The sequence below is a fragment of the Sebastes fasciatus genome, chromosome 1 (genome assembly GCF_043250625.1).
Source record: "Sebastes fasciatus isolate fSebFas1 chromosome 1, fSebFas1.pri, whole genome shotgun sequence".
Classification (NCBI taxonomy): domain Eukaryota; kingdom Metazoa; phylum Chordata; class Actinopteri; order Perciformes; family Sebastidae; genus Sebastes; species Sebastes fasciatus.
In genome coordinates, this window is record NC_133795.1 from 27,989,542 (window position 1) to 28,133,720 (window position 144,179).

A 144,179-nucleotide genomic window follows, 5' to 3' on the forward strand; every position below is an offset into this window, starting at 1 on the left:
TTATGGTCTCAATCTCTAGTTTCAAGTCTTCTTCAATACAGCATGATGTTCATTTAGTAAATTATGGTCCCATTTAGAGTCAAATAGACCATAAAGCAGGGGATGCTTTAGGGCGTGGCTACCTTGTGATTGACAGGTTGCTACCACAGCGTTGTCCGTGTTATCACATACAATACAATACAATAACTTTATTGTCCACTAGGGTGGAAATTTGTCTTCAGTTCACCAAACACAGAAAACAACAGACATCAAAAACCAGACAGCAATTAGTAAAAAACAGATACATTCGTCTTACAACTTTAATCCTTTCACAGTGTGTTTTCAGTTCATTTAAGTTAATTACAACCTTTTTGGTTTATGACTAAATACCTGCATAACACATTTGGACAAATTTTTACCTGATGATGGTGCTTGATGAAAAGTTAAAGGAGGATCAAAGTTATTACAATATATTCTTAGAGGGACGTGAAAGTCTGAACCAAGTCAGCCAAAACCACAAAGGTCAACCTCATGGTGGTGCTAATGAAAAAGTCGGAATCATCAAAGTCCGTAGGATTCATCCTCTGGGGACCATGAATGTCTGCACAAAATGTCATGGCAATCCGCCTAATAGTTGTTGAGATATATTAGTCTCGACAAAAGTGGTGGGCCGACCGACCTGCACATGTAAAAATTAAAGTTTCATGTGTCCCAAAGCTGCTGTTTTATTTCAATAACCAAACAGAACATTTGGACTGTAGCATCAGCTGGATGTTGTCCTCTCTCTGGTGTTCTGTGGTCTGATTCAAAGCCCAGATAGTGGGTGTGGGTGAGCGTACTGCCGTTTGATAAATAACTGTCATATGGCTCACACATTACACGAAGCATTCCAGCGCAGGCCCAACCGATGGAAACACACAGACGGATATCAGATTGGATGCACAGTGTATCATGAGAATGAACAGCCGTCCGCCAACAAAATAGATTTCGCAGTCGCTCTGACAATAAATGAGGCGAGAGGAGCAGCAGTTAGGAGACAACAGAGGAATATATATAGCTCCAGATTTCCAGTGTTATGACTGAAGCAAGTCAAGTGCTCCACGGAGGAAAAGATCCTCCATTTGTTAAATCATGACACCTGCTTTTTCAAAATGACATGCAGGCAGTTCAACTCAACTTAGATCACCACCCAAAATCAGCTGTGTATATAGGCTACAACATGTTTTGAATTTACATGCAAATAATCTGCAGTTTTGAACCCGTGAGGAATGAAAAACAAAATCCTCAATGTGTTTCTTCTTTTCATAAAACGACATTGGAACAAAAATCTTTTTCTTACAGATCAATGGGATCCTACATGAACACAGAATTATCTGTCGAACAGTTTCTGTTATTTCAGAGATTTCTGTATTTCTTTGTTTTTCCTCTCTCTGACTTAAAGTCGGCATTGAGACAGATCAAATTCTGATGACAGTTGGTGGGTTGTTTGGTAAATGTCAATCAAATCTTATCCAACCGTGATGAAAGCAGATTACTTATGATTGTTTATGAATCTACAGTGTTATATATTATTAGCAAACAGTTGCTTATTAACACATCCAGCAGACACAGAGAAACATCATTTATTTGGAGTCATATTTCTAGTTAAGTCCAATATTCACTCAACTTTTAGCTCTATTTTTGGTCTCCACCGACTCCTGAGGGGAATATTTGGCTCTTTAGCTGCTAAATGCTCCAATATTTTCACAAGCTAGTCGCTAAGTTTGTCTAAATGCCATTGGTACTAGGCAGGTAGCGTACAGTCATTTATTTTTATAGCTTTTGTGCTAAAACAAACTGCGCTATGAGACTGAAACAAAAGCTGGAAAAACAAAACAATGAGATGAAAGATGCCATTAAGCTCCGAAGAGCTGAGAACTGCAGACTCAAGTAATAGTTCTCTGTGTGTTAATATACAAAATATTGATTATAGTTGCTTAAAGATTATAAACCAACTTTCCAGGGGCTGTAACATTAGGCTACACAATTCTGCAGGTTATCGTTGTTAAAATTAGTAAATAAATGAAATAAGGCAAAATGATGTTAGTTGACTCTAACATTGAAATAGTGGGGACAGAAAGAGAAAGAAAGAGGGAGAAAGAGAGAGAGGTAGTCCTTTCCAGAGGCTACATACTGTTCCTATTAACTCCTGCGAGAATGGTGATGGCAGCTGTTAGCCCCATGAGGTCATCCTTCAGGCTTGGATGGAGAATCTAGATCTGTAACCTCCTGAAGCCAACACAAAGAGAGCACAGGCTGAGACAAAGAAGAGCTGAGAGTGGACGAGTGGCATTTATCTGCACAATGGTGTGCACAATATGTCATTAAATGGAGACCCAGTGAATCCAGCAGCAACCACATGGATCCACCCAGGTTATTGTGTGCTGGAGATGGCCGGGTGGTGATGATGATGACTGGAGAGGATGGCTCCAGGCGGTGCAGTTTTTCATAGTCTGTTTGCGGTTTCTGAAGCGCGCCATAAAGTATAGAGACTGTCAAGGCAGGGAGGAGCGCAGGGCCAACCTGTTAGCAATCAGGCTATTGGTGGCTTATTGAATATATCCATTGAACAACAGAGAAAAAAAAAAACGTTAGGAACTAGATTTAAGTAAAAATCGAGAATGATTGTATTCTGGATGAGTTTATGAGGATATGATGATGAGGATAACAGCCTAAAATATGGATCTCTGAGTATTTCATTGTAACTTCAAACCAAGATGATATTTTATTTTTTGTGATCATCAATTTACAAAGATACATTTATAGATTTTGCTCTTTTAAACATTGCTGGCACTGCTGCAACCGTGGCTATAGACTTCCCTGCAGATTTTCAAATAACTTTTACCTGACTGCTGATACATTCTCAAATTGACTATCACACTGTAATGTTTTAACATAACTTAATATAATTTAACGTTAGGGTTAACTAATTTAATGTTAACAATACAGGCCTACTAGAGTGACTTCATTCCTCCATGGGGCAAATGTTAACATTACCAAGCGCTACGCATGTGAGGCTTATTTACAAAGGAAACCTGTTAATGTGAGCTTGTTAAGAGTTAGCTAACTAGCCAGCACATTTCATCCAATATCTTCATGACACGTGATATGGGGCACATGTTATGACATCAATGTTAGCGTGAGTGGATATTGCAAATTAGAAGTAGTAATCTACTTTATTTATATAAAACTAACTAACTCATGGACGTGCACTCGGAGCACGGGCTGAAGGCCGAGGCTCACCGAAGCATGCCCTGCTACGTGCTGCAAAACCATGCCCGTCCGGGTGAAACACCAAGTTTTTAGGGAGTTCCTACAAAGGCAAAGCAAAAATAGGAGAAGCTGTCCACATGATCCACTGTATCACGTGTAACGTTTTAGCTGTTGTTTGACTTTCTGTAGCCTTCTCTGAACTAGGACCATAAAATACACAACCTCTTCATATGACTTTAGGAAGAATGTTCCTATAGACTGTAAAAAAAAGAAAAACAAAACAAGCCCTAAGGAGTTTCCTTTCAGCCAAACCAAGTTTCCAAACCACAAACAGTTTGGTGGTTTAGTCTGACAAATGTTCTGGTAGAAGAAAGATACAGTGCTGCCTTTGGATTGAAAATACAGCAGAGGTCCCATCTCCTGCCTTCCCATAAAAATCTTGCATATGCATACACACACACACACACACACACACACACACACACACACACACACATCATTGAGATGACATCACTGCAGTAGTACGGGGTAACTTCCAGCCTCCCTCGCTCATTCAAATTTCAGGCTCTGTTAAGAAAATCCCATTATTTCTATAAGAATATGAGTTGCAGCTGCCCCATAAAAGATAACATCAGACTTAAGTTGGCGGGCTCAGTTGAAACAAATGAGTTTCTATTGAAAACTGTGTCCTCTTGGCTCCGAGACAACTGAACAAAGCACTGTGTTTTGCCCACAGAGCTGCAGCGCGGAGCAGCGACTGCACTTTCCTGCTTGATCTCACGCCAAACAAAAAAACGGGCTCCTTTCTGTCATGACCTCATGCTCATATACTTCACCAACTACTGAACAGATCCCGCCTGTCTAACGGCCCGCAATTCTCTTTTCCTTAATATGAACTCCTCATCCATGATGACACCAGTGATGGAAGAGGTGTTCACCTATTTTACTTACTTATGTAAACATACCAATTCAACAATGAACAAAAACTCCATTACAAGTACTGCATTTAAAATCCTACTGAAAGTACAGAAGTATAAACAGAAAAAAATACTTTAAAGTGGTAATCTCGAAGATTTTTATTTAAATAAATGTTTAAGTCATTACCGCTGAAGAAGGTTCCATATTTTGTGTGTATACAACGGAGAAAAACTGTAATACGAAATTCTTTTTCCGGGAATGTCACCACAGACGCCCAGTTTGTAATACTGCAAATATATAAATATTGCAATACTTTCATCAGTGGGCCATAGACTCAATCACCACTGTGTTACCTTCAGCAATAGATAGTGACTCAACAGACATTTATTTAAATGAAAATCTTCAAGATTGCCACTTTAAGTACTTGTTTGGCAGAAATATGACTCCTGTGAGCGTATTTTATCATTTATTAAGTATGGAGATACTAAATAGGTACAAGTACGTCAAATTTGTTTTATTCATTTACTGTTATTTACAGTTCGATAGTTTAGTCCAAGATAAATCTGAGTGCTCATGAGATGATTAATGAGAGAGGAAAAAGAAACACAATTTGTATTCATTATTTTGACTTTTCTAATCTTTGCTTTTCTTTGTGAAATATTGGATAATTTTACTTTACTTTGGGCTTCAAACTGTTATTTAAATGAAACCGTCTGAGAAGTTTGGAGTTTAAAGTTTGATCGCTAACTTCGTGGAACTGCTAATAAATTAAGTCAAAGACATCTGCCCCAAATAGACACTGCTTCTTTGTAATGCGTCACCATTGGAAACCACTGGTTTAATCTTTAACAGTGTACATGCATCTTGTACACAAATGCATTTGTTTTTTATGTAAACTTTTATTCTGAAAAGTATCTAGTAATTATAGCTGTCAAATAAATGTACTGGAGTAAAAAGTACAACATTTCGCTGAAGAAGTATGACATTACATAAAACGGAAACACACAAGTAAAGTACTTGTATAGTAATTGAGTAAATGTACTTAGTTACTATTGCAGGACACAACATATCCCAGAACAAATCTCTTTTGCCACACATAAAAACATAACAGATGAACAGTAACTTCCATCATCCAGTATGAGACAACCTCTTTAACATATTTGTTGCCTTTGGGACTCGTTTTGACAGAAGTGTTCCCCTAAGAGCTATCTGTCAGATCTGGTGGCTTGTTAAACCAGGCCATGTTTCTGCTCTAAGGTTAAGATTACACAAATGATTGAAAAGGTTTCTGCTGGAGAGATCTGCCACAGGGCCGATTCTTCCAGACTGCACCCCTCGGCTGCCAGTTGTCCCGCCTCCAACCTTTCTGGCAAGCTGCGAGTCCTTTTCAAACAGTTGTGGCCCCAAAACCCTTACAGGGACCTCTTGTAAGTAGAAAATTTGCATGGAATTTGGCTTATTGGTGTGCCAAACAACTATGCCAGAGTGCAGAGTATTTTGTTTCACTTGGAAAATAAATTAAGGGTATATAAATATATATAAACCTGCCAAATATGTAAAACCTGTTGATGAGGCGGGAGATGGATTCTTTTCTCGGTGTATTTTAACACCGGTGTAAAACAATACTCATCACGTTGCCAAAAGTAATTATTGCCCACAGTTAACACCAGGAATAGGAGAGTGTCAGGCTGATGCATAATTAAATCTTTTATATGTTTTCCAACGTTGAAGCACAGCCAGACATTAAGTTTATTGTAGAGACCTCAATGAAGACCAGATTCACTGAAACAGGCCGAGTGGTTAAAGATCAGTCAAAGTATCTGGACTGAGGATAAAAACAATCTGTGGCCTATAAAAGACATCCAGTACACGGGTCAGAGATCAGTGACTGATGTGGTTTCCTTGTGGTCTATGTGAATAATAAGAACCACCTGTTCAGTATAAAGTCAAGGAAAGGTCAATTAGGACATCAATCATTTGTATTGTGAGATTATTAACTTTTGTAATGTCTCTTCTAAGCAGTTTTCTAGTGCATATTTGAGCTTTGATCACTGTATTGTCCTTGTTTGGAAGATGTAAAATGTGTGCGTTTTGATCAGTTTGAGAATTTTCTTGGAAAAAACTTCATTTTGAACTGATAAAAGTTTCTGAAGTGTGCTACAAAGAATGACATGAAATTTCAGGTTGCAGTCTCAGACTACAGCTGTAAAATATGGTTAAAAATGAAAGATTTGGATTTCTGTTATTAGACTTTTGTATTAATGTACTTTGTTCATAAGAGATCTAAAAGCGAGTTAGACACATTTTGACGTCTAAATGAGCTCAAATGTTTCTTGTCTGTGAATTCCTTTTTGGCAAACAAACAGAATATATATTTGCTCATGCATATTTGAAATATGAAATGCATCCTTATTTTATGTAACAATAATGCTTTATTGTCATTTCCGTGTCATGTCATCTGTGAAAAAAGGGGAGGTTATCACTTCATTACTTTACTACAAAGTGGGTTTTAATCAGTGGACAACCTCCGCGTCTGAGAAGTGAAGCCAATGAGGAAGTGCCTTAAACTTGCATTCTTTCTAATAGCCAGCAGGGGGCGACTCCTCTGGTTGCAAAAAGAAGTCTGATTGTATAGAAGTCTATGAGAAAATGAGCCTACTTCTCACTTGATTTATTACCTCAGTAAACATTGTAAACATGAGTTTATGGTCTCATTTGCTAGTTTCAAGTCTTCTTCAATACAGCATGATGTTCATTTAGTAAATTATGGTCCCATTTAGAGTGAAATAGACCATAAAGCAGGGTATGCTTTAGGGCGTGGCTACCTTGTTAATGACAGGTTGCTACTACAGCGTTGTCCGGTCTAGGTGTAGTACATGTTTTCGTCGAAGAACTTTAACCCTTTCACAGTGTGTTGTCAGTTCATGAAAGTTAATTATAACCCTTTGGTTGCCTAAAAAATGTCTTATTAAACATTCAGTTGTACTGTACTTAGTGACTTCCTTCAGGTTGCCTTTGCAAATACGGTCCGGACAAAAACCTCAGTCGCTGCCTCGTTGACCTCTTCTTCAGGTCAGCAGCAAACCTCAGGACTTCTTGTAATTTCCAGTGTTTTGAAACATTCCTCTGTGATTTTTTTCTTGGAAATGGATTATTTCCCAACAGATAGAATGTAGTAAATTAATATTGGTTAGTTTCCACCATTGAGTTCGCAGCTGTGTCTCGCTGCGGCCAAGCCAAACAGCTGAGGAGCTACCGGGCCCAGGTGCACACCGGGGGGTTTCCTGACACAATCTCTGCTCTGCTGCCGCCAGCCACGAGGTGCAGACAGAAACACTGTCTGGTTGTTACTGATACAATAACACCCGATGAATCACCAGGATTTTATTCTACTCGTCGACACAACGACTGCAGAAGTAGAAATCCAAGGGGTAATTAATTTCCTTGCAGCTATATATTTTAACACACTTATCCCACTGCGAATAGTGGCACTGCCAAATCAAGCAAAGTGGTAACAACTAACAGGTCAGACGGTTGGAAGAGTCTGATGGTTCTGGAAATACCTTCAGAACAGTGTTAAGTGTTGTTAGAAGATCTTATTGCTTTTTCAGAGACGTATTTTATCTGTTGGAAGCTTACCGCTGTGACTCCAATGTAACGTTAATACATGGAAGGCCCAACTGTGGCTTTGCTGGATAGGGCTTTAACAGGTCGTTTAACACGCGTTTGTACGCTTGGGTGGCTCAGATGTCCTCAGATCACGCACACTGCCAAGATCTGATCCAGCCTTTATCCGCACGCACCAAAACCCCTCGCAATAAATCACTTTTTCATCTCGCTGACGAGTGATGAAGTGTCAGCGAAGTTTATATAACTTTTCTATCCTTAGTAATCAATGCAGCTCAAGATATGATGATGAATATTACATCTTTTAAGACGACTCAGTTACACTATTACTAAAAACAAAACAAAAAGCCGTTGTAGCCTTTTTATTAAAGGGGAACTTAAAGTACTACTGCATATGTGAGGAAGCCTTTTGGGGCTCCAGAGGGAGGCGTGTGACATCTGATAAATTGGCTCAAGTGATGTCACTTGAGGCAGCGTCGGTTGGGGATGAAGATTGATTGTTGAAGTTTGAAATTATAGAAATTTTGGTGTGAGGTTAGCAGCTCGAGGCTACATTAGCCGCTATTGGCATAAGACATATCCAAATCAATCAAACTTTAAACGGTTGAGTTGCATTGTGGGTAAAGTAGACTCCAGGTAATGACAAGGAAGAAGAATGTGTGAAATAAAAAAGACATTGGGTCCTTTTCATTATGCAAAGTTATGCTTCCTCTCTCCTCCCGTGACCCAAAAATGGTTCCCACTCCGCCATCATAGAGGATCTTCCTCAAGGAGATGAGGAGCGAGGAGAAAGGAGACTTCTGGAAGAGCTGAGAGTTCTAACTGCATTCCTTAATGACATTTCACATTGATATGTATTTATCTTGAATGTAGGCTACACCCAATTCAACTGCTTCAATCGTGACGTGTTTACAAGTGCAAACAGCTGCTAACATCAAGTAATTATATCAATAAGATCATTCTCTTGCATTCAGCACTACTTTGCTGTTTTTCATGTTGTCATATAGATAGACAGAAGTACATTTGTGTGCATATAATATATTATATCACTCAATCAGATAGGTCACTCTCTCACTTGTATAGTTATTTTCATTTAATTTTCAAATATTTGAAAATTGAATTAATATTAAATATATAGGTTGTCATGAACACCGTTATAGTCATCTGACAGAGATCATAAAATGCAACGTATAACAAAACAATGGACAGCTGATGCAGCTGTGCCACACGTCATAGTTTTTTGACGTCGCCTTAAACTGACAGCTTCATGGAAAAGATGTCTCGTTTGTTAAATGCCTGTTGCCTCGACTCCTCTCTCCTCGCATCCTCCACTCGCATCTCTCGCGGGCAGGACTAAGATGCGATGAGAGGAGGTGAGGAAAGGAATCGAGGAAACCCGTTAGCATAAGGAAAAGGACCCAATATCTCTGGTTCTCCTCATCGATTTTGATACCTCTTTTTTTAACTGTCCATCCATGAGTCTGACAGTGTCATACTGTAGATGTGCATTGCTAAATCAGTGGCACACTCTTTAAAAATAAATCCTCTCATACTGTTGATTGACCCACAACAAGTTTTCATCTATTCTTCAAGCTGTTTTGCACACAATCAGACCGTCTTTAGTTTTTCTCTTTACTTCGGCAGCAGAATCAAAACAACCTTTCCTTTAAAGGAACAGTGTGTAACATTTCGGGGATCTATTAGCAGAAATAATATATAATAGACTATGTTTTCATTAGTGTTTAATCACCTGAAACTAAGAATCGTTTTGTTCTCATTAGCTTAGAATGAGTCCTTCATATCTACATAGGGAGCGGGTCCTCTTTTAAAGGGAGGCGTGAGCAGAGGGGATACTCAGTTGGTTGCAATCTGCAACCACACCACTAATGATGCAAATCCTACACACTATACCTTTAAATGTTGTGTGATTCTTATTCATAATAGTTTGTTCATCCTTGGACCAGATGAGCTAAACCTCTTTAGTAACACACCTCCAGATCACACAATAACAACCCTAACTACACATTCATCACACATTTCAGTGCATAAATCAACCTGAACTATAAGCAGGGCAGCACAATTCTGATCAACATGACATTTGTTAATGAAAATATGTTCAGTGATTTCATATACAGTATATATATATATATATAAAAATGTGTACCTTGTAGCCTGTGTGTATAACAGGAAATGACTTCACACGGTTAGGTAGGGGCTTTATTCATTTAATTTATTAAGATGCTACATAGTCCAACCAGGTTGGGTTGTTTTTATACACCAGAGAGACTACTTGAACTAGGAATATTAATCTTCTTCTCAGATAGACTTATTTATTTATTTATTTATATACATACAAAACAGTTTGCCGACTGCTTACATTGATCACGGTGATGGTCAGTGTAGTGTGTTTTACAACCGGGCCTGAATCAGTTAGTATTCACATGTAATTCTTATTGTTGGTTCAATCCTACTTGGAGTACCACATCGGGGGAGTTTACTGCCTCAGAGCACGACAGTGGTAAATTATTAATCACACAACAGTATATTCTGATACTTTTAAATATTTTTTTTTATGTAAAATGTTTTCTGATACTCCAACAAGGATTCATTGAACAAGAAGAATTTTCTGCAAGTACTATATGACCCAGGTCTGATAACCCAAGATGGGACTGTAGCTCAGGTCTGCTCTGCCCTCCCTCTAAGCAGCAAGTCATCCTCAACCCAACAACTTTACAGAGATACAGTAGAAACACAAGCTCATGTATATTTTAATCTCTTACCCGCCAGTCATATTCATCATCTTCCACTCCACTTAACATGAAAAGATGGTGGAATTGTCTCATTTTTCTTTCAGTTTAACAAAGGGTATTGCACTCCTGCATCTTTTGTGGATACAGTGGGATAAAAAAATTAACAACTGCTCTTTTTCCTTCAAATATTGCAAAGTAGATCGACACTCTCCACTGCGTTTTTTGCCCCTCATGCAAATTTGGAGATGAAACAATTTGAGAGTATGTTTTTGTTTATTTTGACCAAAAAAATAACCGTCGGCTCTGGAACAGTACAATGTCATCATGTGGTCCCCTCAAGGATATAAGATGTATGCTGCAGGAAGATCAAAGGAGAGACACGCTTAATCTTAGTGCATTAAAAATGAACACGACTTCAAATGCAGTGAGGATATAACATTAATAAGCAACGGATAAATGCTGAACAAACACCAAAAACTGAACACACGCCTGCAGTGGAGTGGAAAAATAAAACCCAGCAAAAAAATCCCCAGCAGCAGAGAGCTGGAGCAGGCAGCTTGAAACACTCAGTTGATCTCTGACATACATTTGCCCCAAACAAAACAGAAAAACAACAAATGTATGGCTCAGTAGGAAAATATGAGAAAACAAAAAAGAGCTGGAAAAGACCAAGGTCCAGGCTCTTTGTGTTGTTGATTTTGTAAGGGAAACACAACCAGTCGCCTCTACGTGCACCTCCCGCTCATTGTACTGTATATATACCTCCGTCTTGGACTGAGAATAACTTGCCCAAATAGGTCACAAGGCAAGCCTTTCATCTGGATAACATTTGCAGAAATGATCTAATCCTACAAATCTGGAGCTCATTTCTGGTAGCTGCAATATTCTTAAATGCTTCAACCCTAACAACAAGAAAAATTATTTAAATCATAAAAACGCAACAAAGCCAGAAGAGAGAAAGAAAATCTGAAAAATGTAGTTGTGCAAACCTACAGCCAAATTACATAATATTATCACCATTATAAAAGCAATTAAATTAGATTCAAAAGTCCAGATGCAACACTCTGTGTGTGAACGCATGCAATCAAACAGCCCCCTCTGACAACTGGGGGTGTGGTGAGCACTGAGTGACAGGTGAAGGGAGTAAGGTAGAGTGAAAATAAAAAAACGACACCAGGAAAGAAAATACCTATGGTATAGTGTTTCATACACTGATCAAGGTTGTTCTACAATCAAAGACGAGCCGATTTTACAAAGCCTCTGATTGCAGGAGTCAGTTTGATAGCCCTGTGTGTAACCCCGACTGTGTGGATCGTCTCTCTGGTGAATCCCTTCCTTAAAGGGGGTTTAGCTGGAAGGAACACCTGGATATACTGTACAGTGGGGGGGTTAGGGCGATTACGTTTACATTTACATTAGGCTCTGACCTCCGTCATTTAGAAAAAGAAACAACAATACACTAAAATGACATTCACACATTGCAAACTGACTCAGTCGCACCAACACTACCTCGCCGGTGTTAGAAAATTGGTCTGGATCACTAGCATTAAATCATGTTTCCATTACCTCCCCACGCCCACAGAACCAGTCATCTGTATACATGAAACTTTGGGAAAGAGGGCCAGAATGATTATGTGATGATTACGTAGAGGCAAGACCTGTAACAGTAGGTTTGTTCATAAGATGATGAATCGTTTTTTTCTTCTTTATTTTCTCATACATTACCTTTTGAAATTTTTTTACATAAATGAGACTGAATCAAAACTAGTACCACCCCCCACCCAGCGGATATGGCATTTCTGATCCAAAATCCCAGATCCCGTGTTTGTTTTCATCCCCCTGAAAGCATGCTGCGGCCCGACCCGAACTGCGCTGCCATCTACAAGACCAACTTGCCCACGATGACGCCCACAATGAAGAAGAGCACGATGAGGGCCATCGTGCGGGCGCTCAACCCCTCGTCTTTCTTCATGCCAATTGAGGAGTGCTGAGATGACATCACGTTACTCTTCCTCATCCGCAGACCGTCGTCCTCCTGAAACAGGGGAGGAAAAAAGAAAGAGGCGTAAGAAAAAAGCGGGGGTAACAGAAATAATTGAGAAATGATGAAAGAAAGGAAGCGTGTGGGAAGAGGAAGAAGGGTGGTGGCGTGGTGGTGGTGGGAGAGTGAAATTAAAAAAAAAGGGAATGAAGAAGAGAAAAAGTAAAAGATGATGGGGAAGAGACGGTCAGCTTGTCAATCAGTCAATAAGATAAGACAGTATTTTATTTACAAGCTCAAAGAAATCGGATCTGCTTAAATCTTCATCTGACCCAATCCCCAGAGGACTGCAGAAGGCGCCAAGCTTTTAACACACTTCATTTCCCAGCAGCGGGTGGGGGGGCTCTCTGTTAGTTTAATCTCAGCCGCAGGAGCAGCCAACAGTCGTTCTGCCTCTGGCAAGACCTTAAAAAGGAGGAGGAGGAGGTGGTGGTGGTGTTTGACTCTCTCTTAGCCGTCTGTGGCGTGTGTGCATGCAACTCATTTCCAACTGAACCTTAACAATACTCGAACCTTACTTCACTGATCGTCGTGATTGATGGCAAACTCATTGATTTGCAAAATTGCCTTACGAACTTCGAAACGCTGAGGTCTGCCACTGATTATGGATCTGAGTAGTTGCACTTAATGCAAACCTCAATCTTGAGTTACTGTCTCTATTCAAAGAAATACAGCAAAGGGTGGAGGGACACCGCAACGTCATCTGGAACCACCGCTCTGTGTGAATCAAATCTCCACTTAATTAGCTTATCTTGATTGTGAACATCAATCAGTACAGAAAAATAACCAAATGTGACTCTGGATGTTCAGTGATGTCATCTGCTAATTTTGGTGATTGAGATGAAAGAGGAGCTTTCTTTGCTCATTCAGTGGAGTAACGCTTTCTCTCTGAAGATAGATTGGTTGTCTGAACTACACCGTGTGTAACAGGATTCAACGTACAGAACGCATTAGAAGTGAATAGTCGATTAATCGATGAGTTGGTCGACAGGAAATAAATCAGCTACAATCTTGACAATCGAGTAATTGTCATTAATTCACTGCTTTTAACATCTAAAGTGTGAATATTTTTTAGTTTTCTTGGACTTAATATCTTTGGTTTTTGGACTGTTGGTCAAACAAAGCAACATATTTAAATATGTCAACTTCTCTGGGACATTACGATACGCATTTTTCACTTGTTCTCATATATTATAGACCAAACGATTGGTTGATTAATCAAGAAAATAATCAGCAGAGTGATTGATAATGAACATAATTGTTAGTTGCAGTTCTTGGACTTAGTGACTGACCGTTTGATGTGTTGATTCATACAGTAACTTACATCCAGTCTCTTCCACGGTTAAGAATATGCCCCAAGAAATATATTCAATGGTTGTTTTCAGTGTTTGCAAGGTTACCTGCTGCGTTAAAAAAAGACAGTGTCTCTGCTAACGTCAGAAGAAATGATTGTGTTTTTATGACATATTGTGCTTTAGGGAAAACAAGCAGTGTTGCTACATCACACAGAAAAGACCACGCATTTCCAATAAGTGAGGCGACTGTTTAAACCATCATCTAACACTGATGAGAACTTTAGGAAAGAAAGAAAAGTTTTGTTTGATAATCACCAGTTCACGTTTACCTGATAGAGTCTGCATCCATTTCAAGTTAAAGTTCGTATTGATCAGCTGGACTTGTATCATCAATAGTTTACCACCTCTACTAACCAATGTCCTTCACAAAAGGGGGTGCATCCGTGAGCCTGAGACTACAGTGATACTGTGTCTTTACCGTCTTGGAAAAATAAAAAAAAATAACTGACTGTGGTCTTCGAGTCATCTCACTCACCCTGATCTGTTTGTTTTCTTCCCGTAGCCTCTGAGCCTCCATCTGCAGCCTCTTACACTCCTCCATGATCTTCTTTACCTCCCCGTCATCAAGGGTGGAGCTCATTGACTTCGGAGGCAGCGTGGAGGAGTCTGACTTCAGCAAGCTGGACGACATCATCTTGTTGGACTCCATGTCATGCTGTAAGTGGGTCAACAGGGCGACAAGTTATAACGCAATACGTCGTCTGTTTTGCTGCTACAGTGTTTCCATGGCGATTCTGACCGATGACTTGGCTGGCACACGGGTGCAGTTTCATGTTTACATTTGGAGACTTTCAGACTTTTATATATATATATATATAGGAGCACAGAGGCTCCTCTCAAGCCGCCTATCTCTATGTTTGTGGGAGAGTTCACCCAGGGGTGCCTTTCATAAGTGGATCAAGCTGGTTTCTATCAGCATTATTTCCGTCTAACGGACTCTGTGGTGCACAGTGCTGACTGGGAGCCGTGTGTATCGCACAGCTCAAAAGGAATTGAAAACAACCACCACGGGTCCATTTCCCTCCTCGTGTTCATGAAACCAGTAGACCCGGCTCATATCATGATGAGATAATGTCTCTACAGGTGTGTGTGTGTGTGTGTGGGGTCTGAGAAGAATCACAACAATGACAAACTGCATGTGAGAAACAACAAAGTGGTGATGCCTGAGAGTGTGGGGAGACAGGGGTGGAGGTGGAGGTGGAGGAAAGTGGGACAATATGGAGAAAGGAATGAAGATTAATGCTTATAATGTTGATACAACAGAAACAAGATGGAAAAAAAGTGACAATGAGAAAGAGAGAAGGAAAGAGAAAGAAGATAGGATAGTGCAAAAAGAAGAGGAGCGATGAAGACTGAGATGGGACAGGACAGAGAAAGAGAAGGCAGACACAGCAGAGCAGTAAAGAGGTGGGGCCCCATAAATAATGCAGCCCCTCCTTGAGACAAATATTAACAAGTAAACAAATGTTGCACTGTACAGAAAGAAGCAATAAAAAGGCATCAATTTGTTGTGTTCGGTGAAAAACCAGCAGCATGACAGATAATGACCGACATACCAATAATTAAAAATACATTGTGGCGCTGCTGCTGAGGCCAATTAGTGTGCTTTATATAATAGCAGCAATGTGACACATCGTTCCCTGCGGTGTCTTTGATATCCGATCTACAGTGACAACAACAACTGACATGGTGAGGCGAGGAGAGAAGTGGAGTCACAGCGTGTGCTTACCGTTTTTTCATTCTCCGCTGGCATGTCAAAAACACACCTCAGCTTAGAGTCCATCAGCTCGTCTGGCTTAGCCTCCTTCCACTGGAGAGACAGGAGACCAAAAATAATGAAAAAGAGGATCAACACATTATTTCTTTAATATTTAATCAACAGGCTGCTGGTAATGAGTCCTCACAGTCGGACAGAAAGCTCAGATAACCCTCCTGCTGTCTCCTGATTTAGGAATTTAAGTAATAGGTTTCTGCACTGTCTGGCTTCAATAGATACAATGTGTTTTTCTCTCTAAGAGCACACAGATGAAGGCACTTCTAATTGAACTCCGCATTTTTATGTGTTGCCAGCGTTCACCAATTCTATTCATCATTTCAGAGAAAACATTCATTTAGATTCTGGACTCCAGAATATTTTTAAATTGATCTACAGACTGAACCAAAACCACCTACTTCATCTCTCCAACACTAAAGTGTGTAGGACTCTTTAACACAGTTTACATGTGTATGGTTTTATAATATGTGTTTTCGATATATCATCAAAAGTGGAAGCATTCACAGTACATAGTTTGAATCCTTCAGCATGTGTTAGTGGCTATGAGATAGGGGTAAAAGTTCAATTTGGAAAGTCTCTGGTGGTTCTATGGCAACCATGAAAATATAATATTTTGCAGCTGGTTGCAAAGTACTGCTGTCAGGTATGACAATGTCCATCTGAAGTACCTTACTCCCTTTGCAAATACTTATTCAGGCTGTGGCTGGTTAGTCAATCTGCATTTTTAACATTTTTATCAACAGCTGGACTGTTATCAGGGAGATCTGGACAGACATTTACCATCAGAACGGCTGCAGTTCATCTCTTTTGTGCTCTTCTTACAACTCCACCTCAAAAATCTGCTTTCAAGTCTAACCTCTGTTACAGCCACATGCTTGAACAATAATCCACCGGGGTCTTAACCGTTGCTCAAGTTGATTTAATGTGTGTATTTTATATGAGTGTGAGGCACATTATAGTACCAAAACACTTGTTGGCATGTTAATGATGATTTACTGTATGTATATTGGCCAGTGATCGCAAAGATGACCACACACACACACACAGTTACGACTAAACTGTGTTCATTGTGTTTTTATTGCTGTGTCAGCACTAGGCCTCTTATCCAGGCATTTGTGAACACTGGTGCAACTAAAAACATACTGATGGTGAAAATTGATTTTAGGAAGAAGATGCACTCACCACTCCCTCCATGTCGGTCATGTCAGGAGGTGCTAGCACGGACTGGACCATGAACTTGTGTTTGCTCTTCTCATTGGGGTCGTAGTCAAAAGGCTGCAGCATAACTGAAATACAGAATGACAGTCGAGGTCACGTATGATACTACTATTATAAAGTCAATACTGAAGATTATTTATTTCCCTTTAGTTAACAACTGAAAATTAGTATCAACAGGAAACATGGGGAGTGAGAAATGGGGCTGATAAGGGACAACGGTTGCACCCCAGTGCAGACAGTGTGAACGGGAAGTCCCCACATGATATTATAGTCTTTTTGTTTTGTTATGACTCCCTCAGTTTTATTTCCCTTTTTGTAAACCTCATCCTCATTTCACATCCTCAGGAGACCTAGGAAAACGTGTCAAACAAAGTGTGTTGTTAGTAGGGCTGTCCTCGACCAAAGAAATTCTTTGTCGACTAATCAACTAGTTGATTTAATCGACGGATCTGTAAAACTGAGTTTCTCCACAAAGAATCACACAAAAGCACCACTTTAAATCTTGTGTTTATCAGATGTACGCATAAGTTTCTTGGAAATACGCCATTCAGCATGAAAGAAACATAAAAAAACAGAATAATCGACTAAAGAAATCTTAGTCGACTAAGACCAAAACTACCGATTAGTCGACTAACCAACTAATAGGGAGCAGCCCTTCTTGTTAGTATCATTCAGACTGCGGCAGCAAGGCAGGAACATAATGTGATTTGTTGGTAAAAATCTGCAACCCCAAATACGAAACAAACTCCAGCAATTAAGCCAACACTTCTCTTTGTCAGCAACTTTCCATCTCTCTCCCTCGGATTAAAGGGGAATTAGCAGTGAGTATCAAATACCCATGTGTTTGTCAAACAGTAAACTAGGGCCTCCACGTCTTCAAGGCTCTGGGCTTGCCCATGCTGTTCGGAAAAAGTGGTGGAGATGATTTATTTCTAAGTTTATGTTACCATGACGGCGAAACACTGACGGATCTACAAATGCCCCAGGGGGTAATCTTTCTAACAGCTTCGCCCCCTGTCTTTTTCTTTCTTAACATTACATATCGCTCTAACAAAAAGCAGGTGTTGGGTTGGAATACGACTTTAACCCATCACCACATCAGTCCTCTCAGTCAGTGCTGTGTTATTTGATGTCATTCCAATGACTGAGGAGGTATTTTAAAGCTGCAACGATGATTTACAATGATCACTTTCTTATGTCCGTATTCAAGTTAAGGGTGGAAGTGCAGAGGGGATGGAAATGGCTATTGATGGTTGATCTTTTTCTCCTTTCACTTTTTAAATGAGGGTGCAATTGAAAGTCATATTTTGACACCAGCTATGCCTACAATGCCTGCATGATTCTTTGGCTTTCACTAGAAACAAATGACCTCCTAATTTCAAAGCCGGTGTAGCTATCAGGATAGTTTTCATATATGGCACATGCCAATTCTCCCTAGAGTAAAACCTCAGAGATGTAGTGCACCATTACAGCAATCACGGCAGTTCAATATCGCAAACTAGAAACAGATGGCATGAACAGATTGAGAACGTCCTGTTTCAGTCAGACCCAATTTGCACGGCCATCTACCTCAGGTCCGAGGGGACAACACTAGAGAATGGAGGCAGGAAGGCAAGTAAGTTCTTTGAGCAACAATGAATAACATGAAAAGGGTCCTGAGCCAAAGCCCGAGATGGAAAAAGCACAGCCACAGGAGGGGAAAACGTGATTTAAATCATCTTTGATCGACAGCCTTTGAACACCCCTTTACAAAAAAGCTACTCCTGCTAATGGCGTGATTTAGTATTCTTGTTTCACGCTGGGCAATCATTTATAAAACTTACAGAGGCTAATTGTGTTCAACACGGTCAAGCAGGATGGTAATCGCCTGCCTGCTTGGTGATGATGAATGGAACTATTAGAGGGGTGAGGGAGGGAGGCAAGAAAACTTTCCTTTCCTGTCACTAATTAATTGTGTCCCGTGAGAAAAGATGCTCATAACAGAATAACCACTAACTATTTCCCTTGAAGTGCTTACAGAGGTCTACCAATGTAATGTAATTATTACAGGGTCTGCACAAGATTTTGTGTCCTAGGGATGCAACTAATGATTATTTTCATTATCAATTAATTAAAAAAAGAAATCAGCTGTTTTCTCGATTAACTGTTGTTCCCGAACAACAGTAAAAAAAACAATGATATTCCAATTCCAATGACATGAAAGAGAGAAAAGCAGCAAAGCATCACATTTAAGAAGCTAGAACCACATATGTTGGCATTATTTTGTGAAGCGACCAACTGATAATTAGTTAATAAAGTAATTGTTTCAGCTCTTCTCCATAGCTTTGTGTGTGATAAAATGTGTGGCTCAATCCCATACAAAGCCATGGTGTCATGAGAATGTGCCTTACTTTTCCATTTTCAAAGTATTAAGTCACTCCATTTCAATAAAAGTATAAAACATGAGACTTCAATTCATTTCCCTGACCTATTTAATGTGAATTTTAAGCAGCGTAGCAGAAAACAAAAACAGTTTGATAATATAACAAAACAAAAGATGAATGTCTCAGTTTAATGAGCAAAACACTGCACTCATCAACACATTCAAAACTAGACATGAGGTGAGTTCACTTTGAACGTTACGACACAGTGTGACACGAAACGAGATATGCCACATGACACCATAGGGCTCATTGTTACACCCTGATTTATAACAGTAACCTTTCCACACCGATTCAGAGTAGCCTTACTTGTAAAACAGGGAGCTCCCCGTCTACTTCGTTCAATATTACTCAACATATAAAACCCGGTCAAAGATCAGCAAACCTACCGAGACAATATAGCGTGGGAATGAGGAAGAGAGTGAAGTCAACCAGCGTTGTTGTGATACAGGCCTGGAGGGAACACTCACCAGGATGTAAGAACTAACTCTCATAAAACATATTCATATTCAGGCTTCTCAGGGTGGCAGGATCTCACACTTCTGATTGTGCTCTCCTGGGTCCATCAAACTCAATATAATTCAAAGGGGGAAAAAATATAGACTATACACCAGCAAACCTATTTCAGGGTGGGACATAACTCAGGAGTCAACAGCATTTAATCCACCACTTTTGCAGGGATCAACTACCGCTTAGAGGTTAAATTATATGAATCAAGTTGGTGGGTAAAATAGCGAATGTGGCTTTAAATATTGGAAGAGACCTTGTATGTATGAGTATGTTGTTTTATGAATATAGGGAGACAAGAGGCAGAGATGTGCTGTCATAACAAAGAGAAATGAGTGTAAGGGCACAGTAATGAAGCTAATTTGGATAACTGCAACAAAATATTTTTTTTGTTTTTTATTGCGGCATGCTATTTTTCTTTCTGCCTCCCTTGAAATCATAACAAATCCCGGGCATGTCAGACAAACTTTTGACATATTCCCAGAAGAAGCTCAATATTTGTGGACACAAGGATTTTTGAGACATTCACGCCACATATTTTTCCACTGGATGCTGCTACATAACACCAATCAACCTCAGCAGCATTCCTGTGGTCATGGCTACGTTGAACATATACAGTTACAGCTGGGTTGAGCTTCAAAAGCACTGTGTGTGTATCCTCAGCTGAGCCAGCAAATGACACATCTTAGGATTTGTAGGTATCCTGTGGCAGACTATTCTCTTTCGCCCCCCATGCAAGTGGATGTCTGTGTAGATTTTGTTAAAAATTACAGGATAGAAATATGAGAAAAACTGGACTGCAACTAGTTACAGATCCTATGCAATCTTCTTAGATGGAGAACAAAAACTCAACAGAACAAAATGTGCCTGAATACTTCTATATGGATAGAGTGAAGCTATTTTGAGTATGACTATTTGTGTTTTCAGAATATCTCTACACAAGAACATTTTTTATTAGTAATGTTGGTATGACAACCAAGCAGTGTTTGTTTCACTCAACTAGAACAGTCGGGTGTGTTCAGAGATTTATCAATTAACTGTAATGAAGCTTTTAAGACCAGGAAGACAGAGCACTTAAAAGTTGCCCAGTGGAGTTTCCTTGTCAACAAACACAAGTTATGTGTTTACATTCGGTGTTACACGAAACACATTATATGAGGTCTAACAAATGAGTTGAACGCATTTCCTTCTGCCTAACACAGTTGTAAAGCCAAATATGAGGATATGAAACACGTGTTTAGTCTACATTGTTTACGATGATGTTGGTACAGCAGGGCTGTCCCGAATACCATTTGTTGGGCTTTGAAGCTTTGGTGAGAAATATTCAAAGGTTTTTTTTAAGCTTCGGGACAGCGCCGCTGCCGCACTACTGTTCACACACGCACCTCTACACATAACAAACCGCAGTATCCGTCTGAGAATAACTAATAATAATCAATGTTAATAATGACTAATGTCGTGGAATTAATACTTATTTTATGGGCTATTTTGGGATTTATATATTATTATTACAGCTGTGTTGAAAGCTCGATTCTGATTGGTCAATCACGGCGCTCTGCGGTCTGTAATTTCTTTATAACAGACTGTTGCAATGTATAACAGACCATTGCTATGTATAGCAGACCGTTGCTATGTATAGCAGACCGTTGCTATGTATAGCAGACCGTTGCTATGTATAGCAGACCGTTGCTATTTATAGCAGACCATTGCTATGTATAGCAGACCGTTGCTATTTATAGCAGACCGTTGCTATGTATAGCAGACCATTGCTATTGGCGCAGCTCTGATGTCGGACTCTGGCGGACCGTTTTTGTGTCAAATGTTTTATTTCTTAAGTAAGTAGCTGTGTAATAAGCGGGTTAATGTACAACTAGCGGGCCATTGTTGTGAGAGAATCCCCTTCAGGGCGATGAGAGACCCCTCCGCTTCGCGTCTGGGTGCGCTATTGCTCTGTCGGGGATTCTTTTACAACAATGAACGGCTCGCTGTACATTATCCCTTACTTATTACATTTGAAATGTAGTGGAAACCACGAGGCCCAACTGGGTCTCATGAAAATGTATTTTGTCCGGCCCTATTGAGTGCAACAAACCTAACAGCAGAGTCAGGGATCCAAAGCCTTTAATAAACCAGGGGTTTGTTATCAACATAACCTAATGTGTGTTCAATTTAAAAGCACACACACACACACACACACACACACAATGCCTGCAAGATAAGAGCCCACAACTGCTTGTTATCCTGTTAAGTACACCGCTTTCTGAGTTCTCCCTGAAGACAGACAGAAAGAGGTTACAGACCATGCCTATATGTTTGCCTACAGTATAGTGACTACATTCTCAGAAAAGCAATCTCCTTTTGGGACTCAAACCTGTGACCTTTCTCAGCCTAATAAGGGTGAAAAATGAAGGCGACTGACAGAGAGGACAGTGCTGATTTGTCGCCCGCTGCTGACTGCAGGCCCCGGTGACACAGTTTGCAGTTGTTGACACCAGATAGGGGAGTTTGTAAAATGAGTCTGTGGCTGTAAATGGCAGAGGTGGCACAGTGTGGAAACACTAGCCTGTACCTGTCTCCCTCAGAGTGCACCTGCCAGGTGGGACTGGGGCGAGGGGACGGGAGAATGCTGGTTAAAGGGAGAGGACTGGTGTGTGTTTAAGTAAAAAGAGCAAACCCATTCAGGATATGAGAGAGATAATAGTTTGCTTCTCACAGTTGCTTGGTTTTTAAATCAATATACAAATAAAAACAAAGTCAGCAATATTTAGATGGTCTCACAAGTCATGGCTGTAGCGACTAGGGCTACAAAAATTATAATTTTCAATATCAATCATGTAATCTATAAAACATACAACACATAGATATCACGCCTTACAAGAAATGCTACCTTCAAGATGCTTACTTTGTCTGACCAAGACTCAAAAAACAAAGGGGCATATAGAAGAAAAAAAACAGTCTTCATATTTGAGAAGCTGTAACCAGCAAATGTTCAGTATTTCACTTGATAAAAGACTTAAAGTATCAGAACTGTCAAATATTTTTTCTTGTGATCAACTAATCGTTTCAGCCACAGTAGCAGCTAAGCTGTTAGTTAAAGTAGCCTGTAAGTTAATGATAATAACTTTAATGGCCCCTGCGCGGTCCCACTTCCTCAATCATTACCTGAGACGTTGATTGAGGTTCCCGCATCGATGATTCCACTGTTTGGCCGCACACAGTACCGGCGCGGCGCTGTCGTCTTCACCTTGAAACACACATTCCTGTCTGTAGGGTTGGCGAGCTTGAGATTTGTGGTGACCACGTCTGAGAATGGACCTGTGAAGAGGGAAGATAGGGTAGACACTTAAAAACTCTGTTTTATTGAAAGTCCTGACGAAGACCTACAGTGGTTGAAACATGTTGGCTTTTTTAATGATTTAGCCACTATAATAAAGGCTTTTTAATATATTTTCTTCCTTGTTTGCCACTTATTTGAATATTTTGGAGTGCCTGGAATGCTTTCCTTTCTATCCTGATTTTTCCCCATTTTCAAAGAGCAACCAACACATTTTTTGCCTTATGGTTGAGTACACAGAGCAACCAGTTATCTCTCCTTCTTGGTTTTTGGATAGTTCAGGAAAACATCTTTAAATTTTCTTTACCAGAGAGTAAAAAAAGTAAAACTAATCATCAAAGGCTGTTGAAGCAATGACAAAACTACATAAGTCACATTAAATGGCAACAATTTTGATGTTGGCCAAAGGCTCTCTTAGAGTTATGATCTCACGCCACAGTATTTCAAAATACTAGTCATCACTTCAGTTGTTTGAATGCCAATTGGTTGGAGAAAATGACATGTACAGAATAAAACTGCCACTGGCATACAAACTCAAACAAGCTCGTAATGTGTGTAATCTGAGCAGTCAGAAAGTGACATAATCAAATCAAATGATTGTCTCTTAGTCAACTGATGCAAATCCATCATCCGCTGCTGCAGGAAAAGCAACGGTTTTAATAAAAAATGACAAAAAACTGACAAACCATCTTTATATAAAAAGAAGATGTTTTAAACATTATATCCTTATGCTCACATATCAAGAAAGAAAGTAGAGTGGGGGGTTAATTTGAATCAGTAAATGTGTGGAAATTCTAATTATGTTGTAATATATGGTATCATTAATATTGAAATAATTTGTCACAATAGGGAACCAAATTTCAGGGAAGTTTGCCAAATATTTAACACAGATTTGACTAAAAGCACACTGTTATACTGTATATACACAGCAGAAAAAGGCTAATCTAAGCTTTTTCAAAATAATTTAGATGACTAAAATACAAGTAGATAAATCAAATAAAAAATATGTGATATGTATGTTAACACATTTAAATGTGGCCTATCAAAGCCTAACTGGATGTGACTTTAATTATAACAAATTCAATTTGCGGCCCACAATTTGACCTTCTCCTGCACATTTTCTTTATTTGACTTGACATTTTAGATAAACAGGGTTTTACCGCCAATTCAACTAATGCAGGTTTTCGATATGTTTGACTTGAAGTTGTCCTCAAGATAAATACTTCCAGTCTGTTTCTCTCATTAAAACCCCAAATATAGCATCTCAGTAACACACCCTGGTGAGAACTGGATTATTGTAAATATGTCAAAGATGCAAACTAAGCCATCTGCTTTTTCCTTCTTCCATTTAACATTGCTCTCTAGATTGATGTTGACTACTGAGGTGTAGTCTGTTTTCTTGATTAACAAAAACAATTCTAGTATCAATTTACCAAAACCTTTAAAGAGTAAACTGTGTGTACAAATCTATAAATCACAGGCCTCTACAACTGCATAATCAGAATAGCTGATGCAGTTTGGCATCAAATAATTACAGCTATCATTGTTGATGTAGGCCACATATCTCTGAGGCTCTCACAAGGCCGGATGCATTAAGCCGCACAGATTTGTCAATAATGCAGAAAACCCTTACAACAAAAGCCACAGCAAAATATCACTGTGCCAAATCTAAAAGGTGAATGAAGGTTAAGTGAGTTTTGAGACTGCAGCACTAGATTGTCAGTGGCTTTTATGGGGCACTAACTTTTTTATATTAATTTTAAAAAGGTAATTACTGCACATTGTTTCAACCTTTGTTTCTTCCTTGCACATGTATTAATTACTAGTATTTTAACTGTCAAGTAAATTGGCTAATTAGATTTTCTTTAAGTCTTTCTCAAACGTGGGAGAGTCTATGTTTGACACATTTTCCTCTGGTCTTAACCTCTTTAAAACGCCTGAGTGAACAGCAGCTACATTCAATTAGCGTCTAATAATTGCTATTGGTTATGAAATTATATGGTGGTCAAGGCAATGCTCAACCTTGAGTAATGTCTGAGGTTGAAGGAATAAAGAGAAATGAGGACATAAAGAAGGGTAAAGGTAGAAGAGGCATGGGAATAACACACACATAACTGTGTGAAATCCCCATGTTTAGCCCTGCTGTTCATAAATACAATACGCTGCAGGAATTCTCAAACTAAGACAACGTTAGACAAATAGGAAACACATATGTTGATGATGTACTGTCTGGGGCCTACAATGTCAATAATTTGATATCTGTATCACTACCTGAACGAGGGGAGATATCAGCCAGGAGATTTATGCCTATGCTCAAACAGAAAACTGTACAGAAAAAGCAACCCTACATTATCATCACATGACAATAACAAATCATTTGTTAAATGTATATTCTACAATAATGATAAATTAACACTCAGGGTGGGAGCAGGACTAATGGTAGCTAATAAGTTAGCTAGCTAGCTTGCAAATATTATCCAAGCAGCCTAACCATCCTGTTACCATCAGCATTCATATGCAGAATCTGTCGGCAACGAGACAAGATTTTGTATCAGAAGCGTTCTGGTTTCCGTTTTGGAGTTCAAGTAGTATTGACCAATCATGTCCAAGCAGGCTTTGGTTGAATGCAGATAAACAGTCCGTGTGGAGAGCAAAAGAGGTGGAACGCATTGGCCGAAATGTAATCGTGGAACCCACCGGTTATCGCCCGACGATGATTTAGCTTTTTATTGGTTTGAAATAAGCTTGTTAACTGGCTACTTGTGAAACGATCTGGTGGCACATGTCATCTCTCAACTCCAGTCTTGCATCTCAAGTTGCTAATCAGACTGTAAACAATGAGGAGGACACGGAAAAAAAAGTCTTGGCCCTTATACCCCAGAAATATAGCACCTTGGACCCAGAGGCTTATCTATCCTCACACCGATAGCCGATAGGTTAGATTGCCATCTGCTAAATGGATAATCTCAATAATCACTAAATATTCTCGGTGGGCTAAATTATTTGTCCTGACTCATGTCCATATTGTTACAGTGATCATGTCGACTGAGGTGTCTTGATACAGGTAAAAAAAAGTACCCAGTGGAGGGAACTCTTATTTTTAGATTATATTTTTAGATAATACAACCCTATTATTTTTATATATCTTATTTCTTTGCAACAACATAGTCTTAATATCAACAGCAAACTTGCATTAACTTCTGTTAATTTATGATATCGCAGCATCGGTGACATCAGAGCAGATAAATGCATCATTGACTGGTAGGTGATAATCAAATCCTCCCCCATGAAAAAGATCTAATGAGAAGGTAATACAGGTTGGCCTTTCAGTCTAAACATCAGCCTGGCAGTCTCTGGATTGAATGAATCAATCTCGTAATGTTTATAATTGGTGCTAATGGATTCAGATTAGCCTAATAATCGGACTGAACTGCCATTTCTTTTCACTTCACTATTGAGTGAAGGCATTGGCATTGTGTTAATGTTAGCCATTTTCCTGCTTGGGAGGAAGAGTTATTTTGTTCTAGCTAATTCGCAGTAACTGTTGTCATTTTGTTTAATTTCTCCGTCGTTGCCTTTCTGGCTTTGGCACAGAAAGATGACGTCCCCATTTTTACATTCTTAATTAAAGATCTGATTGGCTCGGTTGTTTAAACAGTCATCAATGAGCACAACACCAGACCTATTTGAACAGCTGAAAAATATATATATAAGATGTGAGCAAGTAATACTTTCAGAGGTTCAGAGGCACCAGATAAATTCAGAGGTATAGTTATTGCACTCACAATAAATAACCACCACAAGGGCAAGCAATCCCCACTTTGGTGTAAGGTTTTCTTTTCACTTTAGTGGTAATGACATTAACAGAAAAGTCAAATCAGTTGGATATGAGAACTCTTGCATGAACACTGTAAAAGCACAAAACCTAATCTGGCTAATGCATTGACCCTGGAGAAGAAAGCCAAGAGTCTAATGAGTCTTCTTTGATATTATCAGCACATTACACATATTGGAGGGGGTGCAAATTCCAACAAATTTCATTCTATGTATTACCTAAGTGCTACCTCACAAAACCACAGTGTTACATGTCTTAAATTTATTCCTATTATTTCTGGCAAAAGTTTCTTTATTGACAGGACACTCCAGAAACTGCATAGCGAAATGTATCCAGATAGCTAACTGGCAGTCGTTAGTCACTCCTGTGTTTTTCCAGTACCTCTCGTGAGAGCAAAGCTAATTCATAGTCAAGTGAGGGTCCGTGACGAATTAATGTATGACTTCCCAAACTTTGGGGATACGGTGCCAATACCACACATTAACATCAGACAGACTTACGGTATATCATTCAAAAGCATATAAAACAAATATTCATAAATTATTCTATGTCTGTGAAAGAGGATTGCGGCCAATGTTTTATGTCACTTTGCTGCGGCATATTAAAATCTGTTCATCCATCATGCATGACAGTAAGTGACCCACCAGTAGCTATATCAGTAGACATCTACTTGGTTGATTTGTGTTTTGAGACATTGATGGTCTGATGATGTTTTTGTGTGTGAAAAGCACAACTCGTGACTTCGTAAGAGTGATGACAATGAATCCATTTGTTTACCAACTTCCAGTTGTCCAAATAACATTTTAACTTATGATTTTATGCTACTATTTCAAATCCAGAAACTCAGCCAGGCCAGGTTTTATAATCAAGTATAGTTTTCTTACAAAATAATAAATTAGGCCACTACAGTAGCTATTATAGTGAGCAAAACCTTTTGCGGTTGAGAGAGGCACACTAACTGTGCATGAAAACATGGAGCTATTTCAGAATTAGCACATACACCAGATTCAAGATAAAGTTTCAGCTCAGCAAACATCCAGAGCAACTGACACTTCCCTTCCCCTTTGAGCAAAAACAGAGAGGAAACTCAGACCCTCACAAGCTTGGCTTGACTTCTAAAGGCTTTTAATGAAAGGGACTCACGCCACCGACTACTGTACACCTGATCTACTACTTCCTGAAAGTTTCTCGGGATAGCATCCAACTCACAAAAACCACAAACGGCAGTTTAAAACTACTATGAAGAGCTAATGTTTGAAGCTGTCGACTTTCAAGGTTAGATTTAATAAATAGCAGATATAAAGTGAGGAGCAGGGAGTTTTTTTGTAAAGATTTGTTAATAATACCTCTGACAAAGATAAAAACTGTTAAAAAATGAAAAAGTCCAGTCCCCAACACTTAAGCAGTATTTGGCCCACCGATAGTCTGAGCCCAGGCCTATAACAAGCTGCTACTAACAGACCTCTCTATTTCCTTAAGCTTCACAATGCCTGCCTACATATAACTTGGGGCCTGAGTATTGGCATGTGATTTGTGGTATTGTCTGGTATACTGAGAGGGCACATAGTTCCTTCCGTCTGGTTAACACTCGTGCATCAACATCTGATTAGACACTTGGTTGAGAGGTGTAAAAAGATTCTCGGTTCATTATAAAACTGTGGCGGACCGCATTTGACCGCATTTGACAATGTTTATATGGTCGAAATCATCACTGAAAGTCATAACAATAGATTTTCTGATTGACAGACAATATAAAAAAAAAAATAGGAATGAATAGTCGAATTTTCAAATTGAACAGAAAAATCTAATTCAAATAAAACAACAACAAATTGATCCTATTAACAAGTATCGCCTGTGTAGCCAATATACCTTAATCCCCAAAACTATTTATAATATATGAATTAGCCTTACACTGTGTGGCATGTTCATTTATTACAATGAATTTAGCTTATTTTGAGTCAATCCCATATCATCCTGGCACTCTAAATCTCACAAGCACACCAAATGTGTATTAATCTGTGGATGAAAATACTCCCAAGATTCTCAGAGAGAATTCGCAGAGAGCCATAGACAGGGCAGGGAAGTTCAAAAACTATTGAGAGACAGACTAACACATTGTGCCTTTTGGGTCTGTTTATGGCATTTGTAGACAGTAAGAAAAATGTAGAAAAACACCAGTTTTATTCCTACACTCTCCCTGGTGAAACAAACCTGCCCACAGGTTACACTGACTACAAACAAACAGCTTCTCTTTTTGCTTGTGGTACATTAGTCTATAATACACTTCCAGGTGTCTTAATAACAGACATGGTGGAGGAAATAGTATTGTAGCATTATTTTACCTCTGTTTGGTTCAGTATTTCCATATATCAGGCCACCTCACTGTATATTATTGCTAATGCAATTTACAGGCTCACTGTGAGCCTGCAATTCAAAGTCAGACGCTTCATTACTGTACTATAAGGAGTTGAATATATGTATAATGAGCTGTTACACTGTAATCATAGTAAATAACACTCGCACATTTGAACATTAGCATTATGCTCCTTTAGACTGACACAAAACACAGTATCTTATCCATATGTGATCTAGGACTGCACAATTAATCAGACTTTGATTAAAATCGCAATAGGGCCTGTATACAGCATTTTTTAAATCACAGGAGATGCAATATTTGTTAAAGGCAAAATGTGTGTAAAAAATGCAATTAGATATCTAAAATGCAATTAGATATTTTATTATATTATATTAGACGTCACACTAAAATGAAACTCATAGCTTTTGGGGCAAAAAAGTAGTATATTTTTTTGGTATTGCTGATTCTTATAAATTTATTTTTTGGGGTGCTTGAACCAAACACCACTGGCCACATTTAAACACATCAAACAAACAGGGAGCCAATGTCAAGAGGCTAAAAACTGGTGTGATGTTTTGATTAAAACAAGACTACTGATAAAGTTTGACTGTGTTTTTAAGCTATAGCGGTCCTTTCAACAATTTAAAAAAATGTATGAAACTAAACAAACTTCTTACTCCAGAGTACAATGTGCAATATTTCAATTAAGCCCCACTTTTCTTTATAAAGCATGTTTGCTTGAAGCATGAAAAATATGACTGTTAACTATTAAACTTGTAACAATTAAGGGCTCATCAGGTGTAAATATTATAATCAATCATTATATGACAGTGTGAGAATAACATGGGAGCTTGTGTAAACGAAGAGAAAAGAATGAAAGTTAGCTTGACAGGTGAAAAATAAATTGATTTATGAAATTAATTAAAGGTGCACCTGGTGTAATATTTCAATACTTCAAACTGTGGCAGGATCTCTGTAATCTGTTGCTAAACGAATACAGTATACCATGAGTGTTTATGTAACATTATTTGGGCCTTAAAGCAACCTGACATATTGCAGCCAAAAGCTTCACTTAAGTGTCTATTAGCGATCGTAAAAGGATGGTGGGGCATGCTGATTGCCCCGTAGCTCACATATCAAGCAGCAAAGGTGAGCCCTGTTATGTCGTCCTGTGAGCTGTCAAGTTATTAAATGACAGCTGGCTGTGCCTACAGAGCAGAGACAGCCAATCAGAGAGCGAGTAGAGTGTCAGCTAGCTAGACCTGCTAAGGATGTTGTAGCGTATGTGCAATGAAAGGTGGTGAATTTAGGTTTGGTAAAAGATCCCCACCATCATCATTTAAGATGTTTTTCAATGAAAATGAGAATAATGGTGTAAAAATGATCATTCCCTCTAATATCGCAATTGCAATATCAGTCAAAATAATAGGAAATACAAATTTAATATACTATATTAGAAGTCACATTAAAATGAAACTCATAACTTTTGGGGCAAAAAGTAGTATATTTTTTGGTACTGCTGGTTCTTTTAAATGTATTTTTTGGGGTGCTTGAACCAAACACCACTGGAGCACATTAAACACATAAAACAAACAGGGAGCCAATGTCAAGAGGCTAAAAACTGGTGTGATGTTTTGATTAAGACAAGACTACTGATAAAGTTTGACTGTGTTTTCAACAATTTAAAAAATGTATGAAACTATCTAACTTCTTACTCCAGAGTACAATATGTCAACTTGTGGCAGGATCTCTGTAATCTGTTGCTAAACAAACACAGTATACCATGAGTGTTTATGTAACATTATCTGGGGCCTAAAGCAACCTGACATATTGCAGCCAAAAGCTTCACTGAAATGTCTATTAGGATGGTGTGCATGCTGATGACCTGTAGCTGACATATTAAGCAGCAACGGTAGCCCTGTTACTTCATCCTGTGTGAGCTGTCAAGTTATTAAATGACAGCTGGCTGTGCCAGCAGAGCAGAGACACACAGCCAATCAGAGAGCGAGGTGTCAGCTAGCCAGACCTGCTAGGGATGTTGTAGCTTATATGCAATGAAATGTAATGAATTTAAGAGGCATGTTATTACTGTAATACATGTATTATGATTGCTATTTCCCAGTGGACATGTGTTGCACTTGTAAACCTTTTTTAAATGCAGGTTTCTGCAGCAGGAGTGTGTGACAGTGACAGGGGCCTGGCTAGCCCTGTTAGCATTCTGGAGCTAACACAGCTAAGCTAACTCAGCTAGCTGTCAGTTGACCTGCCGTCCTTTCACTCTTATTCTCCTCATACCAGGGACATATCGTCTCCACGGGTTGTTTACCCCCTCCTCTCCTCTCCTACCCCCGCTGTTAGAGAGGCAGCAGCTCCTCCTCTCCTCCTCCTCCTCTCTTACCTCTGAATTTGAGTTCGTGTTGCGGCTCCAAGAGCAGGACCTGTTCCGGCCTGGCCATGTCCCAACAGCTGCAGCTGGACTAGTGATCGCTCTGCTGCTGACACCAGTTCCTCTCCTGTCCTGTTATTTAACCCACCGTGGTAGAGGCTGGTTGAGGTGCTGCAACGCGACAATAAACGAGTTGTTGTTTTATCAATGAATAGATATATATATATCCTGCCCCCCCGGTCACTACTAGTGTGCTAGTATACTCGAGCTACTGACGGCTGTTGTGATGCAGCAGGAAGGCAGCGAGAGACAGCCCGGTGACGTCACTGCCTCTGCATAGCAGCCACCCAGAGGAGGGGAGGGTGACAGGACAGGAGGGTGATGATGGGTGATGCCAGGGTGGGTGCACCCAGGGATGGTGGATGGTGGATGGTGGGGTACCACCATTACTTCAACCATGTGTGAAAGGACGTGGTTAAAGGTTTTTATTTCAGCCCACAAAGTCCAGCATTTTATTAAACCAGATAATGTTCTTATACTGCACTAGAGCTTTTACTTTTGTGTGTTATATTCTATTTTAGCTTCTATCCTAGCTTTTATTTTTAGCTTGTTTTTTTTCAAATTTTTAATGTTTTTATGTTTTTAGAACTGTTTTAATTATGTCTTAATGTTCTTTTGCACTTTGCCGCAATGTTCTTGAATGTTTATGTAAAGCACTTTGAATTGCCCTGTTGCTGAAATGTGCTATACAAATAAAGCTGCCTTGCCTTGCCTTGCCTAAACTTTACATGCTGGACTTTGTGGGCTGAAATTACCACGTCCTTTCACACTGGTTGAAGTGGTGGCCCCCACTTCACTTTAATAATTTATTAGTTGATTTATATTTTTAATTAATAATCTGAATCTGCAAAGTAACCAGTAACTAAAGCTTTAAAATAAATGTAGTGGAGTAAAAGTACGTTTTGGCTTCTAAAATGTAGTAGAAGTATAAAGTACCATGAAATGGAGATACTCAAGTAAAGTACAAGTACCTAAAAATTGTACTTAAGTACAGTACTTGAGTAAATGTACTTAGTTACATTCCATCACTGGCACTTTCTGTAGTTATTAGGAGTTTTTATTACAGTATAATACCCCGTAACACCATGGGGATTACGCAAAGGTTTTTGGTGCAATCCCTTATAGCATATGTAGGCTATTTAGGCAAAACATCTAAAGTTTATTTATCCAGTTGTTACCCTCTCTTACTCCAGTGCAGTTTATTTTTTCTTCACATCCTCATAAGAACTCTTTAAATACATGTTATGACAATATCGCATGTAATCTCATCATGGAATAGCTTTGGGGATAACTTGGCGTGGAGAAAGACTTGGCTCTTAGCTAATTTTTATCTGATGACTAACACAATTATGTTTCTTTCAAATTTATTCCTACATTTACCCATTTTGAAATATTAAAAAAGTAGATGCCATATCTAGTAAAAATGTATATTATTTTGGAGAAAAAAAATTATAGTAATAATAATAAAACATTTTGGCAGCCTGGAAGATAACATACATTTAAATGATAAACATATTCTAAATCCATTAATTATATTAAATTAAATTTCACATTCATAAATACAAATGTACAAGTACAAATCCTAGCTTCTTAGTTTTCACAAAGGAGTTAAAAAATACATTCACTTAGTTTGTTTTTCTATGAATCTAAAGGCCGCCATATGTACTGTATTTATGTTTATTGTATGGTACAAAGATATTGGATTTGTTTGTGTGTCTCAATAAAGGGGGGAAAGACTTTATGACATGGATATGGGTCATAAAGGTGCATTATAAATCCTCTCACCATTAACATTTTGAATTATTATAGCACAACAAACACAGGTGTAAGTAATAACATTAATAATGGCTCCATTCCAATTAAGTTGTTCAATGAACCAGTATGCGAGGCCCTGGCACACCTGAGCATGTGACTGCATATGCAGCCATTACTAATGTTATTATAGTTACACCTGTGTTTGACAGCAGCATAAAGTAAGACATTGTGAAATACTCCCATGTTTTTTTTTTGCCATTGGCAAAAACATGTAATTGGAACTACACCAATGTGCTGGTGTACCTTTAATTAATTTCATAAATCAATTTATTTTTCACCTGTCAAGCTAACTTTCATTCTTTTCTCTTCGTTTACACAAGCTCCCATGTTATTCTCACACTGTCATGTAATGATTGATTATAATATTTACACCTGATGAGCCCTTAATTGTTACAAGTGTAATAGTTTACAGTCATATTTTTCATGCCTCAAGCAAACATGCTTTATAAAGATAGTGGGGCTTAGTGGGGGATTGGGAGGTTGTCAAATTAAGAGGTCTGCGCTCTCAGCACTATTCAAAGTGCAGTGAAAAGCCCTCTGCCATTCAAACACGCATCTCAAGTGTCATTTTTATATATATAGCCAGGCGGCTGTCTGCCAACTGAACAACACAACCAATCACTAACAACATTGTCACTGTATCCCCAAGGAGCAACTTAATGCTGACATCTCTCTCGGGCTGAACAGAAGGAAGTGAGACACTTTTAGGACATATACACACTCACTCAAGATATTTTTGTCAATCTTTTATTAGTAAACAAATTGACAATTCCCTTTTTACACATTTGTAAATACACTGCAAACAAGTGTTTTCAGGCATTTTGTTACAATCGATATGAAACATAGTAAAAAGCTAAATATGGTAACTACAATGCTGATGGAATTACTGCAAACCGTGTACAAGTCTACTGTGATCACAACTGGCTTAAAATAGAATATTGATTTATGTGCAATTTGATGGTATATATTTACACTGAAAAATATACATAATATAGATTAATCACATTCCCAGGGCCAGCCCAAGACTATTTGTATTTTTCAATGCAAAACAGCACACACTTTCTGTCCATGCCTCCTGTTTCCAAATAAGGGGAAAACATGTCATGATCGAACATCAAATATTTTAAGCGTTTATGTGATTAGCACTTTACATCATTATATTACGCTGACAATAAAAAAAAGGTTAATTAATGCATGGTGTAGTAAAATGGCATTGACATTTGGCACCATGTTCTTCATAGCATTAAGAACTGAGCCAACAGTCAAACCTCAAAATAACATTGAGGGACCTTAAGAAGTCGGACACTGTTACAAGGTTTCATCAAGTGAGCGATAGTAATAATGGCCAATTAATGCAAACAGTTAGTCAAAGAGCAGCTTTCAAATACCAGAGTTATTCCCTTTAAGTTTAAGTTTTGACCTTGAATGCCACTCTGGGTTTTCAAGGGATTTGGTCGGCCCCATCACACTGCTCATTTGAAAAACTGTCATCAAATCAGCATAAAATGAGGTCAAATATCATCTGTTTGAGACTGGAATGAGATCACATTTTTGCACGAGTGTGTGCTCTGCTGTGTGAACATCATCACCATGTAACTGTTGTCTTGGATTAGGTCACATTTTTACCTTTGTCATAATAACAACTATTGCACTCCATAAAAATCCTGAAGAAATAGGCAGCACTGCCTCACACACAACTCATCAATAACAGCTCCATTTAAAATTCCTAAAGGCAAATAACGTGGCTTGCGCTGACAGAAGAGCACCAAAATCCCAATTTATAAATGTGGAATTGCAGTCTAATTAAGCCCACATTTGTATTTTTTGGCAACTGAAAAGAGGTTTTGGGGCTAAAAGGGCTCAAGAGATACAGACAAGCATGGAATTACACAGAATTAATAAGTCTGAAGGACTCAACTGAAGCTCAATTAGCCCAATAAGAGGAAAATGAAACTACTGTAGCACAGCATTAAGGACGACAGAGTAGTAATGAATGTAAGAGGGGATGATAAAGTTCTGTGAAAGCTGTTGTATAGTGTACCACATTTGTTTGAAACTAAATAAAAGCCGGACCTCCAATAAGTGCTTTGGAATTTAGAGGAATGAGGCAAAACAAGTTGGGAGAAAGGAAAATCAGAAGGCAGACCTTGGAACAAAGCGCATACAGTAATTCAGAGCAGAATGTAGACTAAGGTTCGTTAAGGGGTCAGCATGTCGGCACAGCGCCACGTCAGATTCTGCACCTATAACCTCCAAGTTTCCTCTGAACGAGGTCTTAGTTTCCAGATCTCCCTGTTTTCATCGCAGGCCAGGTAGTAAAACAACATTGCATGCGCGAGCCGCCGCTGATTATGTGCAAAAAAAAAGAAAGATGAAAAATGTTTATGGGACAATTACAGATTTGGCAAGACCTCACAAAAATCTGTACAACTGTTGTGAAGTAGCAGCAAAGGATTGAGAACAGGCAGGCTCGCCAGTTAAAATAAGATTAGAGAGAAATAGAGCTAAAGGAGTAGTGTGAAAGAACTATACTGTGTGCACTACAGAAAACGTCATACGCAGGATTCAGTTAATACCTTTTCAGTAATTACAAGTGGAAGTGTGTAGCACAGGTGAGCAGCTGAAACTGTTACGTAAGGGATAATGTACAGTGAGCCAGTCATTGTTGTGAAATAAACCCTGACCCTGAAGGGGTTTATTTCACAACAATGACCTGCTTGCTGTACATTATCCCGCTTATTACAGGGCTACTTACTTAAGAAATCAATAATTTGACACAAAAACGGTCCGCCAGAGTCCCAGTTCAGAACTGCGTCCATAGCAACGGTCTGTTATAAAGAAATAACAGATCGTAGAACGCCATGATTTACCAATCAGAATAGAGTATTCAACAAAGCCGTGTAATAACATATAATAATAAACTTGAAGAGAGTCAGCATATTCAGCCCTGATTAAAGCATCATTTTCATATGTGGACTGCGCAGTTGTGCTCATCACCTAGATGAGATTTTACAACATTTTTACAATTACAATCATTTTCAGGGGCGCAATTGACAATCAAAATATCCGTACAAGCCAAAGAGAGAAGAACAACAAAGTTCACAATTAAAGGAATAGTTTTTGGGGAATACGCCTATTAGCTTTCTGGCAGAGAGTTTGACGAGAATACCGATACCATTCTCATATCTGTCTATTAAATGGCAACAGTCAGCAGCTCATTAGCTTAGCTTAGCATAAAACCTGGAAACAGGAAATACCTGCCTCTGTCAGATATAATATGTTAATTAGTCAGTTTGAGGCAGATTTACCTTCGCCTGCATGAGCTTCGTATTTACCGTACAGATATTCAATATCGATTTATCGATCGATATTATCATCTTACCCCATGCAAGAACACAAAAAACTATTCAAACTATTCCTTTAATGTAAAGGAAGTAGACTCCTACACCTTTCATTTCTGCATTTTTTACCGTGTGATCGCAATTTACATCAAAACACCCACTTGGCATTTTGCCTTGAAAACATTTTGATGAAAGCATCAATCACACAATAAAATATGATATGTATAATATTATATATTATATAATACGCTAAATATATATGATATTTAGCGTGCACAATCCATCTTGCTTGACTATGAATCACCAACATTCCTCTAAATATCCCACGAAAAAGCCAAAATTGAGATTAAAGATTAGTACAAACCCCGATGACTACCATAACATCTTTCATCAAACTCTTATGATAAATTAAAGATTACGCATGTTAACTGTATAGATGGATCCTTCACAAAGTTGAGCGCGTTTGGGTCAGAGATCTCCCAAAAAACAAAAGGCAATAACTTCAGTGCTATTAAAATAATTTGGTGAAATTGAACCATTTTCAGTCCATGTTTTAGTTGAAAGATAGTCGATTTTTACAAATTTACAAGTACAAATGATTTCTGAATTCATGAATTTGTATCCGGGGCTATAATACACCTAACAGAGGTTGATGTCCATGTTGGAAGCCAGTAGAATTATATGTATGGGGGTCTTTCACTTACACATCAATGTTTTAATGCAGGCATTTTTATCAATGCTCAGTAAACTTGAAGTATTTCTCCTGCCGGCAATTTTCAGACGATATATGATGATATTTTTTTTGTTGTTCAGTGCCGCAAAATGGCATTTGCTATTGTCATCCGCGTGGCATTGCTGCGTCCCGGTATCAGTGACGGCTGGGTGGCTGATGGCGTGTGGTGGCTATAATCTGAAGCAGGCCGGGGACACAGAGGGTAAGCAAAGGTCAGGTCACCAGTCATGTGGGAATCACCGGCATCATCAGCAGCACATTCTGCGAGACTCTGTGGCCTGGCGTCCCAGTTTGAAAGCTTTTCCTGAAGTTCCTCCTGCTGCGTCGGCGACAGGGATGCGCTTACCTGTGATGAGACACACACACGTTTGTGTAAAACGTATCTATTTTTGCCATGATAACTCACACACAGACTCACAAGGTGAAAACAATACCAGCGTCGCTGTCGCAGCTGGGAATTATACTATACATGCAGCATTGGTCAATCAAGTTTTTAGTATGTAAAAAAGATGTATGCATGCTTAACCTCTCTACTTTTCCCGTATGAGCACACCACGTACTCAAAACCTGCTTAGAATTATTATGTAGTATGGAATTGGGCCATAGCTAGTGAGTAAGTCTCTTTTATGTTTATCAGCTGCCTCTCAGAACTGGATCAACCGCTCCCACAACCCTTCGTCTCTGCAAATGTGTGCTTCAAAGATCAAGATCTCGACATGATTAAACGGATTCTGCTTTGGCATTATCTCTAGCTTTTTCCAAACTAGCTCATCGCTGTCAGAAGTCTGATACAAACACAGAAAAGAATGATTAAACTCTTGAACTATTTAGAAACTATACCTCTAATAGGCAATACTGTTCAAAACACAGTCTACCTGCTTGAAACATAAAGGGCGACAAGATAATTATCTTAATGTTGTACAACGCTTAATTTGTCACAGCGCAACGAGAACCTGGGGATGTACAACGGCACCAAGTGCTCAGGAAACACACTCACTTATCTCTATAAACACCTCGTTGATGTTAATGGCATTCTTGGCACTGGTTTCTACAAAGATGGCATGGATGGAGTCCGCGTAGTCCTTGGCATCCTTCTCTGGCACCTCCCTGTAAATACAAGAGGTATTTCAAAATGATTATGTTGCAATATGCAAACGGATTCTCCAATTTCATGCATTCTTGATAACCATCAAGATGTAATTCCACAGCTATTATGTCAAAGATTTCCTAATTTCATGGATGATATTTCCAAAAGCATATGTGTATATGAGTCTGGGAGATTTTTCTATTTTAAATAATACCTTCAAATTACTCCTCAAAGATATAAATATGAAAGATTATTCAGTCCACAATACATAACAACAATTTTCCAACTAGAGTCTGATCACCTTATATTTCATCACAGACCACTTACACAGATTAACAAAGATTAACAATCAGTAGCAGAATCCACTACGGCTCCACACACAGTAAATTCCAATGGTTTTTCTAAGCCAAACATCAGATGTTAAAACAGGTCATAGTATTTCCTTACAAGATTGTTTCCATCTGAAATCCCATCATCACTCTCAAGCTGTAAATGAGAAGAAATCCTCATACTGCTCACCTGGAATCTGACAGGTCACATTTGTTGCCAGCGATGGCGACCACTATATTAGGAGGACCATGCTGGCGCAGCTCCTTCACCCAGTTCTTCAGTGTTTGGAAGGATTCCTGATGATAAACAACATGTTAAACTGAATGAACCAACACAAGCACATAGTATCTCCCAGGAAGGTTTAAAGGATTAGTATGACATTTTTGGAAATGTAATTATTTGGTTTCTTGCCGAGAGCTGGATCAGAAGATAGACACCACCCTTTCATGTCTTCATGGTAAGCTGGAGCCAGCAGACTAAAGGTAACAAAATCCTAAAGCTCATAAATGAACACATTATATCTTTTATGTTTAAAAACGTACATTTTCAGTTTCACAGGGGGTCAGTAACTTCCTGGAGTCTCCGCTGGTTGCATGCCAGTTGCTCCCAGCCAAGAAATAGTCCGGTGTGTAACCTCCTTAAAAGGGTCAACTATTGTTTTTACACGTCTTTTATACGGATTAAACAAACAAGATATAAAGTGTTAATTAGTACGCTTTAGAGCTACAGGAATGCAGATTTTATTAGTTTAAGACAGAGCCAGGTTAGCTCTTTCCCCCCCATTTCCAGTCTTTATGCTAAGCTAAGCTAACAGCTGCTGGCTGTAGCTTCGTATTCACTGTGCAGACATGAGAGTGGTATCGATCTTCTCATCTAACTCTCAGTGAGAACTCAAACACATTTCCCAAAATGTCAACCTTTAATACACATATTAATTACAAAATTAAGGAAAGACATGGAACAAAACAATGAAACTACACAGCAAGTACTTTGTGGATTAGTGGTTGAGGAGAAAACGTAAATAATACCTCTTTCGTGATGTCATAAACAATGATGGCCGCCGCTGACCCTCTGTAGTACATTGGTGCCAGAGCACGAAACTATGAGAAGACAGAAAAAGTAAGCAACGATGAGTAATGAACAGATGAGTTGAACAGGGAGGAGGCTGGCATGTCTAAAGCCTCTGAACGACCTCCATCTCCGCCTGAACTAGATTGTGTAATCTGCATATTGAAACCATGTGAAACTGAACATGATGATCGGTTCAGACAAAGAATTCAAATTCTTTAAATCTGAGACAAGACTCATCTTTGCAGACTGTTAAACTAGATTTCCTTCTAATTTTTCATTTATGGATATGAAAAGGGCACTCGAAATATCACTGCAGTACAATTGTACAATTTCCACACCACATAGGATCAAGAAACAGTGTCTTGGCTTTTCATAGACTATGGCTAATCCATTACATAGGCACTGGTGATTACATCACTGTGAGTTTCATTAGACTCAATAACACTGACTGTGACAAACTCAAAACAGAGTATACAAATGAGCAAAAAAGACACAAGTACCATTTTACTAAACCAGAGGCCAAGTGTTCTGTAAGCCAAGTGGCTTTACTTAAAATGGAAGTATGGCAAGTCTTTCCACCAAGACCTCACACATGTGGGAGCCATCAACAGAGAGATGGGCAGAATGTGTCAAACGCTGTTAGCCTTTTGATATTTATGGAAAACTATACATTTGATCTTAATACATCACAAAGCGCTGCATAACCAAAACAACATGTGCATTTCTGAATCCATAACTGCCTGAGAGGCTGGGGGTTCTTCTTTTTTGCCAAGTTTTGGTATTATTCTGGTAAAATACTTTCCAATGCTTATCAAAACCTGGCTTCAACAATTAGCCTGCTGTCATAATATCTGTCATAAAACCTTTTGTATCTACCCGTGCTAGGAGCATGTCTGTCGGTTGCTCCACCACTTTGGTCCAGACTGAAATATCTCAACAACTATTGGATAGATTGCCAAGAAATGTGGTAAATTCACTGTGCCCAGAGGATGATCCTCCGGCTTTCCCTCTAGCTCCACCACGAGTTCCACATTTATGCTTTTTAGTGAAATATCTCATTAACTATTGGATGGATTGACATGAAATTTGGTACAGACATTCATGTCCCCTTCAGGATGAATTATAACAACTTTGGTGATCCCCTGACTTTTCATCTAGTGCCACCATTGTTTTTTTTTGTTTCTCCAATACTTTGACTTATGACCAAATACCTGCAAAGCATTCCCATTAGTCTCAGCTGTACTTTCTGTTTAGTGCTAATTATCAAATGTTAACACTAACGTACAGTCTCACAAAGCCACTGGCATGGCAATCATTTTTGTCTGTTTTTTCGTCAGTCTTTCAGTTCAAGCAGTGGGCAACAGCAATCAACTGCGCCCACAAAGGTCAGCGCAGCTCCGACCCCAATCACTTTTGGGTTTTATCTGTTATATTATACCTCCTTCCAAAACACTGTGATAATCAGATAACCGTTGAATTTATAAAGAAAAAATAAGCTCTTGTCTGAGGGCACCATATCACAAAAGTGGAGTATAAATCCATTCACTTACTGTTTTAATGATGTAACAAATATGGACTATTAGCTCTTGATCTCAATTCTGTTAAAATATGCAATGCTAGCCATGGCCTCTACAGGATTTTGAAGTTGGAACTGTATCAAAATATTTGTTAGCAAAACAAACCTGCAGTATATTTCAAAATATGAACGTTTAAAAACGTTTCTAACCTCATTTCATGCCTTCTTGCAATATACTGTGTTGGACTGGGGCTTTTAACACACTAATAAAACCATGTGTCATGTATTAACTAATGATATTTATTTTAAAAGAAACAACCCTTGTCTGAAAAAGACCTTCACTTGGAATGACCCTGCCTTCCCGCCAATTTCATTTTCCTTTACAATGCGATGGAATAAACTATCCATCTTGGAGTGACACTGTTACCTCAGGAAAGCACACATTCCACATAATTATAGTTGTTACTGGCCCCAAGTCCACCAACGGGAATCCAACTTGGGATATTTGGCAGAGGCACTGAGGAGAGTGATGTCTGTTTCATTGGCTAGTTTCGGGCTGCACCACCACCAGTCCTGTGTGGTCTATCTCTGCCTTAACCCAAAGAGCAATCACAGCGAGGCCAGACGTCTGGCCACACAGCAGCCCAGTAAACAGCCCCAGTGATGCCTGGCGAGTGCTGATTAATTGCTGAAACCACGAGCTGGGTGCATAATGAAATAAACCCTCTTATTCCTGTTGAATGCTAGGTTCCCTTCGCTTGTTTCTGTTAGAGGGAGCAGTCAGAGGGGGGGGGACTCGACAGGCCGCTGACAGCTGGGCTCAGATGTACACGTGAGGCCTCATCTGGTCTCGAGATATGGATTGTGGAAATCATATAGCTTTGCCCCGGTCTTTCCTTCCATGTGCATTGGCTGGCTTTGTGTTCTCAACTCAACAGACGTTGATAGGCCAAAGCTCCACAGAAGTTACAAAACAAGCCACGAAAGGCTTCAAAATACCACAGCAGCTTTGTATGAAAACACACACACACACACATTCAAAACCTACAAAAGGAATGCTGCTACTTTTTCGCACACAGATGTGAACCCCTTGGGAAGCCTAGAGGCCACATGGGAGTGAAAAAGTGGAATTTGTGGGGATGAAAAAAGGTGGAGAAAACGGAAAAGAACACAAAAGGAATCACAGAAAAATAGATTGTTGCCAAGGAAAGAAATGAAAAAGAAAGATTCCACAGGAGAAAACAAAAAGGGGGGAAAAAAGGAGGACGCTCGGATGTGGAGTTGGAGCGACTCTCAGATAAGACACAGTGGCAGCACACGCCAGTGGGCTGAAAGCGTTTTGGGTTTCATCCACTTGTTTTATCTTAAACAAGGCTGCATTGATGTCCCCTCAAGGCCGTGAAGAAGCCGAGGCCCCGGGGGGAAAAAGGAGGATAAAAGCCAAACAGCATCTTATCTCACCTCTCTGGAGAGGGCAGCAGCGGGGACAAGACGCTACAACAGCAGGGGATTGTGCATGAGAAAAAGAGAAGGGCATGCACAGAAAAAGGGGGAAGTGATGTGGAGAGTTAATGCAGAGAATTGAGGGATGCAGCGTGTGAGTCAGAAGAGAAAGTAGTTCCTTACGCTATTACTGTCTGGGACGTTTGGACAGGCTTAAATGCTGAAATTGTACTCAAGCCTGTCCTGTTCCTTACATCACATATCATCAATAAGTGGTTTCAGTCTTAAACTTTGTGTGGGTGATGAGGCGTTTCAAATATTGCTGCTGTAGACACACACAGGAGGGCAGATCTAAAGTGCATCTGGACATGATAGTTGCTGACAAACAAGTTTCAGACATGTATGCAAGATAATAACAAAAACACAATAGAAGAGCAATGGCACTCCTTTCTTTGTGTCTCTAAATGTACGAATACAATGAGGAAGAAGGAGTGAGAGGGAAGGGAGAGGCAGGACAAAAATTAAAGGGGACAGCAGGGACAAATTATGACACGTGTGCTGATGTTTCTAATAAACCTAACAGACGCCACTCACTGATCTAAAGCATACAAATTCATTACACCACACGTGTCATTTTAAAAGGGGGCTCCTAAAGAAAGAAGTAGGTTATTGGTTAGCAGGCAGAACTCTACCTATAGGAAGGTAAATGTTGCCCCCTATCAGAAGAAATGAATAACTGCACTATTCACTAGTCCCAGGGAGTGATACGTTGCACACACGTAGGTAGCTTTCTCATTTCCTTTAAAACCCACATGGGAGGAATGAGTCGATTTTTGAATAAGCCAAGTCAAACTGATCGATTACAATAGCAAAACTGTGTGCTGCTGTGGTTTGGCTAGTGCTAATCTAAAACACATCCTGGGAATCTTGCTCAGGTTTACTTTATCCACCAATCCATTTTTAAAAAGAAAGCTGAGGCCAAAACCTCAGTGGATATTACTGACCCGCTCCTGTCCTGCCGTGTCCCAGATCAGAAACTTGTGCAGCTCGTTTTGGTATTGCACGGTCTTGGTCATGAAGGATGCCCTGGTGAAGAGAAATGGCTTCATGATTGATGCTATATGTCACATTACAAAAACATTAATTTGATTTAGCTGTTTTACAAATTATAGACAAATAATAGAACTGCAAATGAAGCTGACAGGTTTCATCCCAACTCCTTTTCAACAGTCTGAGACAACATGAAAAACACAAATCTTCATTTAGATCATCAGTTGGTTAACACATCTTAAATTATCTAACAGCTTCAGTAAACAATAACGTCCCAAATGTAAATCATTCAATAGGACTTACTTTACAGTTTGTATCAATTAGAGTCTGACCGATACTGTACTATTGAGGCTGAAAACAATATCCCCATCTAGTATCGAGTGTTTATACCTCAAACATATGTGGCATTTCTGTACTGCAATTTCTGGTTAATTATCGGCCAACATATGCTGACACAGGTATATCTGGGATTAGCAAAAATTGATCAGTAATATTGGCAATGACGATATAGATTGGTCAGTCTCTTGTACTGACTGATCATATTGTCTGAAAACTGTCAAAAATTATGACAAATGTCACAAGTTGACAAAGCAACGTCTTAAAATCGCTTACTTGAGTTGACCCACAGCCACAAAAACACAAAGTATTTTATTCATGATGTCATGAAACATTGTGAAGATGAAACCAGCAAATATTACGTTTTAATTGCTAAATAAATAAAATTAATTTTAATTGAATTGGAATTAGAGCGGCAACTAACAATTGTTTTCATTCTGAATAATCTGCCAATTATTTTTTTAATTAATCAATTCATTGTTTGGTTTAATGAATGTCAGAAAATAGTAAATAAATAAATAAATAAAGCAAATACCCATCACAGTTTCCCAAAGCCCAATATTGATTTAAGCACTGGTGATGTAAGATACATTATTATATCGCCCACGTAAAGTGCCAATTTATGTGTTTGTTTTCCTAACTGCATTCCTTTATTTCTTAGTTTTGTCTAAATAACATTTCAATACATATAGCAAATAAGAGGGGGAGAGAGGATCTCCCTGCCTGGTTCCTCTTTGTATTGTAAATCTTCTTGACAGTGTACCGTTTGTTTTTACACTGGACATTGGATTACTGTAAATAGCTTGTAACCATAAGCTAAATTTCTTGTCTAAGTCAAAACTATTAAAGATCTTAAACATAAAAGGCCAGCTCATTATATCAAAGGCCTGCTCTGCGTCTAATGTTATTAACAAAAGGTCTTCATTTTGCTTTTGGGCATAATCAGTTAAAATTATTATCTGCCAGAAGCCTTCCTGGATTAAAGCCACACGGATCTGTGTCGATTATATCTGTAATTATGACTTTTAATCTACTGGCTAATATTGCTGATATTATTTTATAGTCTGTGTTAAGCAGCGATATGGGCCTTTACAAGGTACACTTTGTGACATCCTTCCCTTCTTTATAGATAAGAGTTATTATAGAGGATTGTCTGAGCCCATTTTCCTCTATCTAATGCATAATGGTATGCTTTTAATAGTAAAAGGAGTTATTTCACTTCTATATTTTTTATAGAGTTTGTTTGTAAATCCGTCATCTCCAGGAAATGTCCTGCTTTCATTCCATGTATTTGTTGTTTGATTTCTTCTACAGTAATTGCTTTTGTCAATGTAACATGTTTTTTTTCCTGAAGAATTCTTGGCAGTTTCAGGTTACTTAATTCATTCACTTCATTTCTGTACAAAGTTTCATAATAATTTGCAAACTCTTCTGCAATCTGTTCTTTATCAGTTATTGTTTCTGACTGATCCAAACCCAACATGACGTATTCAAATTTCTTGTTTTGTCGGCCTAACAGTCCAAAACCTAAAACTCCCCATGTGTGAAAACTTTTGTCATTTTTGCTATTATTAAAATGATCGCTGATTAATGTTCAAATGCTTTCAGCTCTAACTGGAATTGATTAATCCATAAAGAGACAGAAATGAACTGATTATATAATGATGTCCTCCATGAACCCTAAACACAAACCAATGAAACACAGAATAAACATGACTTCTGGAGGGGGAGACAACAGGAACTCACCCAATTGTTGGGTTGATGTTTGGGTCAAAACTGTCCTCCACAAATCTCCAAACAATACTTGACTTTCCAACGCCGGTGTCCTGAAGAGACAAAACAAAGAAGATGCTTACTAAACATGGTCGGAAACAATTACTAGAAGTATAATCACAACTATAGAAAACACATTGTCTGGCAACATGCCTAAACATTATTGCTTTTTTTTTTCATGGCATCTTCTTCCTTCCTGCTCCCCTCATATAGGCCGGTAACTTTGTGACAGTTAAACAGGACAGACGTAGTTAAGCTTACATTGTTTTTTGAAACGTTATTAGTTGAGGAATAAGAGGATGTGTAATAATGTTACTTCAGGAATGTATTAATAAGATATTGGTAGAGACAATTATATGTTATGCTGTTGTTATATGGAGTAGACAAGGATGATGCTGTTCTAGTGACTGATTTGTAAATAGAGACTGCAGCAAAAAACAGTTATGTTATTTAGGAAAGTTATATAAGGATTAGAGGTTGCAACTCATGATTATTTTCATCTGTCATTTTTAAAAAATAATCAGGCCACTTTCAGCTCTATTTAGATCTTATAACCAGATGATGGAGAAGAACAGATGGGAAGTTACTTCAGGAATACATTAAAGGGATGTTGGTAAAGAAAATGATGCCTGCTGTTGTCTGTATCCATACATGTTGTCCCTGTGAATTATTTTTGAAATATTGAGGACAGCAAAGACCTGAAATGTTATTTAAGAAAGCTATATAAGGATTAGGTCTGCAACCAATGGTTATTTTCATTATCAGTCATTTTTTTAATTAATTATTTAGTCTCTAAAATGTCAATACTAGTGAAAAATACCCAGTTGTCCAAGGTGGCATCTTCAAATGCCTTGTTCTGTCTGACAAACAGCCCAAATTATATAAATCAGCAAGTCCTCACATTTGACAAGCTGGAACAGAAAATGTTTGGCAATAAGATTAATCGATATGGTTGCTGATTAATTTTCTATTGATCAGCTAAAATGACTGTTTCAGCTAGTAGATGATGGAGAGGAGGAGATGTGATGTTATTTCAGGAATGTATTAATGGGATGTTGGTATAGCAAAAATATGGGTGTATGTTGTTTTATACAGTTTAGACATGGATAGATAGATCATTTTAAACAGTAGCAGTAATATAATGTGTGCACTGTCATCACAGGTATCAACACATTTAACTAAACACACCTAGTGAATAGCCTGATGGATCAGTATGGATCATTTAATGCCACACAGGTACAGTCAGATGCACATAACTCATGTAAACACACCTGGTGTATAGCCTGATGGCTGAGCAGTATAATGCCACACAGGTACAGTCAGATGTACAGTTCATACGTGTTCAGATAAATAAAAATCAATACTGACTTACCCCCAGGAGACACACTTTTAATTAATTTTCTATTGATCAACTAAATGACTGTTTCAGCCAGTAGATGATGGAGAGGAGGAGATGTGATGTTATTTCAGGAATGTATTAATGGGATGCTGGTATAGCAAAAATATGGGTGTATATTGTTTTATACAGTTTAGACATGGATAGATAGATCATTTTAAACAGTAGCAGTAATATAATGTGTGCACTGTCACCCACTTGATCACAGGTATCAACACATTTAACTAAACACACCTGGTGAATAGCCTGATGGATCAGTATGGATCATTTAATGCCACACAGGTACAGTCAGATGCACAGTTCATACGTGTTCAGATAAATAAAAATCAATACTGACTTACCCCCAGGAGACACACTTTTAACTCTCTCAGCGCCATATCGATCCCCTCTCTCTCTAAGATGAGTTACTGATGATGACCATGGACAGCTTTATTATTAATCTTCAATATTCTCCAGGTGTTGTATTGTTCACAAACTACTCTATCTTCATCGTGATCGAAAGCTTGCCAAATGTGCATCTCATGTTAAGTGACACAACCCTCGCTGTTAGCGGTAAAGCGTCCAGTAGTCCGTGTTATTGTCCATGTTGTGATGATAGCTAACAGTGAAGCCTCCAGATCGGCTCAGTCGCCATCTTGAACTCCGGGCCGTGACATCACGTGACTGTTTGGGTCTGTTTTATTGTTTGTGGAGAGAAACACACACAAAGCAAAGCACAGCAAAGCACAGCACCACGGGCTGCTTATATTACACCTCCGTGATGTCCAGGCTGTGCCCGAGGGTTTGGGGTTTGTTCTAAAACAACATCATCTAACAGGAGGTGAATCCAGCATCAGGAAGTCCCTTCAGGAAGTAGTTTAAGTGAGGTTGTTTGAGTGACAGCTGAGCGGCGGTGACAGCCCACTAACGGGACGGCAGCCCGCACAGCACTCAACATGGCAGGTAATAACGACACTTTTTACTAAATACTCCAACACTTTGACGCTGTGTTGGAACTTATAAAGCTGCATTATGCTCTAAAGAGTGTGTGTATTAAAACATATCGGGTTTAATTTGAGTGTATTTGTGGTGTAAAGTGCAAAAGGCGAGCCAAGTCATGCGAGAAAGCAGCCTTGTTAGCAAACTTAGCACTAGCCAGCTAGCTTACGAGAAGCTACTCAAAGCTACTCGCTATGTGTGACTTTCTAGGTTACATTTAAACACATAACTACTCAGTACTGGTGCTATATTTACTAAAGCACACATCTCTTCTATAGTTAGACATCACTATGTGTGTTCAAGGGTATCTATTTATCGAGCTGTTGTCATAGCAAAGGCTCGCGAGTTGACCTAGCTAGCGAGCTAACGTTAGCCGAGGTGCTAAAGTCATTTTATAAGCTGAGCAAATCCTCCGTTATAGCATGCATAACAAAACGGGGAGATGTCGGTCTACGTGTTTCTATGTGAGGGTGTTTGTTAAACCAGTCGTGACTTTATTTACTCAAAACTCTTAAAACAACCACGTTTATAGTGTTTTTTTTCGAGATGGGGAGTTGTTTTTATATCTGGAGCACATTCCCCTGCATGCTAATGCCAGCTGTAAACACTGCTGCTGTTAGACGTCCCAGCACATGCTGCTCCTTCTGAGCTCTTCCTCTGACAACACTATTCTGAGTTTATTGTCCTTTATGTATGTATGTATGGCTGGGTGGTATTGAAAACAAAGCAGGAAAGAAAGTCTTCTTGTAGTGTTGTTGGCCTATATTATGTGATCACACAAAATATTGTTATGCATTGAAAATAAGCTCTTTAGCATGAACATAAACTAGTTGTGTTCATCACAGGCATCATTTTCAACCAACTAGATTAGAAATGATTCTATTATTTATTCTTTATTCCAGAAGAATTGCACCTGGTTTGTGTTTTTAATTTATGCAACAACACAGTTGTCTAAGTGATCCAACAAATGTTTATTTGATTTAAATGAATGTAGATAAGTCATGACACTCAAAACACCACGTTTAATGTTGTTTTTTTTGAGATGGGGAGTTTTGTTTTTATATTTGGAGCACATTCCCCTGCATGCTAATGCCAGCTGTAAACACTGCTGCTATTAGATGTCCCAGCAACATGCTGCTCCTTCTGGGACTTCTTCCTCTGACTACACTTACTCTGAGATATTGTCCTTTTATATATGTATGGCTGGGTGGTATTGAAAACAAATCAGGAAAGAAAGTCTTCTTGTAGTGTTGGCCTATATTATGTGATCACACAACATATTGTTATGCATTGAAAATAAGCTCTTTACATGAACACAAACTAGTTGCAACATAACAAATATGTCCTGAATTACTTAACGAGCTAGTTAGTGAAGAGGTTTGAAATTTGACCCAGCAGAACGTCAACTTATATATACAAATAACAACGACACACAATACATGTGTGTTGTTCCTAGTTTCTGAGTGAAAGTCCTGTATGTGATCCAGGAGAAACATCACATTGGACTGCATTATGATGGAATAACAAACTGGATATCTAATTTTCTGCCACATACTTTATTCCAGAAGAATTGCACCTGGTTTGTGTTTTTAATTTAGGCAACAACACAGTTGTCTAAGTGATCCAACAAATGTTTATTTGATTTAAATGAATGTAGATAAGTCAAGACACTCAAAGACCACGTTTAATGTGTCTTTTTTCGAGATGGGTAGTGTTTTTATATGTGGAGCACATTCCCCAGCACATCCTTCTCCTAATGGGACTTCTTCCTCTGACTACACTACTCTGAGTTATTGTCCTTTTATGTATGTATGTATGGCTGGGTGGTATTGAAAACAAATAAGGAAAGAAAGTATTTTTGTAGTGTTGGCCTATATTATGTGATCACACAAAAATATTTTATGCATTGAAAATAACATAAAAAAAGCATAGATGATCCATAGATATACAATAGAAAAGTACCCGCACACTGAAATCAGAGGTTCCTTAAGTTTTTATTAGCAGCGTTTTGACCCAAACCCGGGTCTTCCTCAGACGAATATCCGAAGAAGGAAATTAAAGATGTAAACACAGAAATGACCAGTGATATCATATCATTCAATCACAGTCATTTTGTGCACATGGCGCTTTTAGATAGGGCAGGGGGGCGGCTGTACCTGGGGAGGCAAGTTGCTCCACAGGCGCTTTACAGCAGCCCACTGCTCCTAAATGCTTAGGATGGGTCAAATGCAGAGGTCAAATTTCATGTATGCACCTGTATGTGTATGATGATTGTAGTAAAGTTTAAGTTTTATTTCAAATTCATTGAATTTATAGCGGGACCGCATGTATTAAAAAGAAAATCAACTAAGACAATAGTTTGGGATCCAGGAAAAACATCACACTTATATTTACGAACTTGTTTTGATTTCTTCATCTTGCACGTCACTACACCGGCGATGTCATAGTTTTGGTTTTGTAGAGTAACTAATCAGCGAGACCAAAGTGATTTATTGTCAATCTTACTGTAGGAGACTTTGTCCCGTCTTCGTAATTGTCAGCCTGTAAACCTGCCAACACAGTTTCATTTTGTAGGGGGAGTGTTGCATTGAGTGACGGTATGTTGATGACATGTTTGCCACCATGGATTCCCCCTCTAATTGCCTTGTCCTTGCAGGTCTATCTTTATACTTTGAAGATGGCCATGACGATCTGGATGATTGTGAGTACCTTGGTTATTTAATTTTTTTAACAAAACCACATTAAATAATTCCTGGATTTATGGATTCATTTCTTGTATATATGTGGAGCGTTGTTTTCTCCGCCTTCAGCTGAGAGATATATGGACGTCTCATCTTTCTGGACAACCCCATTCACCCATGTGAAATATAAATCTGTCAATAGTATTTCAGGGTTTTACGCCTTGCTATTATTAGCTGTAATACAGGCCGACAGTCCCTGTTGTCTGCATTAGCGAGGGTGATGAAACAGCGTTTGGATCCAACTGCAAAGCCAGTGTGTGTTATAGTTGGAACATAAAATGGAATAATTAGTTAAACCTGAGGCTTTCTGCTGTATTCGCACATTGGAGGTTCTTCATTCCTGACATTTATCCTGACTCAGTTTCTTCAACATGGCACTGTGACTACTGTGGTGCATCTGTCAGCCCTCATTCAAATGTTTTGCTTTTGTAGGCATCAGCTCTGTAGTTCAGAGATGGTTCCAGTTTGTGTGACTATAAAATGATCTGTTTTTCCATCCCACAGTTGGATTTGATGACTATGGTTCAGAGTGCGACGGCATCCGCATCACAGCTTTCCTCGATGCAGGACAAGACAACCTAACTCCTCTTGGGAGGCTAGAGAAGTATGCCTTCAGTGAGAATGTCTTCAACAGGTAAGTGGAGCCCTGTGGTCAGGCTGTAAACTCTACACAAAAAAAACAGACAAAATGCTAAATATCAGACAGACAATGGGATGTTCATACAGTGTTTGGCGGTTGTGAGGATGCATTGTCAAACTCGATAGTACGATGTAAACACATTGTATTATAGGGCAAAAAAACCTCTTGATTACTCTTCATTAGCATTCTTCACTGTTGGTAGCTTGATTTCAGAGATAAAATGATGCAAAACTTACAGTTGCGGCAACTGAGGTTGGAAGTAAAGGAATCTCAAATCACAAATGAACAGTAACACATCACAAAAAGATTAAAACAGTAAGCCAGGATCATGCTTTAATCCAGCCACTGTTTACTTTCTGACCGTGGCTGTGTCCACACTAATATCAATACATTTGAAATGCATCCTTTTTTCTCTCATCTACATTAAGCCCACTTTATTTTTCGTTGACAACTCATTTATATTTTTCTTTGAGCATAAAGCAGTGTTTTGTATATATATAATTTAATACATATAACTATGTTTTTTTGCTACCAGAAAGAGGATGAATAAATTTTTTTGGTTTGGTATTTCAATGTGGAAGCCAAGCTTCAGGAAAACTGTTTGACATATAAAACTGTGATTTCAAATTTGTCTGCAGTTGAGTAGACATGTCCTAAAGTTGACACGATTTGTGTTGAGAGCATTACCCCTAGTCGATCTTAGAAACAAGGAAACATCTGCAAGCTAGTGGGACTTGGTATCAAGGAAACATCTGGCCGATGTCACTTCTTGTAGAAAAAGTGATGTGAAGATGTATCCAGATATTCAAATGAACTTTTCCTTTTATAAACTCTACCAGGAAACTGTTCAGTGATAACTTCCCCTTTGCACCAAATTAAGTTAATTTCTCGGTCTTTTGTTGTATTTTATGCAGTGTATAACAGGAACAGGAAATTGTATTATTTGCACTGTTAAAAGAAAGTTTGATTGTTAGATCGCTCACTTAATGTTCAGGGATTGCAAGGAAATCATTGCTGAAATGTTTTATGGCTCAAATAAGTAATTGTAATTGTATAAATTGTATTGAATAGTGGCTAGATTATATCGTAAACCCCACATTGGAAAGTCATCTTCAGATGTGTTTTAAGTCATCTAGAAGACTGTATACATTCCTGTGTAATTACTCATCACATACCTGCTTTAACTCTGTAGTGCAGGAATGCAAAGACTTAAAGTTGAGCCGTGGGTGGCGTCTGACTGAATATGGAAATAGGTTGACAATAGTAGCCCAAATTTATTGTAGCTTTAAAGTCATTAATGATGACAAATTTTGATTTCTGTAATTTTAGTGAGATTTATAATGTGTATTTTGATGTGGTATTTTCTGCGTAGTAAACAGTAAAAGTCTGCCAGATGGCCTCAGTTTATTTAAAGTCCTCTGCAAACATTTAACACTGCTCTGTTGTCCCCACTCAGTCGTGTTTAGTTCCTGTCTTAATACTTTTCATGCTCGGCTTTGCAGGGTTCAAGCCCTCCTGTCATTTCCATGTACACGTGTGTGGGTGTGGGTGTGGGTGTGTGCGTGTTACGCACTTGACAGCTCTGTCTGTGTGGTGTGTCACGCTGTGTGCATTCAGCACTCGTAGGTATTGGCAGGCACTCTACTAAGTTGACGCTCCTGTTGCTTTCTAGGCAGATCGTGGCCCGCGGCCTGCTTGATGTGCTTCGAGAGTTCAGTGACAATGAAAATGACTTTATCAGTGTCATGGAGACAGTTGCCAGAATGTCAGAAGATGGAGGTAGATGAATTTTCCTTTTCATCAATTTAGTTGTCTCTAGATAAATCTACTTTTTGACTGTGGTTTCTTCCTCTTTTTTTTTCTATTTATTAAATGCAATAAAACTCTTCAATGATTTAGGCTTTACATGGTTGCAAGCACATAACACTTGTTTCACTGTAATGCACACATTTTCTGTTTGCACATTAAGCTTATACTTTAATGTGTGTACTCAGAGCCCACAGTGCGAGCCGAACTGATGGAGCAGGTCCCCAACATTGCCATGTTCTTGCACGAGAGTCGGCCCAACTTCCCAGCAGCTTTCTCAAGATACTTGGTACCCATTGTAGTCCGATATCTCACTGATCCAAATAACCAGGTAGGTTTCAAATGTACCACTTTAGTAGGTTATTTTGACAATGGAAATAGCATCACTTCTTGTCATTTTCTCCGAGCTCTTTTTCTTAGCTTTAAGGAAATATGAGACGTAGAAACAAATTAGTTCTTTGGTCAGATTCATTCACATAAAGAGTTTTTAACTTCCTGCCATGTTTTCCAGGTGCGGAAGACCAGCCAGGCAGCGCTGCTTGTTCTGTTGGAGCAGGGCCTTATCTCTAAAGCTGATATGGAGACCAAAGTTTGTCCAGTTCTGCTCGACCTCACAGAACCCAGCAGTGACGATGACTACAAAATCGAGGCAGTCGCTGTAAGAAACCCCTTTTATATTTTTTAAGCAAGAGATTTATAAAAAAAAAAAAAAAAAAAAGGTCTGATTTATTATCAGGGAAATGTGCTTGAATGAAATTTAGCTGAAAACCACATGGCACTAGACAAACCGCAGAGACACACAGTGGATTTCTTTTATTGCTTTACTGTGATCAGTCAATGCCTTAATCTGATACAGTCACCAGTCTAAAATACAAAAATAACGGCCTCTGTTTTGATGAAACATGATGGATGCAAGCAGAGATTGCTTTTGAGTTATATAAACTGTAATTCGTCATGCGTTATTGAACTGTCAAAGTTTTAAAAAAGTAATTTGTTGAACAAATTCATTGAAACATTGAATTTGCAATGCCTAATTGTAAATGTAATGCAAAGGCTCATAGTTGAATGTGATTATTATTTCTATTCAGTTGTATTTTGTTATAAAGTGTTACCCAATTCAAACAAAGTTTTCTCAAATCTGGTTCAGCCTCATTAAACACACATAACCTGCTTCTCAAACACACACACACACACACACACACACACACACACACACACACACACACACACACACACACACACAAGCTTCCTCTTTCCTTCTCTACTCTAAATATTGTTTCCTTCAGTGGAAAATATTTTGGCTTTCCGAAAAGCTTTCAGTTCAAGTCTTCAGCTAGTTTTCGTTCATCGGTGCAGAATAGCTGTGTAATTGATGCACAATCTGAGTTGTGATGGCACTAATTGCTCTCCATACGCCTCCTCTTGCAGATCATGTGTAAAGTTGTCACCATGCTGAGCAAAGACACTGTGGAGCATCTACTGCTGCCACGCTTCTGTGACCTGTGCAGTGATGCCAGACTCTTTCAAGTCCGCAAGGTAACGACCTCCAAATCATTTTCACCTCCTCCTCAAAGGTCAAGCTACTTTTAATAGTCTTAGATCACTAATGATTATAACCTACAAGACACAGCTGAGCAAACAGTTTTTTGAGCTTGAGTTTAATTGTGTCAGGATAAATTCAATAACACTGTGAGTCAGCCTTAATTCTGTGTTGCGCATCACCTTTGCCTACACTGCGCTGTTGTTTTTCTGTGAGGAATGTTAATTCTCTGGCATAACTCGTGGTAGTTGGGGAAGGATATTTAGCAGCTGCAAAGGTGGTCAAACATTGTGAATGTTGTATTTTTTTTTTCTGTCATAGTGTAATCCTCCTTTTCTCTGATGCTAAACTTTGAAGTTCATGACTTTTTTTTGCTGCTTTAGCTCAAAATATGCATGTGTTGCCCAGTGCTGCAGTCTCAATAAAACATACAACACCTTCTTTGATACAGTGAGCCATCAGAAATATAGTACATCTGAAAACCGACAATAGGAATTAGGGTTGGGCGATATGTTACAATTTTGACAGCTGTGAGTGGAACTTCTCTTTTTTTATCATGTCATGTAAATACTGCACAGGACGAAGATGCAAACCCCTCCCAAGACAATCACACAAAAACAAATGCACATGGCTCATGTTGCTAGGGGACCGTAACACACAGCAGTGACAATAATAGAAAAATCCCACAGAAAATACTTAGTGCGTTTACATGGACATAAGTTTCCCAGTTACGAGGTTGATCATATTCAGGATGTGATGTTTACATGAGCATAGAGAAATAAGATATTCCTTTATTAGTCCCACAGTGGGGAAATTTGCAAATTGGGTTATTAGTATCCCGGTATGCATGATAATAAATACTAGTAACGCTGCATTCACACCAAATCAGGTGTTGCGGCAAAATAACCAGTCCTCCCAGGACAAGTGAGTAGTGGATGAAGAGAAGCAGCCTCTTTCAATACTGAAAGACAAAACTCAGTTTCTTCTTTGCTCCAGACATGAGACGCTTTCGCTGCTGCCATTGTTTGTTTTACGTAACTTTGCCTCCCCGCCTGCGCAGATAGTCGGCGGCCCTCAATTACCGGGTTAAGATGTATATATATGCAACAGTAACCAGGTTTCTTTCAGAGTACTCCAGCTAGCATATTCAGGTTTCTCATAAACGGGATTAGGGCTTATCTGGGTTTCTGAAATCGTGATATGGTGTTTACATGCTCAAACACATAAACGGGATACTCATGTCCATGTAAACTCACCACAGTAGCTTGGGGAGATTTGTTAACAGTCTATGTAATGATAATGTTATTAGAATTATTAATATTCCTATTATTGTTATTGACCTCCTTTTGAGACTCAATGTAAATCTGTAACCTCTTGTCGAGTTTATTTGTTGTTGATGGTTTAAAATGAACATTATTTATTTTGCACTTAAACCCTGTTGTTCATTATTATGTTTGTATCGTGTCTTACAGGTCTGTGCAGCCAATTTCGGAGAGTTTTGTTCTATTGTGGGACAAGAGGCCACAGAAAAACTACTGGTGAGAAGCTCCAAGACTTCCCTTTTATTTGATTGAAAACTCCACAACTCCGTTTACATCTTTATTATGCAACACAAAAGTTTAACATTACTGTCCTTCAAGAATGTCAGTAGTTTCTTTGTACCCCTGCTGTTGATAAATCCCTTCACAGTTCAAACATTCACTGTTGGTTTCAGGTTTTACTGACTTGGTTTTGTTTTTAGATGCCCAAGTTCTTCGATCTGTGCTCAGACAGCCTGTGGGGCATCAGGAAAGCCTGTGCTGAGTGCTTCATGATGGTTTCCAATTCTACCTCTCCAGAGGTGCGACGTGCAAAATTGTCACCCCTGTTCATCAGCCTCATCAGTGACCAGTCTCGCTGGGTAAGACACACACACACACAAAAAAATTATATTACATAAAATTACAAGCACATTTATGTATACCTTCCTCTGTATGATGATGAAAATAGAGCAGTTGTCCTCACCACTATATGCATCTTCTAGTTCCTGATTTTGACCTACATGCTTTATCTTCATTTAGATTATAATTCTTTGTTTTCTTTTTCGGAATGTTCAGTAAAATGTTAAAATAAGAAAAATCTAAAGTCATAAAATTGGGAGCATAAATGATTATTACTGGGGGTTGAAGTTTGTCAGTGTTTTAGTCTCAAAGGGGTCGCAGACTGAAGCCCAATCTGTACTTTCCACATCCGTGTGGGTCCACATGACATGGAAAATGACACATGTAGATTTTAGCATCTACACGTGTCCTTGAGAGTCCTCGTGGAGCCCATTTATGACCACATAGACAGTTTGCACCGATCAACATGTGTAATCTTGTCTGTGTATGCAGACGGTCAGTGTACTATAAACAGAACTGCATGCTATTCCACTGTCCATGTATGTGAACTATTTTGGACCATATCCAACCCATAAAAATGGTGTCTCATGCAAATAATCCTTTTCATGAATGAGTTGAGATCATAAGCAAATGAAGACGATTGGATTTAGAGTTATGAAAAATCTCTGTTGTCATGATAAAACTGAGATTCCTCTCTGCTCCACTTTTAGGTGCGACAGGCTGCCTTTCAGTCTCTGGGGCGTTTCATCTCCACCTTTGCCAATCCCTGCAGCACAGGCCTTCACTTCAGAGAGGACGGCGCCCTACTAGAGTTCCCCAGGTGTACATTGGACAGGTAAGACCACCTGACCTTCATCACCACTGAATCTTCAATGAATGATGCATCTTAGTAGCTTAAACTTTGGCAGAAATTGTATTGTTATTTCATTAAATTATCAATTGTGAATCAGTTATAAATGCTCAGGCATTACTATAACAATATATGCTGTGGCACTACATGAATCTGAGTTTGTCTTGTGTACAGACACAGTTTAAAGGGTTGCATCATTGGTCCAATGACTCATACTTGTCTGGGTGTTAACATGTCAGACCAGTATTTATTTATTTTTGTTTAGAGGCTAATTTGCTGAAACGAAAATGAAAGGAATAGAAGTTGACATGGATGAATCCGTTCTTTACCTTTTTATACTTTATAGAAACAATTTTCTCTTAAATGCTTCAATTTACACTTTGAGTATGTTTGACCAACTTTGAACCAGGGTTTAAGGTTTGTTTCTGTTCAAAACTCAACAATGGTAAGCTCAGATGCAGGTGGAATAATGTAACTATTGGCTTTGGGTTGTGAAGCTAGTGCTTAACATTTACAAAGAGACTAATGACAAGATATAGTACAGTATATCCTCTCCTAGTATTTCTTTACATTTTGTTACTCTTATTTCAGCGACTGCTCCCTAAACTCTCTGAACTGCTCCGACATTAGCGGCTGCCACACAGGAAGAACCATCGCTCACACGCCTCCCAACCAGGATGGCCGCGCCACACCATCCCCAGAGCACCAGTCGACAGCTTACGGCGAGGAAATGCACAACTTTGATGACAACCACGCTTCTGTTCCCAGAGAGATGCGTGGCGGCTTCACCCGCATGGTCTCAAATAGCAACGCCAGCCCTACGACTACAAACAACGCTAAGAACACAAAAGACATGGAGCCGACAGACGAGAACTTTAATTCTTTCAACTATTGGAGATCTCCTTTACCAGACATCAGCGGGGAACTGGAGATGCTAAATAGTCCAAAATCAGAGGAAGTGACAGAACAGGAGGAAAATAAAGAGGATGTGGAGGAAGAGGAACCTGATTGTCCGGGTTCCAGGTCCAGCCCTGGCAAAGCTACCAGTGACCAGATCCAGAAGGTCTTGGACTGTTTGCAACCGCACATGGATGACCCTGATGTACAAGGTGGGTATACAGAGCCATAATACGTATGATTAGCTGTAAACGTTTGGCAATGTAATGGCATGTAGACTGAGTTGTGCATGTGTATTTACCTCCAGCTCAAGTCCAGGTGTTGTCCGCGGCTTTGAAGGCAGCCCAGCTCGACAGCCCGGAAGACGACTGCCCCACAGACGACGGCCTGACTGAACCCGAGCCAGAAGAGCAGCCTGAGGAGGACATCAGCAGCCCCTCTGTGGAGAGCAAATCTGTGGAGGTTCAGTCTGAGAGTGAAGAGAGTCCCGAAGAGGAGGAGCAAACAATGGAAATTCCTCCAGCCTCCGAGACGAGCCCTGTCCAGGAACAAGGGGACGAAGAGACGCAGACGGAGCCCCTGGAGGACCAGGAAGAGTCTCCTCCTGACTCACCAATTCTAGTATGAGGCTATTCAGCTCTTTGCAGCATGTTAAGTCAGCTGTTGTATGTTGTATAGCTGAACAGATATACTCAGTAACCACATATACTGGACTTAAGCTGGATTTATACTTGATGCAAGGGGTTAATGAGAGTTCTGCAAACCTGTGTAGGTTTTGATTTATACTGTAGCTCAGCATCAGATTTCTCCCATTAATGGCACAACCTAGACTGATGTATCGTATGTGATCAGGCCCTATTGTGCTTTAAAGACCCTGAAAACTTGGTTTCAAATCTCTTAAGTATTTCTATATATTCATGACAATGAGAGTTCAAGTTTGAAAAAGAAACATTGTCAGTAATTATTTAAGAGTTTAACAATAAAAACTCAGCTAATCTGTTTTATCAGGAATGTGCAGAAGAGTAATGAGAGATTTTAGCTTCTTGTGCTTGTTCCTTAATGTATGTGTGTGTGTGTGTGCGTGTGTGTGTATTTGTATTTTCCTCAGGAGTCTGAACTAATTGAGAGTGTGGAGGAGGAGGAGGAGGGAAAGGAAGACTCTGCTCACAGCCCAGTGTTTGATGATAAACCCAAGATCCAGGTCAGTCAGCACTTCTACCATACATCCCGTAAATAATAATCAGAACCTCACAGTTGATTGGCATAGACGTGGATTATTAAATACCTTCTCCCGGTGCATCTCGTTTGATCATCAAACTCTTTAATCTCTCGCCCCGTCTCCAGAATGTCATCCCCCAGCAGCTGTTGGATCAGTACCTCTCTATGACGGACCCAGCCCGGGCCCAGACGGTGGATACAGAGATAGCCAAACACTGTGCCTTCAGCCTGCCGGGGGTAGCACTTACTCTGGGACGTCAGAACTGGCACTGCCTCAAGGACACATATGAAACCCTTGCTACTGATGTGCAGGTAGGCAGAGAACTGGGGGAAATTATGAGTGTAATGTGGGCTTAGATTTGGTGTTTGATTCCAAAATGAGTGATTAACCACATAAGCATATATAAGCACTCTTAAAGGGACAGTTCAGATTTTTTGAAGTGGGGTTGTATGAGATACTTATCCATAGTCAGTGTATTACCTACAGTAGATGACGGTTGGTACACCCCTAGTTTGGAGAAGCGGGCAGGTGTACCAGCGCAGAAGCAAAGCAATGTACTGCTGTGGATGGGGCCGGCAGCAAAATGTATTTTATACACCGCTTTTACTATATTTACAATGATTGGATGTCCTCAGGAGACTTTTGTGTTTTCTTTTTGTTTGTGGCATTCGTACATGATTTTGCTCCCTATACGTTTACCCTGATTGGTGTGGTTGAGTGTTTCTGGACATATGATGCTGGTCTTGTGAAGAACTCAATCTCTTATTTGAGTATACTGGGTGCATTTAGTGAGGAAGTGAAGCTCTGTCTCAATGGCTTGTAGATCAAAGTGAGAACCGCAAAGTTTCTCTGCGTCTGGCTGTTTCGATGGCCGGTCTGTGGTCACTGAGTCATTGTTTCCTTTATTATATCAACTTTAGTGCTGACATACAGGATAGATAATTTTAGTTTTAGTTGTTGTCCTCGGGTAATATAGATCTTGTACAAATTCAATGCTTGAGGATGTGTGCAAGAAAGGGAACTGTACGAGGGGAAACATTACTTCACTTCACAGCAGCAGAGACGGCGTGACACCATTCAGTCACACTGTTGCTCATTACTTCATCACAGCACTGAATGCCACTGTTGGCATGACAACATTGCACTGAATAGTGGATTCAGACCAGTCACTGGAGGGGTTCAGACAGTTTCCCAGTAACATTATTTAGTTTAAAAATGTTCCTACATTATCAGTAAATATAGATAAACCAATAAGTGGTTGTTTTCCTTTTTAAAAAGCAACCCTAAAATGCTTTTTTACCAAGACACTTGCTTGTTCATTGCTGGTGCTATAATCCTTTTGTGTGTTTCTTTTCCCTCTACCTCCCCACCCCTCAGTGGAAGGTGCGGCGTACGCTGGCTTTCTCCATTCACGAGCTGGCAGTCATCCTGGGAGACCAGCTGACAGCAGCTGATCTGGTGCCCATCTTCAACGGTTTCCTCAAAGACCTGGACGAGGTCCGCATTGGCGTGCTCAAACACCTCTACGACTTCCTCAAGGTGAGATTATAGATTTATATGCTGCTGCAAGTAAGATGAGTAAGTTTGGTCTTGTTTCATACCGTTTGAGCATTACAGCACAGGAGGCTTGTAAGTTTTAGTTTGGACAACTACATTTCAGCAATAACGATTTATGTTAAAGATGACAAAAATGATTCAGTTGAATTCACAGCACTGCTAAGATTTGAGTGTTCTGTTTTGCAGCAGTTTTGGTTTCCAGTTAAAAAAAGAAAACCACAGTTGGACAGTTTTGCTTTACAGGTCGTACTAGATAACAAAATTGGTTCATGTGCTTCTTCTTGTTGCAGCTGCTGCACGCAGACAAGAGGAGAGAGTATCTGTACCAGCTGCAGGAGTTCATGGTGACGGACAACAGTCGCAACTGGAGATTCAGATATGAGCTGGCAGAGTGCGTCTTCTTTTCCTCTCCCAATTGGGAAATAATTAAATTAGATTTTTATTTCTCTAGGGAATTTACTGTCGGTCTCACGGTTCATTTCCTAATTTTGATCTGTAATGCAATATTCAAAATTGCAGTTCATATAATGTTGATTGTTTGTATTTACTATATTGCACTTCTATTAATAGGAAAGTGTGCATGTTTGCCTGACTGACGCGTTCTCTCCTTCTCTCTCTCGCTGTCCCCCTCCAGGCAATTGATCTTGATCATAGAGTTGTACAGCCACTACGACGTGTATGACTACCTCAGACAGATAGCACTTACACTCTGCTCTGACAAAGTCTCAGAGGTCAGGTGGATCTCGTACAAACTGGTAAGTGAACAATATTGAATTTGTTTTTTGTGACAGACTTTGTGACAACTTGTGACATAGTTGGGTCACAAAGGGGGAAGTCAGTCTCACTGATGGATGATGTTCAGTACTTGTTTAAGTATGTGATGAAGCAATGCCCTGACAGGTGGCTCTATCTGATCATCTTACGTTGGCTACAATGACACTGGAGAGTCTTTCACTTTCAATTTGTAGCGTCTATCATCCCACTATATATTGATAACACGGCGCTGATATGCGAAAATGAACTAAAGGTTGTTTTTTTCTATAAAAAAAAAATCAAAACAACGGTGGGGGTGGTGGGCAAGTAATGTAATCAGTGTATGCACAAACACCGCGTAACACCGACTACCGCTGCAAGCCTACTGCTAAGTTTTTATTTGTAAAGGAATAGTTTGTCATTTTGGGAAACCCTTCTCCTCTTTCTTTCCAAGAAAAACTCACTGATTATCACAAGACTCCAGGATTTTACTTCTCCTCTCAAAGTAACTTTAGAGGTGGATTTTGTTACCTTTGGACGGAGCCAGGCTAGCTGTTTCCCCGTTTCCAGTCTCAATGCTAAGCAAAGCTAACTGGCTGTTGGCTGTTGCTTCATATTGAACGGACAGATATGAGAGTAGTATTGGTCATATCATGTAACTCTCAGCAAGAAAGCAAATAAACATGTTTCCCAAAATGTTAACTATTCCATTTAACGCAAATGGCAGTTTGAGATTGTCAGGCTATGCAGCAGTCATTATAGCTACTGTAGACAGCATCTCATCTTTTCATCATATTTTTTTGCTCATATTCTGTTATTCTTTTATTGGTCCAATGTCTGCCTCTGAATTTAATTTGTAACTGCAGTTTTAAATCCTATTTTTTAAGTGTGTCATAATCTCTTGTGTTCTCAGGTTGTAGAGATCCTCCAGAAGCTGTATGCATGTGGGGCCGATGATCTGGGCCTGAACTTTATCAACGAGCTCACCGTCAGGTTCTGCCACTGTCCCAAATGGGTGGGGCGGCAGGCCTTTGCCTTCATCTGCCAGGTCTGTTACTCTCATCTCACATTACTTAGCTGAAATGGTGGAACAGCAGCTCCTGTGTTGTCTGTCTACCTGTTCTTCAACTCCATAAACAGCCGTGTACACTATTTGATTGCTTGTCTGATGTTTGTCCGCTACAAACATGAAGCTACAGTAATGAAATGGCAAATTTAAATGTTAATCCCATTTATTGTTCTTGGAACATTTTTAATGCCATTTCCTTTTGAATTTCTCAACAAAAACATACTCTTTATGGTTCTGGATCTAAAATTGTCACAAGTAAAGGAAAAATGTCGTTTTTTTTTTTTTAGAGTGATGCTTCGTAAAAAATGTTGCTAAGCAGACGAAGCATTGGCTGTATTTGTATGTTCATGTTAGTCACGTTCTTATCCATCATCAGGTTATCTAGCTCCAGCTATGTATTGTGTAATACTACAGTGGGAAACTATTGGTTCATGAGTCTGTTTGTCAGCGTCTCTTGTCTGATTATTTCTTTTGATCTATTGTATCTGTCGGTTCTCGTGACAGAGGTTCATCCTCACCGAATGCCTCTCGACTTCCTTCTTCCTGTGTGTGGCTACCTGCCTGTGCGACTTTGTGTTTTTAATGTTTCCTTGTATTGTCTGTAGGCCATAGTGGAGGAGGATTGCATGCCCATGGAGCAGTTTGGCCAGCACCTCTTGCCCAGCCTGCTCAGCCTCTCCTCAGACCCGGTGGCCAATGTCCGCGTACTGGTGGCCAAGGCTCTACGACAGAGTGTCATGGAGAAAGGTAAAGTGCAAATAGAGTTGTCTTTTAGGGATAAAGCTGACTAAATTCAAATAAGTTGAAAAGACCAAAAGTGACAAAGTGTTAGCAAGTGTCTACATTCCCAACTTCCCATCAATTGGTTCTTATCGAAGATGTACATTTTTAAAAACAGGTCACAAATTCATTGTTTTTTTTAAGTCTTAGGTCATTTCTTTTTTTAGCAAACGATAAGCCAGCACACTGACAGCTGTTGTTGCCTGTTGGGCTTTAATTGGTTTAGTTATGATTTGAGCATATTTCTATGCTAAATGCAGTAGCTGTGAGGGTATCTGGACAATATTTGTCATTGTTTTGTGTTGTTAATTAATTTCCCATATTTCCCTACTCCCATGTTGATAAGAGTATTTTAATACTTGACAAATTCCTATTTTGAACAGTTGAAAAAATGTGCGATTGATTTGCGATTAACTCTGGACAATCATGCAATTAATCGCAATTAAATATTTTAATCAATTGACAGCCCAAAAAAAATATAGAATATTGCCTCTAACACATGCTCTGCCTCTTCTCTCTAATACACACACCACATAGCATTTCGCTGGTAGGTATTTACTTGAACTAACAGAGTCTCGTGTTTTGTGTACAGCTTACTTCAAGGAGCCCGGCTGTGCCTACTCTGACGAGCTGGAAGAGACCGTGATGGCTCTGCAGTCCGACAAGGACCGGGACGTCCGCTTCTTTGCCAGCCTGGACCCCAACAAAGGCTTGATGGACACGGCTCCCTTGATTTAGCCTCAGCTCCTGTATCCCATTACAGCCCCACCTGCCTGTCTACCTACCTGTCTGTCTGACTGACGCACAGTCGGCGTAACCCGCAACACCAGCACCTGACCAGATCCCCAACCACTCGCCTGCTGGGCAGACCTGCACCAACGACCACTTGGGAATCATGTCAGATGATCAGATTACCATATAAAAGTATGAGCATGCTCAAACAACAACAATCCAGGTCTCTGGTTGGGCACTACATAGCGCACAATGCATTCACAACACAAAATGCATACTTCTCAGAGTTTTCAGAAAATGAGCAGGACTCAGAGGTCAGCTGCACCACTTTGTGGGAGCCGCCGTATAACTTTTCCCTCACCCCTCCTCCACACTAACATCGACTCAATCCTTCCCCGATCACAGACTTGTAAAACTACGACGGGCTCTTTCTCTCCAAAGCTAATTGTAAGCTTGATATAAAAATTGATGAATTGAATTTTTTTTTTTTTTTCTTAATGCTTCTTTTTGTGGATTTCTTAACGAACAAGCGGGCGAAGCCTGCCTGACTCTGACGTGTGCACTAACTCAGGGGGACTCATCTGAACCTAAACAGCATTATTAGCTTACATGTTAAGCAGCAGCTCCTGGATCCCTGGTGAAAAAAAAACAAACTCCAGCTGCCTGAGCAACAGACCAGCCAAACCAAGTAGCTCTGCTGGTGTCTCTCGCCTCATTTCCTCTTAAATGCCTCTGTTGTCTCAGACGTCCTTTGTCTTCTGAGATGTCCTCTGGGTTATCGTCTGTTTCCCTTCTTCCCTTCTCTTCTTCACTCTCTCTGCATTTCTCCACCTGGTCTTCACGGGCCACTGAAACCACTACTACTGCACAGAAGGAACAGTGATTCTGCCACTCAGCGTAACTCATGATTAAAATCATATCTTGACGTTTTCGAAAGAACTGCTTAATGAACTGTTGATTGCCCCCCCCCCCCCCCCCCCGCCCCCCCCCTCGTGTCTGTTTACCAAAAATGTGACACAACGCGTCTCCCGAACGACAGGAGACAAAATGAAATACCTCTGTTTGGACACGACTGGCCAGTGTGGCGTACATGTAGAGGGATCCGCGGTTCAGATAGGCTCTGAATGTCCTCAATGGGTGATTCTTTGGTGTTGACTAAAAAACATCTTAACAAGGGCTCATGACGAAGTGACACAGGGTGACGTAAATCTCAGAAAGAAGAGGAAGAAAGCAAGCACACTGTTGGATTATGCATGTTTCCCCCCTCATCCTCCCCCCCTCTTGTGTATAGTCTATTCCAATTCCTTAAGGTTGACCTCCTGATATTGAATTATGTGACCATGGTAGCTTTCAGTGGATCTGACTGACCAGTTGTACAGTAGGATATAGGAATGGCTGTGACGATACTGAAAGACAACTCATCATTATTTCCCAGTCTCGGTGGAATGATTTTAAGTATGAGGTCTCTCAAAACGTTTTGCAACTCTTTTGTACAGCTTAAACCTGTGGAAAACGGTTTGTGTTTATGGAACCAAGGCCAGTTTAGTCGGGTTTTTACCCATCGAGATGTGTGTGAATATTGGGAGCAGTCACCAAGTCACTTTTTGTAGTCTCTCGAGCTCGTTTGTTCTCTCCTGTTGTAAATGGTAACCCTTTTTTTTTTTTTTTTTTTTTTTTGAACATGGACATAACTTGAGAACCTGATTGTGGTGTGTGCTGTGCATCTCAAGTCTTTCTTCCTTCGAAAGGAGAGCTCACTGCGGTAATGGCGGTGTCTACTCATCTCGTCTGTCTGCGATTTGTGTCCATCTCATTTTTTATGTAGTAGAACAGTTAATATATACATTTTATGAAAATTATTTTTCTTTTCAATTATGCACCACTGTTCAAAGATTTTATATCCTAACTTTACAAAATTTACAACCTTTGTAATATTCAATGGTTTCTTTTAAAAAGACATTTTATGTAATGTTATTTTTAGTATTCTGTAATTAAAATGATGAAAATGAATGTGATGTGCTTTAGTTTTGCATTATTGACCACTGTGGTTGTCAGCTCTGACACAGAAGGAAGTAGCCGCTTGATAATGGAAAACTCTGTTTTATCATTTAATCTGCACGGTAACGATTGTATACATAAAGTAAACTGTTGTATAGATAGGTTATCTCTTTTTAAACAATACACTGTCATAATCATTGCAGATTAATGTTGATCAACTAAACAATTCAACTTTACTTTTCTCCCATTCCCCACATTGTTTTCTTCCTGATCATGTTCCTGCAGCTCCTTTGCATCAGCAAGATGAAAACTCTCCACATCGTCCCTCAGTCTCATCTCCTTTTGAAGAGCAGCAGCTTTCGGTCCCATGTAGTGCTGCCAAAGCTCTGGATGAGCTCCATGCCACAGTGTCTCTCCAGGTGCTCCCTGGCATGTTCTGCTACGTCCCCACGGATCTTCAGGGTCTTAAAGTGGTCAAAGTCTGAGCGGCCCAGCTTCCTCAGCCGCCGGGCCGCAGAGCGGTAGCATTTCCAGGGCTGTGCCTCCAGCAGGAGGTGCTGACTGAGGGAGGCCAGGCGAGAGAGCAGCTGCAGCAGACCGGCGTCTCCGTGGTTTAGGTGGACCCACATGGTGACAGCCAGGCACAGACAGAGGTGGAAGTGGGAGCAGCCGCGCTGGTTGAGGTAATCCTGTAGCTGGTGGGTGTCTTTAGTGATGTCCAGGGGGATGAAGGAGATGTTGCTGGGGAGAGGGTTGTTCTGCTGAGCCCTCTGAATGAGAATCTCGTCCAAGTCAAAACCCAGAAGATGAACTTTCCTCTTATCTGACTCCTCTTGGCGCAAAGGCTCCTGAACCAGATGCTTGTAAAAGGCTATACTCAGTTCCTGCCATTCACAAGGGGAGAGAACAAAGAGGACCGCTTTTACTATACAAAAAAATATGGTTATACAGACAGATATTATCTTCATTTAAAATTCTATAAATTCCAAGATGTGTCTCGAACATGCCATATATGTCATGCTGGATCACCATATGCATCACAGGCTAATGTGTGAAAAAGACAAAATGTGTACAGTGTTGGAAGAAGTACTCAAATCTTTTATCTTTTACTTTAAGTAGCAATACCACAGTGTAAAAATACTCCCTGCATTCAAAATCTTACATAAGTAAAAGTACATGAGTATTCGCTTCAAAATATACATAAAGTACCAAAAGTAAAATAAAGCAGAATGGCCTATTTCAAAATAATAATAATTATATCACTGGATTATAATTAGTGAAGTGTAAGCATCACATGTGTTGCAGCAGGTAAAGGTGAGGTTAATTTAAATTTATATACTATTTCAACTATAGTACAATTTATGTACTACCGGTCAGATAGTTTAATCCATAATAATACCTCATAATTTATCTGTTGATTATATTTGGTATTAATAATCCGAATTTCCAAAGTAACAAGTAATGTTAACTAAAGCTGTCAAACAAATGTAGTGGAGTAAAAAGGTCGTGTCTAGAAGGTAAAACTCTCGCGAGACTCACTGCCCATCGAGGTAAATGCCAACAATCTCGCGAGAGTTACGCAACTAGTGGGTTACCTTCTAGACACGACCGAGTAAAAAAGTAAATTTCCCTCTGAAATGTTAGTGGAGCAGAAATATAGATTAGCATCAAAAGGAAATAATTAAGTAAAGTATAAGTACCTCAAATAATAATAATAATAATAATAACCATATTATAGTATGTCAAAAAGAGTATTTATATTATATATATTATAGTATGTCAAAAAGAGTATTGTTCTAATAATAATAATAATAATAATAAGTACCTAAAAATTGTATTTAAGTACAATTGTATTGAAGTACAATGCTTGAGTAAATGCACTTAGTTATTCAACCACTTAATGTGTATGCAAAAGATTTGATTATGAAAGCTCTTTTGAAATATGTGAAAAAATTCCCCTCTGAGTGTGAGTTAAATATAGAGAATATACCATCTATAACATCTTTATATTGTGCTGGAGTCACATACCCCTGAGTTACAGCCCACGTCCAGGATGAGTGTGGTCTGCTGGTGGTCTCTGTGATCTAGATCCTGCAGTAATGAGGCAGGGATCAGGCTCAGACGGTTCTCCGGAGGGTTGAAGCTGTAATAGTTGATGAAGTTGCCATAAGGAGCCGCTCCTGGATCATTTAGTTCATCAGCAGCAACGCTGCTTATCGAGCATGTTGCCATTGTAATGTCTGTGTGCGCTTGCAAAATACGTCCGGGTGGAAAACAAGGGCTGCAGTCAAACAGGGACTACTGTATTAGTCTGTGGCTGTTACACCAAACCAACACCAAAGCCTCTTTCTAAGTAGATTTGACAGAAAATGATATTTTTATGACATACTATGAAATGTTTTTGTTTACATACTATAGGTTACTAATACTATTCTGTTTTTTTGACATACTATTTTATGACTTTTGTATTACATTTTTCGACATACTTTATTATGACTTTTTTGACATGACTTTTTTTCGACATAGTAAACTATGACGTTGTATTGACATACTATGCAATGACTTTTGTTGACATACTAAATTATGACCTTTTTTTGACTTCACTATTACTTTTTTAGACATAATATATTAGGATTTTTTATATGTGTGACATATTAAACTATGACTTTTTTTTCCACATGTATTCTATGACTTTAATTTTTCAACATATTTTACTATCATTTTTTTTTTTTGAGATACTATACTATGAGTTGTTTCCGACATACTATACTTTGACTTTTTTAATTTTTTCAACATGCTATAGTAAAAAACAAATTCATATAATAGTACATCGAAAAAAGTGCTAAAAAAGTAATAGTATAGTATGTCGAAAAATGTGATAAAAAAGTAATTGTATAATATGTCAAAAAAAGTGATAAAAAGTCATAGTATAGTATGTCGAAAAATGTCATGGTATAGTTTCGGAAAACATGATTAAAAAAAAGTCATAGTATAGTACGTTGAAAAAAGTGATTAAAAAGTCATAGTACATTATGTCCAAAAATTTGATGAATAAGTCATAATATAGTATGTAAAAAAAAAAGTGATAAGAAAGCCACAGTACAGTATGTCAAAAAAAGTCATGGTATAGTTTGTCGAAAAAAAGTGATAAAAAAGTCAGTTTTGTATGTCAAAAAAATAAAAAATAAATCACAGTATAGCATGTCAAAAAAAGTGATAAAAAAGTCATAGTATAGTGTGTTGGAAAAATTCACAGTATAGAATGCCAAAAAAATCATAAAATAATATGTTGAAAAAAGTGATAAAAAAAGTCATAGTATAGTATGTCGAAAAAATGATTAAAAAAAGTTATAGTACAGTGTGTCCAAAAAAATCATAGTTTAGTATGTCGAAAAAAAAAATCATTGCAGTTTTTCGAAAAAAAAAATCGTAGTGTAGTATGTTGAAAAAATATAAGTTATAGTATAGTATGTCATAAAAGAAGTCATAGTATAGTATGTCGAAAAAAGTGATAAAAAAGTCATAGTATAGTACGTCGAAAAATGTCATAGTACACTATGTCGAAAAAAGTCACAATATAGTGTGTCGAAAAAAAATTAACTTAAAAAAAGTAATGAAAAAGTCATAGAATGGTATGTCAAAATAAGTGATAAATAAGTCATATTATAGCATGTCGAAATAAGTGATAAATAAGTCAAAGTATAGTATGTAGCAAAAATAAAAATAAAAAGTTATAGTATAGTATGTTGAAAAAAAGTCATTGTTAAGTATGTCGCAAAAGTAATATATATATATGGACTATAATTTCGATTTACTAAACTAATACAAAAAAAACTTGTATTAGTATTATATATAGTATTTTATATATATATTAATCCAATATAGTAACTGTATGTTCTCCGGGTCAGTAGGAGGCGCTCCCAGTTTTGTCAGAAGAAGAGAAAAGTCCCCTCTGTGTTTCCGTACCTTACGACAGCGAAGGTTAGTTAATACATCCATGTTAGTTATCTTCCTGCTAACTCCTCCAGTCGACTGCTGACATTGGGGACATAATAGATAACCTGTTCGTGTTATCGCTTCTTAATATAAAAGGTAAGATCAGATTTAAGTTCTTGCTTTGAGAGGAGACGAGACAAAAACGTGAGGTTTGTATAGAAGTTGATACAACAGTGTGTTTACTAGTGTGATCACTAGTGTGATTACTAGTGTGATCACTAGTGTGATTACTAGTGTGTTTACTAGTGTGATCACTAGTGTGATCACTAGTGTGCACACACAGCTGACTGCTGGCTATCTTTGGTCCTCATCAGTGAGTCAATGTGCAAGGAAAATAACGTGTGCAGCTTTGATGCTCAAACATGTCAGTGTTAACATCTTAGAAACATGTTTCTTTATTTGCATGTATATGATGAGTACTGTGCTGCAGTGGTGGGACAAGTATTCAGGTTTTCTACCACGATGCATGAAAAGCACTCAGTTACAAGTTAAAGTACAACACTCACAATTCACCTGAATAAAAGTACATGATCAGTCATCAGCTAAATGTACTTTCAGAGCTGTTACACACATTACTGTAGATTAGATTACAGACCACTACTTTATACATTGTGAGTAAGCCATATTTATAATGATATATCATGATTTCTAAGCTTACTATGTGTTCTGTATGTGAAATATGAATCTGTGAATCTACTATATAAGACAATAATTTCTAATGTAGTGTAGTAGAAGTATCTTTTGAACATTACACAATAGGGGTGAGTGATGTGTATAAAATCTTCTACCATGATATACATGATGTTATTTTGTAATATTTATGTATTAAGATATAGTAAAATCTTCTGGAAAATCAAGTGAGAAACTTTTTTTTTTTTTTTCTTGTCTAATTCTGGAAATTAACCAAAATTAAACACCTTTGCACTCCAATCACATCAGGGTTCCTACGCAACATGGAAAAAAAGAACAGAGGGGATGGAAAACATTTCTGTTTCCAGACTACAGCCCCTATTCTGTTTTCTAAAATATACAATTCAGAATTTCTAAGAATAAATTGATCATACAAGCAGCAGATTGAATCATGGCGTTTGGAGCAGCCAGTGCAACCAAAATATGTATCATTGTTGTAGGTCTATGGTACGACGGAGTATTAGGGCCAAATTGAGGAAAAATAAATACATTTGAGATTTCGAGAATAAAGTCATAATATTACGAGAATAAATTCATAAGTTTATGCGATAAAATGTCTTATGATAATAAAGTCATAAGTTTAAGAGAAAAAAGTCGTAATATTATGAGAATAAAGTCAATATTATAAAGTAGTAATTTTACGTGTTATTTTCTTTTTTCTCGTAATATTATGACTTTATTCTGGAAATCTCAGATGTGTTTTCCCTCAATGTGGCCCTAATACTCCATAGTACATTTGCACTTTGGCCCTCACTGCATTACACTTATATACTTCGACTATAAACTGTGTTACCTTCATCACAATGCTCAAATGTTTGGGAACAGGGAAGACACCGGCACCCGGTCGGAGACGATAACGTTTCTCTCTGCAGAGCCCCGTCACTTCACAAGACACGGAGAACCTCTGTTAGTCTGGAGGAGCTGCAGCAGTTATTTCTGCACAAACGTCCGCTGTACATTCACTAGATATCCTCAGAGCTAAACTAACTCTTCTGCAGTGTGAAGTGTGCGCGCATGCACGTGAGGTGAAGCGAGCAGAGTACAGCAGAGACTCCAGCCCTGTAGACCAAAGCTACGGTCTCCCCGCGTCCTCCGACCGCGGTCAACACTGTTTTGCGAGACGGGCTTCACTAGATAGAACTTTGCGGTTTTGGTGCTTCCGTGTAGTTTGTGTTGGAGTCTGAGTCTGAACAGCGTAGCCACACGCGAGCGCGCATATGCGAGCGCACATGGGACACCGACCCGGATTGATTTATACGTGTAAGAAGTTACAAACCGTCCCTTTTTAAATATGGTCTGAAAAATCTATAGAAAACACTGGAAATTTGAGTCTGGAAAAGTATGGAAATTTTGAAATGGTAAATGTGTAGGAACCCCGATTGATGCAAACATAATATAAATATCTAATTTGGCCATAAAACAATCCTGCACAGTGATTTGCAGCATACCACAGTATAAATAGTGTGGCACAATCTAGTGGTAGTATCTCTACTATAATACTTGAGTAAACATAATTGGTGACTTTCCACCACTGCTGTAAACTATTTTGCTGATGAACATGCTCTTACTTTCTGTTCCCGATCCCTTTAGGATCCTCATCATGGTGTCTGGAAAGCGCCTGGCTGACTTCGGCTATCGGACCTTTACCACCTCGATGCTGCTGCTGACGGGTTACGGCGGCTACCTGTGTGTGATGCGAGGGTACCGCTACATGGAGAAGCAAAAACAGCTGAAACTGGCAGCAGAAAACCAGGACCCCGAAGTCATGAAAGACTGATGTGAGATGGACTGTTGTTGTTTTTGCACAGATGTGGACATTTCCCATTCCTCCTTTGTTTTTGGTCCGTCGCTAAAATCATGAAGAGGTTAATTCTTCTCAGGACATTTAAGTGATCTCCTTTGCGAGGGTGTTGTGCCCTCACTAGGAAAATGTTTATAAAAACTTCACCAAGCAAATTGAATAAGAGCATATTATTTGCATCAACGGCCTGTGTAAAATCCATGTTGTGAATGTTTCAGGAGTGAAGAAGGCTGTAAATGTTTGTGTTATCTTATATTAAATGCCTTTAACCACACAAAGCACTGTAGTTGTTTATAATCAAGACTGCAACAAGAAAGGCCTCTTTCAACCACAGAATATATTTTTGGAAATATATTTTTACAAGGCACTCAAGTGAGAACATGATACCAGACATTTAGTACAGTCCTCATACCTGGATTCCTCTGTAGGCAGTGACAAACAATTTTATAAACATTTGGTCTCAGGAGAAGTAGTAGTAAAAAAAACAGTAAAACGGAAAAAAACTACAAATCACAAAGTTGTCAAACAACGTCGTTAAAGGAAAAATCCACAATAAATCGCAGAAGGCAGAAACTGCTGCTGTTAAAACTGTCATGTGTGTACGTCTGGTCACACATGCACGCACGCACACACACAGCAGGTGCCCTTCTTTCAGAGCTGATAAAATCACAGCTATAACAAAACAGTAATTCATACAGTTACATATATACGTCTAATACCTGCTGTAACATCATTGGATTGGAAATGCAACACACTTCCAGAGAGTAGTGTTTTTTCTGCCCTTTGTGATCCAGTGTGATTTAACCCGTAACACAAAAATAATCCAAGTTCATCTGACCAATAAAACTGGGAGAGAACATTGAAACCACTCATCACAACTCAGCACAAAATCATAAAATCCCATCATTTGAAAAATAAGGCTATGCAAATCACTTATCGCTCCAACTGATCGTATCAGCTTTTACATGTCACCTCTTGATTTGTGTCGTACATGTCAGTACAGGGCTCTTCAAAGCAGGTATCTGTTTATCCATAGTTCATGAATCAATGTCAGTGTAAAGTGTGATAGCAGACTGTGTGTTTGTGTGTGTGTGTGTGTGTGTGTGTGTGTGTGTGTGAGTGTGTGAGCCTTGCACGTCAAAGGAATGTCAACAGAGAAACAAAGCTCTTGGAGACGTTGTGAGGGCCGAACTGCAGGGGGCTCCCGGCTTCATGTCACCAGCTGCTGTGGTTTTGCACTCCGGCTTTGGCAGCAGCACAGTGGCCTTTCGTGCCGTTTTCTCCCTTGAGAGAATAAGAAGAAGCCTTGGGGCCTTCTGTGGGTGTGTCGGGCTCCTCCTCTGAGCTGCTCTCAATGTCACTGCGCACATCCTTGCTCACCTAGAAGAGCAGATGGAAAGAGGGTGTTATTGTTTAAAGAGAATTAAGCACAAACCAAAGATGTTAAACAAAGTACACACTTTATGAAAAGTAACTTAATTCATCATTACAAACACTGCTATAAAATCAGCAGTGTGAGCCATTTTGAGTGGAATTTGTGTTCATCTTTTTGGCAGATGATGTTTTTTTACAGGTAAAACATGACTCATGTAGGTGTTGAGTGTGGGGCGGCTGCTCTAGACTACATGTAACTGGGCAGAAGAGTCAATTATATATTTTTCAGAATTGTAGCTAAGGTGTTTTGAAAAACAAAAACATCTATAGGTAAAAATAATTAACAAAAGCATATGACAAATTCAAATAACAAAGCTGACGCATCAGCCAGAAGTCAATTCTCTGCCAATTCTCTTTAAGATCTTTTACTCAAGTAAAAGTAAAAAATACCACAATCTAAAACTACTGTTAGAAGTAAAACTCCTGCATTCAAAATCTTATTTAAAAGGTACAGTGTGTAGGATTTGGAGGCATCTTGGGGTGTGGTTGCAGATTGCAACCAACTGAGTACCCCACCCCCGCTCACTCCACCCTTTCCAAGACTGCGGTAATGTGAGCCGCAGAGTACAAAACCGTGGTAACGCCGTTCGCCTCGCTCAGAGGTAATCCATACCATAATAACACTACTTTAGGAGCAACAGATGGCGGCTGGCGGTACCACGGTTTTGCACTCTGTGACTCACGTTACCACAGTTTCACAAGCCTGTTAGAGAACTACAGTATAGTGGCCTTCAGGTAACGTAAAAACCTGAAAGTCTCTCTCTAGAGCCAGTGTTTGGTTTGTCCGTTCTGGGCTACTGTTGAAACATGGTGGAGCAACATGCACACGACCTGCTCCCTATGTAGAGATGAAGGGCTCATTCTAAGCTAACGAAAACACGAAGATTCTTAGTTTCAGGTGATTATACACTAATGAAAACATGGTTATAAATACTATATTCCATTTCTGATAATAGATCCTCCGTAATGTAATACATACTGTTCCTTTAAGAAAAGTATTATCAAGAAAATGTACTTAAAGCCCTGGTTTAGTCTAATGACAGGTGTATTTTAACGTGCAGCTTCAATCCCCACATACTTCTTATTCATGCGAATTGCCGGTGTTCATCATAACCACCACAGGGTGGGGGTGCCGCACAATTTCATTACGCTCCAGGCTAATGACAAACAGTTAAACATACCTGACATTCACGACGCTATTAACCACATTAATCATCATTTACAACTTTCCTCTCACTGCCGTCTTTGTGAGAGCAGTTAAATCTAAGTGTTGGTCTACTCCTGCAGCAGCTGTCCAGTTTAAACCCCCTGCATCTAAACTGAATCCCCACAGAAATGGACGGGACAGATGGAATTAAGATTAAGTGTGAAAGGAATCACAGCAGAGGGAGTCAACAGAAACTTACAGCCAGAAACAGAGAAGGTAAAGGTCTCAAGTGGACAAAGCAAACGGGAGAAGAAGCGAGAGAGCAGTGGAGACAGACAGAAAGACGGGATCTCCCTCTGATTCCAGAGGGAGAGGAAACAAACGGCGTCTGCAGGGAGAATGAGACAGAGTCAGGGACAGCTGGGGAAAGAAAAATGAAGCAAATTCATCACCAAAAAATAGCTAGTGTCGTACATTTCAGTAAACGTTCTGGTCATAGACAGATGTCTGGTTGGGACTAATATGTTTGGTGTTTTTATAGCCCTTCCAAGTCAATGTTTTGGGACATTTTTGTTAATCTTTGCTGACACAAAAGCATTAAAGAAGAGTTCTGAATCATGTGAAATGATTTTTTTTTTTCAATCTAAGCCACTTTGGACAGAGTTTGATCTGCACTAAACCACTGAACGTGAAACTACTAGATGCTCGTACCACAAATTATCGTCAGGTTCTATTAGCTGAAAGTGTGAACAGCTTTTTTTTAAACAATTGCTCTTGTGTAGGGATAGCTAGGATGTGTAAGATGTCAAATGGTTGTGTCTAGAAGGTAACCCACAAATTGCAAAAACTTGCAAAAAACTCTCTTGAGACTCGCTGTACTCGAGAATTTACAAATACATCAAGGAAATAATCTTTTGGTCAATAAAATGACAGGAAATATTGCAAAGCAATAAAAAGTTTCTGAGACCAGGAGGACATCTTTAAATGTCTTATTTTTGACCACAAGTCTAAAACACAAATATATTTAATTCACTATCATAAAGGACAACAAAAAACAGCCAATCTTCACATTTGAGAGGCTGAAACTAGTGATGTTTTTGTTCTTTTTAACAACTATCAAAATAGTATAAATGATTGTCAAAATAGCTGGAGATTAATTTTCTGTATATCAACTAATTGCTTAACTGTTTCAGCTCTACATCTTCTTCTCAGTTATGTGTCTGTGCGGTGACCCACCCTGCCCCGCAGCATGGCTTTGACAGCTATACGGGCTATGAGGTAGAACCAGATGATATGCAGCACTTGGAGGACCAGCAGCAAGATGTTGAAGAGCCACCAGGACGGGTACGGCCCGACTATGGCCCAGCTCTCAAACATAGTGGAGTTCAGGACCCTGAAAAAACACAGGAGACAAATAGATGTGAGCTGTACTTTAATCATATTATTAACCAGCACTCTTCTAATGAGGCCCATTATAACAGGACACAATGTAATTCCCATTTGGTTGCCAAAGGCAACCAAGCAGGCGAGTAACATATCTCGGCCGTAATGTTAGGTGAGTGGTCGGTGAGGTCACGTCTTCCTTTAAATCCAGGTGAGTGACAGGAGGTTGTCAACAGACCCACCTCGCCCAGCAGAGGGATGGATTTCAGTCCAGGTAGCTGCAGCGGCAACACTAGCTTTATCACTCATCCACACCAAGACACTGAATATAGCTGCTCGGGTTACTTTAGTCAATGATAGGTTCCCTATTGTCCGTCTCTCTGGAGGTTGAGCTTCAACATCATCATCCAGGCCTCTGTCGAGGAACAGTCGCTATCCCAACAAACAGCTCCCTGAAGCCTAAACATTGGCACACGTCTCTGCAGTGCTCTGAGCAAGAAGTCAAATGATGGTGTTAGGCGTCCTGGGAATTGCCTCATCTGATTTAAAATCTGGTGGTAGTTTAGTTGCATTACTTTATTTATTGTTTTTTTCCAAACAACAGAGCACTGTGGTTTTCATGTTTTCAGAGTAGAGGTTGTGTGCTGCTGAGCAGTGTTACTAATTACAGCTACAGGATATGTACTTTACGTACATTACGAGAAACATCAACCTGCAGAGCTGCAGAGCATGGATGTATTGAGAGAACTGGATACAGCGTTAGAGGCGGGGCCCAGTTCATTCCTATGTAAGTTGCTCAGTGGCGCATGAAGCACTAAGAGCTTGACTTCCGGGTATAATATTACCCGGATCTTCCGTATCCATTGGGCCCATTGAGCAGGCGCACTAGCGTTTCATTTAAAGCCGCCTCCCAGCCCTCGGACTGGAGCTCATTCACATGAACAGAGGGAGAAAAATAACTCTGGATTCGCTATTACAGCATTTTACAACTTTTAGGACCTAATGATTTAAATAAGGGCTAATCAAGTGTTCGTACTGGGTAGTTGATTTACTTAAAAAAAATGTCTCCACTGAGTTACAGACGTCTCTTTCCCAATGTAAGTCTATGGGAAAAAGTATTTTTGGGCCCAATGGCATCAACGAAGTTTTAATTGCACCGTTTGGCCAAATTGGCTTCAGGAGAGCCCCTGCAGACCCACAGCTTTAGACACATGCATGCACGAGTTTAAACGGCAACAGATGAAAATAATCTGTGTAAAATATAAGTGAAAAGCTAATAAAACAGAGTTATTTTGAAATGCAGCGCTCTAAAATTATATTTTAATGTTGCGTCTACTATTTGTTGGTGACGACATTTTACTAACAAGGTGTCAGCCAATTTGAGTTTTAATGTTAACGTTTGGGTAACCCTACGTAGTGGTTAACTTAATGTTATTAAGCTAACATTAGCTTGCTACCTTCAATGAATAATGTCAGCCTACCCTTTGTAATGCCCTGAGAACGGCATTCATTAATAAAAATGATTGTACATGTTGCTTTTCATTTGTGCAGTGTCTTTGGCCTGCATTCAGTCAATTAATACATGTTTATATTGATAAAAATCCGTCATTGAATACAATATACACATAAAATAAAAGACTAGAAATATGGACTATTATTTTAAAAATGTTGTCAGCCTTGATAGAGTTTAGCAATCTCCATCCGTGGGTCTGTTAGAGCTCTCTGCTTCTGCATGTCGATGATGGAAATTACAGTAATTTAAGAAATCAAAGCACTGTAGGCAGTGTTTTCTGTTTCCGCTTACCAAAACAAAGCTCAAAGACAGTGTCATAAACATTTGCCAACCTGAGCTCAGCCAACTTCAAAGCTAAAGTTACATAATAATTTCCTGCAAAAAAACAGATATTGCAATGAGCTCTTGTGCATTAGTAAATTCATACATGTTATGGCAGAGTCATTATAATATTTACTCTGAGGTGTCACTGAGAACTCACCATATTGGATATATAACTAGTCGTGTGATGAAGAATGCCACACTAAACACAATGAAGATGAAGTCACACAAGCGCTGGTACTTGGCGTAGTTGGCCAGCTTACCTGCCTGTAGGAAAACAAAACAACAGTTAATGATACGTTTAATGTGGAGAATCATTCACCCTATTTGATTCCTGGGTTCACACCACTAATCTATATAGATTTCAGCAAACAGGAAGTTACTGGAAACACTAAACAACAATCACAATTCATCTCCATTGTTTAGGAAACCAACTGACGTGAAGCAAAAGGCTACTGAATAATATCCTAAGAGGAAACTGCTGTTGTAAATGTAAAAGCTGAGGCTACACAATTACTGTATCAACAGCAGCCATATGTTCTTTCCTTTATTTGTTTCGTATTAGTGTAACAGCATATCGGTGATAACTTCTGTTCAATATCAGATGTGCTGTAAAAAATGGCAAAACACTGTTCTGAGTTCGGATCACATTATATTCATTAAATAAACGCTGTAAATAAAGTACTAAGTATAAGGACAGAAGTGAAGTGAAGTACAGTATATTTGATTTGTAGTCAGTTGCTTAAATCATGCAATGGTGTGGTCATTTTAATACAATTCAGCATTGTGTCTGACTGACCTCTAGCAGGAAGTCAGAGGCGTCGTGTACACACATCACGAGGCTTCCTACTCGCGTCATGTTGTTGACGTAAGAGAAGCTGATCAGGCTAACTGTCGCTAGGTGATGGATGAACATGATCAGGAAGTCCTGAAAGTAAAAAAAGGAGGAGAGAGAGGGATGGTTAGAATACATGTACACTGATTGTTGACTTGAAAACTTGTCTTGTGTTGTTGTGGAGTGTATTTTTTTAAACACACTTCTTTTGTTTTGCCATTGAGGGCACTGACTGTTGAGTTACAAAGGAAACGCTACTGAAAATTAAAAGTTGTTAGTGTGGGATGTTTGCAACAAACATGTAACCACGACATCCCCGGTTTGACTCTTATTGAGTGTAATACCCCTCTTTCTCTCCCCGTTTCCTATCTGGACTATCACTATCAATAACCGCAAAATGCCTCCAAAACACTGCTCAAAATGAAATAATCATGACAACACATAGCCTTTCAAAATAAATTTGCCTTATAAGGTAAGAGAAATAGCAACTGAACAAATGGCAGATCACTAAAACCGATATAAACAGGGAATATTTAAGCTGTGATCAACTACATAGAGTACATGTCTCTAACTACAGTGACGAGGAAAACAGATAATGCAAACACATATCTGTCGGAGGTAGCAGCTTTGTTGGGGATGCAAATGTATACATTTTTTTAGTTTTAATTAATTAGAGATGTAAAAGAAGTCAAGGTGGAAGCAAGGTTATTTTTGTGTGTTGGGAGCCATGACAACAAACACAATCATCTTTACTCTTAACCAAGGACCTGCTTGTAGAGGTTTGTTACAGAATCCAAGATAGACATTTGGTGGACACAAAAGCTTTGCTGACACCAGACAGTTGAATAAGTAAAGCGTATAATCAATACTAAAATCAAGTGGACGCTGATGCACAAAAGTCATGTGCGATATGATCAGTTGTGTGTTTCTAAAGTGTCTGGCTGCAGCATTCTGCGTGAGCTGAAGATGACCTTAAAGGGGAACTACGCCCATTTTCGAAATTTTTTCATGTTATTCCTATGGTCTAAGACAGTCCAAAAATATAAGTAAACATGAACAACTCTCTCCCAAATCCAAAAACTAGAGTGCAAAACTCAAACTTGTGATGTCATAGGGTATAAAGTGTGGAGCTGGTCCATAGACAATGAATGAGGAGAGAAGTTCTAGGTGACACTGAGCACCCAGAGGAATGATCTGAGTATATGGGAACATTTTCTGTGTCACAACTGACAACACTACAATATAATAAAGCTCATTTGGCTATAAAAAAAAGAAAACATCCTTCTGTGGGTCCAAGAAATCAGTCTCCCATTCATTGTCTATGGAGCTGCTCCAGACTTTATACCCTATGACATCACATGTTTGAGACTTACTTCTCTGGTTTCTGGCTTTGAGAGAGAGCAGCTCATCATGTTCACAGATATTGATTGAACTTTCCTAGACCGTGGGAATAACATATTGGAATTCTTAATTTGGGTGGTGTTCCCCTTTAAAATCAAAACCACGTTTGCTGGAGGCATCACCACCGCAAAAGAATGCAGAAAAGCAATGTTGCTTCATGCCCTCTCTCAGTCCCACGCTTCCCACCGTTACTAATGCTAAAACAATTTATTCATGTCAAAGGTCACAAGCTGGAAAGAAACGACTATGAAACAGTGAACATGGTAACATATATAACACATGCATAATTTAGAGACAACACTTTGAGTGGATCTGTATCGATGCTCTTTGCACTGTAAGTACCTCTCCTCTCTAAATGTTTCAGTACTGTGTGTCCTTGGCAACCTCTGCCCCCCCATTCATGACACTCACAGCTTCACTTTTACAAAGTGACGACGTACGAAAGCACGACGTACGACCAATGTGACAGGGCGGATCACATTTTGTAGCAGCTTGAACAAGACTGCTAATGCGTACTGAATTTGAATTGTCATTGTTTTTTGACAACGTTCAACTCCTTTAGTGGAAACAGACATCTAAAACTAGTAGTGCTGGATTCACGCAGAGAGACTCTGACAGAGAGAGAAGATATAATTAAGATATGATAAGTGGAGAAACACCCCTGCAGAGACTTAAGCAAAGAGAGGAGACGTGCATCTGACAGTCAAGTCATCAGGGCTGACAGCAGCAGACTGCAGGGTGGATAGATACATACAATGAGGTCTCTGGTCTTAAATGTGTCTTTTCTTAAATTGAACGAGTTGAGGTCTGATTGTTCCATATTTCCAACCAACTTTCTATACAGTAGCGCAACATCCATGGTCTTAAAACCTGACAATCCTCCTCTGTTGACCAATTCAAATGTGTTTGGTCACCATTGCTTGAATGAATACTGTCTCTTTTTGCTTGTCTGGAAATACCTTTTAATGTGCATATTTACTCACTATCTTTGTGGTCTAGAGCAAACTGTAAGTATCACAATGCAACTGAGCTGAGTAAAGGTCAAACGGTGAGAACATAGACTGTATATAAGAAGTGGACGTAGTCACCCTGACGTCGCCCATTTATGCATTTTTTGGCAACCAGAAGTGACAACAAGAGGGTGGAGCTAAGTACAACTGAACGCTGAATGAGACATTTTTAGGCGACCAAAATGTTACAATTAAATTTCATGAACTGAAAACACACTGTGAAAGGGTTAAAGTTGTAAGACGAAAATACAGAGAACTCCCAGGCCGTACAACGCCGTGGTAGCGACCTGTCAATCACAAGGTAGCCACGCCCTAAAACATACCTTGCTTTATGGTCTATTTTACTCTAAATGGGACCATAATTTACTAAATGAACATCATGCTGTATTGAAGAAGACTTGAAACTAGTGATTGAGACCATAAACTCATGTTTACAATGTTTACTGAGGTAATAAATCAAGTGAGAAGTAGGCTCATTTTCTCATAGACTTCTATACAATCAGACTTCTTTTTGCAACCAGAGGAGTCGCCCCCTGCTGGCTGTTAGAAAGAATGCAAGTTTAAGGCACTTCCATGTTAGCTTCACTTTTCAGACCCGCAGGTTGCTGCCTGGGTGAGAAGGGCCTTTAGGAATTTCCTTTAGCTTGATAAACATGAATCTACTGAAACAATCAGCAGAGCAGTAGCTCCCTTTGCCTCATTTGAGCATCACATCACGAAGAATATATATTATACAGTATGTGTGAAATCAGGCCAGCTGCCTCTCCGCGTTCGGCTCCACTCTCAACAGCCATCAAGTTAAAACAAGCAGCACCGGCCTACTTTTCCAGCTTCACATTCCAGATATTTGCTGTATGAAACATCTACAACATTAACAACTAACTCCAGCACTAATACGCTGGTATTCAGAGGAATTTCTGTCACTCTAATAGAGTTAGGCCTGTTCCATCCTGCAATCACATGACAGTGGGTGCCCTCGTGCTGAATATACAAAGCGTTCATAGACGGAGCAGCAGCAGCTGAGCCCCGGCCCCCCTCCCAAAGACCAAAAACATGTGACCGTCCATAATTAACACAACTGCAAGAGCGTGCAACAAAACAAACATACAGGTTTGATCTTCATGCACTGTGACTTATGTGCATACATTTGAAAAACTTTGCATCACACATGGACACACACACACACATCTTCTCTGCCACTGCCAAATGAGGAACAACAGACACATTAACAAATGTTTCACAGGAAGTGGTGCAACGGTGGTGTATCCAGTGTGGTCTGACCGAACAGTCAGAGATGGTGCGGTTCTGCTCACCTTTCTTTTAATATCGGTGAATTGGGAGAACATGAGTGACCAGTAGAAGGACAGTTCTATCACATAGTAGCGGTAAAGACCCGTAGTCATGACCTGAAGAGACAGAGAGGTGAGACAGGTTCAGTCCAAAGAAGAATTTTATTCATTTTAAAGTGTTTTTTTCTTAACACAAACTGTACTGGATATCACAGAGTATTAAGAGTGAAAGAATGACATGTGACCACCACTGTGCTCATGACAACCCACATCCTGGCCCCGTGAATCACCACGATGTCCAAAGTTACTTCATCAATAAAGCACGAGAAGTCCTGCTGAAAGTGAATTGTGTCTAACAATGTGTCTTAAACTGGGTTCAATCTATACAATCACGCATTATCATCATCAGTATTCATTTCTTTGCACTATTTGTATCGTTTACAACTTACAGAACACTTGACTTGATGTTTTATTTCTTATTTTATTGTTGGTGCTTTTTATATATTTATAAAATATTTATGTAAACACCTATTTTTTCATATACTTGTGTACAAAACAGTCCTGTCTATTCTTTACCTTTATTTGTCCAGCTTTGTTGTCCTTCACCCTAGCTGTTATTTCTATTTCTGTGTAAGATGCAAAAAAAAGAGTCAAATTCCTTCTATGTGCACACGTACTTGGCAAATAAATCTGATTCTGATTCATTTCATAATAGGATGGGACGATATTGGATTTTATCCCTGGTGGCTGGTTTCAATAAAGATCATGAATCCCATCCCATCCCATGGGACATGGGTAAGACTAAAAAGTCAAAGTGCACGTCAAATATATTGTTCACAAAGATGTTTTCTGTCATTTTAGGTAGTTCTTATCACGCTGATGGATGTTCAATTGTTAATTTTTCTGATAAGTTTGGTTTGAATTTGTTATTTGATGCTGAAGGGGGTGAGGCGTCATGATTGACTACTGTGAGTCTCTCTCGCTGACAAGCTGCGGCCGCGCTCGGCTCGTGATTGGCTCGGGTATGTGTGTGAGCGGGGCTTCGATTCCACGGCTCCACCGCCTGATCACGACTGCGCAGACTCTGGCTCAAAATGACGTCAAAATCTCAAATGGCAGCTCCCATATCTGGGATATGTTGGCTTCACTTCTGTACAGTGAGAGGAAGTGGAGACGCATCGTCCATCTATATATACAGCCTATGGTTTATCCATTTATGCAGGGGGACCTTATGATTTATGATTACCTCACTTAAGATTGTTTGTTTGTTTTTCAGCAAAAAAAGACGTGTGTCCCATCTGTGATGCAATACAAATATTTGTTTCTTAACAAAACGTAAGGTAAAGTGATTACAGTGTGTTTTAGTGCCATTTTTAGAGTTTGAAGCATATTTTGATGACTGTCGGTATAATATTGTGTATTGCAATAATTTTGGCCAGGATAATCATGCCTAAAATTCATAATAAAAGTCAGATAAGCATGGACGGTCTGCAGAGTGTGAGGGTTTAAATCTCTGCCCTCCTGAATGAGCGTCAGACCAGATGAAGGTTTTAACTGTATTCAGCTGTAATCTGGACAAATGAATGTGATCCTGCAGCTTGAGTTGGTATATGATAGAAATGTTACCAGTGGGCCTGTCTGTGACTGAAATCTGCAAATGACATTAAGCCGACATCTTACACCCATACTGGCATATCTGCAACAAGTCAACTACATGATAAAACTTGTCAGACAGCTTTTTATGACACATTATCCGTTAAACAAGGAAGAGGAAAAAGAAATAAAAAGCAAACAGAAACTGACGTCTACTCCAAGAGTAAAGCGTTTACTTTTCTGTACGGCTTTTCATGGTTAACTGTGCACCACTTTATTAGGTACAAAGTCATGCAATCCAACACAATAGCCCTGCAATAAAAGTTCAGTTCTTGACTTTGTTGGAGGTAGCTTCTGAGGCTGTAGTTAATGTATTGGATTGCATTACAGATTAAGTAGACAGAGATTAGAACTGCATCGTACCTGATAGGGATAACCGTACCAGCACTGTCGTGTATCCCACATCCAAGGACACTGAAAACAAACACATATTAGTTTAGCAATCCATTCATAGGCTATTATCTTTGGAAATATACCCAGCCAATCAAATGTAATCAATGAAAGAACAAACAATGCTAACAGCTAATTTCTCTCCACCCCCACACCTTTATAAGTGCTTCAAAGCTTGATCTGATTGTGTGCTCACCTGCCACAGAAACCGGAACCCATAGATAAATATGCAGAAATAAAATGAAAACCTCCACCTATAAATAAACAAGAAGGAAGGAATTATTATAATTTAAAAGAGAAACAGCACATTCAAAATAAAACACACGATATGCATCTACTTGCCCCTACCCGCAATACTTGTCTCGCCACAATCCTTACTCTAACTCCAAATCCAAGTCCTAACAACAAACAGGCCTTGAAGAAACAAGAACCAGCCAAAATGTTCTCACTCTGATGGTGTAAAACAGGAACATACACATATACATCCACACCTGCACAGAAAACTCAACCAGTGTGTGCTCAAGCCCGCAGAGAGGTTAAAAGGTCAACACAATGGGGATTAACCTACATGCTCTCGCAGAACTTAGTGTGTGTGCTGGGTTTATCTTGGTTCCTGCGGTGTCTGAACCAACGCTGGACTTTTCGCACCTCCCAGTCCAGCTGCTTGGACAGGCCATCCAGATGGCGAGAGCCTGGATCCTGTGCGGAGAAAAAAAGAAAGAGAAGACAACTCAGCTTGGATTGAAGTGCCCAACGAGGATGAAAAGAAAGCTTGGATTTATATAACACAGTATCCAGTCCAAGCATATTGCAATTTTGAGCTTTAATCTGTGAGAAAGATAACACTCTCAATGGGAGCATGTGAAGTCAGCAAACACAGAAATTATCAGGAGAACGTCTGCTCTAAAAGTTTCAGTGAAAACTGCAACAATAAAAGTGAGACACTTTCTGCAAATGTTACAATGGGCACAGAAATGTGCTCTTGCATAACAGTTGCATCATAAGCCTCTGTGCCCAAGTTCAGTTCCCTCAGTTCCTTCAGTTCCTACACAGTATCTTAGTCTTTCACTTGTTTCACATTAGCATTTCTATTTCTATTTTAGTTTTATTATATACCTCTTGTTATTTATTTTTTACTTTCTCTGTCTGCACTTATTTCTGTCCTTGTGATACTGCAACAATTCATTTCCCCTCTGGGATCAATAAAGGCCCATCTTATCTTATATTATCTTATCTCAACTGGTCTTATCTCTTGATTCAATATACATTCAGCAGTTTTAATGGTCTGCTGGTCTCTGCAACAGCACGGCCCCTGAAGAGCATTGTATAAAATGACATAAAACATAATGTGTACATTTTTGTACAACAGGTCTTTTAGAGAGTATATTATAGTTCTGGGAAATATCAGATGTTATGTTATGACATGGTGTCTGAGTTGTTTGTTTTGAAGGCAGATCATTTCCCAGTTTCTCAATGTCGGTAAAATTGAACTGATTCACAGAGGACACTGAAAACAGTAAAATGTAAAAGCCCAATGTACAGTGTGACTGGAGACTTGGATGCTCCAGTATTGTTTTTATGAAGCCGACACAAATATCTTTTATTTTCTCCTCCACTGTGGTCGATACCAATATTGTTTAATAGCAATATGCATTCTTGTAAATCATGCAGGCACAAAACATTAAGCTTTTCAGGGCTGAACAGTAACAATTGCCAGGTTGCCATTGGCAACAATTTTAAGAAACTGTCAACCGGTCCTGAATTAAGTTCATATCTGTTCTTTGAATGCAACGCACTGTTCGATACAGTTTTAACATTCTACACAGGTTACATTACTCTAAAGTAAAGCTACATAAAATCTTCCCAGAAATGTCACCAATATGTGAGAAACATGACCAAGCAGAGGCAGATTAACTTCAAAGCTGTGCAACATGCCCTAAAATACAAAATTTCTGGGTTGCAATATTTTCATTCTTTTGGCATCTGATTTCCAGATAATGTTAACAGACAATTTTGTATACCAGGAATTGAGGGTGGACATGATAAATTATGTAAAATATCAGATTCAGATAAAACTCAAACTAAAAAAGACTTTTGGTTGGTTACTGTAATAAATCTTTTATTCTTTTATGTCACATTTTCATGATTAAGTTGACATACAGTATAACTGCATAGTATATTAATTACTCAAAAATGGCAACCATATTTTCAGTTTTGGGAACCATAAGCTGATGCCTTTACAAGTTAATGTTGAGCCCTGCTTTCTAGACGCGCTTATCTTTAGGGAGTTAAGAGCTTTTTTGTTGAAGACCATGTTACTTTTCAGTAGTAGACAGTGGACAGAGTGGAAATGGGGGAGGGAGAGGGGTACGACATGCAACAAAGGTCCCACAGCTGGAATCGAACCGGGGACGTTGCTGTTACATGATTATGCGCTCTGAAGACCATGCTACTTTTATTGTGTTGATAATTGAACCAATGTTTTAGTAGAGTTCTCCTACTTACAAGTTTCCAAATTGTAAATAGCGTTCATGTCAACATCCAAGTTGTAATAAAGACTGTGAAACTTCAATTTTTCTAAAATAAAACTCTGACTTGATGTTCAATAATGCAGAAGTTCCTTAAAACCAAGCAAAAACTGACATCAACATCGTTCCATGTAACTAAACCCAAATGTAATGGATATAGTGTTGTATTGTGGAAATGATATCAACCATTACTGATACTCCAGTACATAAACGCTTCTTTAAAAGGAGAAAGAAACCAAACCTTGGTGATGGATGTAAACACTTTCTCCAGCACTGCATTGGGCTGAGCTCTTCGTGCGATACCTGGCTGGATGTGGAGACTCCGGGCACAGGGACTGGCAATAAACCTGTGGCACAGGTGAAAATGGGAGAGATGAAGGGTCACGTAATGTTGTCAAAACATGCAAACTAGCTTTCTGAAAGGAAAACTTAAAAGACCCGTTTGGCCCAAGTTTTAAATAGCATTCAATGCTTATCAGACAGATAACCAGGGTTCCTTCACACGTTAAAAACTGAGAAACATTGTGAACATATTTTAAAGGGATAGCTCTTTTATGATATTAGCTGGTATGAGATTCTCCACAGTAGTAATATAAAACGGATGGATATTAGCTCCAGATGGGAGCCCAGAGACTGGTCAACAAATCAAAAATAAGCAACAGCATGGAGCTTCTTTTTCGTCAGCTTAAAGATAACCTGTATTTTAGACCTCTAGTAGCGCTACAGAGCTGTTTTTCTATGAGTGGGTCCCTGTTTAGTGGGTGAATACACATTCCTGTCACTGGTGTCACCCTGTTCGACTGATTGACAGGTGGCGGTAATTCAAGGAAGAACACTTCTTACTAGTAAACATGAATGTCAACAATACAGGTTTCAAACTTTTCAGAAAAAAACAGCTTTGCAAATGTTTCCTGAGGAAGAAGAAGGCATTCATCATGTTTGTGTCAAGGATGCATTGCTTTTATGGTGAAGAATTCTGAATGTAAACATAACTTTAGTTTGTTTACAAGACAACGCCACAGGGCGCCTTTAAGTATAGTGATGCACAACACAGCAACCACTATAGTGCTGCTACTACTACATCAGCTGTTTGAATCTTCAGGCTCTGGTCAGGGTTGTGGTATTTTCAAATGTAATTTCCAAACACATTGTCTGCATCTACACATGTAGGAAAACATAGACAGAGAGCGGGGTTCATGTGTTGCATTAGCCTGACTGGCTAACATCTAATAAAAGGATGAAATAAAGCAAAAACTTGCTGAAGGGGAGCTTCTCAAAATCCCCAGTGGGGTGCCTCCTTCATTATGGGAACATTATGACCCTGCATGACCCCTGCCTGCCTGTAGTTCTGTTCTGCATTAGGACCAAACTTTCACAAACAGCTGGGAAAGACGCTCTGAGCTTACCATAAATGTTTATTTGAACAAAATTACAAAGTGACTAACCGTTGCTTCTTAATGTGTCTACAAATGGCTTATTAGCTATTATAGGCAGTGTGCTGGTGGATCACTATGACTTATACCATGTAGGTTTACTGTATGGCCATAAATTATTATTTTTAAGAAAGCATTCTTGCATGTCCATAGAGCCATAAATCATTCTTTTTGAGGAAGGCATATTTCAAATATAACACAAATAGAATGCAGGTTAAAATTAAGCAGTGCCCTGTGAGTCAGCTTCAGTATTATGGGCCGGATGAGTGATGCACGAGCACATCGCTCTGCTGCAACAATGGGTCTCTGTGCGTAGTAATACACTGACCTTCACGAACATAACTTTGTGTTATCAAAAAGCACGACAGGAGAATTAATTAACAGAGAAAAAAATAACTTTTGGTGTCGTTGTGTTGTGGCTTGAGATGTTTCTGTTTAATGACTCCGTGTGGTGACTACTTGCCAACCTCACCACACACCTCACAACTACCAGCATAGCTAAATAAGTATGAATTAATATTACTACTGGTGAGTAAGTCATACTCAATCAATCATTTACGAGGTTGTCAGTGTGGCTGCTGCAAAAATGTCCACAGAAACTCTTGAAGGAAAACATTGCTGTGGTCTTCACCTGTGAAATCTAGATCTGTGGACATGAACATGTCTCTCTAACATGAAGAAAAGGGTCTTTTGTCAGGCAAAAATGTGGAGCTGCTCCACTGAAACGGACTTCAAAGCACAAATATAGTGGCATGCATTTATTAACCACAGTGGTTTTGTCAACAGCTTCCTCTGGGTCAGGCTAGAGGAAGCTACAGAAAAATAAAAGCTATTTGGATATAACTATCTCACACGCTACAAGGTCAATCTCAACTTTGTTACCGCAAGACGTGGACCTTAAGATTTTGTCTTTTGATTTACAGCCAGATATTCATGCTTCCAATATATATAAACATATATAAATAAACACATAAGTAGCAAAAATTATTTTTTTTTACACAATAAAACTTCAAAAACAACAAAAAATGTGTGATTCTCTGTTAATATTTTTAATCTATTAGAAATATTTTGGAGTGCTTGTACAGAAACGACTGTGAATGTACAGTAAATGACGACTAACAACAACGGTATAATGCAATGAAAGCGGATGCAAATAAGCCGTAAAGTACATTCCAGAGATATTCTGTAAAATGTGGAAATCGGTGACCTGCAGACACATAATAATACTACTGTAGTTTTACTGTAGTTTGTAAACTGTAGTTTGGTCAAGCCCCTCAGTGTTAATGAGGAATGCAAACTATGTTCATGCCTCAGAGTAAAGTGTCGACAACTTTGTAACTTTATAACTTTGTGACAAATGAGTGAGTGAGTGAGTGAGTGAGTGAGTGAGTGAGTGAGTGAGTGAGTGAGTGAGTGAGTGAGTGAGTGGAGAAGAAAAACGTCCATATACAACATGAAATGTCACAGTATTACTTCATTATGAGATTGTACAGCTCTCAGAATACAGCTGAAACTATTTTTCTGCCTTGAGACTAAAATGAAAACACATATAAATCCTAGGCTACAGTCATCTTCTTCAATCTATGTAAATGTCACTTTTGCTATGACGTTTGGGGGGTTTGTGGGGTTTCCTTTCACATTCACAAACTTCCTCAAATAAACAATGAGCAACAAAAAGTGAAACACACAAACCACAACGGTTTCCTCAATAGACTTTCCTCCACTTACGAAATTCTTAGTCAAATCATAGTCTCATAATCACAGTAAGTCACTCATAGTCACAGGAATTGGTCAACTAATTATCAAATTGATTTACATGAAAAATTAGTCAAACTGTGTCTCCAGTCATTCAGCAGAAGAATGCAGTCATGAAAAGGCATCTAATAGAGTCTATTTAGTGAAGACCCAGCACGCTGTTATATTTGTGAATATTACTGATAGCAGACATGTGACCATCATTTTCCAGTATTGACTAATAGTTAACAGTTCCCATTAAAAAAAAGACCATTGTGAAACAATTTGTTGACTGGCTGAGAGGCTCTAAATAGCAGCAATAGGGAATCATGATGCATTTAAACTTCAAGACACAGATAACTTCTGATTGTTCACCCATGTTTACAGTGTCCAGTGTCATACTCTTTTGTATCCTGTTTTTTTTTTTACCAAAGTAATTCTTAGTCGACCAACACTAATACGATTTATCGACTCGATTAGTTGATTTAATCGACAGATCTGTGAAACTGAGTTTCTCCACAAAGAATCACAAAAAAGCACCACTTTAAAGCTGAATTAGGCGAGATTGGAGCAAATATGAGTAAAAAAAAAGTTATTTTTATAAAACGGCTGCTATATTATGACTGTAGTACATGAAACAGGTAACCTGAAAAAAATGATGTGCCTCTGACTGTGTCCTCCGGTGCTCCTAACGGCATCTGCAAGATTTTACAGACCGGAGGAAAACAAGCAGTAAGAGCTGATCTGTCTGCTGTCCAGCAGCCGTCAATGAGAGCCGGCTGTCAATCACTCGCGAACTCCGACCAAACGGTCAAACTAGGCAGCGCTGATCAAATATGAATCAATATTATGTTACGTTAATGCCTATTTCTCGCCTCGAATGTTTTCAGAATCATCTTGTAGTGCACAGTTTAGCTGTAAAATTAGAAAGTTTGTGAAGCAGCCGCCATTGTGAAATCTGGTGAAGGAACGCCAAGTTCAAGTCACATGACCGGAGCACAGCCAATAGGAACGCTCTCTCAATGAAATGACCTGTGATTGGTCAAAGTCTAGATTTTTGAAAGCCTGAAAACAGAGCCATGAGGAGGTGCAGAAGTCTAGTTTTCTCTCAGAACACTTGAATTACAATATGCTGAAAGGTTATTATGGAATTTTTGCCCAATGATGCCAATGATATACTACCTACTGCCACTTTAACTCTTGTGATTACCAGAGATGTGATCATATGTTCCTTAAAATAAGTCATTCGGCATGAAAACGTATAGACTAGAAATTACCGCCTTGCGGTTGTATGTCTCCATCAACCAGTCAAATTGCAGTTTACATTCATTACTGTCCAAAATGTCATCACTTCATCATTTTATCCTGTTAGTCATTTGTGTGAAATTGTTATAATTAGCATATAAATTCTTGAGTTATGGCCGAAAATGTGTTTTGTGAGGTCACAGTGACCTTTGACTACCAAAATCTAATCAGTTCATCCTTGAGTACTTTGTGCCAAATTTGAAGAAAGTCCCTCAAGGTGCTCTTGAGGTATCGCGTTTACAAGAGTGGTCTGGACGGACAGACAACCCGAAAACATAATCGACTAAAAAAGTCTTTAGCGATTAGTCACCTCAGCCTCTCCTTGTGTGTGTTTACCTACTTTATGTTCAGTAAATCATCAAGTCAGCAAAATGTAATCAGTTTTGTGTCGAGTATTTCTTCAAAAAATACTGATTTGAACCGTAGAGGAATCCTCTATATTCATCATCCATTGTCTGAGGAGATGGTTCCTGGTGATGACAATCTGACGCTCATCTAAATATAGTTTGCTCCATTACGAGAAGGAAAAAAAAAAAAAAAAAAAAATGACTTCCGTCTGACGTATAACCGCTCACACTTCTTGTCCTCCCTGTTTTATTATCGTCTCCCTGCAATAAGCAGCTTTACCTCTAAGCATTTTCTCCTTGTCCTGACGTGACCTTCAGAGCAATGACAAGCACGTAGAATTTTCGTACCATCCAACCTAGCAGGTCTACTACATAAACTTTAAAGAAGACAAAGAGGAATGTCAAACATACCTGTGATTAAATACTCAAAAACAGGTTCCTTGAGCAACGTTTTTTTTAATTTGTTTCCTTAAGCGAGCAGCTGCACTCCACATATTGAGTGAACTTCATGATATTGAAAGTGCACCGGCCCAAAACCGCAGTGTACTCTGTGGCACTGACTCTGCACAGAAGTTAGACTGGATAGGTCAGTTTCATGTGGCGTAAAGTTGTTAAATATTACTCAGGGCGATCTATATTGTAATCCTCATTTTACTATTTAATTGCACCTTGAGCATAAAACACTTTTAATGGTCTGACTTAAAAGCATCGAGGGCGGCACAGCTCTGAATGTGATGCAGCTTCTAAGTCTGATTCACCCTGAGTTTACTCAGTGGTTGGGCTTTAACTACCTAGGTTGGCTATTAAACAATCTCTCTATGAAACTGTTACATGACCACATGGGTAAGGTAAAACATGAGCAACAGACACAACAGTCTAGGTTCCCTTGTAAGCACAGGCCTTTCAAATTTATGACAATGGACAGAAATAACCCACGCAAGCCTGAGTCTGCGGTGCTAATCGGCGGACGGCAGCAACAGAAGGGAAAAAGGGCGAGAGACGAAGGCTAATCTATTTATGTCAAACGTCAAAACATCCCTGTTTTTCCTCGGGTCCTGACCACTCCAACATACACAAAGCCTGTTGCCAAGAGACAGGCTCAGTGTGGTCTGTGTATGTGGATGCTAGTAGCCCTGACAGACGGCTGTGAAGAGAACAGCAGCAAACTACATATATACAACCTTTACACTGGAAAAACATCCCAGTCCCAGGGCTAGGCTGAGGCACAGCACGGCTCTATTCATAGCACGGTACTGGATGTAATGGTGGCCTTGTGAAGTTTTGACAGTTTTGACCTGGAAGAAACGTGACTTTGGAGAAAGAGAGTGCCATATAGAGTGCTGCAGGAATGAGTCCTAAAAAACGGAAATGAGTTAGCGTTTTAACACTTCTGGTTCCCTCGTCTGGAAGTCAATGGGTTTTTAGTTAGATGCCTGAGATAGAGATTTTAACGTTTTGTTCTACGATATAAAATACGTCAATAAATATACCACCCGTGAATTTTGAAGCTTTTACATGTCTGTAAAAAGGCGGTTGCTAAAAAGTGGCAATTTGAGACCACTAAACATCATCGCGATGACTCGTCCACCTTTACAGACTCGTTACAGATTATCTTGCTGAACAAAAGGTGTGAGTATCGTAAACGTTTGTTTGCCACAGAGCTTATTTTCTGCAACAATCCAAAACCCATTGGAAAAATTAGCGATGCTACCTTCCTGGTTGGCGTAAAAAAAAAATACGTCATCCGTGCAGCGTTCTATTATGTGGGTAATAAACAGAACACTGAACAAGGAGGATGTTTGATGCATCACACTAACATATTTGTTTTGTGTCGACTCTCTCTTCCTTTTGACAGAGAGAATACCTGGCAGCTACTTTATGAGGAAACAGTCAAAACTGGCCACAACAGATTACATCGCAAGTCTGGCTGGCTACTCGTAACCTAATAGTTTGTAGTCTTAACACACTGTTCAACCCATGACACGGCTTAGAAGGGTTGCAAACACAAAACAGCCCAACTGCTGCCATCTACAAAGTCACTACCAACAGCAGAGTGATGATTATGATCAAACAAGAAGAAACTGGTCTAGAGGAGGCGGGCCTGCTTGGGCTGCTTGGACGACGGAGAAAGGAACCGCATGAAAATTCTGTAACTATTCTTCCTGACTGACAACTAAATGATCTCATCTTAATGACATACTGCGGTTGTCGCAGATAACACTGTAAGAAAAAGATTAAGAAAGATATACAAGCAGGTTCTGTGGCTTCGGAGACTACATAACTAGAACTAGATAAGGCTGCATTTTCTAAAGTTTCAAATCTAAGTTGTAGTTGAAGTGACAGGCGAAATGCAGGAGGTGAAAAGCAGTTAAACTGGAAGTGCTGTAACAAGTTAAAGTTTTAGTTTAATGTCAGTTTCATTTCAAGTTTAAGCACTGAAAGCAGCCGTAGTAAATGAACAGTGAAAGTTGTTGGAGTTCGAAAAGCTGAAGAAGTTTTCCTTTTTGTGGGGTTGTTTTTCAAAAACTAAGACCTGAAACCTGAAACAGGTATAACTAAGTAAGGCTGCAACTACATACATTTTCATTATCAATTAATCAATTAATCAATTAATCAATTATAGAGCTGCAATGATTAATCAATTAGTTGTCAACTATTAAATTAATCACCAACTATTTTGATAATCATTAATTGGTTTGAGGGGGAAAAAAGTTAAAATTCTCTGATTCCAGCTTCTCAAATGTGAATATTTTCTGGTTTCTTTACTCCTCTATGACGGTAAACTGGATGTCTTTAAGTTGTGGACAAAATGAGATATTTTGAGGACCACATCTTGGGCTTTGGGAAACACTGATCAACATTTTTCACCATTTTCTGACATTTTATAGACCAAACATCTGATCAATTAATCGCGAAAATAATTACGTTATGGCAAAAGGTGTCAAATCCTCACATTTGAGAAGCTGGAACCAGGGAAGTGGTTTGCCATTTTTGCTTTAAAAAAATGACTAAAACAATTAATCGATTGTCAAAATAGCTGCCGATTCATTTTCTGTCGATCGACTAGTAATCAATCACTGCAGTTCAAAGTGTCAGAGTGAAGCGTTGACAGGAGAAAAGTCAGTTGGAGATGGAGAAATGAATGTAGTTGAACTATCAGTTGACTTGTAAGAAATGAAAGCCGCTGTCATTTGAAGAAAAGAAAGAGCAATAACTAGAATAAGGCAATGAGTCAGAACAAGTTTGTGGCAGGATGTGTCTGAGAGAACACCCCCATCAAAACCAAACTCATCAGTGTGCGACTGTGTGAACACCAGACCCTCTTACTGCATTTGTGTGAACCCAGTGTGTGTGTGTGTGTGTGTGTGTGTGTGTGTGTTATAGTAAGTGCACTGTGTGGGAACAAACAGCACAGCCTGTGTTTAGGTTCTGCAAAAATACGAACTCAAGCTGTGGTGTGATGTTTTTATCTGATAAATAAATGAATGAGCCGGCCGGTGCCAGACTGTGACAGAGTTAACGCTCTCTGATAACATCACTGTGGATCAGCCTCTCCTCCAGCTTTGACACCTGAGACAGGTGGCTCAGCAGCACTGTGTGCATCTCATCGAACACCTCAGCAACTCTCTTTACACACCTCCAATATCTGATCGCTCCTGACTTACAGCCACTTGACCATGCATAAATTAAACAGACTAAGCCTGTGACGCTGTGTTTGGAGCTGTTGGTGTCAAATCTAGAAGCCATGCCTGAGTGACAGCATGTCATCTCCTACAATCTGACCAATCCAGATTTATAGGAATATTAAATATTACTTAAGTAAATTTCTCCGACCTGCAATGTTAAAGCTAGGGTTGGGAAAGATTAAGAACCGCTCTTTGTTATATTTGTTGAAATTCTCATTACATCCCGACAGTAATCAATAAATCCAATGGTCGGGCAAAAAATAAATAAAAAATCTGGTATCTGTGTCTGTCCCAGGACTGTAATAAACCCGTCCATTCATTCATTCGGCCCGAATGTAATGATTGGATGGTGCTTCCTGTCTTCCTGATCGGCAGCACTCATTGCACGTCACCGGAGTCTTCCAGAAGCTGCAAGCTTAACAGCTGTGAGCACTAACAATAGGCAACCTATTAGACCGGCAATACGTCATCCAGAATAGCCTCTCATGACCACGCCCCCTTTTGGGGGAAAACAATCATGTGACCCTCATAGACGACAACAGCATAAACAGAGTTTGAAAGTTGAAACATGTCTCCAAACTTTAAAAAAAAACTGTATTAGTAATAACACTATGCCGAACCACTACAATATGTTGTACCAACAAAAAATCCAAAAACGCCGATTTGTTCTCCTGCCGTATCCTAAAAAAGATATAATAGAGGGGCTTTATGGCTCCAAGCTATAGACCAGATCAGCATGGCGTCATCGCCGATGTTGCGTTCCCTTTTGGTGGAAAGAAACTCGCTGTCACAGGTGAGAAAATGGAAAATAATGAAAGCTGTTGTGTGGCGGGTTAACCGAGGCTTTCACACTGAGATTTGAGGCACATACGATTCTTGATGTTCGCGATCAACCTTAATTTATGAAGGTATCGCGAACGCTCAGGTTCAGGCAAGGTCCCAAAATGATTATTAGACATGTGTATAAAACAAACGTTTGTATAACAAGAGATGAATGCATACAAACTTAACAAAATTACAATCCAAACACATCAAATTGCATTGATATCTATGGGATCTTTGGTTTTCTATCACCAACAGGGAGCATGGCCTGGTCTTTTTGACACGTACCCGTATGTGCCGGTCTGATGTATGTTCGTCGTTTACATTCATTATGATATGTTTACGTTCATATTGATAATAGTGGGGGAGTGACTTTGGAGGGAGGCCTGACGGGACGGACTGTCAGTGTTGCCAACATGGCGATTTTCTCTTTAGATTTAGGGACTTTTGGAGCTAGTGCTGCTTTCATTGGAAAAGAGTTTGCAACACTGGGCTGGGTTTTTTGGATGTATCATTTTTAAAAATCTACTGTAGTCTTGTTACTCTCTTGTACTTTCTAAAGATCACCAACCCCGCCTTTAAGAAGCCATCCTTGTTTCATGTGTTCCTATATATTACGTATAATAGGGCTGTCACGAATACCATCTTTTGGGCTTCAAAGCTACAGTGAGAAATATTCTAAACTAAGCTCTATTCAAAGCTTCAGTGCCGCTGCCACGCTACTGTACACACACACACACACACACACACACACACACACACACACACACACACACATCTCTACACACAAGAAACGGGGTTATCCATTTGAGAATAACTAGTCATAAATCATTTTCAATATGAGTAATGAATAATGTTGTGGGATTATTCCTTATTTCATAGGCTATTTTGGGATTTATACATTATTATTACACACTTATATAATAAAAAAAAGAAGCATTCAAATACTGAGTTAGAGGTCTATTACCAGTGCAGTGGTTGAAGCTTTGAAGCATTCGGGTCAGCCTTAATGTATAACAGTTGAGAAGTAGTCCTTACGTTTCTCTTTGTTGTCAGACAATTATAAAAAGTCGTTAAATTAAAAGGTCACACAATGCTAACTGGCTAATGAAAATTCCTGAGCTCTTCCTCCTTATTAACTTTTTATAGCCAAGCTAGTGTCAAACAATAGGATAAACAAGATGCCAGTGACCACGCCTGTCTACTGTTCTATGTTCAGATGAAACCTTGGTAATGAGCAGCTGTGAGAGCAGCGCTTCACCTCGCCAAGATGGAAAGGAACTGTACTGTCCATTCATTTTAAGCATCTACACTTGCAGCATGTCCAACCACAGACACAGTGAAATTAGGGGAGGTATACTCTTTGTGTATTGAGTATCTTTCTGATATAGTGCCATTTTCTGGAAAATCAATTAAGAACAGAAAAAACAATCAGATTTGAACGCCTCTTTTCTGCCAATCCTGTGAATACCTGACAAATCAAGCTACTAGGGCTGCATGTCCCAAATACCATTTTTTGGGCTTCGAAGCTTCGGTGAGAAATATTCAAAGGTATTTGAAGCTTCGCAACGCAGCGCAGCAGGCTGACATGTTCTCCTGTCTGTTTGTCTCCATCTCCACCGTTTCAGTGCCACTGCCACACTACTGTACACACACACACCTCTACACACAACAGCAGTCTGAGAATATCTAATAATAATTCATGTTGAATATGAATTGTGGGATTATTCCTTATTTCATGGGCTCTTTTGGGATTTATACATTATTATAACATACTTGTGTATATAAAAAAAACGAAGCATTCAAATTCTGATTTAGAGGTTGATTACCACGGCAACGGTCGAAGATTCAAAGCATTCGGGTCAGCCCTACAAGGTACTCTGTTACATTGATGCAAAACAAGCTATACCTCAGCACAAACAGTGACCAAATCTCTTGGCTTCTTGACAAATTTCCATCGTCTCACACAGTATATACAGTCATATTGCCCAACACTAACCTCAATTGTACACTTATCTTTGTCATATCTCTACTGATATATCCAACAACTATATCACACCTCCGATATTTCCCCATACACTGAAGCTCTACGGTTGACCTCGAATTGGCTTCAAGACAGAGTAAACAAAATACGATAGCAATTGTTTACTTAAGCAAATGAAAGAATGAAAAGCATTAAGTAACAAATAATCCAATAAAAAGATAAATATATTCAATAGCAATACTCTAAAGAGCCCTATCTGAAATCTGAGTTTATGGACATGTATATAGTCCATTTTATTGGATTCAATGCAACACTCCTCTAATATTTTTATCTTGAAGCTGCACAAAACAGGCACAACCTCCCTCAGTGGCTGAACAAATAGTGAAAACCACAGCATCTGTCAGGCCATTTAGTACACTAATTAAAGTTTCACTCAACAAAAGAGTGAATGTGGTTTTCCTGCTGCCACAAGAAAGAAGAAGAGGAAGTACTTTATTATTCACATTAAGGTTCAGATCTTCCAAATAGGGTCAAACTTACAGAAACTTGTCAGCACTCCTCTCTTTCCCAGACCAATATATGCTAAACAAAACTTCCCAAAGAGAATCTGTTATGAGATCTTTTGAGTAATCCAGACATATACACTCACCGGCCACTTTATTAGGCACACCTGTTCAATTGCCTGTTAACACAAATAGCTAATCAGCCAATCACATGGCAGCAACTCAATGCATTTAAGCATCTAGACGTGGTGAAGACGACTTGCTGAAGTTCAAACCGAGCATCAGAATGGGGAAGAAAGGGGATTTAAGTGACTTTGAACGTGGCATGGTTGTTGGTGCCAGACAGGCTGGTCTGAGTATTTCAAAAACTGCTGATCTACTGGGATTTTCACGCACAACCATCTCTAGGGTTTACAGAGAATGGTCCGAAAAAGAGAAAATATCCATTGAGCGGCAGTTGTGTGGACGGAAATGCCTTGTTGATGTCAGAGGTCAGAGGAGAATGGGCAGAGTGGTTGGAGATGATAGAAAGGCAACAGTAACTCAAATAACCACTCGTTACAACCAAGGTATGCAGAATACCATCTCTGAACGCACAACACGTCCAACCTTGAAGCAGTTGGGCTACAGCAGCAGAAGACCACCCGGTACTAGCAAGGTGTACCTAATAAAGTGGCCGGTGAGTGTACATCTGCCCTGTTTGTGACGCCAGACTGACTCACATGATCGCTTTGAATATCCTAAAATTACTATGTAATTCCACCCTTTCCATTCTTATCGGTATTGTTTCATTTCACTTCAAAATTGATTTCGAACATGTAGAATACAGAAAAAATAAAATAAAAAATAAAGAAAAAGAATGATCATACCAACAAGTGGACAGTCAGAAACAAGTAGTATTTACATACAATGAAAAGCATAAGAAAAATTAATTGTCAAACACTTGATGCCTTTATTTACATATTCAAAAGAAGTGAGAAGAAGTATAAACTTATTTAATCACACCTTCTCCATAAGTCAATTATTAATTATTAACCAGCTTCCTTATTGAGCCATACTTATACTCTAATTAAATTTTCCTAAATTTGTCTAACTATAATTATAATTATTTATAATTATTCTAACTATAATTATTACCTTTAATCTGTGTCATACCGAAATATAAATTAATCACTGATATAATTATCCTTATCAAAACATAAATTTGTTATCAATCCAGAATACCAATTCATTACTTACATATTTAACTTAAGTATATTGACTATTTGTTACCTTTTCTTATATGTGCAAATTATTATTATTATCATTATTATTGTAGAAGTAAGCTTGGACTTATGTTTGTATGAGAAAGAGGGTCAGGCCATTAATAAAATAACTTCACAACAGCTCAACTGTGCAACAACAAGCAAATGCATGACATTAATCCATTGCTCTGGTTTGTCAAAGTTGTTGTTTACCAAGACATGCAGGTAGGAGGCATCCAGTGTGTACCAACCCAGGGTGTGTGCGTGTGTGTGTGTTTGTGTGTGTGTGTGTGTGTGTGTGTGTGTGTGTGTGTGTGTGTGTTGTTGTTGTTAAATGCCATGACACTGTTGCCTCCTCCTCCTCTGTTGAACTCAACCTTTGCACAGGACTGGATGGATACCTTGATGTTAGATGTGACAAGAAGATGTGGCAGATTGACAGTAGCAGAGTAGAGCTGGTAGGACAGTGGCAGCACTCCCTATCACTCATGCATGCATGCATCAGCTACACACAAGCAGACTGGTTAACACAGTTATTACCACACTACTCTAATAGGATAATAGGTTTATAGTTGTACTGGTGTTGCATGCACTTGAAGTTATATCCCCAAAAGACAATGTTGCACATTTTGTCTCTCTTACTTTTAAACCACATGTGCTGTACCTTGTAAAAAAACTGATGCTAAAACTGTTTTTTTATTTTCGAAACAAGTTGTGTTTTTCTTTTGATGTAAAAAAGCGTCTTGTTTCTACAACATTTTTACCGGTTTTAGATTACGGAGATGTTTTGTACATGCACACCTCTGCTCAGTGCCTTCATATGCTTGATGTAGCTCGCCATGCATCCTTAAGGCTCATCACAAATTGTAAAGCTCTGACTCACCACTGTGAGTTGTATACTCTCAGGTGGGATGGCCTGCACTGGCAACCCGTAGGCTCTCCCACTGGTACATCCTTATATATAAGGTGATTCCGGGTCTGCTCCCACAATACGTAAGTGTTTTTATTACGCAAAATAATTGTGGACAGTATTCACTGGGTTCACAGGACTTCTTTGTGCTCTCTGTCCCTAAAAGCTTGGACAAAAATTGGGTAAAAAAGGCTTTTGCATATTCTGCACCCTGAGCCTGGAATTTGCTCCAAAATGACCTAAAAATCAAGGAGCTGGTAACATTAAACATTTTTAAATCTAAGATGAAGGCTTTAAGAGCAGACTCTATGGCATGCCAATGTATTTAACCCCCTTGTTGTACAGCTGACTCCCAGAAAAGTTCCTTTTTGTCCCCCCATTTGTCTTTAGATAGTTCTCTTTTAATGCAAATTTTAGTGCTTTTAGTGTTTGTGAATTGTATTTTATCTCTATTTGTGTCTGAAACTTTGTGTTCTTGCTGCTGACCATCTTGGCCATCAGGTCTCCCTTGGAGAAAAAGAGGTTATTAATCTCAATGGGATTAACCTGGTTAAATAAAAAAAAAATAAAAAAAGTTATAGCCCCAAGAGACAATGTTTAAAGGCACATATTGTCTTTAAAAGTATGTAAAAAAGATAATTAGACAGTATTTAGTGTGCAGAACTCATGCATGCTTCAGCTAAACACAAACAGATTGGTTAACACAGTTATTACCACACTAGTCTAATAAGAATAATAGCTTTATAGTTGTAATGGTGTTGCATGCACTTGAAGTTATATCCCCAAGAGACAATGTTTAAAAGCAAATAAATAAAGTATAATGAGACAGTACTTTGTGTGCAGAACTCCTGCTAATGAAAACATGGAGGTGTTCAACAAAAGCATGAACCCATCACTCCTCTATTGTGCAGAAAAACCTCCCTTAAAAGTAGTTTTTTAGTGAATTTCCCAGAAAACAACCGACATGAGAGAAGAGCACGAACCTCTCGAACAGTATCCTGACGGCGAAGATCCCCAGAGCCAGCGGGAAGGCGGTGAACAAGTGTCCGGCTTTGGGGTACTCCACCCCGGGAGCTGGGTCCGCCAGGTCCGCCCAGGTGACGTTGTGAGGCAGCCAGAACCTCTCGGTCCAGAACCAGGCTGAGAGAGCAGCCATGTTAGACCCGGTCCACCAGACAGGTAGAGATATAATGAGGTTATTATCCGGAAGAAAAGGGTCGTGATACTGGATGAGAGCCTCTGCTGCCTCTGGGCCACTTTGTGCGATGACTTTGTCTCACTCAACTTTACCAGTGAGGAGGAAACCAGACACATCCGGTCTACCTTTTCAAAATAAGATTCCCACAAAGGTCAACGGTCTATTTTGTGGCAGTACTGTTAAGAAAATTACCTCAATGTATCATTAGATTCAATAAATATTCACTGTTTTGTTCAGTTATGGGTTTTTACAATATTGTTTTTGCTGCTTATTCTCTACAGCTAGAGACTTGAGTCTCAGAGGAGTTGTGACTCGCAAGACGTGAAGGAAAGACGCTCAGAATACTTGACCTTGTTTTAAAATAAATTCATTAGTTAAAGTGACTGTTTTTAAGAATCAGAAAAGCTTGTTAACAGCGACACCTGTGGTAGTTAAGTCAACGAAAGTCAGCATCGGGCTCGCGCTTGTGCTCGCTCTACATAGACATGAACGAGCATCGCTCAAAACAGTGAGGCGACACACGTCAGCTAAAACCACAATATCACTCTTTATTTCACCTGCCTGGCTGTAATGTTAGCTGACCAGACGAAGGTCTCTCCATGAATCACTGCTGATCCTAGTGTTGGCTTTTCCTGCTTCAGCCTCCCGACTGGGTGCCGGAGGGTACAGGGGAGACACCGGCACCCGGTCGGAGACGATAACGTTTCTCGCTGCGGAGCTCCGTCACTTCACAAGACACGGGAAACCTCTGTTGGTCTGGAGGAGCTGCGGCAGTTATTTCTGCACAAACGTCCACTGTACATTCACTAGATATTCTCAGAGCTACGAAGTCTTCTGCAGTGTGTAGTGTGCGCGCATGCACGTGCGGTAGAGCGAGCTGAGTGAAGGCAAGCAGGCAGAGGAGCAGAGGAGCAGAGTACAGCAGAGACTCTGGTCCTGGAGACCAAAGCTACGGTCTCCCCCGTGTACTCCGACCGCGGCCAACACTGTTTTGCAAGACGGGCTTCACTAGATATTATTTTGCGATTTTTGGTGCTTCCATGTAGTTTGTGTTGGAGTCTTGTCTGAACAGCGTAGCCACACGCGAGTGCGCATGGGAAACCGATCCGGGTGATTTATACGTGTAAGAAGTTACAAACAGTCCCTTTAATAAGGCAAAATACCATGCTCTGACATTCAGCAGCAGTGGGTAGAATTGGAGCAAATATATGATTTAAAAAAGTTATGTTTTTAAAATAATGAGAGGTTTTATAATGAGACAGATAATCTGAAAAAAATCATGTGCCTCTGTGTCCTCCGGTGTCCTCCGGTGATCCTAATGGCGTCTGCAAGATTTCACAGACCGGAGGAAATCAACCAATCAGAGCCGAGCTGGAGCCTGCCGTCTCTGAGCAGCACTGGCGTGTTCAGGGAGTGGCCTTGGGTGGCACAGGCCACCCCTGAAATCTGATTGGCCACCCCAAGTGCCACCCCAATATCTTAAAATATGATTGGCTATATGCCCAGTCAGAGGCGGGCCACGGCACTGAATGTAAACTGCACTCTTGTTTAGAGTTGCAGTTCCTTCTCAAACCTGAGAGGCAGAGATGCGCTAAAGTAGTATGTAGCCTGCAAAAAAAAAAAGGCGCGAAGAAGAAGAAGTTTGAGCAGGTGAACCTACAGGTGAAACAAACTTTTTTTTTCTACAGTCAGTCTATGGAAGCAACACGTCTCTGGAGCGTCGTCGTGAAAGATGTGAGTAGCCTACATTTTACTACACTTACTGTGCCTGTAGTTAAACGCTGTAACGGTAATAAGCTAAACATTTACCCTGTCTTGTTTTATTTATTTTTATTGTAATTGGCACAAGGCTGTCATCATCTCATCTCATTAGCAAACACTGTTTTGACTGTCAACGATGCTAAAGCTAACATTTAGCTATTCTGTACTGCGTAACATTGTTATGTTAGACCCGTGTTGCTGCATGTGAGCGGAGTTTTTCAGCTCTAAAGCTCATTAAAACTCATTTGAGGACAACCATGCTAGACAACAGACTAAGCCATTTAGGTTTGCTAAGTATTGAGTCAAGAAGAGCGAGGGCACTCAACATGGATGATTTTATCAAAGTGTTTGCAAGCAAACACAAGAACAGGCGAATTGCACTGTTTTAACCCTCCTGTTTTCCTCAGGTCAAGGAAGGAAGAAGGGAGGGAGGAAGGACGGAATGAAGAACAGAGGAAGGACAGAGGGAGGAAAGAAAGAGAGAAGGACAGGAAGAAGGGAGGGAGGAAGGAAGGAAGGAACTGTCAAAACAGATTGGGTCTCTTGAATGGTAATACTAGGTAATACTAGAGTAACCAACACTGTAGCACATGTAAAGTTTATAATTTGTTTGGTTAAATAATTTGTTCAAAGAGGCGTATGTATTCTAAATATGTTTGCACTTTATAGGCGGAGAGTGACTGTGTTTTTTAATGTGCATTGTTTTCTTATGTTGGCTTTTGGAGTCACAGGTTATTTTGTAGCATTATTACTGTAACAAATCAGTGTTGAAACAAGATTTGTTACAAGTGATGTAAGCTTTTTTTATGCACACGTAAGCTCTGGTAAGGTCAGCTATCTCTGTTGATAAAATATTCTACACGGTCTGTACCTCCAACCATTTACATTGTTGCACATGTAATGTTTTGCACAGTTTTGTCAAGTAAATATTTTGCCCAAAGACTTATTTATTTTAATTTTGTTGGCACTTTATAAAGTGACTGTTTTAGAATGAGGATTTTCTTTTGTATGTAACCTACTTTGGGAATTTACAAATTATTTTGGCATTATTTAACAGTTCACTTTACAATGTTAAAACAAGATTTGCTGGTATGTGAGGAGGGATGTGACTTTTGTTTATACCTGGGAGTTCAGGTTTCTCTGTTGCTGAGAATACTACAGTAACTTACTACACTGTGGCACATGTGACAAGTTTTGTCAAGTAAATGTTTTGCCCCAAACAGGCTTATTTATTGTAATTTTGTTGGCACTCTATACAGTGCACTTTATACAGAAAGTGCATTGTCTTTTTTGTATGTACTGTATATCATACCTTGGAAGGTTGTTTTGAGGTTAGAATAAAGTATGGTAGTTTTCAATCACATTTGTATGTTGCCTTTTCCTGAATGTTGTGACTAGTAGGTCTGTTCTTGCTTGCAGTGTTAGTAAGTGAAGTAGATATGGGTTGTGGAGACAAAAATGGTAAATTAATGCTATGCCGACACCTGGGTGTGGGTGTGTATTTTCTTGTGCGTGTGTGTGTATTTTCTTGTGCGTGTGTGTATGTGTGTGTGTGTGTGTGTGTGTGTGCATACGTGAGTGTATATGTCTGTGCGCAGGCGCTCCTGCTCACACTTCATGCCACCCCTGCATAAGTCAGTGCCCCACTGGTGCCACCCCTATCAAAAATGTCTGGACACGCCCCTGCTGAGCAGCTGTCAATCACTTGCAAACTCCGATCAAACGGTCAAACTAGGCAGCGCTGATCAAATAAACAATATTCTGTCACTGTAATGCCTATTTCTCCTCTTAAGTGTTTTCACAATCATCTTGTAATGTACTTTTTAGCTGTAAAATGTTGATGACGCGTGACCCAGCCTCTTTCAATAGGCCTTGGATCAGTTCAGGAAATACCAAGCACCGCCCACCAGCCGGAGCAAACTTTCTAATTTTACAGCTAAACAGTACACTACAAGATGTTTCTGAAAATATTTGATGCGAGAAAGAGGTATTACAGTAACAGAATATTGATTCATATTTGATCAGCGCTGCCTAGTTTGACTGTTTGATCGGAGTTCGTGAGTGATTGACAGCTGCCTACGAATGAACAGCCAATAGGAGCGCTCTCTCTCTAGATGACCTGTGATTGGCCAAAGTCTCCCATCATGGGCTAGATTTTTTAAAGCCTGAAAACAGAGCCATGAGGAGGAGCAGAAGTCTCAGAGCACTTGAATTACAATATGCTGAAAGGTTATTATGGATTTTGCCCAATGATGCCAAAAACGTTCTGCCTACTGAAGCTTTAAATGATACATACATATTTTCCCAGCTATCCTAATAGAATACTGACTTTCCCATATGTGCATTAATACTGGCCACTGTTATCATTCCTCCTGTCCGTACTGGCCTGGTATGATATCCTCTCTTTTCATACTTAATACTGTCAATCTGGAAGATACCCGCTTGATTTGACTAATTCAGGCTTCTGAATCCTCATATTAGCTTCAGCTGAACTTCAAAATGCATTTTAGCACAGAAGGGGGAATGTGGATTTTGTCTCCCATCTCTCACATTGTAATTTCATTAGTAAAAGATCTTTTCACGGCCAGCATGGAGAGGAAGAACGTTTGCAGCGATCGACAACTCTTAAAACGTACATATGGGCACGTGGGTATTGTTTTAAGACAGACTTTAAGACAAAACAAATGTGAACCTATCCTTTAAGCTGAAATCAGGCCTAAAAGGAGCACTATTTGGAGATGAAAGCATGCGTACACACAGAAGGAGAATCATGCAGAGAACTGGAGTCAACCGGGGTCACTCACTTTTTAAAACTACAGCCTTCATTTTCACCGTCTCTCTCTCAGACAGTTTCAGCATACACTTGAATTTCAGTATGCTGAAAGGTTATTATGTATTTTTTTGCTCAACGATGCCAAACAAATTCTGCCTACTGCAGGTTTAATAAACTGTTTTTATTAAATAAAAATAAATAACTGATGTGTGATCTGTTTCGGCCGTTGTAATTACTAACAGACCGGAAAGACGTGCAAGTTTTGACTTGCAAGTCAAGCATCAAATACTTGAGACTGAACTTTGGACTTGCTCCAAAAAACTCAAAACTAGCTCTTCTTGTTATTTTCTCATACATTTTTACTTTTTAACTTTGAAGGTAAAACACAGCTTCCTGTGTGTTCTGGCTGTCACCTGTCAGCTTTACACACCCTGGCTGCCGCCCTGAGATGAGGACTGGAATTGAGGAAGTAAGGCGAGTCCCTCCTCCCTCCACTGGAGGGATGGGTACCATGCATGTATGGCATCCATCCCTGCTGTTCTCCTCTTAGAGCCTCACTGTTGTCAGATACTTTCATATTTCAATTATTATACCTTATTATACCTTTATGGTTTTACAGCTTCTACTCAGTAATCCGATTGATAGGTTATCTCTAAAGGTGCCATATCAAAGGTAGATAAAAGGGAGTGAGGGGAGTGTGATTGATGTGATGGCACACCCAGGTGGTCAATGGATGTATTACAGCTACAGATTGGTACTTATGCAACATCTTGACCTATACATATAAGTAAAGGGTATTTTGTTTCAGTATGGGCTCATACATACATTTGCACCCCACTGAAAGGCATTATACATGTCTATAATTGTTTGTTTAAAATGTGCACAATGGAGCTGAAAGATGATGTTGATGTCACCACAGTCACATTTGTTGATGGCACCACAATGGTATTGTATTTCGAGAAGGTGTCATTTCTCCATCGGTGTTTTGTTAAGCAGGGATGCGGCAGCTGCACTGTGCTGTCCGCCGTCTAATTATAGACCGACATTTGCCCCTTAGGAGCACGTTATTATTAGAGATCTCACAGGCCTGTTGACTCAATAACTATGCAAGGGGTTTCAGCAAGGGAGGCCCTTTTTAAACAAGCGGCAAATGATGTGACTTCATGGTCTGCAACATAACCGAGCAACAGAGCTGGTAAAAAAAATATATAAAAAATGAACACAATTGTAGGATCAAAGAGCATACATGGGAGAGGATTTTTGCTTGAGTGTTTTAACAATTAGAGTACCGGCAAAGCAGGGAATGTATAACACCAGCCGCTACATGCTGACTTTCATGCTGCCTTTATAGCTGAAACGCTTACAGGCACTGAGCATTGATGGGATACACTGACATATGGTGACGGACAGATGGCTGTTAATGAACACATATCGGGTTTCTTGCATTTTAAAAGAATCCAGAAAGAGATTACATCTTCAGGGATGTTTCTGAATGAATCAACAGAATACGAAAAAAACCATGAGGAAAGATTATTTGATTTTGAATTAATCATTGTACCATACTGAACAACGCAGCCACCACTTATGAGGGCTGAGGCAGGACGTGCACTTAAAGAAAGGTTGAAGTGGACGCTCTAGAAAATGGTAAAGGTGAAGAGTTTAGAGTGGCAGCCTGACTGAGCTCAGGTCAGGTTACAGTGAGGCTGCTGCCTGAGTGTGTATGAGTGTATCCTGCACAGCAAGTAAAAAAGAAAGCATTACGCATGAACACAGGCACTATAAGTCAACGAGTTCAATAATTTATTCCAAAATAAATCATCGTAAGAAGTCCAGAAGAAACAAACAACCCAATGGGAGTGGTAACTGTTGTGTGTTCAGTGCTTTGTTTAACATTGGAGAACATACATGTCTGTGAAAAGGCACGTTAAGGCAATTTTAACCAAGAAATGATGTAACATCTCGTAACATTCAGGTCGGGGGTTTGAATATTGTGTAAGGCACAGTAATTCAAATTCTTAAGACATGGTAGATTTATGCAACAATTTGTGGCATTTACGTTTGTAATCAGTAAAAACAAAAGTTAGTGTTTTCTGTCAATAATGTAGTATAAACGGGTCAACACAGTAGAGAAGGCCACTCTACTTCATTTTTTGTGTTTTTTTTCTGTTTGAGATTCAAACATGAGAGTAGTCAGGATTAGGCACAGTCTTCTCCTAACCTGGGTTATAAAATAGTTGTCGTGTGAGTCCTTTAACCAACTTCCACCCATTCATCAGTCTGTAATCCTTCACATGTGCTCCGGATGGTCCTGCAAACACTTGATGAACTCTGTGACTGGGTGGCTGTTGAAGCAGATCTGGTGAACAGCAGTGAAAAGGGGAAACCTGGAGAGGCGAAAGAATGATTTAGGAATGAGGGAAATTATTAAAGGAATAGTTTTGGGAAACTCTCGTTGCCGAGAGTTAGATGAGAAGATCAGAATCAGAATGAGGTTTATTGCCATGTAGGATTCTCACTTATAAGCAATTTGCCTCGGTGTTTAGTGTATACAAGAAACATATTAAAGGAACAGTGTGTAACATTTCGGGGGATCTATTAGCAGAAATGGAATATAATATTCATAACTATGTTTTCATTAGTGTATAATCACTTGAAACTAAGAATCATTGTGTTTTCATTACCTTAGAATGAGCCCTTCATATCTACATAGGGAGCAGGTCCTCTTCATGGTCGTGTCTAGAAGGTAACCCGCAAATTGCGAAATCTGATCTGAGATCTGTATTAACTTGCAAAAATTCTTGCAAAACTCGCTGCCCGACGACCTGCCTAACCTTAACTATTTAAGGCCAATGCCTCACCTTAACCATAACGCGAGAATTTCCCCAACTTGCGGGTTCCCTTCTAGACACTACCCCTCTTCATGGAGTCCGCCATGAAGCACAGAACGGACAAACCAAACACCGGCTCTAGAGAGAGCCTTTCATGTTTTTTATGTTACCTGAAGGCCACCGTTGTTCTCTGACATGCTTGTGAAACTGTGGTAATGCAAGATGCAGAGTGTAAAACCGTGGTACCGCCGTCCGACTTGCGTTGCTCCTAAAGTAGTGTTATTATGGTAAGGATGGCCTCTGAGTGAGGCGAACGGCGTTACCACTGTTTTGCACTCGGCGGCTCACAGTATCGCAGTCTTGGAAAGGGAGAATGGGGCGGGGGGGTTACTCAGATGGTTGCAATCTGCAATCACACCACTAGTTGCCACTAAATCCTACACACTTTACCTTTAAGAGGAAAGATTGGTACCACTCTCAAACATGAGAGAGCAATGTTCTCATCCAACGCTCAGCAATAAAGCGTATTCCTTTAAAGATTTGCATAACATAATGTGAACTTTTAGTAAAACCGACATGTATCAGTAAGTGCAGGAATGATAAATGTCCAGACAAACCATCTTGTGATCAAGATCCTCTCAGCAAAACACGAGACAAACTTACTTTTCCACCATCTTTTTCTGTTTCAAAATTTGGTGGACCTCAGATGCAGTCGCTGGACCTTGAAGCTTCTGACCGTTCAGCAGCTCATTCTCCAACTGCTCAATGGTCTAAAAGGAAAGAGATCTAGAGTTTTAGTGTCTCAAGTTACATTATCATGCTTTTCATAAAAAGGGAGTGACAGAGAGAAACACAGAGGGAGACAAAATCTGTTTTCTCGTACTTTGCCTGTTTTGGCGAAGGCTTCCCCGATCTTGCGGTTGCGTCCACCGTAGCAGGTTGTGATGAGGTCAGCAATGCCGCAGCTCTCCAGGAAGGTGGTGGGGGAGACGGGGCAGTCTGTGCAGAAGACCTTGGCGAAGGCGATCATCTCCATCAGGCCGAGACGAATCACTGCTGCCTTGGTGTTGTCGCCGAATCCCAGACCGTCACAGAAACCTGCTCCCACTGCTACAATGTTCTGCAACAGCAAGAGAGAGGAGATGCTGCTGGTATTGTGTTGCACTTTTTACGTGTTGGGGTTAGTACTAATGGTGCATATGAGGAATCTCACTGTTTAGATGAGAAAGCAATGCCTCCAAATAGATCATTTTCATGTATTTATTACACAAATAGCCAACAAATTCTGTTAGATTTGTGTCTTAACTGCTTTTGATGCATACACACATCATGTTGAATATTATTTCCAAATCAAAAAACTTAAATTTTGATTCGTTTGAAACATGTAGGATTTCAGCTTTTTGGACCAATCAGGATGAGCAGATCTCTTTAACATGATATTTTAAAGTTTTCCCTAAAATGTTTTATGTTTACCAGTTAAAACAACGTCTGAATGATCACAGATGTCTCTGCAAATGGTGAATTTCTATAAAAAATATCAGTAGATGTCTACAAATATTAAACTACAAACACATTGTAGTAAATGGAATTCTTTTGACCATGCAGCATTTTTCACCGTTACATCTTTTATGTATTTGTAAGAGCTCAAGCAAAGACATGACATTGAAGTCTACATGGTGAAAATAAAGGAGTAAATTTGTTTTGAAAGAGGAGAAAAGCCGACCTTGAGCGCCCCGCAGATCTCCACAACATCAGACTCCTCCACCACAGTCACACGGAAGTTGGTGGTCTGCATCAGCTCCTTCAGCATGGGCCCGTGAGCCTTGTCTTTGCACCCTGTGTCCAAAAATAACAAATAAATCATCACCAGTTTCCATAGTGCAGCACTTAAGAAATGTTTACTGTATAAAACCATAAATATGCACCTTTAACTAGTCAGAACAAATACAACTGTAATGTTCGGTCAAAACCTTTCAAAATAAAGTTTAAATTTCAAGATGTTTGGTGTTAAAAAAGATTTAATTCCAAATAACGTTACACCCAAATGGCTCAAAAGTGTGTGTATACATGTGTTTATGGGGCTTTACATCATAACATGTTTTAAACAGAGGACCAGAGGAACAGAGTAGGCTACCCAACAATCTTTCACTTTAAATAAATGAAACGCCAAAATACAAGATTTTGAAAATTTTGACCAATCATACTGTATGTTAATGATATATCAAAAGTCATCCAGCCATGTCCTCTTTAAGGTGTTAACTACGAGATTGGGACCATTTCTATTGCCTCTCAATGGCTCTCAACATGGCGCAGCTATTGGTGTTAACACTGCTAAACAGTGGAAACAACGGCGACAGTGTTGACAGAGATAATGTTTACCTTGGAGGGAACCGGAGCTAGCCAGTGGGGCACGCTCACATGCACGAATATGCACTAAAAGGCATGTGCGGCCAGCCGGCTACATAGGTTAAACAAAGCACAGGGAAGCTTGGATTACAACTCACACAGAGGGAGAGTGACTTCATTCTCTGCTCAGGTAGACATCACTCCTCTATATCTTTACATAGCAAATAGTTGTTTGCTGCTATATTAATGCTCTGGATATCGTATAGAGCACCTTTAACTACAGCTGGAGCTTCACTCAAATTTGCTGTGTGCATCTAGTTCGGGAAAAAGTAAATTATTTGTTTATATTTCAACGCATGATTGTATCCTATAAACACTGTATTCAGATTCAAAGCATAACGGTGCTTTACTTTCATAGCAAGTCATTTCTAAAAGACAAATGTAATTTTGTCTCCTTAATTGCAGGCATCAAATGTCCATCTATCCTCCATACCGATGGTTGTTTCACAGAACTTCTCCTCAGCGACCTCGTTGGCGATGTTTGCTCCCATGAGGCAGGTCACCGTGATGCCCAGCTTCCCTCTGATGACCTGTGAGATCAGCTTCAGACCCTCTGGACCCGCATCCACACCCTGGAGCAGACCACAAATCCAACACACAAAAGTCCCTCTGCATCATTATGTCCCATTCTTTAGTGCATTGATAAATTCCTGTACCATTACGGTGCCAGGCCTATGTAAGATATATAAGACAAATGTTACCTTAATGAGAGACATTCCTACAGCATCCTTCTTGATGTGGTCTTTAATGGTGTCACACACTCTCATAATGAACTGGTGAGGGATCACAAAGATCAGGATGTCGGCTCCCTTCACAGACTCAGCCACGTCTGGAATAGCCAACTGAGGAGGAGAGAGGAAATATGATTATATATACAACATCAATCACCAAACAGTCACTGAAGGGATCAAAGAGTGTTTTCATGCTCACCACATTGGGGGGCAGCTTGTGGCCGGGCAGATATTTCACATTTTCATGGTCCGTGTTGATGATCTCTGTGAGTTTACGTCCGTTCACCGTCTCTTCGAACACCCACATGTTTACTGTGGTGTCGAACGTGTCATACTTGGCCGCGTTGGCACCCACAATCTTGGCAATGGCAGAGCCCCTGTGGACGCGGAGACGCACAATGATCATTCAGGTGTGAAGACAGCGGCTGCTTGAATTTATTGTTTCCCAAAACAAAAAAGGTTAAATAGCCTCTGTTTTTTTTTTATATGTAAATTCTAAATGGATTTCATTCTGGGCTTTTGGGAGTTTCTCAATTGCTGCAGTGATGTTAGAAGAAACATTTGTTGTCATATATCTAGTCTTGAGTTTGAGTTATGTTGATTCTCCGATATTGCTGGCTGATACTGACTTTTTTATGTATTTGTGTATTTCTAAGAAAAAGGTCTTTACATCAACTATTGCTGACATTAAGAAGGTCGTACACTGACCTCTTTTTGTAAGAAACACACATTTTACGCTTTTAAATATATAAAAGTTGACTTTAGATATTTCATGGCTAGTAGTTAGTTACTGATTTAAATACAGTAGTGTATCCCCTGATAGTGGACAGTTGTCCCAACAGCCTGACCTTTGTACTGAAGACATTTAGTGTCACATGACATTTTCAGATCCTTTTCCAGACAACAATAACACTACTGTGAATTTTGGCATGAGGAGATACTCACTTAAAGACAGGCCAATGATTATTTATATAACATGGGCTAAGAGCTGCAATAAATCCCTTTTTAAGATCATGTATCAGTGTTAATTATATCAATTAAACTTTTGTTCTGTCACAACTGATATCAGTCAAGTGCATTATAGTTTTAAGGTACTTGTACTAAGTAGTTACTTTTCAGATTACATTTTTACCTACAAATCATATGACAACATGATGAATTGTTATAGATTAAATTACGCAAATATATATAACTTAGTTTAGATCAACTACAACATTAAAAAGTTGCTTACATATAATACATTTTAACATGCACTGACAAGAGCCACAACGCTACATAATGAGTGCTTTTACTTCTAATAGTTTATCTATATACTGCTGATAATAAATTCCTTGTTTTTTCATAGGTACAGTTTTGAATGCAGATCTTTCACTAGCACACTGTGGTATTGCTACTTTAAGTATTTGAATACTTCTTCCTCCACAGAGTGATCTAAATGTCATGCAAGCTGAGGGATATCCACACCACACCAAGGCTGACTCAGCACAAATACAGCTGAATAATAAAAAGCAGGAGCCGCTTTTTTTTATAAAGATTTTGGGGGTGTTGAAGCATCAAAGGTCATCAGTCAGTGTCAGAAGATCTCCACTCTGCAAAGCAAAACCCACTCTGCACTTTATTAACTTTATGAATAATGTATCTGCTGTTAACAAACTCTAAAGTTTTCTTCTTTCTTGCAAGTTTGCCAACTTTTAGACAACATTCACACACACAAAGGCAGCCTTCCACTGGGTGTGAAATCTAATCCAGAGAAAAAAAAATACAGATATGGTGACCTATAAACTTACTATAGCGCACCACTGACAGATTTCTGTGTTCAAACAGTAAACTGAAAGACATCCAAAGACACCTTTAAAACCTTTACTCACCAATTACCAGAGCCGATCACACAGACTTTCTTTGGTGCCATGGTGTGTTTGACCTTCCAGACGGAGCTGCTGCCGGTGTGAAGACAAGCTCAAGTCTGGACAAAGTGTATTTATACTGGACACACAGAGCTGAGGCTCAGGCACTCCCTCTCCTGCCTGGTTGGTCTGCTCCGTCGCCTCCCAGGGACAAACTCTCTCTCTCTCTCTCTCTCTATCTCACACACACAAGCAACAGGATAGTTCACTACTCAGATGTGTTGCAGCCTGTTTCATTGAGCTCACAGTGACATATTAAATACTCAAGTTCTCTCCATTTTACAAACTTTAGTCACTGAGGGAGCAATCTGATGATTCAACAGTTAATTGGGTTAGTTAAATTAGTAAATTGGGTTATTGCCTCCTAGGAGCCACACAATCTTATCATAGAGAATAAATGGAAATATTGGTCCCTTTAATGCATTACAAACTAAAGCTGAAATGAAAAGTCGTTAATCGATTGACAGAAAAGTTTGATAACCAATTAAGTTTTTTTTTCAAACACAAATGCCAAACATTTTCTAGGTACAGCTGCTCAAGTGTGACATTCAGTGGTGGAAAGAGGCTACAGTTATTCATCTACTGTACTTGAAGGCTACTTTACTTCACTACATTTCAGAGAGAAATGTACTTTTTAATCCACTACATTTGTCTGACAGCTGTAGTTAAGAATTTGAAATGCACAGTTAAAGATTAAACCAGCAGTCCCCAAATATTATGGGTTGTGACCTCTTCTTTTCTACCCCATTAAACATCTCATGGCCCACCAAGATTTATATTATGAACTTCGAGAGGGGTCTGACCCTGAGGGTGGGAAACACTGAACTGAACTACTCAACTGTATAGATAAAGTACAGCTCGACCTCGAGCAGCTACACCAGCAAAATTATGCTTTTTAACTTTTGATACTTTTAAGGACATTTAGTTATTACTAAGTAGTAATATTAAGTAGGATTTGGAATGATGACTTTTACATGCAATGATGTATTTTAACATTGTTGTACTGATACTTTTGCTCAAGTAAAGAATCTAAGTACTTCTTCCACCACACGTTTTTTGCTGGTTTGTCTTATGTGAGAATAAACTTAATGGGTTAATTGGGAATGTTAGTACCAAACAGCACATCTGAAGGGGCTTATAGGTATCTTTAAGTGGTTAAAAAAATAAATAAAATTAGTTTAATTTAGAAACTAATCAATAATGAAAATAACTGTCCCATAACTATCTGGCCCAATTGTAATCCACAGGAATAAATTAAAGCAGTTTTTCATTATATAGATGTTTAAGGAACAGTGTGTATCATTTAGGGGGATCCATTTTGCAGAAATATAATATTAATAAGTATGTTTTCTTTAGTGTATAATCACCTGAAAATAGGGATCGTTGTGTTTTCGTTACTTTAGAATGAGCCGTTTATATCGACATACAGAGCCGCCATGTTTCTACAGTAGCCCAGAACGGACAAACCAAACACTGACAAATAGGGTCATTCGCGTTTTCACGTTGGCCACCGTAGTTCTCCTACATTCTTGGCACAAGGGAGAAGTTTCATTTGGTTGCAATCTACAACCTCACCGCTAGATGCCACCAGATCCTACACACTGCACCTTTAAATAAAATCACTGACACAGACAGCAGGTACATTTTACATATCCTTTATTATAACATAAGAACATACAGAAAAATAGGTTTGGTCCATGAAAAAGTCTGCAGATTCAAATACTACTACAGTCCCCCAGTGTTGTGTTTTAAACCCCAGAGGTTCCCTCCGCTTGTTTCAAATCATGTACCTGCCCAAACCCACATTAGTGTATTCTTGGAATTCGTTAATTAAATGCACACACGCTGAAGTTTCAGCCAGGACACTCATCTTTACCTTCAACAGGGAAACAACTATTAATCTCAACAAGGTATTGAGCCAGTGTACCAAGAAGCTACGACTCTTAAAATCGTGTTTATGGCTTCTCTGTACATAATCAAAAATACACAAAACTAAAAAGCAGAATATTTAACTTTCACCCGCTTGCAGGCGACATGAATGTCGTGTACATTTCATCCCGCAGAGCAGTGATTCGTCAAACGTGACGTCTTTATGTTGAGGAGAACTAAGTCACTGTGCTCTGACAGCGAGGGCTGATTAATAATATAAATACTGGTTCAACTATCTGAGCGTAGACAAAGAGTTAAGAAAAACATCTGCCAGGATAAGAGATACAATTTTACTTCACATCCATCTTCAGTTTTTTTTCTGCTCAGTATTTACAAAACTATATAGACTAGAGGTACTCATACTAGCTACTTCCTTGATAATCTGTACTAGCTAACAAGACAAGTACTGATATAATACATATTTTTAAAACAAGAATCATTGATAATAACAAAAAAAGAAAAAAGGAAAACTTCATACTAAATGGCACCCTTTAACAAAAGATGTATATTCTGCCATGATTGAGCTTTCAAACGTCTCTCGTACACCGAACTGTGGCACAAACTGTCAAAACAGACCAACGAGAGCTTAAGACAAAGTGACACTTGAACAGCCAATGTGCAGTCAAGTAGCCTGATTGATTATAAACACAATCACAATCAATATCTAACTGAATGGGCGAGCATACGGGGGCCGGGCTGGGAGTGTAAAATGTAAATTTACTTTCCAAAGAGGGGAACAAAGGGCCAAGGCAGAACCAACACATTCCATCTGATTTAAGGTATTTTTAGATTCAGGGACAAAATACATTAAAAGTTGCCCTCTGCTTTTTCATTTGTGTACAATCTGTACTTTTGTGTGGGCACAATGTATCGAAAATTTAAGGAATGCTTCCAGGAAAGGCTTAGACATGCCAGCGAAAATACACTGTAGCTCTGGTGTGAGGACAAAAAACAATTATACAAAAAAAGTAGAAGTAGCAACCAAACTGCAAAAAGTAGTCGAGCTGCAGGGTGAAGATAAAAACAACAAAAGGACATCCTATATAATGGTAAAGCCATCTAGTATCTATGTCTCTCTCTAAGTTTGTCAGAAAACTGTGGGAGGAATTAATTTTGAACATCCCACACGCTCACACATTAGTCGTCTCCGACAGCACAGCACGTCTCTGTGGATAAATCTCTTTAGGTGTTCCTGATGCCGAGCGCCGTCTCCAGCTCCTGTCGCCTCTGCTGAACCTGAAAGACACACAGACGAGATTTAATCAGCAGAAGACAATGCTAGGATAAAAGATCAACAGTGGCCATGATAGAAACAACAAGCGTCTACAGCCACGGTAACATGCTGATTTCAAGAGGATATAATGTTTACGGTGATCATCTTGGTTTAGTGTGTTAGCAGCACTAGAACTGAAATGATTAATCGATTAGTTGATCAATAGAAAAATAATTGGGAACTACTTTGATAATCGATTTACTGTTATAGTCATTTATTCAGCAGAAATATCCAACATCCTCTGGCTCCAGCTTCTCAAATGCTGTTTTTAATGCTGCTTTCATTTGTGGTATATGATAGTAAAATGTAATAATGTTGTTATGAAAAAATAAGCAAGTACTTATGTCAGCTTCGGCTCTAGAAACATTAGGCATTTATCACTATTTTCTGACATTTTATAAAAAGATTAATCTACAAAATAATCAGCAGATTAATCGATTATAAAAACAATTGTTAGATACAGCCTCAGAAAATATCTGCCATTTTATCGGAAAACAGCTAACATTACTGATGACGTTAACATTTTGACTATCACATTTTAACCAACTTTGATGTCCATATACTAAAACAATACAAACTTTAAAGGTGCAGTGTGTAGGATTTTGGCGGCATCTAGTGGTGAGGTTGCACATTCCAACCAACTGAAACTTATCCCGCATGCCAAGCGTGTAGGAGAACTACGGTGGCCATCGCAACAACGTAAATGTCCCTAATCTACAGCTAGTGTTTTTGGTTTGTCCGTTCTGGGCTACTGTAGAAACATGGGATCCGGCTCCGTATTTAGATATAAACAGCTCATTGTAAGGTAACGAAAACACAACCATTTTATTTTCACGCGATTAGACACTAAAGAAAACAGTTATTAATATTATATTCCATTTCTGCCAATAGATCCCCCTAACTGTTAAACACTGTTCCTTTATGTCCAACCAGTTTTTTTATTTGAATATCTTATGGAAAAAAGATTATAGAGAAATTCCAATGGGCTTTTTTTCAATTTTTTTTTACATTTGACAATTACTAAAACATCAACATATTAATAAATAATAAAAGTAATGTTTAGTAAAAGTCCTAATTAGCATTAATAAAGTACAGCCGATCACTACAGTCATTACATTTAATCCTCTGGGTATTATCAATGTCTGAACCAAATTTCAATCCATCAAACAGTGAATATTGAGATATTTCACTCAAACCACCGATATCAACCTCACGGTGGTGCTAGAGGAAAAGTCAGGAGTTCACTAAAGGTGATAGGATTCATCCTCTGGGGAACCATGAATGTTTGTACAAAATTTCATGGGAATTCATCAAAATAGATAATTGAGATAATTAAGTCTTTGGACCAAAGCGGTAGAAATAAAGAAAGACAAAATATAGGAGGAGGAATAAGTTGATTACCTTGGAGTAGAAGTAGCGACAGACTGCCTCCTGAGCCCACGGCTGGTAGTAAAACTCTGCTCTTCGCTCTTCTTCTGGGTTTCCGACCACATCTGTCATGGTCTGTAAACAGAGAAAGACACATTTACACATCCATCAAACACTGACCGTGGCTAAGACATGTCGTCTCAACAGAAACTTCTTTATAAGGTTGACTGCTGCTGTGAAAGCAGACAGTGAGCCTTGAACTGAATTTGTTCAATTTCACAGAGATTTGGCTGAACAAACACTGCAGGTGGGCGACAGCTGGTCAGCAGTTAACCGGCTCACTCAGCGGACAGACGAGAGGCGAGCGCGCATCCAGTCAGACATGTTATTAAATGTCTCACGCTCTATTTTGACTCTGCCCTGCCGTGTCACACCTGAGTGAGCAGCGTGAGCACAATGTCCACGTACTTAATGTAATCTAGTCTTCCACCATTGAGCTAGTTTTAGGAAGTTAAAGTCATAATTCCCTCTCTATTATCTATTTTGTATTGCTGTGAAAACATCTCCTTCAAACAACTGGATTTATTCAACTTTCTCACCAAAAACTAGATTTTACAAGATTACATTTGAACACAATTTTACCTTTGCCCAATACATTTTTTGACTACACACTTAATGAAAAACAATGCAACCTCCGTTAACGTTAGCTCCGCAGAACTGTGCTGCCCAATGGCTGCTAACACCTAAAGTTACTAACTCTCCTCCAGCTGATTTCAACACAGATTTGTTGTTCACAAGGCAGCATTATCAGGGAAAAACTAAAGTGTGTCCCCATGTCGCGTCAATAGTGAGTTAACGACCCCCTTAGCCTCGAGCCCCCCGGTACTTGTGGTACCTGCGGTAATGTAGAAAACATGTACCGTCACTTTTTGAGAATTTTGGCATCAACTTGGTACCAAAGTATCGGATCTCGTGACGTCCCTACTGTCGGTGGACAAACTGATATTGTTTCCTCTTCTTGATGCGATTCTCTCTAACAACTGATAAATATTGAATGAAAATTGCAGCACGCTTAATCTTCTGAATGATTGACACAACTTCTACATATTTATCCCTGAACTTTTACTTGATTTTAACATTTTCTCTTATTCAAAAGCACACGAAAGAAAACATGTTTTTTTGTTTTCAAGCAGAAGCAACATGGTATCTGTAGAGATATTAGACCACAGATTAGTGCCTTGAATTCCTAGAGGATTCAGTTGTGACGGTCGGACTCACCTTGAGGTCTCTGCACTGGGACTGCAGCCAGTCGTTGATAAAGCCCTGAGGATCTCTGGCAAAACTCAACATGAACTCTCTCTGGGTCTTCAGCTGGTTAATGGTCTCAATGGTTTCATGGATCTGAGAAGAATTAAACAGAATGAAGAGAAGGGTCATAAATTTAAAGTAATTAATAACAAGTTAATTAAATGGAATATCTCTGACACAGAAAAAGGGAGAACAGGTGTTTCCTTAATAACCATTTTACATCAAGTATTCTTCAGATCAGCAGTTCCAAAACTGTTTTAAACCACGCAACAGATTTCTGTTTTTTTTTTTTCAGAAGACACTATACATACAGGGAAAACTAAGGCAGGCTCTGCGACAAACTGTTTCTGATATCAGACCGGCAGGAACCGGGCGTATATCATTAATCAACACCAAAATAAAGTCACAAAATGAACGGTGCCTATAAACTATAAACAAGCGCTCTCTATTTACAGTGTTGATTTGTCTCAGAACAAAAGACAATCAAGAGGAATGGCTCTGTGTCTTATCAATATGATAACAACCATCCCAGTCAAGGTAATGACTGCTAGCAGGAGGTCAAGAAGACCTGACTGACCTCATAACTGGCTAGAGAGAAGGCGGTGATTCACAGGCAACGATTTGGGAGAGCGAATATGAGTGAAATTGCCCTCAGCAGGCGCACAAAATGATGGAAAATAAAACGACACGGTGGCTCAATGGAACAGGGGTCCAATATATATATATATATATATTAAAAAAAAATGCTCATTCACATTTAAAGTGAGTGTTAAAAATGGCATTTCCACAGCTACAACAGATGGAAGTTGTCAAAGAATTAAGTGCTATTTCAAACTACTTCACCAAAAAATATATACTTCCTTTCTTTGTGGGACATTTGTTCGAGTGCAAGTTGTTCTACAGTCGGCAGGGATTTAGTAATTTAATTGATCAAAACCCCCCCAAAAAAGGCATAAAAATACCGCAGGAAACAGGAAACACAACTTCCTTTCATGACATAGCGGAGAGGATGAGTCTGTCTAACCTTGTTGTCCAGTCCGGCTATTTCCTGCTGACTGGCTGTGGAGAGCAGGAAGGAGTTCATCTGGGTCTTCAGCGTGTCGTCCACCTCCACATCAATGTCATAGCAAGCAGTCTTCTTTTGGTCATTAGGGTCCACACTATAAAAGAATACAGCACATTTAGTTTTAGCAGTATGTGGACTCGTCACATAGTGGCAGGAGATGAAATTCAGCAGCAAGAGACTACGAAAACACACTATTCACATGTGACTTTTGTCACAAAAGGGACCTTGTACATCACTGTAATGAGGTTACCTGATCACATGGTTGATGATGATGGGCTCTGGGGGCATCAGGAGTGCATGCAAGCGCTGCGGGATCTCAGAGAACTTCATTCGCTGAGTCTCAAAGATCTGCAAAAATGAAACAAACACACTTTAAGTGGCAATAGACAACCTTTTCAACTCACCCCCAATATGTAAGTTAGGGTATGATGTTACTGTTAGCCACTTTCATTGGGAAAGAGTAAGCAACACTGCACAGGACACACTGCATTTTGTTTTTAATAGTTACTTTGATAGTTCCACGGTCCGCCATTTCCGCTGCTGGGGATAGTAACTGTAAAGAAATTACATTGACTCTTTGGTAACTGGGGATAGCTACCGAGGGAAAAAAAGCTTATCCTCTTCCTGTTTTGGTTGTGCAGTCGTTGACACACTTCCTTTGTGCCATAAATCGAGCCTTCATTTTCCCGAGAGATCATACCCAGTGGCAGACAGAATTGCATAGTGAAAGCGAGGCTTATAGGGAACCAATCTAAACGCCAATGGTGTTTCATGGTGTTTCCTCACCTTCAGTATGTAAAGAAAACCCTACAAAGACATTATATAATATCTAGATAAATTGCTTATTTATGAACCACTAACAAACTAAATGTGGGCGGCAATCATGTTTCAGCCTCTAATGTGCGAGTTATTTATTTTATCTATTTAATGTTTATTTTCACAGCAACAAGTATATGCCACCTCTGTCCAAACATCTGCATTAATCCACTGTGTCCTGTTCTGTTATTTTTGTCAGAGGGTGTGTTGCTCTCTCTGCTACTAGAATCTGTTATGACCATTTTTACTGAGTGTGTATATAGAAGAGAAAAAAAAACCCAAACTGAGCTTTTAAATGAATGGCTCTATTCCATCTTTACTGCATTACAAATCACTGTTTTAATTACAAGAAAGTAAGCTAACCAGAACATTTATTTCATACATTAACTTTGTAGGAATTCACTGTTAACTTTGCTCTGTTTATCTTGGCACAGCCGAAAATAATGCACTGGGAAACCAGTCAGTGACCCAGAAAGAAGAGTCTCCATACAAGGACGGAGGGAAGCGTACAGAGACGACATCAAGAGCAGGAATTAACTGTTGATCATTCCAGCTTCATACACCGGCTACAGTTCGTATTCATCAGGTTTAAACAACAGGGAGGCCTCTTTTGGTGTATTATAAAGTAACAAATTGCATCACTAAAGCTTAATGTAGATGTTAAAGTGTATCATGTTTCAAAAAGGACACCACTCACCTGCTGCAGGTATTTGTCACAGTTGATGAACTCGCGCTCATGGGGGTCTTGGAGTTTGTGGGTCTTGACATACTGCCACAGGGCCTGAATGATGACAGGTCTGGTCTGGGTGTGGATACCCAGCATACGAGCCAGCCGGGGGTCCAGCTTGAACTGAGGGGGCTGTTTGGTGCACATAATGACAGATTAAAGCAAAGTGATTCTGCATTAGGTTTGATCGTCTCTAGGGTTGAGCCGGTGCAAAAATGTGCAGACTGGTTTGATATTAACCCAGACACCGGACCGGTATACCGAATTTTACTACACACTTGACTCAGCAGCCGCTCCCGAGTGGAACAGAATGAGACTGAGATAGCCCATGAATGAGAGTGTAGCAACTCCAGTCTAGTAGGTGGTGGTAATGCACCTCTAAGCTGGTTTGCCAACCGCCAATAAACACCAAATAAGAAGCGGAGAGTGAAGCAGCACCACGTTACACGTTGCCTCGTCTATGTTTTTCGGCTAACCTATTTCGTCGGTTTCATTTCAAGCCGGTACATTGGACCAGACCGGCAAAACCGGAAGTCAACCCAACTCTAATCGTTGCTTTTATTTACCTTTTTACTAACTGAACAAATATTTGAAGAGGTCTTCAAAGCAACATTATCAAACCACAGGGCAAACACCCGAACATGTATTTACCTGGTAATCTAGCATCAGCAGGACGGTGCAGCGAACACCAACATCACCGGGCCTCTTAACCTGAAAGCCATCAGTCTCCTGGGTGGTGGCAGTCCTGTGCCACTAAGATGACAAAAAAGACATTTAATTTTAGTATTTGTATATATATTCATACAGATACATAACCTAAATATAAATAATTTAAATACATATCTTACTTCCACAAGGTGATTATCTGGACCATACAGGTCCTTGTCCAACTCAATCACCAGAGACTTGAAGAAAGAGGAGAACTTCCGCTTCTGTTTGGTGGCTTCATACTTGGACACGGCCGTCTGCAAAGCAAGTGTTACAGTTATTGGAAATATGAATGCAAGCCTTACAATATCTGTATAAAATTGGTGTCTTTAATTAAGTGCAATTTCTTCATAGTCTTTGCTCAATGTAGCCCAACAAACGACATTTAAAATTTGTTTGGTTATATTAGCAGTGTTCTGGAATAAATGTAAACTACTGTGTTAAAGCAGTTTAAGTCTTAAATAAATACGGTACACAGAAAAACAATATACGTCAATCGTGAAACCTACATCTTCCAGCAGACGCCCCTCGACACGTAGCTCCCATGATGCAACTGTGCCTTCTCCATCCTCAGCATCTGGCTTTGCGGGGTTAAAGGTGTTTGATATGAAGATCCGAAGCTTTCTCTTTTGCTGGAAAAAAAGAATCGATCAAAAGAAACTTTAAATTGATGTGCGATCATTCACACAACACTGACTTGATATCTACACTGATAATCACTGCATGTCCACAAACTTCTAAACACAACTACCCCTAAAAATCCCACAAGTCAAGTTCTGTTTCATTTGATAAAGTCAATTTTACTCAAAGGAAAGATAAGGTAGATCCGCTGTGACGGTGTGCAGCTTAATTTATGATTCAATCAATGTATTGGTGTGCTGAAGGTGGACACCGAGAGGACGTTCAACTTGCATAGAAATATTAAGTTAATAATAATTATAATAAGTATGTTGTCAACCATACAATATACTATTCTTTTTATCCACTGCCACATAAAAACTGTAAAACCAACAATCTTCAACTTCAAAAATCCACGAGTTAAATCCCAGTTCAACAGCAAGATAACAAAAAAAAACATCTTTACATGGCAAATGTGAAATGTCTGAACTCATTACAGGGCTCGACACTAACGGTTAAAAGTGGTTGCCGCCACAAGGCTGGCAAAAAGGCATCAGCTTTCGGTTGCTAAAATGGAAAATATGGTTGCCATTTTTAGTCACCTTATAATTTGAGTAAAAAAAGATACTATGCAGTTATATGTCATTTTAATAATGAAAATGTGACATGTACACATGTCATGTATATGTTGTACATGCTTTGCAATATAATTCTCCATCCAGCTCAAAGATGCCAGGATGATTTGCTTCCCAAGACTTTCCTTTTTCCAACAAATTTCTGTTTTTTGTTGAGGTTCATCTGGGTTTTTTTGTCAGTTGAAACAATTTCAGCATCCCTTTGTGACATTGACAAGTTGGTCAAACTCTTCCCCCCACAGTCAAACAACTTAATTTGCCTCATCATCTCTAAAACTGATGCCTCTGCGCACGCGAGAAAATGCAGCGTGGTCTGGTTCCGGTTCTGACTGTAACAGCAGTATTTAAATATCACTAATGCAACAAATATTTAAAAATGTATTTACTTTGGTGTGCACATTTGGCTGTCCCTACTTTTTATGTTAAAATGTAGTTGCCACTGATGGCAACCAGGCAACCCTTACAGACAAGCCCTGCACAAGGCTGTAGACATTTTTACAAGCCTTTACTGAATGGCATTACTAATAAATGTCCAGTTATAGGGATGGATGGAGGCCCCGGGGGTTCTGAATGGCTTTGAAATTAATTTCAGGTCTGAACCGGAGTGATTGAGGGATTCCAGGAGTGAAAACTTAATTTGAACCATACCTTAATGGGCCTCTTGAGGGCCTCCTGAATGTCCAGCCTCTTGCGCATGATGGTCTGATCCAGCTTCCTCTCAAAAGCCAGCAGATCCATATAAGCCTGAGACTCTGGGACGAGTTCCCTGATCTGGGACACAACAAAAGACACTGGTGACCACTGGTGCTACATCCAAAAAGTACAACAAACCACACCCGGAGGTGTGTTGGTTTCCCACCTTTTCTCCGTAAAATGGTCTTCAATAACCATTTTGGTAGGCCAGTCATAACTACTTTTGTTGGACGATATATTTTCCCAGAAATACTTGCAATAAATGACATTATTGTAATTTTAAGACCATTTTATACCACTGATATAATGATAATAGCATAATTATGCAAGTACACCCTTTCAAAGACCAGTGAACTTTTTCAGAATATTCAGACATTGGAATGGGAAAAATATTAAAATATTCGAAATAAATAAAAAAATAAAATAAAATCACACAACCAAAACAAAAAATAAAATGAACTCTTGAGCTCTGTTAACAAAAATGTGCAAAGTCTGCGCTGCACCCAAGTCTTGCTTTGGAAAACCCTGCTGTTTATTCTGGCATCATGTTGACCAAAATGTTGGAGACATTTATACGTCAACAAGCACACCTGTAAACACAACAATATCGGGGTCAGCATTAATGACCGAGGCCATGTCCATAATATAGTACGATAAGCCGTTAACAATTATCGTGACAGGCCGTGACATTTTAAGAGCATTTTCGTCAACTTAACTCCGTCTCAGCCATGTGTTTTACATAAATACAAATGTTATATATGACAACAAGCAGATGTAACTGCTCAAACAACTTCTACACATGAACTTGGCACGCTGAACCAGAAGCAAAGCTACAGTTGCTCTGTGACAAGCAGACATAAGATGAATATACTCAAATATGTAGCTGTGCAGCGTCGTGATATGGGGGTTTTAGACTGATGTGGCTTCATTGAATACCACGTATACAATTATAACCAAAGTCAGCATGACTGCAAGAGGAAACATGTCTCATCCAACAATGGGTGTATTTGAAAGCTGTCAGTTTAAATTCAAAAAACAATGTTTAAGAAAACCTTCAAAATGAACCCAATATGATCAATTATAAAGGAAAACTATCAATATTTCTATACAATGAAAATAAGTGTGAATTCGTTAACAACTGTCAGGGTAATATGGACTGACAGCATGCTAATGTTAGAGAGGGGACAACACCTCACTGGGCAAGAGTGAGGCCGCCTAAAACATCAAATAATAATCTCAAGTGCTTACAGCCAGTGCACTCTTAATACCCGTACCTCAAACAGAGCCACCTCAATTAAAATTCAAATGGACAAGCAACTGTAATCTCTCCAACACAATAACGGCCAGGATTAATGGACTGCTGTTTGATTAACACTCACCCTCTGAGGTAGAATTTTATCAGCCATCTTCTTCTTCTTTGTGCTGTAAAAACAAATTATGGAAACAAGATAAGTTTGAGTGCGAGTCGAAGCGGAGCAATGCTGGATTAACATAATCACAATAATTCAGTCCCTGATGTAAAAGGCTAGTGGGACCAGGATCACACAGGTCCAAAAAAACGCAGCAGTGTAGGATACATTTACCGTAATGTGGGCAGTATCATCATCATCGCAAAATTAAATTTAATTTATGAAAATATGAGGCTATCATTATTGTGTGTCTTCTATATGCCTCCAAATATAGTGTGTATTATACGTTTCTCTCGCTAATCAACTTGTATTCTCTCCATCTTTTTTAGCAAAGATGGTAGGTCCATTACATAAATTTCATTTAAATGTCAATAATAGGAGTAGGGCGGCACGGTGTTGCAGTGGTTAGCACTGCCGCTTCACAGCAAGAGGGTCGCAGGTTTGAATCCGGCTTGGGGCCCCTTTTATTTGCATGTTCTCCCAGTTTCAGCGTGGGTTTTCTCTGGGTTCTCCGGCTTCCTCCCACAGGTTAAATGTTGACTCTAAATTGCCCGGAGGCGTGAATGTGAGTGTGAATTGTTGTCTGTCTCTATGTGTATATATTCAACGTACAGAATTAAGGAGCAAATTCTCACATTTGAGCCGCTGCAGCCAGAGGATATTTGGCATTTTTACTCAAGAAGAGATTGAAACAAAACATTGATTATCAAAATAGTTGCCAATTAAATTTCTGTCGTTTCACATTTCAAAGAATCATTCCATCTCAAAACTGCTGTTATACAAGCTTTCTATGTCAGTTTAAAGACATTTAATGAGGCCAGTTTATCTATCAAAGCATTTCTTTGCAAAAAAATAGTTTTTTCTCCATTAAGAAATGTCCCTTTTTCCAATCTGGGATAGGAAAGACAAATTTCCAATATTGGATGGCAGTGATGAAGGTAGTGGACGGGAGCAGGACGGCGTGTCTGAGGAAGAGGGCGGCTGCAGGGCTTAGAGACTTCTGATAACAATCAAAACACCTTTTTAATTTTTTTACAGGCCGATATCCCAATGCCTCTATTACTGATACCTGTTAATATAACAAAGCACATCATTTAAGTATGGCTCTAAATCGTGATCTTCTGTATGAGTGGGGGAAGACTTACTGCTGGTTGCGGTTCTGCTGCTGAACCTGCTGGATCTGTTGGGGGGCGGGCCTCTTGCGAGACGGGTCCATCACGCCAGGCATCACAGGGCGAGACACTGGGCTGTTGCCATATCCTGGGGGTCCCATGGCTGGTCCCTGCGGGGTCATGCGGCTGGATGGAGGCATGCCTGGTCTCTGCATAGAAAACACAGGAACGATGATTTTTACCCCCATAAAATTTCTGAGAGGAGATTTTCTGGGCATTAGTTTTCTATTTCACAAGTCGCTTCCCAGCCATCAAGTCTGCAGTATAGAGCTATTAGACCACCGGCATTGAGGTTTTGCAAATGTCAAACTGTGTATTTTCATTCCCAGGTTTGACTACAGCAATCTGTTCTCTGCACCACAATACTATATGTGTTTTGTATATAAAATTGCAAGGTGTGCTCGTTTAGCAAACTTAGACTCAGGTTTTCCTCTTTATTCCAGTTTAAACAGATTTACTAAAAAAGGAATCAGCAACTATTGTGATAATCGACTGATCGTTTAAAGTTCTTTTTTCAAGGAAAAAATGCCAAATATTTTATGTTTTTTAGCTTCTCAAATGTGAGTATTTGTTGCTTTACCTCGTAAACATAATACTATAAATGGAATATATTTGGACTTTAGACTGTTGCCCTGACAAAATATGGGCAATGCAAAATGTAACAGCCCTTTTTTCACTATTTCCTGATGTTTCGCAGACGATCAATCAAGAAAACCATCTGCATATTAATTGCTAATGAAAATCATTGATGGTTGCAGTTAGGGATGTTAATAATGAACTGTTTAACCGTTAACCGACATTAAGCATTTTATCCGATTAACGCTATCGGTTAAAAGAAATATGAATAATATTATTATATTATTAATTAAAAAGCTGAGCAGCTCGTCACTTTAAGGAGAAAAGCTGGTCCACCTTAAAAGCCCACCTTAAGAGGCGGAGCCGGAGTTGCAGGATACAGGAAGTTGACTCCGGTCTCTCCAGCTCGCTTGAGCGGAGCGGAGTTGTCGTTTCGTAGCATTTATTCACCAACAAATTAACTGTACACACACTGCTACACCTTCGTTCACAGCTATAACGCCACCAACAACCTCACACTCACCAGCGACAAACACACACACGGCCTGTTGGAAACTCGCTAAAGTTACACAAACTACGTGTTGCAGCGGCGAACACGAAGCCTCCGGCAATGCTAGAGCCGCTAACGTAGCACAAATACACACACTGTTCATTGGACACCCACTAAAGTTATGCTGGGCAGACAAAGTATCGTTACGCTGGGCAAACACACAGCGGACAACCTGATAAACTAAGACTTTTACTGGGAAAGTGGCTGCATGTCCACGACATTACACGAAACACCGTGGCTGCTAAGTTAACGTTCCCGGACGGGTGAACTGGGGACTCCCGTCAACGAATATCTGTTGTGTTCCTGCAGCTGACAAATCTTATCAGTAAACGGTTAATAATCGGTTAAGAACATTTTTCAAAATTAGCATCCCTAGTTGCAGTCAGTTGGTAAAAATGTATATAATTTGTTAACACATATCACAGGCGCCCCGATCAACATGTATAAGGTAACACGGACAACACTTCACCAGCCTCCCACTCAAACATGGCCAATAGTGCTGGAGGTACGCTGCTGGTAATTTAACCACAGGACTCCCTGATGGTGGGTGAGATTTAGTCCTGGCACCACACAAATTGCATTTTTTGCAGCTACAATGGCAGATCTGTGGCTAAAACTACAGTGCACTGTATCTTAATTAATGTGTCACTGAATGAAACATCGCAATAAAGAAACTGCAAAACCCTATAATGAAAGGAATCTCTGTATAAACGTACGTATGTGTGTGGCTGTGTCCTTCGCATATCCTGAGAACCGCTCATCTGATTTACTTCACACTTGGCGGATGTATTGCTGGTGTTGAAGTGTAATCTGGGCACTCAACACGTTCAATATTAATAAACTTTGAATAAACAAGCAAACATCACTCAGTGCCGCAGCGGGGCTTCAGGGCCACATCGGACATCTGTGGACGATTGCTACTGGATGCTGGATACACTAACGTTAAAACCAAATACGTCTTCACTTCCCTGGAGTCAACAAGCGATGAGTGTTTCTCGACAACGCTGTAAGCAGCACTTCCGGGAGCCAAGAAATTGGCCCGTTCCGAATGGGCACGTGCTAAGAATGGGAATGGGCATGGGCATGGGCTTGGGACGGCCACGCCCCAAACGGGCACTGTGCTAGTGATTAAAAAAGAGGGAATCAAAGCATGCAAAAAGTAATTCAGAAAACAGAGATACACATCAGTCACAGATGTGAAACACCCTACAGGTTAAGCATTCAGAGGAAACAAGTAAATCCTACTTCAGTGACATCTGTGGACATTGTTGTGCCTCCTGGTGTTCAGATAAGCTAACTGTGGCTGCAAATGAATAATGTCTGTATCTTATATTTACTCTGTGGGCCAATGAGTTGTTGAGCATCCCTAACGCTCAAAAGGCAAGAAGAGCAAAGCATCCTTATTGTAGTAAAGCAACTGTATTTCCAAGGTCAATTTGTAATCAAAGCTTTTGAAGATAAAAGCAGATCAAAGTCTACGATCCTGTCATCCGCTCACTTAAATCAATATGCCTATAGTCTAATGTGATAGTTATGTACGCTTTAGGACAGAAAATTAAATAGATACCACACAGATCAGTGCAGAAATGTCAACGTAAATATGGCAGCAAAATATTAGCAGCACATCTCCTGATGTGAATCTATTAAAACGAAACTAATCAAAACTGATTTTGCACTAGACATTTTCAAGTACAAGAAAATATAGCATAGCTCATAATCAGCATCTCTGTGCTGTTTACAGAAAATATAATATCTGCTTTAAAAAAAAAATCAAATCCACATATTTTGATCTTAAAAGACAAGGTAGCAACAATTTGCATGCCGGCTCTGTCAAACAAGTTAAAACCGAAAACAAACTCCACTTCCAACTCACCAAGCCAAGCGCTAAGAACTCAAACAGGCGACTTCGTGTATTTGACTGCATGACTGCAGGTGAGAAAATCAGATGACAAATCACTGATTGCAGCTTTCCCTCCAGCAGTCAGTCCAGCAAATGAGTGAGATGAAGGCAAAACACACTCTCTCCTCAGCATATGGTGGAGGGTGGAAGGGAGGAAGAGTGACGGACATTGACTTGTCAACATAAAAAGCTGGATGAATGCGCTCTGCCTTTTCCACACAGCGCAGTGTGGGCAGATAGGAACTGCATGTGGATCATTTAGTGCTCTTTACACTATACATCAGAACAACCTTGGTTTACCTGAGAACAGCTCGAGTTCTGCAGTATTCAGAGTATGAAGACTCCTCGACTATGTTGCGAAAGGCTGCTTGTGAGAGTGAATGCAGTCAAGGACGCTGGAGAGAAAAAGATGTAACATCCTTTCACTAAACTATATTTCAGGTTGCCAGTAGCTAGGCAGCAAACACTTCAATTGATGTGGATGATAAATGACATCATCATCTATTAAGATCCAATACAACTAGTACTGAACTGGTAAAACAAATACACTGAGTCAGAGATCGAGATATTAAAGTTATATTCTACCTGGATCCATCATATAGATCTACAGAATGACTTGTGGAAGTAGCAGCATGTATAACAGGGATAACTAGGGCTGTGCCAAATCTCTTTTTTTTTTTTTACATTCCAAGCCTCAAATGAGGTTTTCGAATGACGCTTTTAGGACGTCAACACCCTTTAAAAAATAGTTTTTTTTTGCTATTGTGGTTATGTAAATGTAATTTATGGTGCTTTTAGATTGCCCGTTAAAACAGTTGCGTGCCTCCCTTTGTGCGCGGCAAATAGGCGAGTAAACATTTTTTTGACCGTGGTGAAAATGTTTTTTATGAAAGGTTAATTAATACCAAGGAATATGGATTGAAGCAGAATATTTCATTAAATAAAAACATGTGAATATGGGAAATAATTACATCTTTTTTCAATACATTTCTTAATCATTTATTTGTTTAGATAATTCACTCGGTTAAATTATATTAAGGCTTAAAGTTAGGCATAATTAAGGATAAATCCTGGAATACCGGACAGCGCCATTACAAACGTGACTTTTTCTATATACCGATATGACAGAACAGAGGACTCTAAAAGGAGGAGGCGAGTGCTTTATGGTGAATAACGTTAACATCAGTGCACCCATTGAAGGAGCTGACCTTGTACGACTTCATGTGACAAATAAAGCTACATCGATTGATTGATTTGAAGAAGTCTGTGCTCAAGTTTTTTGGTGAGTGAAATTCTGATGTTAGTCTTATACCGGTACCAACCGGCAATCTGGAGCAACAGTTACGGCCCCCGATCTTCTTCCGCAGTCTTGATTTTCTGACATTTTATAGGCCAAACAATTAATCGATTAAAAAAAAAAGTCAGCGGATAATAAATAAATAATTGTTGGATGCACCCCCATACTCCGATTTTCCTCTGAGACTCATTTTCATTGCACCCTCATGGTTTCCTCCCGGGGGTCACAATTCTCCCGTATTTCTCCCCATTCATGGCAAATTTTCACACCTTTTTTCCTTTTCGTTATCAAAACCTATGTGTGGAACTGAACTGCCCTACTGTTTCCACTGCGACGACAACATCAACTGTTGTTTCCCGGCGGAAAAGAGCAGTTTATGCTCGCGACACAGTTTGCAGTGCCCAGTGAAAAGCTGTTGTGGCGTGGCGCAAGCCATTGGTAATAACGTGTTTCAGAGTGCAGTGGTGCTGTTGTGTCTGAAAAGACCTTCAGTGAGTGAAAGGAGAGAGAAATGGAGAGTACTACGCAAAATAAATACTCAAGCAAGAGCAAATATAAATAAAAAACGGATGAATATTAGTTTATGCCAGAGATTCACACGTCAAGTTCACACCAGAGGGGCGAATTATTCAGTTTTATTTCCTGGGAGTTAAAAGGAAAAATCAAAAGTTCTACATGAAAATGCTGTTGCAGTGTACTTATTATTTTCCCTCTTTTAAAGTCACCAGAATACAGGAAACAAAGTCACTGAAACTCTTATCTTTCTGGGGGGGAGGACCCCCAACTCTCTGGAATCACCTCCCCCAATCTATTAGAGCTGCTGAATCTCTTGTCTGTTTTAAGCGGCTTCTAAAAAACTATAGGCAAGCCTTTCTATAGGCCTCATCCACATGTGTGTTTGTCTGTTTTTTGTTGGATCTATTTCTCATTGTTTCTGTGTTTCATATTGTAATTTTCCCTTGTTTTCATCATTGTTTGATGTTTAATTTGTGTGTGAAGCACTTTGTAACGGTGTGTTTTAAAAGGTGCTATATAAATAAAGCTTTACTTACTTACTTAGTACCACCTGGCTCCACTCATTCTGTTGTGTAACACACTTAACAAGCCAGGTGACACCAAGTTTACCAAAAAGCAGGCGCTGATGTTGCACCTGCAGGGTGTTCTGGCATGCAACGAACAGACTAAACACACAGGGTGCAGACTAGTTTGGTCCTGGTTTGAATCCTCTTTTTTTAAGGTCTCAAGGTTGGCAAGTATGTGCAGCCCTAGTTTGATGACTATAACATATAAGTAACATAGCAAACAATTCAGTGTACCACATAATTTATACATTGTAAACTTAAAATTCGGGCAACAACGTACCACACCATGCATAAAAAAAGTTAACACTCCTGATACGAATGGATGAACACTGACTACACTGAATACATTTCTGATCTTCTGCTATGTTATGAACCATCCACACCTCTCAGGTCATCTGGATCAGGTCTGCTTAGTGTCCCCAGAGTCAGAACTAAACATGCAGAAGCAGCGTTCAGTTTTTAAGCACCAAATATCTGGAACAAGCTCCCAGAAACCTGCAGGACCAACTCCAACTCTGAGATCTTTTAAATCAAAGCTTAAAACGTTCCTGTTTGCTGCTGCCTCTTATTAAACCAGATAATGATCTTATACTGCACTAGAGCTTTTTACTGTGTTTACTGTGTTATATTCTATTTTAGCTTCTATCCTAGGTTTTATTTTTTAGCTTGTTTTTATTTTCTAATCTTTAATGTTTTTATAACTGTTTTAATTATGTCTTAATGTTCTTTTGCACTTTGTCGCAATGTTCTTGAATGTTTATGTAAAGCCCTTTGAATTGCCCTGTTGCTGAAATATACTATACAAATAAAGCTGCCTTGCCACCTGGGTCCACTTATTCTGTTGTGTAACACCTTTACCAGCCAGGTGACACTAAGTTTACCAAAAGCAGGCGCTGATGTCAGAGAACAGACTAAACACACAGGGTGCAGACTAGCTTGGTCCTTTAGTTTGAGCCTCTTCTGTTTGCAGTGATACAAAGTTTGGCTTCGTGCAGCCTGATTCATTCAACAGTGGACCATGGTGGCATGGCAACGGTACTGAACTGTAAGTGAAAAAACAACTTTTTAACATTAAAGGCTCTTTTCATCACGTTGAAATAGGCCTCATCCACATGTGTGTTTGTCTGTTTTTTGTTGGATCCATTTCTCATTGTTTCTGTGTTTCATATTGTAATTGTTCCTTGTTTTCATCATTGTTTGATGTTTAATTTGTGTGTGAAGCACTTTGTAACGGTGTGTTTTAAAAGGTGCTATATAAATAAAGCTTTACTTACTTACTTACTTAGTACCACCTGGCTCCACTTATTCTGTTGTGTAACACACTTTACCAACCAGGTGACACTAAGTTTACCAAAAAGCATGCGCTGGTGTTGCCCCTGCAGGGTGTTCTGGCATGCAACGAACAGACTAAACACACAGGGTGCAGACTAGTTTGGTCCTTTAGTTTGAGCCTCTTCTGTTGCAGTGATACAAAGTTTGGCTTCGTGCAACAGCCTGATTCATTCAACAGTGGACCATGGTGGCATGGCAACGGTACTGAACTGTAAGTGAAAAAACAACTTTTTAACATTAAAAGGCTCTCTTCATCACGTTTTATCATTGTTTGATGTCTCACAAGCACTTTGTAACGATGTGTTTTAAAAGGTGCTGTATAAATAAAGCTTTACTTACTTAGTACCACCTGGCTCCACTTATTCTGTTGTGTAACACACTTTACCAACCAGGTGACACTAAGTTTACCATAAAGCAGGCGCTGAAGTTGCCCCTGCAGGGTGTTCTGGCATGCAACGAACAGACTAAACACACAGGGTGCAGACTAGTTTGAGCCTCTGCTGTTGCACTGATACAAAGTGCAGCCTGATTCATTCAACAGTGGTTGCTCGGTGGCATGGCAACGGTACTGAACTATAAGTGAAAAAACAACTTTTGAACTCAACTAAAGCTTAAACTTTCTAAAGTACGACGTTTAACATTAAAAGCTCTCTTTAACACGTTGTTTAGAAACTACTCAACTCTATTTAATTATCATTTTAGCGAGCAAACTGAGAGAAACACAGTTAGCAGACGTTAGCATGCTGAGCTACCAGGCTCAGTGTTATCGGGCGGGAGTGTTAGCATGTTAGCACATTCAAACTACACACTAACTCTCGGACTCTCTCTAACCGAGCCGGTAAACACGGTTCACACCGGGGTGAACTGCTCTCTGCGGGGCTGTGCAGCTGTGTAGTGAGCCGCGGCGCGCCCCGGTGCTCGGGGGATACCGTTAGCCTCACGGTAACAAAGCCCCGGGAGGAGAGGCTTTGTTCTAGGAGACGGAGAGAGATCTTACCGGGTAGCCGGGCCCGGGCAGCGGGGAGCGGTACATGTGGTTCTGCGCCGCCGCCGACGGAACCATCCGTCCAGAAGGAGTCCCGGGGCCCATGCCTGGTGGTCCTGCGCCCGGTACCGGTGGTCCTGGTCCCATTGCTCCTACACCACCTCCACCACCTCCAGTAGGAGCCGACTGAAACCCCCCTCTGGCCGCCATCTCCTCTCTGAGTGTCGCCGCCGGTGGAGGCAGGGAGATACCGCGAGAACAGAGATCAGAGCGAGAACAGAGCTGGTGGTGACGGTCCATCAGCGACCCCTGCTGGACGGCGGCGGTACTGCATGATAAAACGGTCCAGGGTTATTGGATGTCTAGAAAATAATAAAAATGATAAACTAAAGTAGCAACAAAAAAGGGGAAGGGGAAAAAACTCAATAAATATATTGTTTTAAAAAAAAGAAGCCATAGTCTTATACAAAGGATCTCCCCCCAACCCCAGGAAAAAAAAAAAAACAATAACAAAAAAGGAAGAAAGATCTAAACTAAGTAGTAGTTGAATAAATGAAGAACACATTCAAGCATCAAGTCACCTTACAATATTTTATTGCTACATTACAGCTATGTATAAGTCTGTTCATATGTGTACACTATGTACAGTATATATTATCTTTTCACTCTGCTATATGCACTTTATTTGAACAAACTCAGATCTTCAATCCCACTTGATGAATGTTTTTGAAGCCAAGCATTTTTTAACTTCAAGACTTTAAGACAAAATCTAAGTCAAAATATAAGATAAAAAAATATCATTATAATTAAATTAATAATTTCCACTAGCCTTAAATTAGGCCAACACAAAGCAACATTGAAGCTTTGTGTTGAACATTGAAACATTGAAGATTATTTGACAAGTAATCACGCTTTCCTTAAAAAAGAAACTATAACCAAACTATCTAATGAATTAACCCTCATTATCCTAATTTTGTTTAATACTCAACTCTGATGTAAAATTATGTTATACATACTGTATATGAATTAGTTAAGTTAGTTAACAGGTTTTCTACTACAATATGACTTAACAAAATTATTTTTTCTTTAGAAATGTGGTAAATATGTTCACTGCCTGTAAACCAGTCTGTTCACTGCCTGCTAAAAGCTTGATTTCTGTACAGCAAACCCAAACCAAACAACCCTCTCTGGGTTTGTTGGAGGAGAACCAAGAAGAAGGTTAACCTTTTGTTTGTAATGACACTGCAAACTGGTTTAAAACCAAATGAAACAGCATCTGGAGCTTGCACAGAAAAGTGTAGAAGAAATGTGTACTTCATGTTGGATGTGGGATACAATGAAATAAAAGTGCTAATTTTAACCTGTGCAATTTTATTCAATTCTGAAAGATACCAAACACACACACAACCAAAATGCCTGATAACAGAAACATTATTCTGTGAATATTTGGAGCTTTTATTTTATTCATTTGAATACCTCGAAAGTGCTCCCACTGAATTCCAACTCTCGGCCTCAGTCATCACAAAAAATCCCAGATATTATATTTTCTTTCAACACGGCAGGGGTTCATAAATTAGTTAATCAGCTTCCTTCTAGATAATTAGCTTATCTAAATCACAACCGCAGCACCTCCAAACTGGATGGCTGTTTAACTGAAACAGTTTCAGTCGACCTTCTTCGAGTGCATTTCGTCATTATTGTGTCTCATCTGGAGAAAGGATGTTGGACCTCTGAAGTGGCTTCTAAATTAACGAATAAACAAAAAGTTAAGAGCACAGCCGCTGGCGTCCTGCAAGTCAGCCACAGACACAAACAAACACTTTCTTGTTTCCAAACTTTGATGTCATTACACTATCCCCCAACTAGCATGGAGCTACAACAGTACAAAACATGGCATCCCATCTGTTTGCATAGCCTGCTTGTGTTTGATCAGAGTGTGCTTGTGTGAGTGCATACAACAGAGGAGGGGGGATACATTACAGAGCAAGGTGTATTAAAATCCTCATTCATGGGACACAAAAGTATCACATTTGCTCCATTGTGCTTCAGATCTCCAGAGAGGATTTTACACCCTGTGTGTGTGAGATGGCAGGTGATTATGTTTATCCTCTACGAGCCGGCTGACAGCCTGGATATTAAATAATAAGGGTTCATACACTTTAAACAAATGAAAGGACAAATCGGGCAGACTTGAGTCTGATATATAATACAGAGTCTCTCAGTGCTGAGAAACTTGACTGCGCTGTAATTATCAATCCTCTTAACGAGCAGAATGTAAAGTGGAGCCCAGAGGAGTCGGGCTGCAGCCTTATCTATGACAAACGGCTGAGCATCCTAATTGCACTGAGAGATCTGACAGGATAAATTTATACCAGAAACGTGACTCATCTGACATGCTGGCAGCAGTGAGAGCATGGAGACAAGATGGAGCTTCAATTCATTTAGTTACAGTGTAGATCCAGCAATAGAAAATAGTCTAACGTACACTAAAAATCACATATGTTGGATCAATGTATTGGTTAACTTTACACAGTAGCTATAGGTAGAAAATCAAGACAATGGGTTGTTTTGAATGTTATTTTTTCAAATAGTACATTTTACTTGAGCAAAAGTAGTAATACCAAAGTGTACAAATACTCTTAAGTCTTGCAATTTTACCAAAATACAAAAAAAAAATTAGCATCAAAATATATTTAAAGGAGCAGTGTGTAGGATTTGGCGGCATCTACTGGTGTGGTTGCAGATTACTACCAACTGAGAACCCCTCAACGCTGTTCGCCTTGCTCAGAGGTCATCCTTACCATAATAACACTACTTTAGGAGCAACGGAAGTCAGACGGCGGCTGGCGGTACCACGGTTTTGCGCTCTGCGGCTCCCGTTAAAAAGCTCATTCAATTCATAGAGAACAGTTGTTCTAATGATCCCTGGGGTCGCCGACAGCCATTTGTGTGCTAAAAATCGTATAGACTCACGCAGTCGCACATGTGGAACAAACAGATAAGACAAAACATTGCAGCAACATGTTGAAGAACCACTCCAACATACACAAAACAGATGGTATTAGAATAGCTGGTGTTTCACAAGCATGTCGGAGAACTACAGTGGCCTTCAGGTAATGTAAAAACATGAAAGGCTCTCTCTACAGCCAGTGTTTTACAATTTTACACACTTCCTTTATTTTAGAATATTATTTATTTTATTATTGGATTATTATTGATACTTTGTATACTTGTGTAAGAAACACCACTTAAATATTGCAGGTTGTAAAGGTATGCTGCCTGGTAGCTTAATCAGATCATCTGGTAACCAAGGCAGTTATATAAATGTAGTGGAGTAAAAAGAACAATATTTACCTCTTAAGTAGAAGTATAAAGTAGCATAAAATAGAAGTACTCAAGTAAGGTACAAATACCTCAAATTTGTACTTAAGTACAGTACATGAATAAATGTTCCACTGTTGGATTATTTACCTAGTGGTTGTGAACTGCTTTAATCCACTCCAGCTCTTTTTTAAAACAAACAGTTTTAAATAAGGTTTGACTTAAAACTGATTGTCAAACACTGGGTCAAAATAACCATATTTTTTGTTAAAGGTGTTAAATGTGAGATTGGGAGCATTCATATTGCCTCCACACGGCTCTCAACATGGCGACGGCTGAGCCAGCGGCTTGTAGCTAATGGTGCAAACAGTGAAAACAAAGGACAACACTGTGAAAGAGCTGACAGAGATAACAGGTTAAACTCTGGGGCAGGGGGGGACCGGAGGGTGGGTGCTACGCTTCTGCGATTCAATTCAATCAAATTTATTTTTATATAGCGTCAAATCATAACAGAAGTTATCTCGAGACGCTTTATATATAGAGCAGGTCTTAGACCTTACACAATAGTTTAGAGACCCAACAAGAGATCCCACCAAGCGCGCTGTGGCCAGGAAAAACTCCCCGATTAGCGTGAAGAAACCTGGAGCAGAACCGGGCTCTGGAGAAGGAGAGAGAGAGAGAGAGAGAGAGAAAGAGAGAGAGAGAGAGAGAGAGAGAACAACCACAATAATGGCACAGCAGCTGTAATAACTAATACAAGTAGGACTAATAACAAGAATCAATAGCAGTGGATGAAAAAGAGTGATAATACAATTCCTCAGATGGGCTTTCCAGCAGAGCTTCCGGCTATCTCAGGCCACCATACATCTGGCTAGCTCGCCAGCACTGTCCTGCATCTCTCCTCAGTACGTCCATGTATGTTGGGTTGGGACGTCCCTGTGATCGATGCCCGCCATCAGTCAGGATGGCGTTATCAGCTGTAGCCGCCATATGAGAGCAGTGCAGAGCTGCGGCTGTGAGCTAGCCAGTGGGGCACGCTCACATGCTTTATTAATGCTCTGGATAGAGAACCTTTAAATATAAAATACAGGAAAGTAAGTCAACAGTCATATACAAAATAGCACTAACACTGGCTCAAAACAACCCTACTGGATTAAAGTTAACCCAGTATTGCACTGGTGCTTCAATGACACAAAACTGGGCTGATTTTGATGCAGTGATTTATATTGGGTGTGTTATTCTAGTTATTGGAAATGACAAACCACTGTGCAGCACATTAAGAAACTGTAAAACAAGAGCGTAATCTCCTTGTTGATGTAGATAATGAGATGCGATAACAGGATTAGGAGGACATTAACTCTGATATAAAAAGATATCGAGTGTGAGTGCATGTTCAGTGACAGCAGAAGGCGCGATTAAACTGGCAGATGTGGGTGAAAACATGCACGCGACAAGTCTCATTAAAATATAACAACAAACAGTAGAAGTTCCCTGCATGAAAACAGAGCCCCCTACATCACATCCAGCTGGGTGATTAGCTGAGGGCCATTTAAAAAAATTGCAGGCAGTTTAGGATGGATTCCATTACAGGATCATCTTTCTCTTATACTGTCCTCAGATTGGCTATGTGTCAACCAACAAGGTGAAAGCAAGGATGGAGCAGTCATCTCTGATCTTCACGTTGGGGTGCTAAATGAGTGCACATAATGATTTAACCTCATTCAGAGGGGAGAGACGGGGATGCCAAGATTCCTAGATCTGCTGAACATCCTGTGAAACTGAATTAACACCACCAGACTGCAGGAAATCTTTCCTAATCCATCATTTTTGGGGAGATTTCCGTTTGTCTGAACTCCCGCTGACACCTCCCACACACCCCCACCTGCTTTACCCCCGAGCCTTATCAGGAGGCAGAGAGCATCTTCTGCAGGATTTCTCTCCTGTATTCTGACCAAGACTGTCGCTCAGACAAAAACACAAATGCCAGCAGGAAATTAACAGCATCATCTTTTATTTCTTGATTAATTTGTCTTCTTGGCAGGTACAACAGAAAATAATAAAACCATCAGGGGGCACCATCATGTTTCACACATTCAAAACAGGAGAAATCTTCATCGGATGTTGGGAGCCGGTTCCCGGGAGCTTTAACACTCTGTATATTAATGTGTGGTTACCGGCTGAGGTTTCTCCTCTGAATAATAAAAAAATGAATGCACTCACATTTGGTGAACATGTTGATGTTTTCCCCACTAAAAGAATCCATGAAAAAATCATTAGACAAAAGTAAACTTCCTGTCCTTGAACAACCTCTGGTGTCTGGTAGCAGTGGACTGATGTGCAGCCGGCCGAGCAACAAACACGATTTCAAGGCGGACCATGTTTAAGGGTGCATAACTGGGCTCTAATATTCACAGTCATGCATCACCAAGCCGCTTTTCTAACACAAGTGTGGCAGCTGGCAGCACCAGATGTACAGTAGAATAAGAAGAGGAGCCGTCCAGAGTGTGCGGCTGCTGGCTGACTGACAATCTTGATAAAACTTGTATTGGCTGTGCAGGATATTTCTCATCCAACCTTTTGTCACACTGCAGCAGAAACTGTAATTACGTTTCAAGAGTATGGAGCTTAAAAACACCAATGTTGTGGCTTGCAGCAGTTCAACTGCAGCACAAATGACTGGTTGAAGTAGATAAGTAATATCTAGTTTAATACCAGACTCCTGCACCCAAACCCTTAATGCTGATTTAATTCTAAGAAAATGTTGTATGAAGCAAAAACACAAGATAAAATGTTGATAAGAGAAAATGGAGATAGCGAAATGCCTTAATCAGATTTTCTGAGAGCTACTTGAGATTAAAAAAATGAACATTTGCACAGTATCTGGAGCTGAAAAAATACATTCCCTGTTTACCTATTCAACCAAACGGACAAATAAAGGCTTCAAAGAGGGATAAGAATAAAACCTCAGAAGAATAACAATTTTCCAAAATTATATTTACATTTTATTTATGCTTTGATAACTAAATAGACCAGCCTATTACCTGGAAGATGGAGACAGGATTATCAGGCAATATATCGAGTATGTTTTATATGAAAGAAAAAAACAACCGAAAAAACAGTCGGATCAACACGATATTAATAATATGACAATATATCAAGAAGAATAGTACGTTGTCTTTTACATCACCTCTACATACTGGCGGTATTGTGCTTTGATAAGACTTTTGCAACTAGAACACAGATACAGAATTTTTTTTTTTTAAACAGCCCCACGAAACTCCCAAGGATTTCAGCGATAAACTCTCCGAGAA

The 144,179-nt window shown here is 39.5% G+C and overlaps 9 protein-coding genes across 17 annotated transcripts in view; 2 read left to right on the top strand and 7 right to left on the bottom strand.

Moving 5' to 3' along the window:
* Positions 1–9,985: 9,985 nt before the first annotated feature.
* On the bottom strand, positions 9,986–32,087 carry vapb (VAMP (vesicle-associated membrane protein)-associated protein B and C). 2 transcript variants are annotated; one of them, XM_074641320.1, is made up of 7 exons: positions 31,765–32,087; positions 23,004–23,156; positions 16,879–16,982; positions 15,652–15,732; positions 14,398–14,577; positions 12,423–12,561; positions 9,986–10,881 (listed from the first exon to the last, which is right to left on the bottom strand). In XM_074641320.1, the coding sequence occupies exons 1-7, from the start codon at positions 31,820–31,822 to the stop codon at positions 10,862–10,864; spliced, it is 735 nt and encodes a 244-aa protein (XP_074497421.1). In that variant the 5' UTR covers positions 31,823–32,087; the 3' UTR covers positions 9,986–10,861. The 2 variants fall into 2 exon arrangements, with proteins under 2 accessions (XP_074497421.1, XP_074497431.1); XM_074641330.1 differs by having other exon boundaries at positions 9,986–12,561; positions 31,765–32,083.
* A 2,273-nt stretch (positions 32,088–34,360) lies between these two features.
* Positions 34,361–48,348, bottom strand: rab22a (RAB22A, member RAS oncogene family). Its single transcript, XM_074641386.1, has 7 exons — positions 48,045–48,348; positions 46,281–46,360; positions 44,153–44,234; positions 40,147–40,218; positions 39,308–39,414; positions 38,699–38,808; positions 34,361–38,047 (listed from the first exon to the last, which is right to left on the bottom strand). The coding sequence occupies exons 1-7, from the start codon at positions 48,078–48,080 to the stop codon at positions 37,950–37,952; spliced, it is 585 nt and encodes a 194-aa protein (XP_074497487.1). The 5' UTR covers positions 48,081–48,348; the 3' UTR covers positions 34,361–37,949.
* A 24-nt stretch (positions 48,349–48,372) lies between these two features.
* On the top strand, positions 48,373–67,152 carry ppp4r1l (protein phosphatase 4, regulatory subunit 1-like). 3 transcript variants are annotated; one of them, XM_074641350.1, is made up of 20 exons: positions 48,373–48,645; positions 51,338–51,382; positions 51,927–52,056; positions 53,735–53,841; positions 54,057–54,199; positions 54,380–54,526; positions 55,297–55,404; positions 56,881–56,946; positions 57,150–57,308; positions 57,999–58,123; positions 58,730–59,247; positions 59,343–59,656; positions 60,144–60,236; positions 60,380–60,565; positions 61,632–61,793; positions 62,102–62,202; positions 62,446–62,566; positions 63,478–63,612; positions 64,239–64,380; positions 65,006–67,152. In XM_074641350.1, exons 1-20 carry the CDS (start codon positions 48,639–48,641, stop codon positions 65,149–65,151), a joined length of 2,955 nt encoding a protein of 984 aa, XP_074497451.1. In that variant the 5' UTR covers positions 48,373–48,638; the 3' UTR covers positions 65,152–67,152. The 3 variants fall into 3 exon arrangements, with proteins under 3 accessions (XP_074497451.1, XP_074497461.1, XP_074497443.1); XM_074641360.1 differs by having other exon boundaries at positions 58,769–59,247; XM_074641342.1 differs by lacking the exon at positions 48,373–48,645 and having other exon boundaries at positions 51,277–51,382.
* Positions 67,153–67,358: 206 nt separating this feature from the next.
* bcdin3d (BCDIN3 domain containing) lies at positions 67,359–69,457 on the bottom strand. The gene is made up of 2 exons (XM_074641374.1): positions 69,172–69,457; positions 67,359–68,027 (listed from the first exon to the last, which is right to left on the bottom strand). The coding sequence occupies exons 1-2, from the start codon at positions 69,373–69,375 to the stop codon at positions 67,476–67,478; spliced, it is 756 nt and encodes a 251-aa protein (XP_074497475.1). The 5' UTR covers positions 69,376–69,457; the 3' UTR covers positions 67,359–67,475.
* A 1,622-nt stretch (positions 69,458–71,079) lies between these two features.
* cox14 (cytochrome c oxidase assembly factor COX14) lies at positions 71,080–73,908 on the top strand. Its single transcript, XM_074641425.1, has 2 exons — positions 71,080–71,235; positions 73,420–73,908. Exon 2 carries the CDS (start codon positions 73,430–73,432, stop codon positions 73,604–73,606), a length of 177 nt encoding a protein of 58 aa, XP_074497526.1. The 5' UTR covers positions 71,080–71,235; positions 73,420–73,429; the 3' UTR covers positions 73,607–73,908.
* A 41-nt stretch (positions 73,909–73,949) lies between these two features.
* On the bottom strand, positions 73,950–103,793 carry cers5 (ceramide synthase 5). 2 transcript variants are annotated; one of them, XM_074641401.1, is made up of 10 exons: positions 103,486–103,792; positions 88,776–88,881; positions 86,575–86,705; positions 86,203–86,260; positions 85,980–86,030; positions 83,988–84,080; positions 80,228–80,356; positions 79,589–79,695; positions 77,448–77,604; positions 73,950–75,010 (listed from the first exon to the last, which is right to left on the bottom strand). In XM_074641401.1, the coding sequence occupies exons 1-10, from the start codon at positions 103,656–103,658 to the stop codon at positions 74,846–74,848; spliced, it is 1,170 nt and encodes a 389-aa protein (XP_074497502.1). In that variant the 5' UTR covers positions 103,659–103,792; the 3' UTR covers positions 73,950–74,845. The 2 variants fall into 2 exon arrangements, with proteins under 2 accessions (XP_074497502.1, XP_074497513.1); XM_074641412.1 differs by having other exon boundaries at positions 74,870–75,010; positions 77,397–77,604; positions 103,486–103,793.
* A 6,229-nt stretch (positions 103,794–110,022) lies between these two features.
* Positions 110,023–116,221, bottom strand: LOC141771310 (glycerol-3-phosphate dehydrogenase [NAD(+)], cytoplasmic-like). Its single transcript, XM_074641431.1, has 8 exons — positions 116,068–116,221; positions 114,399–114,576; positions 114,170–114,310; positions 113,902–114,040; positions 112,786–112,898; positions 111,946–112,182; positions 111,726–111,832; positions 110,023–110,618 (listed from the first exon to the last, which is right to left on the bottom strand). Exons 1-8 carry the CDS (start codon positions 116,106–116,108, stop codon positions 110,522–110,524), a joined length of 1,053 nt encoding a protein of 350 aa, XP_074497532.1. The 5' UTR covers positions 116,109–116,221; the 3' UTR covers positions 110,023–110,521.
* Positions 116,222–117,742: 1,521 nt separating this feature from the next.
* Positions 117,743–137,796, bottom strand: smarcd1 (SWI/SNF related BAF chromatin remodeling complex subunit D1). Its single transcript, XM_074641446.1, has 13 exons — positions 137,560–137,796; positions 129,799–129,974; positions 128,624–128,666; positions 127,200–127,322; positions 125,808–125,930; positions 125,439–125,555; positions 125,242–125,343; positions 124,561–124,722; positions 123,298–123,395; positions 123,006–123,141; positions 121,952–122,074; positions 120,707–120,808; positions 117,743–119,268 (listed from the first exon to the last, which is right to left on the bottom strand). The coding sequence occupies exons 1-13, from the start codon at positions 137,755–137,757 to the stop codon at positions 119,215–119,217; spliced, it is 1,557 nt and encodes a 518-aa protein (XP_074497547.1). The 5' UTR covers positions 137,758–137,796; the 3' UTR covers positions 117,743–119,214.
* Positions 137,797–142,862: 5,066 nt separating this feature from the next.
* Positions 142,863–144,179, bottom strand: part of asic1b (acid-sensing (proton-gated) ion channel 1b) — a 256,548-nt gene continuing 255,231 nt past the window's right edge. For all 5 annotated transcript variants that reach the window (XM_074641573.1, XM_074641581.1, XM_074641564.1 and 2 more), the window contains one exon: positions 142,863–144,179. This exon is cut by the window's right edge and continues 1,601 nt beyond it. The gene's annotated coding sequence lies outside the window, so the exon portion shown is untranslated.

Excerpts from the sequence above, each read along its gene's own strand:
- cers5 (XM_074641401.1), bottom strand. The coding sequence starts at position 103,658 with ATGGCTGCTCTCTCAGCCTGGTTCTGGACCGAGAGGTTCTGGCTGCCT. Across the intron at positions 86,031-86,202 it reads GGTTCCGGTTTCTGTGGCAG|TGTCCTTGGATGTGGGATAC; the intron begins GTGAGCACACAA and ends GTTTGTTTTCAG. Across the intron at positions 77,605-79,588 it reads CTAGTTATATATCCAATATG|GGTCCTGAACTCCACTATGT; the intron begins GTGAGTTCTCAG and ends GTGTTTTTTCAG.
- smarcd1 (XM_074641446.1), bottom strand. The coding sequence starts at position 137,757 with ATGGCGGCCAGAGGGGGGTTTCAGTCGGCTCCTACTGGAGGTGGTGGA. Across the intron at positions 127,323-128,623 it reads ATAAAATTCTACCTCAGAGG|ATCAGGGAACTCGTCCCAGA; the intron begins GTGAGTGTTAAT and ends GTTGTGTCCCAG. Across the intron at positions 125,931-127,199 it reads CCCTCAAGAGGCCCATTAAG|CAAAAGAGAAAGCTTCGGAT; the intron begins GTATGGTTCAAA and ends CTTTTTTTCCAG.
- cox14 (XM_074641425.1), top strand. The coding sequence starts at position 73,430 with ATGGTGTCTGGAAAGCGCCTGGCTGACTTCGGCTATCGGACCTTTACC.
- LOC141771310 (XM_074641431.1), bottom strand. The coding sequence starts at position 116,108 with ATGGCACCAAAGAAAGTCTGTGTGATCGGCTCTGGTAATTG. Across the intron at positions 112,899-113,901 it reads GTTCTGTGAAACAACCATCG|GGTGCAAAGACAAGGCTCAC; the intron begins GTATGGAGGATA and ends TTTTGGACACAG. Across the intron at positions 112,183-112,785 it reads AGATCTGCGGGGCGCTCAAG|AACATTGTAGCAGTGGGAGC; the intron begins GTCGGCTTTTCT and ends TTGCTGTTGCAG.
- vapb (XM_074641320.1), bottom strand. The coding sequence starts at position 31,822 with ATGGCCAGGCCGGAACAGGTCCTGCTCTTGGAGCCGCAACACGAACTC. Across the intron at positions 16,983-23,003 it reads AACCTCAATCAACGTCTCAG|TTATGCTGCAGCCTTTTGAC; the intron begins GTAATGATTGAG and ends TCTGTATTTCAG. Across the intron at positions 14,578-15,651 it reads CAGCGGAGAATGAAAAAACG|CATGACATGGAGTCCAACAA; the intron begins GTAAGCACACGC and ends ACCCACTTACAG.
- ppp4r1l (XM_074641342.1), top strand. The coding sequence starts at position 51,292 with ATGTTTGCCACCATGGATTCCCCCTCTAATTGCCTTGTCCTTGCAGGT. Across the intron at positions 60,566-61,631 it reads CCCTTGCTACTGATGTGCAG|TGGAAGGTGCGGCGTACGCT; the intron begins GTAGGCAGAGAA and ends CCCACCCCTCAG. Across the intron at positions 62,567-63,477 it reads GGTGGATCTCGTACAAACTG|GTTGTAGAGATCCTCCAGAA; the intron begins GTAAGTGAACAA and ends TTGTGTTCTCAG.
- rab22a (XM_074641386.1), bottom strand. The coding sequence starts at position 48,080 with ATGGCGCTGAGAGAGTTAAAAGTGTGTCTCCTGGGG. Across the intron at positions 44,235-46,280 it reads AACATCAACCCAACAATTGG|GGCATCCTTCATGACCAAGA; the intron begins GTGAGTTCCTGT and ends TCTCTTCACCAG. Across the intron at positions 38,048-38,698 it reads CGAGGTGTTTATAGAGATAA|GTAAGCGCATCCCTGTCGCC; the intron begins GTGAGTGTGTTT and ends GTCTCATCACAG.
- bcdin3d (XM_074641374.1), bottom strand. The coding sequence starts at position 69,375 with ATGGCAACATGCTCGATAAGCAGCGTTGCTGCTGATGAACTAAATGAT. Across the intron at positions 68,028-69,171 it reads ACGTGGGCTGTAACTCAGGG|GAACTGAGTATAGCCTTTTA; the intron begins GTATGTGACTCC and ends TGTGAATGGCAG.